General features: G+C 40.8%; 2 protein-coding genes across 2 annotated transcripts in view; both read right to left on the reverse strand.

The window, feature by feature from the left end:
• Nucleotides 1–1,190, reverse strand: part of NEK2 (NIMA related kinase 2) — a gene marked incomplete at its 5' end in the record, with an annotated part of 7,770 nt that extends 6,580 nt beyond the window's left edge. Inside the window, 2 exons of the mRNA XM_080341926.1 lie at nucleotides 212–429; nucleotides 1,095–1,190. Coding sequence (XP_080198052.1) covers nucleotides 212–429; nucleotides 1,095–1,190 — 314 coding nt within the window. The remainder of the gene's footprint in view (nucleotides 1–211; nucleotides 430–1,094) is intronic.
• A 32,215-nt stretch (nucleotides 1,191–33,405) lies between these two features.
• On the reverse strand, nucleotides 33,406–95,639 carry LPGAT1 (lysophosphatidylglycerol acyltransferase 1). The gene is made up of 8 exons (XM_080342564.1): nucleotides 95,528–95,639; nucleotides 94,902–95,160; nucleotides 66,623–66,741; nucleotides 59,809–59,904; nucleotides 56,460–56,733; nucleotides 48,556–48,682; nucleotides 39,060–39,166; nucleotides 33,406–33,871 (listed from the first exon to the last, which is right to left on the reverse strand). The coding sequence occupies exons 2-8, from the start codon at nucleotides 95,137–95,139 to the stop codon at nucleotides 33,720–33,722; spliced, it is 1,113 nt and encodes a 370-aa protein (XP_080198690.1). The 5' UTR covers nucleotides 95,140–95,160; nucleotides 95,528–95,639; the 3' UTR covers nucleotides 33,406–33,719.
• Nucleotides 95,640–102,210: the final 6,571 nt, after the last annotated feature.

The following is a 102,210-nucleotide window of genomic DNA, read 5'->3' on the forward strand; positions in this document are numbered from 1 at the left end:
ACTATTTGGACATAAACATCCCATCGGTGCACTCATTAGGACAATTCCCATTGGTGTTATAATTTTGTACAAAACCTTTCACACTTCAGAAAAGCTGTTTGATCTAAAGGCTTAGATGCAAAAGTTAAGAGATACATTTCACTTTTCTTTTGATTGGCTGAGATACTTCATACTAGACACTCCAGAATTGCCACAAATAGTTTTCACATGCCTTTCTTTAGTGCACTTTGCAATCAGGGTAGCCAGGTCGCCGCCATCGCAGTACTCCATCACGATGTACAGGGTTGTGCTGCTTCTGTCAATGATCCGATCATAATACCGGACAATATTCGGATGCCTCAGCTCACGAAGCAAATTCACTTCCGAAACGAGCATTTGTTTCTCTGCCTCCGTCATCAAGCCATAGTCAAGCTCCTTCCATACCAAGATCTAGGGAGGGAAAACAAACAAAACAGAAACTTTACAGAACCACGAAATGTTAGGGCGTAGAAAGGACCTCAAAAGATCATCTAGTTCAAATCCCCCCACCAGAGCAGGAACACCTAGATGAGGTTACACAGGAATGTGCTCAGGTGGGTTTTGAATGTCTCCAGAGAAGGAGAATCCACAGCCCCCCTGGGCAGCCTGTTCCAGTGCTCTGTTACCCTCACTGAGAAGCAGTTTATTTTCATATTTAAGTGCGATCTCCTGTGTTCCAGTTTCTACCCCTTATCCTATCATTGGTTGTCACCGAGAAGAGCCTGGCTCTATCCTCATAACACTCACCCTTTACATGTTTACAAACATTAAGGAGGTCATCCCCCAGTCTCCTCCAGGCTAAAGACCCCCAGCTCCCTCAGCCTTTCCCCATAAGGGAGATGCTTCACTCCCTGAATCATCTTCGTGGCTCTGTGCTGGACTCTCTCGAGTAGTTCCCTGTGCTTCTTGAACTGAAAAGCTTAATGACCTACAGACGAGACAGAGTTCTGCAGGGGGGGAGAAGGGCTTTCAAAGCCACTCACGTTTTCGGGAGAGCCGCCCGCACGCAGTTGGACGTGGCCGCAACGGCACGCTGCTGTGCCCAGCCCAGCCCAGCCCAGCCCGCCCCGCCTTACCTTGCCGTCGGCCTTGCGGCGGACCATGCGGCACTTGCCGTAGGAGCCGGTGCCGATGGTGACCAGCACCTCGTAGTCGTCTGCGCGGCCGGGCATGGCGACACAAGCGGCGCAGCGGCCGCACGGACCCTCTTTCCCCAACCGCGCCGTTTAAACGCACCGCCCCTCCCTCCCATTGGCCGGCTTCCGCAGCCCCACCCATGCGCCCTGCTTTTCCATTGGCTACGCCGCCGTAAACAGTTGCTCCTCACTTCGCGGCCGTTACAACCGCCCGGGGGGTGGCGTCAGGGAGACATCGCGAGAGCTGCCCCTCAGCCCCGGGGCCGCCTCGGAGGCGGGCAGCCGCCTTCCCGAGCGATTCCCCAGAGCGGGGTGGACGGCAGGTGTCCGTGCTTTCCCGCAGACCGGGTGAGGCGCTGAGGCGGTCTCCCGGCGTTCTGCGAGCTCGGCAGCTTTTGAGGCCCTTTCGGTCCGGTATTCTGTGGGGTTCCTCTCTCCCTGTCAGCCGCATCGTGCCTGGAGGTACGAATCAGTAACGTACTCCTCAGGATGAGACATATTTTTTTCCCATAGAAATAACTATTAATGATTCCCTTTCCCGAAATACTTATGTCTGTTGAACAATAAAAAATTAACTTAATGGAGGGGTTTTTAATATTGCGAAGTGTTAGAAGTGTTTAAAGCAGACCCCTCAAGCTATTTAAAATAATACACTTCCCTCCCCGGAAAATTGCCTTTTAAAACGAATGAGGACAAGTCTTAATGATTCTTCACTAAATTATTCTTAAAAACCCCAGAAGTCATGGCAGCTTTACTGTTACACTGTAAGTGATCACCTGTGTTACACCATACATAAACAGCTTTTGAAAACAAACAAAAAAATGGCTTAAAATGTAAATTTGAAAACAGGAATGCACGGGTCCATATCCGAAAGTCAAACCAGTAATTATTATGGCTACATTAAATTACGCTAAATGATACCACAACATACACAATAACAGAGCTTTTAAGAAATGTGTAGTGTATTTTCCAGCATCATATAGAATCATTCTGGAGTGATACCAGAGTGCAGCTCTGGATTCAGTTTAATCTCTCTGTGTGAAAGTGGCAGTTGCTGAAACAAGAGCTCCTGGTTCTTCAGCAAAGAATTGTAGCACACTTGTATAATGCCTGAATCAGACACAAAAGGGAACAGTTCTGTTTGTTGACCTAGAAATTCAGCAATAGGACAGAGTAGTTTCTCATATTGCATCTCCACATGGGCTCATCAATCATTTCCCCATTTTGTTTCAAGCTTTAGAAAAGGTTTGAGGGCAGGGGTGTCATACTATTACTGAATATTTATGGCATATTCTTATATTCTTAGTCTTTGATCATCAGGGGGCACAAAAGCTCTTGTTCTCCACTATAAAAATCCTGTAGCTTTCTATCTACAAATGAGCAAATGAATTTTACAGTGTAATATCATTTTAGTTTTGTTACTGAGTAACAGGGTGTTCTAAACTGTTCATTCTTATTAAAAGAAAATCCTCACATACACCATTAGCATAGTAAATAAACTATGGCCTTATGCAAAAAATGACCAAAAGTACAGTCCATATTATTCAGGCCATGAGCTTCATTTCAAGTTTCAAATATCTCCATTTCAGACTTCTGTACTTTCTAATTAGCAAAAGTTCATAATGTGTTCCCACTGTTATCAATGGGAGTTTTTCTGTTTCGGAAGAAATAGAGTAGGTTTTCAACACTGTGTTTTGTCTAGGGACTATCTTGAAATGTTCGTTTGAATCAGAAAAATGTCAAAATGTCATGCTCCAAAAACCAGTAGCACAGTCATTTTACTTACAATTATATTTATTTTTTAAGACCTTGGTAATTTTGAGAAAAAGGCATTTCTAAAAGTGGTCATTAAGATTTTCAGTAGGCACTGCGTTTTCTTTCTGTCTGATCTTTGCACTGGCCATATAAGAGAACCCAGAGTCCAATGGTTCCAAAAATAGATACGAAGTTTGAAATGGGGGCCCCTTTTGTCATATATTGTGTTTTCAACTCTGATCTCTAGTTCAGGAGCAACTGTTAGATTTCTAGTCTTGAAAATATATATGTTGAGTTCAGGTCTTTGAAAGCTACCAAGTAGTTTTCAATAGTCTATTTTTTGTATTGCTTCTAATACTTTATTCTACTTTATTTTACATCAAATCTCACTAATAATTTTTCCCAAACTTACGTACCCACACAGACAAAAATCTTCTGTAGTTGACTGCCAAAGTTTGGCAATTTTGGTGACATCTTTCATTTGTCCTGTAAGGAGTAGCTTTTCCTTTATTCCAGGGCCTAGTTATCTGGCAAAATATTACATGCTGAAGATAAATAATATGGTAGGTAATTTAATATTTCTCTTAGATATTTTCTTCTTTTGCACATGGAAATAAGTAGCACTTTGCTGTGGGAGCCCAGCTCAGTATAATTATGCAGATTAATAGCAATGAAGTATTTTAAAGTACCGTAGCAAATTAAATTAGGTTTCTGGCAACATTTTGTTAGCCAACCAGAGAAAATTTCATGAAGTGCAGGTTGAGAAACAGAAAAGAAGCCCAATGGGAAAAGTACTGAAAATAAACACAGAGAATGAATAATGAAAAATGAATGCACTTTATAAAAGTAATTAGAAAAATATCTGAGAAAAATCTTGTATTTTCTCCTCAAAGAGGTGAAAGACATGTAAAATCATATTCCAGGATCTCAGAAATGTGCCAGAATCTTCCAGCAAAAAAGGAGGAATTGTTTATCTGATATTAGCAAGGTAAGAGATGTTAAAAACACACTTAAATTACAACAAGAGGAATTATAAATATTGGAGTGACTGAAACATGAGTGTTTTATTTTAGTTCATTTTCACCCGTTTTGTTGTTGGTGGTGTTGTTTTAGTTGGTTGGTTGGTTTTTTTAATATTCAGTCGCATTTGTCCTAACATGTCTTTATGCACATTGTTTGGGTTTTTTTCCACCCTCTCTCATTTGGTTCATGCACAAGAATTTTACATTTACCCAGGATTACTGTACACAGATTGCTCCATTTTTTTTCCATTTTTCTAGTTGCTGACTGTCAAAATTTGTATCTAGGATTAACAAAAGCATTAAAAATGCTGGGATATTAGAAGCACCATCTGAAAAGTACCAGAGGGTAAAATTTCCTAGTATTTTTCCTTTGCTGGTTTGGGAGGGAAACAAAGAATGTGTTCATTGAGGAAAATCTGCACAACACAGCTGTGGACAGGACAGAATAAAGTTTAGAAGCATTAATTATAGTGCGTAAGACCATGCTGCTTTTCACTAATGTTAGGCTTCAAAGCCAAGCTAGACTCCAAAAGCAATGTGTGCAGCAGATGAACTTCAATAAGGGAGTTTGCTGCAGCAGCTGCACCTTTATGGTTTTGCATTACAAACCATTAAAATGTGGAAAACATAAACGCACATGAAATAAATTCAGCAGCAGGCTAAGCTTTTACATGAAGGACTGAAAAACAACCAAAAAGCTAACAGTATGGGAATTAATGAGGAGGAGACTGAGGAGAACAGAAAATACGTTTTTGCATTGAGAAAGGGGAGCATATATATTCTACTAACTCCAGATTTGATTTATCCATTCCCTATATTCTGTAAAGAAATATTTAAATATATGACTGGACATTTTGAAAGTATGTAGTTACTTGGCTCTATTTCTTGGAATGAAACTAACAGCCTATTATGTCTTCATATACATGCTAATTTTCAAAATAGTATTCATTTACCTTAAGAACAGAAAGTGCTTGAATTGAGCTTTGAGACCACTGATTAAGAGACTGATTTTTTGAGGTGCATAGAACTTTAAAAGTGAAATTCCGGAGTAATCTTAAATCCTAAATTCATCAAAATTTGAAGAATGGGAATTGTCTCTAAGCAAGAACTCTAGTATGACAGTCTTATTTCTCCTCTGGGTTCACTTACTAACTCATTCCTAGGAAAGCAAACAAGTTTAGGATCTATGCCTCAATTTCTTCTCTTTTGAAAGGGAGGGAGTGTACTGACCTTCCAGATTAAAGTTTGTAGGTAGTACATCTCAAAATATGTGACAAAAAACACTTTAAAAGATATAATAAATACATATTTTTCTGACTCGAGCTGCCTAATTTTTAAAAAAGCAATTTTGGGGTTTCTTATTGTGGAACGGTCAGTCTCAAATGTTTTTTCATGAGTTTATTTGTACTTACAGTCCCTTCATATATATTGGGAGAAGTGTTTTCAAGTACAGTCATCACCAGATGTACATGCACCATTATTATCACAGATATTTTCATTACGAGGCCAGTCATTATTTCTCCAAACCCCCATGTCTATAGAACCATGCTAACCATAAAAATAATAGGTTTTCTTCTGCTTTGTTTCTCCTGTAGAAGAAAAATGCACAGGAATCACATTAAACATTAAAGTGAAATCACTAGTAACAATTGCAAAATATCTTCCAAAATCTCTCCCAGGTCATTGCATCTGCAAAATGTCATGCAGTTCAGGTTTAATCTGAATCTGTTACCTTTCTGTACACTCAGAAGGTAGTAAGGCAGTAAGATAGCGTGCAGTTGCTGCCAAATATCTCCTGCCTTACAAGCCACCCACCATGCCTGGAAAGACAGGCAGCAGAGCCTTCAAGTGGAAGGCTTCAATATACCTTGGGGCATTCTTTAATGACACAAACCACTTCTGCAAAGTCTCGATAACTCAGCTTTTAAGCTTGGAGCGCAGCCAAGCTCTCTCTGGCTGAAGCATGCACTCACCAAATTTTTAGAACTGCCTGTCAGCAGAGACACAGTGCCAACCTTATTCCTATTCTGTTTAGATAAAGACAGAGTTTGGTCCTCACCAGTCCTACATTTTGCTTATTTAGTAGCAAATGGAGGAAACTGTAGTTATCTATTACAAACACGTTACCTGCTTCAGCTATTTTTTTTTTCTAGCAGGTATCAAAGGAATCAGTTTGCAGATCATACTGATCTCAAATTACAATGCCTAGTCTTATTTGGGAACTGCCCATAATATACATTCAGATTTTGTAATGTCAAAGGTTACAAGGGCATTAGATAGATGGGTTAGACACAGTATTTTCCATGAAGCAAGATACATAAACAGTTGTAGCAGTGTTTTAATAGGTGGCACCTGTCACTGTTGGAACTCTTGACAGTACAACTACATGACATACTCTAGCCTCTTGTAGAAACATGCAGAAACCTCATAACAATCCTTTATGAATACATTCCTGTGCCAAGAATATCAGTTATATCTGATGTATTTGACTGTTAAGGAAAAAACGCCATGTGGTTGGAGCAGAGGATGGGGAGACAGAAATTTTTGGCAGAAGGCAAATATTGTGGTACTATATGGTAAAGAACTCCCTGGTATCTCTACTCTCAAGTTAGAAGAAACTGGCTGCCTGATTTTCAACAGGAAAGATCTGAATTTTGGAGCAACTCTAACACCCATTGATTTAGTGGGCATCCTCATAAATGGGTTTCCCAATGGTGATAACAACAACAAAAAAAAAGAAGTTAAAACCAAGACAGTTCAAATGCAACCATCTGGAGTGGCATTTTCCACTGCAAAGGTTTAAAAGCCAGTGTTTACTTTGCATAGAACTGATTTTTTTGTCTATGTCTTTAGGGAAATAGAACTTAACTGATCACCAATATGTTTCTATCAGTGTCTGTATCCCTTCCCTCCTACAGAATCCAAGACAATAACTCAGCAGAGAGGGAAGAAATCATCCTAAATTGCTCGCCTGTATTATTTAACCAGAGAATCCACATGGATGATGATGATGATGATGATGATGATGAATGGGTTCACTGCCAGGAAAACCTTTGACTGATATGTGCTCTTGAGGCACCAGAGAATGCAGCTGTGAGATACAAATCCACAGGAAAACAAACTTCATTAGCTCCACTGCTTACAGAACTACATGTTTTTTTAACCTGTCATGTATTTTTCTGAAACCAAACTGAAATCCAGTCCTGCATATATTACAGTAAGGAGATTATAGTGAATAAGTGCTTTCATGTGGAGAAAATGCCTGATATTTAAAAGCTCTGTACACTAATGGAGAAAGGTGTAACATAAACTCATTTTTTGAAGATTAAGTCAGACCAATCAGAGGAAAAGGTGCACATTTTCAGCTGAGAGAGCAAATAACCTTAGGAGCAGACAACTAAGGTGAGTAGAGATTCTCTGATTTTTTATGTTTTTATGTTTACAAATCAGATCTTTCTTTTTGAAATATATACTTTAACCGTATACAGATTATTAATTTCTCTCCATAATAGCAGGTTGAAATCTTCTACTCAGGAAGTTAGACCAGATGAGAGCATGTTTCTGTCTTAAACTTTATGACAAAGCAAGAGGTGGGCAGTGAGGCTTGCAGGGGAGACCCACTGTCATCAGTAGAAATAACAGAAGGGAAATGACGTGACTGAATAGAACTCTCTAAAGAGCTCACTGCCTCAGCATATCCTTAGGGTGAGGCAGCGCACATCTGTTTTAGATGCCTGTAGAACATTTGGCACCTGACAGATCAGTTTAACAAATTTTGTTTTCATGCTCAAATATATTTAAATATTTTCAGTTGTCCTCATTTGAAACAATCAACAAATACACTGGTTAGACATAAGTCTTTAAAGAGCAAGGTGGGGCCACCTTTTTTCCTCACAGTTTTTAAGCCTTATTGCTATAGGAGACTTCCACGAAGAGGCTTAATGACATCAATATGAACTCTTGCCTAGGGAGCACCAAGTCCTAAGTGCTACTTACTATTAAAAGGACAGACATAATACATTCAGGTTAATTGGAGAAGACAGCAAGCCAGATATTGCAGGACTGATATTGGTTATGAAGTCTTGTCCTGTTCTTCAGATTTTGTTCATATAGAAATATCTTGAGAAGAAGCACTTCAAAACAAAAGTATGTATCTTTTGTGTGCAACCAAAATTTTGGTTGCTTTCAGTGGGAGTCAGTCGGGCTGTTGCTTAAAACCAGCACAGCCTCTTAATGTAGGATTCTCCAGTACACTATAGTTGACTTTTCTGTAAGTCATCCATGATCCTGAATACTATCCTGTAGCAACAGCCTGCTTTAGCCTCTCAGAGCCCACACCTATGTGTTGCCTATGTGTAGATTAAGGTCACTGCAGAGAAGAGGTATGAGGCCAGGACTGGGAAATCAGGCGCAGAATGCTGTCATTCTTCAGTAAGCGAGCTAAGGACACCTTGATCATAGATGGGAGAACTTCTGCAGTTTCTGTACAGCCACGGGCATCAAGCAGGCTCAGCACTAGGGTTACTGCAGTGTGACTCATGCTACCCACCACAACTTGCCAAACAGTGAGACTTAGCTGCTGGTGGCAGGCATCAGAAGTTCAAGGTTAATCTTTCAAGTAGAAGAGAAGAAATAGGTTGTTATTTTCCAGGTCAGTGAAGCTGTTCCCGTCATGTTCAGAGGAAAATTATTTTGGCACTCAGCAAATCCAACAATAGAAAATGTCAAAAGCTACCTGGAAATATCTGGGACCAGAAGGAGCGCCTGCTGCATTAAAGATCTCTACTCAAGGCAGATATCACTTTCCAGGGGACTACCTGTTCAGTAGGATTATTTGCCCTCAGCCCTGTAACAGACCACAGGGGCAGAAAAAAAGTCACTGCAGCACAGGATAGTTTTATAGCCAAATTAAAGTATCTATTGTCAGGCTTTCCTGGAAAGGCTGGACTACACCATCAGAAATTAGAGGCAGCTCAGAGCACTTAAGTGTCTAATAGGGACATATTTCCTGTTTGGCAGATGGCTGTGCTTCAATTGTCTGTGCATGGAGTGGGCCCTCAAATAGAGCAACAGCACCTGTAAAAAGAGCAGAACTGTCTAAAGAGGTTAAATGCACCAGGAATGACTGTGTGAAGTCTGGAGTGAGGAATTGCTTCTAAGACAGCATCCTAAACCGACATCAGTCCTTGTCATTCATTGCTTAATGTTTGAGAGTATTATCTCAGAATCATGTCTGTTTGTCAAATCATGTGCTAAACCCAGTGCTGAGTGGGAAATATGAAAACCAGCTCACCAGTGTTTCACTCCCACTTCTAATGTTGTCTCAGAGTTCAGAGATTGTTTCTAAGGAGGAACTCCTCCATCTCCTCCCAAGACAGATGAAAGTTGATGGAATTACTCACCTGCCTGTAAGACCCCAAGGCCCATAATTAAATCCTCCAAGCTGTTGAGGCATCGTATGTGTCAAAGATGTTGACTGCCTAGATATCTTCTGGTGAGTGGCAAGCTCAGGCTGCTGAAAGGCCCAGTTGCCTTAAAAACCTCTGCTGGATGGCAGGCTTCTTGAGGCAGAGCAACAGTACCCCTTTTGTTCTTTAAGGATACCTTTGTGTTCAGAAACCTCTTGTCCTTCAATCTGACAGTCACCCTGTCTACCTGCTGAGATCAAGGGCAAGGCCAGAGTCTTGGATATGTCAAGGTTCAAGAGAATGTCTCTCCAACTGCTGTTAACCAGGCCCTAGGTTCTCGTGTTGAAGTTACACAAACTTCACTTTTTTCACACATATCCAAGACTGAAACCATGCTCCATCTTTCACAACAACTGTCCAGTCATACATCCAATAATCCAGGATGGTCTGGCTGTTTAGCGTGTCCAGGTGGGACATGGCCTCCCTCCTGCTGCTGTTGAGATGCACTGCAATAGGAAATGGGACAGTTGTATGGCTGAGTTTTTATATGTAGTGTAGCAAACAGGTGCAATCTGCAGGCTCAGACTATGGCTGTGTAATGCTCCAGGTTGCTGCAGGCTCCTGAGCCTCTGCCGCGGATGTGCTGATGCCCTGGCCACCGTCCTCAGCTGCTAGTCATACTTGTCTTGCAGTCCCAGTCTGACTGACCAGGAGCACTCCTGGGCATGAACAGAGTCACTAAGCAGATGGATTTGGCCTCATGGTGCCTCTCAGGACTCTTCGTGAAGGACCCTGACGATCTGCCTTCTGTGGCAAAGAGCCTCCCTAGTCAGCCCCTTCTGCACTTTGCAGTGATGTGTGACTGGTACTCTTGTCAAGAGTCAACTCGATAGGAACTGTGGTTCTTATTGTTACAACCTGAGCTCTTTCCTGCAAGATGCTGCACATAGCATGTTACAACAGAAGTTAATTCTGTAATTCTTCACAGTAGCACACAGTGAACAGCTTGTGCAAGACACTGAAGAGATTTCTATCCCAGGGTCACATTTTCTGAAAGCTACTGCATAGCACAGGTTTAAATTGTCTTAAACAAGCAAACAAAACAAAACAAAACAAAACAAAACAAAAAGATAAAAACTGAAACAATAGAAGGGAGAGCATTGTTCCCTAAATGGGAATTTATTCCCATTTAAGCAACCTCAGTGCTGGAAAATTTTTTTAAGCATTTCTTCCTTCAGGGTTATTTTGTGGCCTGGCAGAGTCCCTTTAAATGCTGGCAGTAATTCTTTGCCCTTACTGTTTGCCACCTCCAAAATACTAATCAACAACCACAGCTATGTACCAGTTGTTACAGAACCATCTGTGCAGCCCTTGATTATTTTTTTTCTTCCAGATTGCCATCCTCCTCCTGGAAACTGCAAATGGGACAAAATATTGTAGCAATGTTACACAATAGGGCAATATATTGTTAGTGGCTAAATACAAAAGAAAGTTTAGAGTGGTGGCTGATGACACCTCAAGCAGCCCAAGTCTGCAAAATTAAGATGATAACAATTGTAGTGAGCAACAGACAAATACTTAAGGCCACTGAGACTCCCTTTGAATGTGAAGTCTGATTTCTGCAATACCTCATTCAGTGTTGGAGGAGCTGAAGCTCAGAACCTGAGACTAGATTATTTGTTTCCATTTTGGTGATTTCAGTATCATCTCAAGCTTAGCCTGAAGCCTGGAAATCAGTAATAAAAATACAAATTGGGATGTATTTTTGTGGATCACACTGATCTGTAATTGCCCTCTCTTTTTCTACTTCAAAACAGAAAGAAAACTTTACTTGTACCTGTGTTGATGGTTATGACATGTTTCAAAGAGGCTGATTACTTCTGTCTTTCTATGAGAAGCCTATCTTATCATTAAAAAGGATTAAGAGATATAAAAGGCTCTGAGAATCAAAATTCAAGAACAGCCACACAGGTTACTGATTACTTAAATCAGAAAAAAATGGGCAATTTTGTAGAAAATAGATGCAGAGTTTCAGTGAGAAAAAAGAAGCAACCCTGATGTAGGTTTGCAGTGTTAGCTAAAAATAACGTAACATTCTTGTGGTCAAATGCATGCTTAGGTAATTAGATCATTTGATTCACAGAATATTAGTTTGAATAAATACAGGGCTCCAGAGGGCTCCAGAGCTCGTTCTCTTTTGTCCTCAGGGAAGTGCCCACATGGTGTAATCCCAGAGAAGACAGCAGTTTTGCCTGGGCCCTCAGGGCACGGAGCTCATCCTTTACCACACATGACTGCATGATGTCCCTTACTGGCTGCCATCCTGAGAATCTACTAATTCAATTTCTCAACATATTCCAACTTGTTTTCTCTGATTTCCTAAGTCCTGAGAGTTCAGGCAGTTAATGTGTTCTCTGCTAGAGGTGATTATCATATTAATTAGTCACGCTCCAAAGCTTTATATGGAATAGACTGAAGCATTTAACAGCCAAAAGTTATAAAGCCACCTCCTAGAGTTATGTGAAAGTGACACCACAAATAGAATCTTCACCAGAGTTGCTCACCACAGAAGAAGTGATTCTCCCTCTGGCCACAGGGAGCCAGGCAGCCACCACTGTGAGCCCAGGGAAGAGCGCAAACCCCGGGTCTCTAAACTCCCTGCCACAAGTTACAGGGATTGCTGTATCTTTGAAGTGACCTTACTGGTTGCACCTGGGCTCCCATTAGCTGTTTTCTCACCAGCTCCTGCTGAGAATCTTGCATTGTTTTTAGCCAAGCATATAGAATGCTTATGTAGCAAACTACTTGTACCTACTTGCTCACAGAGTAAGTAGTGCAGAGTGTCATCATAATTGTAAGTTCCTTTTGGACTGCAATTTTAAGGTCACTCTGCAAGATGAAGGATGACCATTAATCTATGAAGCCTTAAGAAACAATAACAGTTGCTTGACCCTAGAGAATAATCCAGGTTTTGTGTAATCACACCAAGCATATCACTTTTAAACATTTAGTTCTCTCCGTACAGTACACCAGTAGCATCATAGACCAGACGGCCTAACCATTATCTCACCCTCCTTAGTTTTGGTATTAAGGTACTGGTCTGGTAGCACTCAGCTTCATAGGTTGCTTTCTAGACAAGACCATCACATTAAATGCATTCAGCAGCATTAGCTTCTCTCTCAAGACCTCTCTAACTGGCTCTTAAATACAAGATTTGTGCTGCATTTTCCTGTTTTCTCTTTCCATATTGTTCCCACCAAATTTCAGTTTGGTAACCTGGAGGATCTGAGATTGTGTAGATCTTCAAATGAGGGTAGAAAAAACTTAAATGAACCAGCAACTTGACAGAGAGACATCTGGGGAAAAACTGATTAAGGTCCACAGAGGGATCAGTTTCCCTTGTTTTCTCTTCAGCATACGATCATATTTTCCTTTATATACACTACAAATGTAGAAATAAGCCTCTTTGGGCATTTTAATTCTAGCGAGGCATCTAAAGATATGTTCTTTCATTTATTGAGATACTTAACATTCATTGTCATGCAATCTCACTTATCTGAGTGCTTAAGTGTATGCCTGGATTTTGTCTAAGAGTTTAAATATTGAGACAGTTAATTTGGACTAGTAGGTTTGCTGAACTGATTCTCACTGTGCTGGGTTAGAGGAGTGGTGATAGTGCCATGGACCTGCCTAGTGTCACATTAATTGACAGTTAATTGTTGATACAGAAATTGTGCCTGCTAATGTTGAGTTTCAGTCTGTTGGCACATCTGCTGCTCATTTCTGCTCTCAAATGGAAGTATAACTGCTTGAAAGTGCAGATGTGGTCTGTAAAACTGAAGTCTCAGTCCAAATATAGCCTCAGCTCCAAATGTCCTCAGCTTTGTCTGAAAGCTAATACTTCCTAAATGAAAAGGTCCCTCTGTTTCTCTGTGGAGATAAAGTGTATAGCACAGGACTCTTCCTCAGAGGACTTCAAAATTGCTCTGTGACCAAATGATGTTTGACATTTCATTCACCACTCTGCAAGGCTCCTCAGAGGGCTGAACTACTCTCATTTCTGCCACGGAAGCAAAGCCACCATTTCACTTCCCTCAAGCTAAACAATGTATGATGGGCAACAATTCAGAATTAATTTGACAGTAATGGAGATGACAACTATTACTGTGAGGTATTTCTGCTATGAACATTGTCATCCTGTCCTCATTTCACCCCCCCACTCACAAGTTTTGGTGTTACAAGGAATCTCTGAACAGCAGACAACCCCATAGACAATGCATACTCATATACATTACTGTCTAGGCAGAACAAACACTTAGGACTTGATGGCCTCTGTGGGTGCAAGAGCCCTAAAGTCCCACAAAACTGCAACTCTAACTTGGAGATAGAAAACAATCAGCATGGGGCTGCAAAGTGCATAACACACACGGATCCATGGGAAGTGTCATTTTCTTCTAAACAGGAGACCAGCATAGAATCATAGACCGATTTTGGCTGGAAGGGATTTTTGGAGGTCACATGGTCCAACACCTTGCTCAAATCATAAGACATCTAAGGCTGTTTCGATTAGGAAACTGTAGAACATTTTATTTTCTTTCTGGCTCTTTTTCCACTAGCAATGCCCAAAACAAACTGGTGGTAAAAGGATGCGTTCTGTGTACATAGCTAGGAAAAACAGTAGAGGTTAAATTTAAAATATGCACAATTCCTTTCTTTCTAGCACTGGTATCAATGCACAGTGAATAGTGTTGAGGCCGATGTAGTCATAACACCAGACATTACTGGCTATAATCCCTACACAGTATCAGTGGATCTTCTCCCTGTCTACAATGATGTGATTTATTTATGTATACACAGTAATTTAGGTCTTGCAACCCTGAGAATGAGGGCAAAGTCCTGAAATAATGAATGTCCATGGGCAGGGGTGTCAAACTCATTTTCACCGGGGCCCACATCAGCCTGGAGGTTGCCTTCAAAGGGCCAAATGTAATTTTAGGACTGTAGTTACGTTTATACAGCTTCAGGAAACAAGATTATTTCAGGGGGGTTTTATAACTATAACTCCTGCAAGAATAACAGAATTGCCTATTTGGTCTAACGAGTAACGTATCTGCTACTTGCAGGTAGCAATTATTTCAGCAGGCTACAACCTGAATACAATAATCTAGCTCCAGATTTAAGTCCTTCCTTTCCTTTGAACGAGGACAACAGGAAGGCCAGTTATCCACGTGCTGCTGTTAAAAACGGTGAGGCATGTTTTTATCTAAACCCTCTCTGCTGGTTTTCCTGTGTGGCCACAGGCAATTCAGGCACAGTGGCTGCGTCACTTGTGCTTCTCTGGAATGAGATGAGCTCTGCCATCAACGTCACAGCAGACAGGTAGTGGTCAAAATTTTGCTCTTTTGATTGGTTGTAGCATAGAAGAGCAAGATGCTTTCATAATTAACATTCTCATGCTTTTATCCTGTAGTAATTTATTGCACAAACCAAGAACTATTCCTCAAAGAAATGCAGAAGCTCTTTCATGAGCAAGAGGGCCAATGATTGCTGGATTCCTATAGATTCGAGTTCTTTGTCTCCCAAACTCTGGCGCATGTTCCCCTGAAATGCCCGCTGGGCACAGACAGCACACACCGCAGTTACTGTGCAGCCATCCACAGACCGGCCAGTTGATATAAAATGGCCAGGTTCGAGCAAATGCCTATATTCTGCCTGATTTTTTTTCTCATTAAGCTGGGGAGTCTGCCCTCCATACAGCTATCAATTTTTCAGTAAAAAACCCTCTTAGGATCATATTTGAAACTTCTGTATGATTTAAACACAGCTGAGAATGGGCAGTAGACCTGAAAGCTATGGGGCAGGGTAACAACAGATGGATCAGCCTCAAAAATCATCTCTTCTTAGGAAACTGAGCATTTTTCTCCCATCCCTAATGCGTGGGATGGAAATGCAACATGGAACCCCCCCTAGACAACCTTCTGTTTTATGGCAATAAAATGTAATATGATACTCTAAAGGCATTTTCATGTTTGAAAGGTAATTTCCCTATGTTGTCATGACAGGCATGAATCCTTTTGCATGTCTTAGATAAGCATTTAGTAATGTCATATTATAATATAATAATTCTATATTTTAAAACCTTTTGGTTTGTGGATAATCCAACATTCCTATAGCATATTTTATTGCAAATTGCTAATATGATGAAGTGGATGGAGAACATAATTTTGTCTTGACAAATGTCAACTATGGGTAACCTACAGTTCTAAGGCCTTGAAAATATAAAGTGAGCCTAATTTTAGAGCTGTCCTTTGTTACAATTGAATCTAGCTTTTCAGCCTTAAGATCAGTATTCCATTAAGCCACAGGCTGATGATAGAAGTGTAGGTAAAAGTACAAGAAGCAGCCTGTTCTTTGGCCTGGCTAAGTGCAGACAGTCCCAATAATTATTTTAATACATCTTACCCTTCAGGAGAATGATAGTGTAGTGCATTTGTTCTTACAATGTTAGCATTGACAGAAAGCTCATAGGAAAGTTCAGGATTTTTTATGAGAATGCTTTATTCTAAGCTAACAGGGAGAGCCAGGCAGACCTGCAGCTGTATGTGTGCCGAAAGGGAGCAGTGTAACTGGGTAAGTGCCATAGTAAAGGTGTTCATTATCTCAATTAATGTCAGTCAATGTACAAATGTTGTGTATGAAGGTTAAATGAGACGTTGGTGTGTCCAGCTGGATATTACTAATGATTCATTTTACAGCAAGGGTACAATTTAAATGGATGTTAAAGACTTTTGTCGTGAACTTTTGGGGGTACAAACCACTATAATGTCTCGTTTCTCTTACATTGATGTGTCTGTTAGAAATTGCCTTTCAATCACTTCCTTACATGTTCAGCTTAGACATAGCCTGCAGCACACTTTCTGGAAGCTTCATGCTTGCTTTGCTGCTATATATTGTGTCAAAGAATCTAAAAATGGATTCTTAACTTTTTATAGATCATTGCAACTACATGGATATGACTCAAGCAGAGTTGCAGGAAGAAATAGTATCTTTTATTATTCAGTCTAGTAAAATACATTTATTTTCTCAATAGGCCTTTCCTAATATCTTTAATGGAAAACCATACCATATAGTTATCATGTGACCCCCAATTAATGAGAATTGGTTCCAAATTCTTCTGATGAGGGTCAGCTGGCCTGCACTGCACTGGACCGTCAGCTTTAGTTCAGTAACTTCAGTAACAGTGTGACCATTTGCTCTGTGCTTCTCAGTGGTACAGATCACGGAATTCTGCACAGTCCCTGTGAAATCAATCAATCAATCAATCAATCAATCAATCCTGTCACCTGTTGGCTCACACAGGTAGCTTAGTCAGCTCTGTGAAAGCTTTCAGTTTTTAAATGAAAAATTCAGATGAATATTGCTGCTTTAGCTGTCTGTGATTCAGCTACTTGTAAAACATAGCAATGTCCTCTAATATTCATTGACTGAATAGTACTGGTGTACTGGAGTGATCATCAGAGTAAGATAATTTGTAATTTTGAGTGAAAATAAAGTATCAGTGTCCAGAAGATCTGAGCACGCAGTTTGTGGTTGCATGGGACATGCACCAAGGGAAGAGGAAGCCTAGAAGACAAACCACAAGGTGCTGGATCCAGATTAAACCTCTCTTGAAACTGATAGTCCAGTGTTTCTGTGGCGAAAGTCATATTGGTCCCATCCAACGGGTAACACCAACGTGTTTCCCAGCCTCTGTAGTTTCACTTTAGACAGGATCATGGAATCTGGTGTTTGTTTGATCCCTCCTGAAGCTAATTCAGCATATTGTACTGGTAGAAAATAGCTAGTTTTGCTTTAGGTGGGCATAAGGGTTTTGTCAGTGTTTTTCAGTGTAGAACTCAAAAGCACAGGGAGGCAAAGTCACTTGGTAGGCCAGAGGGGCATGGCTTTCAAGTCTCTTCCAATGCCAGCCCAGTGGACCAACCACAAGGTTTCATGTGTTGTTTCAAATATTTGAAATGGCCTCCAACATTTCAGTGTCAAAATCAAGAGTATTCTGAATTGGGCCCTTCATTTTCTTCTCTCTCCCTTCCACATTTTTAATCTCTTTCTCTCCGCTAGTACACTAAGTGTTTTGAGGTTTCAGACAAATTTGGAACATTTTCATTTTTAATTTTAATTAGTAGACATCAGAAGACCTGACCCCTTTTATAATAACTATAAGGGTTGCATAATTTAGGTCTGAGTAGTCACGGTCAAAATATGTTGCTTAATGTGCATCTTACAATTATCTAACACTGACGTTATAACACCACAGATGTTAAACTAGAAAATCTTCAGAACCCAAAGATCTATTTTCTCTCAATGAACAAATTAAACAATATATGTTTTTAAAATTGAAAATTATTAACGGCCCGGTGACATGGCATTGCACGTAGCAGCAGTGCATCTGCTCGTGTTTAGGTTTGTTCACATTAGCAATAATACTCAGGATAAAGCTGCTTCTGTCTTTAGTACAGGATCTGTTATGTCACGGGAGGTTCAGTGTCTGCAACACAAGCGCAATTACGTAACGGTGCTTCACCCACAGGATCTGATCGCGTGCGTTAGTCAAGAAGGATGAGAGGCAGACTTTTGTAGGGATCAGCGTTCCTGTGAACACATTGGATCAGAGACATCAACAGACACCCCCATGAAAATGGGCCCAAGGAGTGGGTGACCTGGTTTTCATCGTTCTCATTCTTCCTAAAAGTAGGAATGTGATCATCTCTGTTTGGTTATGCTAACCTGCTTTCAAAGCTTGATACAATTTGTCAGAGCAGGCTATTTTATGATTATAATAGTTCTTAACTCAGGTGTTCTTTCTGCAGGAGACAAAAGGGAGAGACTGGTCTCCAGGCAGAGCTGCACAGCAGCACCCGTTCAAGTAGAGAGGTGCTACTTACAATATCACTGGTGCATGTGGAGATGTGCAGACGTGGCGACGTGCAGCCAGTTTAACTAAACCGTTGTAAGATGGTACATAATTATTTCTACAAAGCTGCTTCCTATCTCCTACATTCAAATCAACTGCTTCAGTCAAGTAATTATTTTTCTTCAGATTTTTGGAAAGAACAAGCTAGAAGTCAAGCGCTTATGTCAGAGCACAGTAAAAGGCAGGAAGAGACACATTGTAATACAAATACCATGGGTCCCCTAGCAAAAAACAGTTCAAAAAAGGGCATGGTGGAGCTTTTAATTTGCTGAATAGGCAACCAACCCTCATAAAGGTGAATACTGAGTATTTGTCCCATAACCTCGTCTTCAGTGGTGAGCTGACGAGGCCCTTCTCCTAAAGTCTGGGTTTTTTTCTCCCCGAACTTTTTTCTCCTCCTCTAGCTCTGTGTTTGGTAACCTCTCCGACCAGTGCAGCAAGATCTGATGAGCGCTATTAGTCAGCCCTCTGCTGCCTCAACTCTTGTCCCATTGTGTTAATACAAACAAAAATCAGGACCCATTTAAATCATTACATCACATTCTGAACGTAACATGTTGCCCATCTACAACTTTTTAATGTAGAATCATAGAATGTCCTGAGTTGGAAGGGACCCATAAGGATCATCAAGTCCAACTTGTGTCCCTGCATAGGACAGCCCCAAAACTCACCAGCAGAGAAACAGAAAGGTGCAGTAGTGAGCTCTTCATCTGCCCCAGATAATTCAGACCATGAATTAAGACCTCAGTGTTCCCCTCCATTGGGGAACCTGGGGCGAGCCAGCACTGTAGATCAGAGAGGCACTGCTGCCAGCAGAGGCTGCTTTTGACTGACTGCACATGTCACTGGTAACTGATCACAAATCGTGCTTTAAACATCACACAGTGATGTAGACGTGACTTGGTTTGAGAGGCTGAGCAGTACTCTTCCACAGGGCATCTCACCCAAGTTAGAGAAGCAGGTGGCCCAGCTTCAGCCTTGGGCATTTACTTTCAAATTCATTCCCTCCCTGACACATCTTTTGTTGAGAAAAAGCCACTACACAATATAAAACAGGAATTAAACCTCAACACATTTGCTAGCCCCAACATTCGCTCTATACATAACTAATGCTAGTCCTAGATTCCTAAAGATTTAAAATAAAAACATAAAAATTAATGTTTTATAAAGCTGGAAGAAAAGACTTCCCAGTACAGTGCAAAACCATAATGCATCCTTTACATCATGTTTATTAATCACTTTAAGCAGCTGTAAATACCACGCTTCTTTTTAATTTGGCCACACATGGACTTACTGCAAAGCGTCCAGTTTTATGCAAAAGTTAAAGCAGATTTAAATCTCTAGCTATCCTTCTAAGTCCTGTAAGTTTATCACATGGCTGAATAGAAGTACCTTCCCACCTCTTTACTGTCTGTGTTCTATGGTGCAGTCCTGAGATAAGTGAGTTTTCTTGTTATGTGAAGCATAAATATGAGCCGCTACTTTGCTAAAAATCCAGAGAGAACATTGTCATCAGAGTTCTTCCTCAGCTCTGGGATGGCATGAGGACAGGGGGAAAGTAAGTGAGCAGCTTCTCGTTGGCTATGTAGCTGAAACATTTATTGTAAAATCTCTCAGTCACTGCTTGAGCCCAGGCTCAAGACCCCACAGCTGGTCTGAGAAATTCCTATTTGGGACAGCACAGCAAGCAGGACAGGTGCTAAACCACTGACACAGAAGCCCAGGCCTTCCTAGTAAATCTGGTTCAGAGTTAGTTTAGCAAATACCTGGTATCTACTGCAGATCAGGTGAACATAATGTAACAAAATGTAATTAGTAAGCTGCTGCATCACCAGACATGACAGTAACCAGTTCTTTTAAAAGAACAAATATGTCCAGTCCAAAATCTCAGCACAGATGTTATCATCCTCTTATTTACACTTCTCCTTTTGGCGAGGATGAAGGACTCCAACATTTCAGTACTGGAAACTTCCACTGATGATGCAAGTTGGAAGAATGAGACTGAGTGTCCTAAAGGACTGAGGTAACAGAGCCTCTGCAGAGCCATAGCAGGGGTGGCGATAAGGTCATTCAGAGACTAACGTCTTAAGGGATCCAGATGCAGCTGATGGCTATTAGCTCTTCTTTTAGAAACCTTCTCCAACCTCCAAATGAAAATAATTAGATAGAAATAGCATGTTTCTCTCTACCTGCAGCAGATAATTTCTGGAAGGATTTTACATTTAGGAAGTGTTTAGTAGAGACAATTATAATCTTAAAGAAGCTGTGGACTTTGCCAAAAGTCAAGACTCTCCTACAGGTTGGCCTGTGCAAATATGTTTGTGGCAACTCTTTGTTTGGAGTACAAAGAACAAACAACAGCCAGCAAGTGGACCACAGCCTTGTGCACAGCTGAAACCATAATTTTATCCTTCGTGCTAGACTTTAGTTTCTCCATGTGCTCTTAAGCTGCTTGTTTTCAAACTAAACCAGGATCCTGGGCATGAAATAGCAATCCAAATGTTAAATCACCCTGGTTTTAGCACCGTGGGGATTTGGTTGACTGAGGCAAGAGCAACACAATTCAAATCAGACACAGTTTAACTTTTGCTGAGATGAATGCCATATTCTGATATAGGCGAAATCCTGGCCTATGTCTTATCTGAAAAAAAGTAATTTATAAAAAAGACTACTTTACTAACTGTTATTATAAATCCTTATAGGATACCAGGATTCACCCTGCTTTCCCAACCAAGATTAATCACCAGAAAATAGTTTGTCCACACCACTGCTTGTATTGCAAATGATTCAAGCAGCTCATGTAGCATAGTGGGGATGCTCCTCATTATCTTGCAAGCCCCTGGGAAAATGTGCTGGAATACAGGGACCTACTGGAGTGCTCCAGTTTTTAGAATCACATATCCATGGAGACGGTGCCCTCATGAGAGCAAGCCATCCTAAAAACACACGTAACTTGGGTCAGGTAGGGATAAAAGTAAATTAAGTGTGAAAAGTGCAAAGTTTTATAAAGGTTTATAAGGACAGGAGAAAGAGTCACAGTTTACTTTTCTGAACTCCTTCCTGAAAACATTCAAGGGCAGATACTAAGCCAACAAACTGTAGACACTGGGCCTACCCACTTAACCTAGTGTACATTTTCTGGGCCAGGCTGCGTTTGCAGAGAGGCCCCAGGTGGAAGAAGCAAGCTAGCTTTCTATCCCTGTCCTTTTCTGAATGAGATTTAACGATCCCTTAAAAGCTATGAGTCCCCTTTCCCATTCCTCAAAATGTATAAAATCCTTTTGTCTTTCCCACTGATCTGACTTCTTTTTTCTGCCTCTAGCTTTCCAGAAATGCAAATCTCTTCCTGTCAAAAAGGAGATACCATCTTTGATATTTGATTGAATCACTGGCTGTCAGTGCACAAGGCAGGAAAGAGTAAGCCAGTCTCCTTGTGGACCCTTTCCATACGGAGAACATAGATTTTGCATAAGCAAGTAAGTCAGCTCCTAGTCTTCATGGAAACACATATCTAAGACTCCTGCACAGACCTTACTTCTTGCTCATTAACTTAGTCTTAACTACAGTTATCACCACGGTAACACATCTGGGGTAACTGACACTCAACTTTAACTTCGAGGCGTATATTGACAGCATTGATCTAAGAACACAGGCTCCCATTTCAAAGAAATGTGGGATGGGTTATTTATTTTATTTCCCCTTGTTTTGTTTTTTTAATTGAAATACATGTTTTTTTCTAGGAAGAAAGTCTATGTACTATCTTGAATCCTGACTGTGGAAGATACAGCTGTAATATAAAGCATTTTGCATTAACAACAATTTAGCTCCTTCACAAAAGCACAATGCTTTAAAAATATTTAATAATTAATTTAAAATTATAAGAATCTTAATTAAAAATCAATGCAACCCCAAGCATGAGAGAACATATCACAAAGAGCCAGAAATGGATTCTCAGTTGCAACACAACCTATTCACTTGTCAGGTTCAGGCACAGGAGCCTTATTGTTGGAGTTTGTTCTGGTTTACTTTCAGCCTGCAGTCTTTAAAGAATCCCTGATGAAGTTAAAGCATTTAGCCAGATTATGACATAGAGGACGACAGATCTGTTGAAAAGCTGCAGTTTTCTACAGCTCTTTTTTTCTTTAATTTTAACAGTTTTAGCCTTCTTACCCTTCAATAGCAGATGATGCGGCAATCAGAAGAAATGAGTCTAATTAACTGTTAGTGAAATGTGTTTTCTTTCCCTTCTGACTTGCAGACACTGAAATATTAAAAAACAAACCAACAAATAAACCCCAGAACCCAAACCAAAACACCCCACAAAACAAGCAAAACAACCAGTCGTACTGAATTTCCTAGGTGGGTGCCACAGTTGTACGTTACCTTTAGCTTGTAACACATACTTTTGATATCAGGTAAGGGTTATTGCCATCACCTGGACACTTCCAGGCAGCTCTGTGAAGCAAGGAACTTTCTGTTCCTGCAGTTTTGTTCATTTAGTCATGGCTCTGGCCTTTCTTACTACACGGCTTATTCCTGACTCATCTTCTGAGCTTACAAAATACGAGATAAAAATAGATTATTGTTCTATCTAAATTCCCATAATCCTTGTGCTCATTAAAAATAAAGTCATGCAACTGTTCTTAGTCAGGATTGAACTAATTAGTGCAACTGGCATTTCTGACCTTGTGATATCTACCCTTAATACACTCAGGTTCGCTGTGCTGCCTGCATTACCATACACACCATATATAATACCTCCTTACACAACAAGGTACCAGAGAGATACATGCAAACCAGAAAATAAAGGTCAAGAGCTTTTTGCATAGCAGTACGTAGCTTTCCCACATCCTCACCCTTTGGCTTAATCGAATATTTTGGATTTATTTTCATATAATAAATTAAAGGGCCACAAATAAAAACCAGAGGCCAGCTTTTCATAGATCCTCTAAGGAGACAGAGCTGTTCCCCAGAGCAGCATGTTGTTGTTCATAAACAACTGCTTGGGTCTCAAAGATTTCAGGGAGACAAAGGCAGATGCTTATTGAACTTAAACTCATTTGAGTGTTGTTTTGTTTCTTAAAGACAGACAGCCTAGGATGAAGGCCCCATTTGTTCACTTAACCTTGTGGAACAGCTTTATCTTCTCAGTCTGCTTCACGGTGCAGTAAAGTTAAACGTGTGCATTTTTTTGCAGTAGCTGCTAACATATTTACTGCTTGATTTATATACGTTTCACTGGAGTCAGGAAATCACTAATTGTAAATCCATTAATAAATCTAATCCTCTCACCATCAAGCTGTATTTAAATAAGTATTTAAATAAATTATACTGATAGGACAATCAATTCTCTGAATGTTAGAATAAAAAGCAGAAGGAACTTAACTATGCAGGTGATGGATCTATCAGATTGAGAATGGAAATCTAAATAATTCAGAGAAATCCTCATTCATGGTGGACTGACAGAGGTACATACAATCAGGAAAGGTAGAGAAAAGAAGATACATCAGGGATTTTTTGGTTTAAACCTCTTATAACACAGGAGGGAAAGAACAACCAATGCAAAGACAGATCAATTTTAATGAATTGAGCTTTTTCTGAAACAAAGTGGACTCTTCAAAGAGATTGTAAATGGCGTCCAGGACTGATGAGTCCTCCTCAAGCCCAAAAACGCATCAGGATAACAAAAGAAAACAGGCACTGAGGAGGCAAACTAAAAGGAAAACAAAATAGGGATATAAATTTCAGTGGGCCAGGACATAAGCCAGCGTCTAGTGCAAGGGTTAGGAAGAAAATTCCAATATATAGCAAGGTTATTCAATGCTTGTCCACTCCAGGGATCCTTACAGTTTTCCCTGAGGCACTTGACCTGGTTCTTCTGGGTGTGAGGACAATGGCTCAGACATAACTGGGGCCTGATTCACTAGGAAGGCATTTTAATAGTTATTCCAAACCCGAAAATAATATCTTGAGTAGTCTGAAAAATAAGTATTTTATTTGTTGTTGCTGTTTCTTGCAGAATCAGGGTCTTTGCAAGCCTGAAGCAGAAAATGGAAACACTGTGTTGAGAAGGCCTAAAAAAAGAACTGGCCAGCTGGCTACTACTAAAATTCCAAGTTCCATAGGCTTTCAGACCAAATGACGACAACTATCCAGTTTAGTTACCTGCATAACGTAGGTCACAACCTCCCACTGTAATTAGGCTAAACAGTACCTACTTCTAGTTCAGCTCTCTAATAAAATATTTAAGACAACGGTTTTGATTTTAAGACTCGAGGGATGGAGAACCAAACACATACCCAAGTTGGGGCTATTTTCACTCCCTCATTCTGAACTCGGCTACATTCTGCCTTTTAAATCTTTTCTTCCAGCCCGGAGTCCACGACCGGCAGTACCTGCCCAGTACTTGTACATAATAGAGTTGTATTTTACTTTCCCTTGGATAAACTAAGCACACGACACTTTCTTCTTCCACTAAAGTAAGTTTTTTCCAGATAACCTTTGTGGCTTTAATTGGCTCGCTCTGGGGTCTTTTCGGCAATGAGGTGGTACACCTTCATTTCAGGGGGGATAAATGGTTTATTCAAGGACTACTGCTACAAATCAATATTGATCTAGACCCTTCCCTCAGCACATCTGAGAGACTTGTGTAAAGGGCACATGGTAGTTGGTGTTAGAGGGAGCCCTTGGAGGTCGTCCTCCCACACATCATCCTCTGTCTGCTTAGCAAATGCTTTGATGTCTACAAAATATTCTGGTTATAAAGGTTAGATAACAAGTATCTTGCAAACATCAAACACATACCATACCTTATTAGGCCATGGCTGGAGTAACAAAACCCATCAGCTACAACTCTAAGTGATGAAGGAATCAACACCCAATAATGGAATAAACAGAAGTGGGAGGAAAAAATGCTATAAATTAATCCAGCACTGGTTAATCAACATTGTTTCAGCAAATATTACTGCAGGCTTAGGGGCAATTAACAGAACTTAGTTTGAAGACTCTACTAGTCTGTTAAAATAGTATTTATACTTATTTTTGTCATCAGTTTTAGCTAAGAAACTTCCTGGAAAAACAACCCCACCCTCATCACAGCAAATGAGGTTCAGCTGTGAAGGCTCTAAAACGGTGCTTGTCGAGCGCAGCCCCCCTAAGGCCTTGGTGGAGCAGAGCACCGCACTAAAAACATTCCCTGCTTGTACCAGCTGCAGGGGAGTATTTAGTCAAAGCAACAGCAAAAAAAAGCCCCAAACACCAACAACCAAGCAACCAATTCTGTTCTGGCATTTTCAATGGAGGAAAATCACTGTTGCATCCAGTGGAGGGAGTTTTCTGTATTTTTCGGAAGGATGCAGAGCATCTTGTGCACTTACGCAGGTGCACCTTTATCTACTAGGTCTGGGTTTCTCCCCTTGAAATACATGCTGATGAGGACTCAGTGTGTCAGCCCAAGAGAAATACAGAGATAAGAGAGTGCAACAAGAACAACAGCAGCAACACCTTCAGTGTTTCCTGAAGTGTGAAGGGAGAAGAAAACCTGGCAGCTTCACCACGGGGAAAAGCCCCGTGAGGTTGGGGTTTTCACAGCGCTGCAGCACCATCGCCGCCTCCTCAGGAATGGAGATGTGCAAGGAAAAAGAAAGGGGCTTGCTGGCCAGACTTGCTGGTGGTGGGTGAGGGTGTGACCGAAGTCAACCAGCAGACACGCTCCTGTCATTGCACCCAAATCTGAAGTTTCAGCTTCAAACCTCTTGTGTGATGGAGTCTGCTGCTTCTGAGGCGAGAGCCAGCAGGTGAAGGGGAACAATTCTTCCCTAAAAAACAGCCAAGATTGTTGGGCAAGAGAAAAAAAGAAGGTCCAGGGTGTAAGAAGCGGATGAGTTAGAGAGGCAGCGCTGCTCAGAGCTGGGGGTGTGCAGGTTCAGCAGCCAGCTGGAGGAGCAGTGAGCAGCAGCCACCCCTCAGGGGTGAAGAAAACCTCACCACGGCAGCATTTGTTAACTCAAAGTCAACCAGCCGTGCCTAGCCTAGAAACAGGAGCACTGTGAGGAGGGAAAGAATGGCTTGGAAACTCTTCTATGCTGCCTAGCCTGACCCTTGTGGGTCCCTTCCAACCCAGGGCATTCTATGATTCCAGCCATTTTGAGTCAATATTCAACATACGGTCTCACTAATGCCTCAAACAGAAATCCTACTGCCCTCAGCTCCTCTCTGGGTATCTGCTCAAAGGCTCAGATCTGCCCTTTTATTTATGCACATGTATTTATTTACAATAGAAATTCGTATTCAACCATCAGTTGCCGGAGTCTCACAGCTCTTTTCAGTGTCATTGCCTTCTGGGATCATTTGTCTTCCTCATAGACTCTTCATCTTCCTCTTGCTTACTGTCACACACAGTTTTTACTACGTGATTTGGACTACTCACTGACTAATAAACAGCAAATTGGTATAACAAAAATTCGTATTTTATTTCATATCACTTACGCAAATATTGTACATTGCTGAAAAGATCTACACAATTACACTAGTTAACCACAAATGGAAATTTTTCTCTTCAGAGGCAACCTAATATAAATTTACCTCCTTTTTTTCCCCGTTTCTCCTTCAAATTCTCAAGTGAGATTACAAAACCTCAACTATATTCTGTCACACAATACTCAACCACATTTGCTACCTCATCAAGTTTAGTCCTGTAGTTTTGTTTTGCAAAGGCATCATTGCTTTTCCCCAACGCCGCACTGACTGGCCGTACTGATGTTACGTTATTATTTACTCACTGCATATACCTGGAGTTTTATTTATCACTGTCACAACATCCACTTTCTTTGAACTGTCCCACTTTTCCAAAAAATCTGTACATCACAATTCAAGCTCCTTGCTATCTTTCATGCTCATGCATCGAACCATCCATTCCTGTCAGCCTTTAATACTTGTGAAGTAAAATCAGTTACAAGAAATTCTACAACTTTTTCACTAAAAACGCAAGCACCTTTATTGAGCTGCACTAGCTGCTCTGAAGTTTTGGATCTATTGCTTCTCCAACCTCATGGAAAAGTCTCACTCAAACTAACCAACTAACTTGGTACAAACCCAGACTAACAACCAACTGAAGAGACCTCTTCCTTATTTCACAGAGAACTTAAGGATATCTGGAAAATTTACGTACTAATGGATTCTATCTATATAAAGAAACCAACAAGGAAGCCTTTTTTTTAACATAAGGAGCTACTGTGATCTCAAAAGTAAAGGTACCTACAGAACACAACGTGTCCCAGCATCCTGGACGCTCGTTTTAGCCCACACTTCAGAGCCCCGCTCGGCCGTGAGCCCCATTCTCACAGCTCTACCCATTACTCTGCAGCTTCGTTTGAAAGAAGCCGCCCACTTACAATCAGGTATGAAGTGAGGTGCTCGCTGTGGTTCTGAAGCTCACTGCGCCTCAGGGAAGGACGGAGAGCAACACCCGGAACCGGCACCTGACTGCAGCAACTCCATGTCCTGCACTAACCTGCAGCAAAAGCCTCTCACTACACTGCGCTGCATGAACTCCTTTTATTTTCTTACATTAATAAGAGATATTTCTTTGTAAAGCAGTGTGTGCACACATGGCATTCACATACCTTTTTTATTTGGTGCCTCAGCTGAAATCAGCGATACCTCAAAACGCAGCGTCTCCTTTTGGAAAACCTGTGACAGTTACCAGAAAAGTAAAAATACAAGACAGAGTCCTGAGAGATAAAAATTTATTTATATCTGATCAGCATGTCATGATATGGTCACAAGTCATACAGCTGACATTCTCATAGCCAAAACAGGGAATTTTTTTTTTTCCTTTTAAAAATACATTTTTCTTTCCAGCAGGAAGGCTTTTTAAAAACAAACATTTCACACTAGGCAGGAATTAAAAACAATGGCTTTTTCAATATGACAACACAGCTGGTAAGCACTGGCTCCCCCACCAGTGTCTTAAGTTCGTATTTCAAGTTTTCCCCCCACTTTTCTCCCTCCCCCTCCCCAATTCCCCCCAGTTCTCACAGAAAAACACCACATGGCAACACGAGACAAAACCCAGAAGGGAAGCAAAGAGAGGTAGATGTAACTACAACCATGGCACTGTTTTGGAAGTTGTGCAAGATGCCTGACACTCCAAGGCGTTCCTTTGCCCTTTGTTGTCCGCTGCAGTATCACGCACCAGCGGTGAAGACGGAAGGTGACACAGAGCTGAGAGCGTGAGCTGGCGGGGCCGTGGAATTACCGCTCTGCCTAGCTGGAGCTGTTTAAACACGGACCACGCTGAAACAAACGCACGCATCTACAAAACGAGCACAGAAGGTTGGACTGACGCCCTTAGGGATGGCGACAACCTGCGGCTGCTGGTGGCCCCGGTTCTGCTCTCGGCACCCTGGTCTCCCGGAGGCCGTGGGGGATCATTGCTGCGCAGCCACCCGCGGGGAAACGCCGCAGCCTGAGCGCTGACAAAGTTTCCAGCGGGTGCTGGAGCGAGCGAGGGCGGCAGAAGCTGCTTCCCCCCTCGTCCCCGCCGCTCTGCTCCTCCCCTTAGCACCGCTGGCATACAAACGCTTGTCTCCATGTCCTTCCTGACGAGACTCTATGGAGCAGCGCACGATGTCTCTCACAGATGAACGCTGCAGCTGCACGGTGAACTAAAGTGGTATTTTACTATTTGTTGTGTTTACGGTAAGCACAATAGAGATTGGATTGGATATAAGCACAATAAATACAACCAAAGAAAATCATCTTGTCTACTAAGGACTAGAAGCACATGAAGTGAACTTGAAAAAAAAAATGAACTTTATTTTTGCCACACACACACACACACACAAAAATAAAAAAAAGGGAAAGACCCCTAATAAACTCTGTAAAGAAATGCTGCTTCTGGTGTCTGTCTACAGTTCTGAAAGACATCTTGGCTGCTGGAAAAATCAGATTAAAAAACACCCCAATGAAATAAATTCAGTAAAATAACTGCCAGCGCAATCAGCCCTTTGCAAAATCACTGTGGGTCACTACAGGCTGCTACATCCATTTCATCAAACAAAACAAAAATGCAGAAAACACAGGAGAGAAGGAGAAGGTTGGAGATGAAACTGGTATCGCGAAAATGAAGTTTTATCATACAAAATGAACACCATTGTAGAGTAATTTTAAGGAACTAACTCACTTTAATAGGACAGTTGCTCAGTGTATCATTACTTCATTATCCAATGATAAAATGAAAGGTTTAACTTTAAAATGCATAGAATCCTTTAAAAGACTTCTTTTGTGTCATAGCCAGGTAGTCCACAGTTTTTACAGCAAAAATGAAGCTGCTCAGAAGTGTTCATAATGTATGCAGACATTCTAAACCAGAGTACAGTTTCCATTTGCTCTTCAAATTGTTTTGAAAAAAAAAAAAGAGTGTAAAAACTATCAAATATGCAATTTTGCAAAATAACCCTTTATTTCATATGGCTCCATTATTTCCAAACAACACAGTACCCCAGGTGTACAATTCTTTTGTGTGATTGTAGCAGATCACCACAAAATCTCCAGCTGACTGTCAAGAGGATGCATTATTCAACCTCGCTCACATGATTTGGAAATCCCAGTTTGAAGTACCTTTGGTCCCAAAATTTTATGTCAAGGCAAAGTGGAGCAGTTGAATCCTGTCACACACAGTGATCGGTATCTGTATTATCGTGTACAAACAGGTGAAAAAAGTTAACAGCACTTTATGGCAGTGTCGGACAGAAAAAAATCAGTTACATCATTTGCAAAACAAGTGACTAATGAACAGTACCACAGTGATCAGTGTATTTTTACTGCAATAAGATGCATCTTAATTGTGATGCTGGGGGAGGGAGGAGGGAAAAGGAAGCTTTTAGTTTGCCAGTGAGCACGGTAAATGGAAATCTTGCTTTTTGAAATCTGATGAGAACAACTTTAAAGAAAAAAAATCCCTCCTGCAAGAGCCATCATTGTTGAGAAGCTTGACAGAACCACACGGAAAATACAAGAGAACCTGCAGGGAAGGCGCCAAAGGGCACTGAGAAAACCACTGCTCATTGTGAATGGGCAGATACACATCATAGAACACGATTTCAAGAGCAGTAATGCTAAACCATTAAGACTTGCATCGTTTAAATTGTAACAACTTGTTTGTGAACAATTAAACATAGAAACGTACAGATGGTTTGTGTGCAACCCTGGCAATACACTTAAAATTGCTGTGTTCTCACTTCTGTACACAACAGCTTTCGGCGAGCGTTTCTTCTGTCATTTTTCATTCTGCATCACTTTCTACATTCTTCTATTACATTTCTCCTAGTATAAATTCAAAGTTATATTAACAAACCATTTTGTGATCAACTGTAGGGTTCATTAACACCATCTTCTTCAAATGCATTTGGAACTCTGAAGGGGAAGCCCACGGGCGGCGCAGCAAAGTGCCCACTGCAGCCCCAACACCGGCCAGAAGGCAGAACCGAACCGCTACCAACAGGAATTCAGGTTTTATAAACTTGCCTGCTAAGCTCCAAACAGTCTTGACCATTTTTAGCATAGAATTCCCTATACATTCTATACTTTTAATGCTTTTCCCCTTAATAGAAAAACTTCTCTTATCCAATTTGTTCTCTTTCATGAAGCAGCGTCCAAGTTCATGCTGGGAGGGTACTTCAGAGTTTCTTAACAAGGGGTTGATTCCACTGTCACCTCCAGCTCCTCAGCTGTGAGGAGACACGACGTAGGGCTCTTCACATTGTCCAGTGCAGGCAGGAAAGAAGCCCAAGAGCTAAAACTATTTACTCACCCTACCAAAACAACAGTCAGTGCTTGAAAACAAACGTCTCACAATAGTTAAGAACTACAGAGGAACAAAGTGAAAATGAACAGGACCAGATAAATCAAATGATTATCTGAAACATTATTGCGCGTTACTAATTTCTTTAGGCAGCATGTGAACACTCGCTATCGACTGCAATCCACTGGAAAAAAAATATATATATATACTGCATTTGAAAAAACAGTGTGCCCTGACACGGAGTTCACAGGGTCTACAAAGAACAACCTCCTGATGGGAGCTACTGCTGTGCAATCTTCTGCTTATGTAAAACTTCCCTTTTTGTATCACTCCAGTCTGTCCTAGCTCAAAATAAAACCAGCTGTACTGCGGGCACCTCTGTGGCTCTGACCAAACCACCTGGTGGAGGACAGAAATAAGGAGCTTCTCATCTGCTTTTTGCAGTTCGGAGAGTCTGTTTACGCCCACGTGCTGCAGACATAACCGCTTACACGGTGATGGCGCTGGGCCGCCCCAGCACCCTCCTGTAAACTGGCAGATTAAATACATTCATTCCATCAGCTGTACTTCAGCAAGAGCTATGGGAGAAAAAATAAAATCCTCCCAAGACTGCCTCCCTGTTGGGGCACGCCTCTTCCAAAAGGGATTTTGTGTTGCACCAGAATTCAGGTGTGTGACTGGGTGTAAAGAGGTGGCATTCAGAAACAGTATCTTACCTAAAAGATGAAGCTGTGGCAACCACCCTCTCCTGCCTCCCAGCTGCCATGGTTCTTCTAAGTCAATGAGGGGCCTCGTAGTTCAGGGGAACTTACTGCAGAGCATCACTTTGCAACCATCCCCACTGAGCTACCTGAAGATAAAGCTACTGCTTTTAGGGAGACAGGGCTGGCGTATTTGACTAGGTGTTTGCCATTAAGTCAGGGAAACTGGCATTGCCTCCTATTTTGGTGTGCTCTGAGCTCCTCCTGCAAAGGGAACTGAGATTTGTATTCTGCACAGCACCTACCGTGATTCATGTAGCAGGAGCGGGAGAGAGAAGGGGGATCAATACTGCTAACTCTGAGCCAAAACTACTGAGGGCTTATTTTGTTCTCAGTAAAATTACTCTGTAAAAGGCAGTATGCCAACATTGAAGTTCTGGCTATCCTGCCTGTATTTAGAGAGATTAGTTTTATTTTAGGAACAGCTCTCTCAAATCTGTGTATAATCACATAAACACAATGCCAACTAGACCTGCCAGAAGACTGTACGTCATCCACATCCTTTCAAAAGTATCCTACGGTACACATCTGAAATGTCTACTCCAGTTTGCCTTTAAATTCAACTCATCCTTCTTCCAGTAAGATTTCAGCACAGTGGTGAGCTAATTATTAATACTGCCCTCCATGTAGTTATTTATTCAGAGTATTTACCATTCTTTTTTTTTTTGCAGTAGTGTCTTCCTATAGATTTAAGATAGCAATTATACCTATTTTTAATTTTTAAGAAACTAGTTTCTCTTCTATTACTCCTTAGAAAAACATTAAGTTGGTTGGCATTGGATTATTTAAACTCTCCCCCACCTATATTTAACACTGTTGCAACTAGTGGGGAGAAAAAGGCCTCTATAAACCACTCCAAGGTCACCTTGGTTGGACTGCAGGATACAAAATACAGAGGTGGCTAAAAATCACCAGCAGCACCATCAGACCTTCAGAAACACACAGAATTGCTCTGGCTTCCAGTGCCTCACAAATAAAGCTTTCCCCCATTCCCTAAGTCTTATGTCTTTCCTTCACTGTATTTTCACCTTTAAAAGTGCATTTTGAAAACTGACAACGATCATTGAGATGCATTCTGAACAGAAGGGAAAATAAACCAAGTGACTTTCTGTTTTCCAAGTTTCCTCATAACGCGAGATGCTGGTAGCACACAGAATTCACAAAGATGATGGTTAAGATCACAGCAGGGATGGGCTGATTCATCGGATGGGGGCAGCTTTTAATCACACTATGATGCTGCGACGCTTTTTTGAGGACCAATTCCTCACAAAACACACCTGACGCTTGATCTTATTTGGGTCTTGGTTTTAGATCGATGTGTCTAATACAGCAGCTGCTGAGTGCACAGCCGCAAAGATACCGCCACCAGCTCTGCCGAGTATCTTTGACTCCAGCACAATGAGTTGCAATAAAGTACAAGTTTGTGCAAATGAGGAATCTCTACCACACCAACACTGTACAGACTACTGAAGAGACAAGTTGCTGAGTTGTCTGAGCTTTAACTACAATGCCAAGAAATTCTTGTGGTGACAGAGCTTTCTTGTCACAGACATTCTTCTACGGTGGATGTACGATTGCACCTTTTGTCCAAATGCTGAATTTGCTTAAGTGTGGGTGAGAGTATACATTTTTTTAAAAATACAGACAATTCTTAAAATAATACATCATCAGGTCACTATGTTACTGATCTTCACGTTTAGTGGAGTTTAAAATTTCCCCAAAGAGAAGTAAGAGTCCGTCCAGTATTTTCCTTTACTCTTGCGTATTCACATTTGCACATACAACATGATACTCACTTGCAAGAGCCTGGATTCCCATTGTGTCCTCAGGTCCCATTCCACTTTTAAAACAGGCAATGATAAAAATACTGAAAGATGCAGTACCACATACCGCCTGACAAAAACGCAAGTGATTGTATGCCGACTAGCCACAGGTTATTGAGGGTCATCTCCCGAGAAATAGCTTTTGTTTGACCCTGCAGTGGAGGAAAAGCTCCTAAAAGAGAAAAGAAAACACATTTAATGCTTCTGCAGCAGGAACGATAGTCTTAATGTACAATTCTTTACCATTGCTGTTCGTCCCACCCACAGCGCCCACAAACAATTGGTTACATCTGTATTATGCCGTTACATTTTCAAAAGATTCTGCAGCATTATCAGTTATCTTCATTAAAAACAAAACCAAACAAACTTTTGCTTTATTGTTAAGAACGATTATTATTTCATTAGGATATAAACTTTAAGCATAAATTTCAAAGCATTCCCTAAAAGCAGCCATCCTCAACCTTTGCAGGGAGATACGACTGTCACCTAAGTTTTCTGTAGTAATTTTGAAGTTATGTTAATGTCTGTACGATCAACTTGAATGGACTCCATATTAAACTTTACAGCAGTTCGGTAATGATTTTGTATACTGTGAAGAGGCAATACACATACACTCCCAAGGTTCCTCTTGAATGTTTATGTACATCTGCACATGTACTTTTTTTTTAACAATAGTTTTCATATGTTGTTTGAACATTAATTGCTCAGCCAATCATATATACTAAGGAAGCACTGTAATTCATTATTCAGTTTTGCAGAAAGACTTCTTTTGAAATGTCTCTTTAGATGAGAAAGACTGGCAGGAGATTCAGCTATTTCCCTATTTTGACCTTTTCTGACTTACAACACTAAATTGCACGTGTCTGAATACATCAAAGCTTTATGATCATAAGCAAATCGTTGGCATGTATTTACATCAGCATGTTCAATAATTTACATTACATTTTACTGAGATGCACAAAACCTAGATGATACAAACCACTTTGTTGTTGTTGTTATAATCCTAAACAGCGGGTATAAAAACACTGAATATACCAGAGAAGATGATGTACTTGCTGCAGCATTATGGAGTCACAGCTACACATAGAAGAACAAGAAGTGAATGATTCAAAGAGTAAAGAGACAGCAGAGCCAGTTCTGCGTCTCAGAAACCTCATAATTTGGGCAATTAGATACCATCAGATACTTATCTCTGTGCTTTGCATTTGCAATCACTGGAGGAATTGCAATCAAGCGTTTAAGACAAAGCTTTTCTTCCTGTATGAATGCTCTTAAATTAAAACAAAAACCAAAACAAAACAACAAACAAAAAAAACCCCAAAACACCAACTTGCTGAGTCCCATCCTCCTCACTGAGATGTATTCTCACACGTGGGCAGATTTGCCACACCATTTATTCCTCAGCCATTCTCACTGCTAAGCTCCTCAGCTCCTCTTCGTCCACTTGGCACTGTGTTTGTTCTTCCATGGCCCATTTGTTTTCCAGAGCCATCAGTGACCTTGGTTTAAATAACCTCTTTCTCCTTGGCACTAACAGCCGCTGTCTCTTCCCCCACCCTCCTCTCCTAAGGCAACTTGTGCCTTACAGAGAAAACGCTCCTTCCCCTTCCTGGCTGAGACAAGCCCGACACTTGTAGTTGTCTTTCACAGAAACGACTCCTCCTTCCCCTCAATCATCCTGGCACTCATTATCTGTCCCTCTTCCCAATTCAATTCCTGTTTCTTGAATGGAGATGATGGATCTTTTTGGATTTCAGTAAAGCCTCTGATACTGTCTTTCACAGTATTCTCCTGGACAAGATGTTCAGCACACAGCTGGGTAAACACACAGTGCAGTGGATGAGGAATTGGCTGACGGGCCAGGCTCAAAGGGTTCTAGTAAATGGACAAACTGGAGAATGGAGCAATCACCAACTGCATGAAGTTCTACAAGGGCAAGTGCCGGATTTTGCACCTGGGACACAGCAACCCTGGCTGTGCATACAGACTGGGGGACAAGATGGTGGAAAGCAGCTCTGTGGAGAGGGATCTAGGGGTTCTGGTTGACAGCAAGTTGAACATGAGCCAACAGTGTCCCTGGCAGCCAAGAGGGACCCGTGTCCTGGGTGCATCCAGCACAGCCTGGCCAGCCGGGCAGGAGGTGATTGTCCCGCTCTGCTCCGCACTGGTGCGGCCTCACCTGGAGCACTGGGTGCAGGTTTGGGCAACACAGGGTAAAAAAGATATTAAGCTACTGGAGAGTGTCCAGAAGAGGGACACGGAGTTGGTGAAGGGTTTGGAGGGGAAGCCGTATGAGGAGCAGTTAAGTCACTGGGTTTGTTCAGCCTGGAGGAGACTGAGGGGAGACCTCATGGTGGCTACAGCTTCCTCACAAGGGGAGGAGGAAGAGCAGGTGCCAAACTCTTCTGTGACCAATGACAGAACCCAAGGGAATGGCAGGAAGATGTGCCAGGGGAGGTTCAGGTTGGACATGAGGAAAAGGTTCTTCCCCCAGAGGGTGGTGGACACTGGAACAGGCTCCCCAGGGAGGTGTCACAGCCCCAAGCCTGACAGTGTTCAAGAAGAGACTGGACAAGCTCTCAGACATATGGTGTGAACTGTAGGGTTGTCCTGTGCAGGGACAGGAGTTGGGACTTGATGATCCTTGTGGGTCCCTTCCAACTCAGGACACTCTGTGATTCTATTATCTCCACACAGAATTTCCAGATGAGGTTTCAGATTGGAACAGTAACTAGAGTACTCCCGTAACATCAGTGAAACCCCCCTCCTGCTGCCCGGGGTGATGACACTGCTCACTTTGTTAGTTGCATCACACCAGTTGGCTTATGATCAGAGTGAATGAGGAGCATGATGACTTCAGTGTGCAATTGTTCATTTCCACCTGATATGCTCCTAGTTTCTAGTGTTTTTTTAAATTATTCTCAGAGTCCCTTTGTCCTGGTAAATGTCATCTCATTTGTGTTACCACAGTGTTCAAGGTTATGCTGCTTCAGAGAAATCATGGACTTGCCAACACAAACTTTCTACTAGCTGCTAAAATAGGAGTCCTGGTGTTGCTTAGACTTGAAGATATTAACTGTAAATGTTTTTAATTTTATAAATCAAATGTGTAAAATGCACCTGTAAGAAAGGATGGGACAGTTTCATATTCAAATTTTAGACAGATACTTTTTGTTTGTTTGTTTTTAAGAGGTATTGCAGAATTCCTCAGGTCTATTTAAGTCCTTAACACTTGGGAATACAGCAAAAAGGAAAAAGCTGGTTTAGGCTTTGGTTCTTCCTGTTCCCAAATAAAAATACGCCAAAAGAATGTATTCCTACCAATGACATTGTCAACACAAACTTTTGAAGTTTCAAGGAGCATTAAGTGTTACTCCAGCTTTATGAAGTAACCTTTATGAACCGAGACAAGTTCCTAAGCAATGAGTAGTACAAAAAATAAAATGCTGAAACAGCCTTAAGCCCTAAAACCAGACCAACTTGTGACAAGGTAACAGGTCAACAGGAAAGCAGCTCTGGAGCAGCCTCAGGGCTTCCCCTCACATTAGGCCTCAGGACTTTTCCAGGAGGTTTCCAAAAACACCAACAGCACCTCTGCAGTAAAACAACAAACCTCAACTGGTACAAATGGTAGTGACTTTAAATTATGCCAATTTATGCCTACTAAGGGCCTATGTCATAGCATTTACATTTAAAACATGTCTTATTAATTCATACTGATTACACTGGCAAATTAGAACCAATTATTCTATTTTGGAAGCACATTTCAATGAATAAACCTGATTATATTCATTATCCTCTCTGAAATTCTGATCAAGTTAGATTTTTTGGGTATGAGTTATTTTAATGGTATTTGTGAAATAACATCTCAATAACAAGAGTTCTTGGAATCCTGATCACTACACTTGTATTTTTAAAGACTCCCACAAAGTAATTTGTCTAATAGAGTCCAATATATGCATTTGGATGCAATTTATACAGCAGAGCCTGACTTTGGCCATCAATGGCGGCTGGGCAGCAGTAGGATTTCATAAACCAAAATACAACTCCGGGTTGTTACAGAAATCTATCAATCTTTTCAAGCACTACAATTGATAAATTAAGTGCTCAAAACCAAATTAAATCAGTCTTCGAAATAAATCATCTACTTGAAGTAGCGTCTTTGTTTAACAGTCACTCTGGAATAATAAACTCAGTTGATTTGAGAGACTGAATATTTTTCCCCCTCAAAAACTGTGATGCCTGCTAATGAAGAGATTTTTTTTTTCAGACACAAGTTGCATTATTTCCTCTGGAGCCTTCCCACTCCGTCTATGTTTGATAAACTTCCTTTCCCGTGTGTCTAAATCAAACTATTTTTTTCTTCTCTGGATTTTCTTTTTCTTTTTTATTATGATGAATTATTCTGTTTTGTATTCTGAACACACACCCACCCCCATACCCACACACACCCACCCCTTGCTGGAGGGCAGCTGACAAACTTCAGTATTGACAACTGGATGGAAAATAAAGAGCCCGAAGGAAACACCTCCCCAGCTATAGCTTCAGAGTATTCACCTGATATTTTAAATCCCATTTGCCAGCCTACAGCAATGTTATTAATGCCCTAAGTTTATTTACACTCCTCTGATCCATTAACACGGCAAGTCTGTGATGATGGAAGTGACCCGCAGCACCTCACAGCCAGGAGGCCAGGACTGAGAGCACAGCGCTGCACATCGAGACTGCAGACTTTCAGATACGTAAGTAATTCTTACAGATCCTTCCAATCAAGGCAACTTTCTCTTTAGCCTGACAGGAAACAGAGGACTTTGGTTTTGGATCAGGCCTCCAGGCTACTTAGATCCGTCTTCTCTACCAGTATAAGTGCCAGAGGAACATACTAAATAGCTGTGCTGGGCAGATAAAATAACCTGCCTCACAGAAGAGTCTTAACCCCTTTTAGTCAAGAACTTGCTCGTTTTAAATCCTGAAGGTTTTATATTCCCTCCAAACTGAACATAAGCTCTGAATAATCTTTGAATCTTACTAAACTATTCTAACCCAATGAAATCCTGTAGAAGCAAGTTTCATGGTTGAACTATATGTTATTGCAGGAAAAAAAGAGGATTTCCTTAGATCTGTTTTGAATGTACCAACTCCTAAACACGACCCTACTCTAATGCTACCTAGGTAATTCACCTTTCCTAGATAATTTCTTATACTACCTTTCTGCCACATAAAAAGTATTAATAATTCTATTGTATTAATTATTATTATGTATTGTGTGAAGAATATATATGTGTTCTTAAACCTTTTGGAGATCCTTGTAAGAAAAAGCAGTAACAAAGCACAGTTCTCTTTGCTAGATACCATCCTACCTGTTTCATAGAAATGTGTCAGGAGATCTTCCTTTTCAATGAATCGCTGATATAGCCAGTGTGTAAGAGCTTCAGGCTCCGCAGGTACATCTTTAACTGGAAAAATCCTATCAAAGAAACAAACATAATGAACCCTAGGAAATGCATTCTGCATGTGAAGAACAAAACTCTCCTCTTCTGCCCCAGCCAAAACACAGAGAACAAGAGTTTGGTATGAATCTGACTGCACAGTTCATTCTCGCTTCCATTCACTGATCACATCGGTATTAAGGATACAAAACTGGAATATTCCAGGTCATCAGCCAGAGGCACACAGAAGATGTTGGCATTATTGTGCTGTACTACAGCATTTGATAAAAGTTACTACGTCGCTGGATTTTTTTAAATATACCACCACCACACTATATTACTACCCTTTAAAAAAACCAAGAAGCAATGAAGTGTATGCATTGAAACCAAAACAAATAAAAGACTGAGAAGGTTCAGCCACAGTTTTGAAGAAACAGTTCTTCAGCAGACAGAAGCTACACAAGGACATCACTAAGTACCAACAGCTCTTCTGTATCCCAGAAAACAAGCCCTCTGTGCTTTTCAAAGGATGCCAGCGGCTTTGTCTGAAATTTCTAAGGCAAGTTTTACACTGAGAACTGACTGTGTAAGCAAGCGCACTCCAATGTTGCTGCTCCATTTTCAAAACCCCAATGGAAGAATGACCAACGTTTTGGTACTTCTACGCTAAATATGACGTCTACTTAGAAAATCAGATATCCAGGGCAGAATTCACTGAGGTATATACATACAGAAAGCCCCAAATAGCTCACCATACCTCACTGTATTTTTTAAAAAAAATTTAAATAAAATTTCAAGTCTTACAGTAACTGTGAGATCTCCTTAGAAGACTCTAAATTCCTTTTGACATATACAGGAACTTACATATCCACTATGTTTCACTGGGAGGCCAATGCAGAAGAGATTTGTGCATCAGGGCCAGCCAGAAAAATTCATCCCCTGAAATGTAAGAGCTTTACTGTAGGTTTCTCTTTTCCCGTTTACCATGCCAGCTGCGCCACACTTCTATTTTCATTAGTGGATTTTCCATTTCATTTTCAACATTGGTCTTCGCCGATTATACTGAAAAGAATCTGACGTAACACCACAGTCATGTGGGGAATGTCTGAACAGGTATGGCAATGTCAGACTACAGAAATAAGACACTTCTGAAGAATGCTTTTGTCACTGTTTTCAACATCTTTGCTTGTGTTGTTGCCAAGTCATTTGTACCTCCTCCTCTCAGTTTGATGCAAGGAAAAATAAGTCGTAAGTGAAGGAGAGAAGCAGCAAAACATTGCGCTAATGGGTGAATTAAAAATAATAGTGCTTGGGTATATAGAGAGAACAATGTAAGGAGATGAACGATTTTATTTACCAACTATGGCATCAACACGAACTCAAGATATTTCTGTAGTCTTTGTAGTGATTCTATCCGCATCTTTCTCACGCTGCAGAGTTCTCTGTGCTCAGTAACCAGAAATTAGCAACCGTTATCTCAGGTAAAATATGAAATAGCTTGTGGTCCAGTAAATAGCTCAACTCCTCAGTGTGCGTATTAAGAACAATGACAAAGACAGATAGTAAAGTTTATAATAATATAATATAAAAAACCCCTGTATCTTGAAGCCAGACATTGTACAGTAGATTAAAAGTAAACCACACAGAGGCAAGTAAAAAACACACCCACAGAGAAAGGACCATTTTTGTTGAGAGCATAACGCTAAGAAAGACTTAACTCTCTGTCCCCAAACACAACCGAGGTGCCAAGCACTATTTTTACTCTCTTCTGCCTATCTGCTGTGAAGAGATAAAAGGACTCAGCAACGGAATATTGTGTTTCACAGCCTGTGTCTGAAGGACAGATGCTTGCTTACGCAAGGCTGAAGATGGTTCAGGACGGGCAGAAGGCGCGTGTGGGCTCAGGACAGCAGTCTCGGGTTACCCGGCCTCACACGCTGTTTCCATTGTGAGCTGCAGATATTCTTCACCTCTGAGTTCACTGCCCAGCTACCTAACACGTAACAGCTTTATAACCCACAGTTAAACCTGGTATTTTTCCAAAAGTGTACTTTCTAGTCTGAAAACATTATCATAAGACCTTACAAGATCCTCGTTAAAAACAATTTATGAGGCAGTACTTTGATGGAGTAGCGAAGTAGCATAAGTGATACCAATATTGTGAGAGACTAATGGAACACAGGATGCCACTTTCCTGCTTCCATCCATCCAGGCTCTTGCAGGAATCCATATGGTACCAGAATACTTGAATCTCTGGATATAAGCTCCGCTTCTTAAAAGTTTAAGAAGCAATTACTGTTACACCCATTTTGAATTAATATTAATGCAGAGTTGAAAACAACCAGTTTTCCTGTAACTCTACACTGGCTGCCACAATTTAGCGATGCTAAGTGCTCATGTATTTAGAAGCATTTTCAAACATATTTTCAGATTATCCAGAGTTGTTTTTTACATGTGGAACATTCTTATTAATGGCAGAGCTAAATTAGAGATGAAAGGTTTTTAAAAACAATCCTTACACTGTGGAACAATCCCTTCCTGTAGTAGATAAAGTGAAAAATAAACCCCCCTGCGTTTATACTAAATGTAATGTCACTCTAATCATTCTCTGCCCATCAGATGGCTCAGCTGGCATCTGAGTTTAAAATACGACCCTCTTTAAGGAGACTGGGTTCAGGAAAAGTAACTGGGAAAGTGTACTGATACAAAGGTCTCTACACAGACGATCCAAAATAATGGCTGAAAACCATTCCTTTAACTGGAGCAGGGTCATCACCGACCATCAGCAGCGAGGTCTGCCAGGTCGAGTGTTAAAAGATGCAGGACACAGTTTATTCTTTTCAATTAGATACATAAACATCATCAATGTGTTTGCAGCACAAGCATCATCTTGGCTCTACCCCACCTTTGTGCTTCCAGCATCAGGAACACCACTGAAAGCCAAGTTTGATGATCTCCTCAGGAAAATAAAATGTTATCACCACATAAACTGTCCTGACAAGGAACAAGGTCAGCTTGTAATATCTGAAGCTTCTAGATTCTCTTGGGCACTCAGATCTTCCTGGCTTTTGGACAAAACTAACCTCACATGGCATGAAAATAAGTGTCTCTGCCCTGGCGTGAAAAACGAGGAATTTAATAAGATAATTTGACGAGAAAATCCAAGCAGAATGGAAATACCTCCTTCTTTTACTTCTCCCCAAGGGACCAGCTGCTTGGCTGTCATCAAGGGAGAGTGGGGAGGGGGCTAAACGTCAGTAAAACTTGTGCCACCATAAGCTGCACCCTGAAGTTAGAAGTGGTGGTGGAAGTAAAGGTGTACTCTGACGGGAGCCTGCAACAGCATCCGCTATGACACAAAACCCGCCAGCTGGAGATGACCTGTCTGCAGCTGCTGGGTGACAACAGCCACGCGACACTGCACAGATCTGACCGAGGGACGGCAGCTTCACCTAAACCACCCTAAATGTGCCTGTCTCCCAAACCAGGATATATTGGCATTAATGACAGGCCAGGAGACAAGAGGGGGGTTTCAAAAAAGGAGATGTAACTGCCAAAGACATGTTGGCATACATAAGAAATCATGGAGACTTACCTACTGGCAGGCCATTTCTCAAAAGCCACCAAATAAATTCCAGAAATACGGCATTTTCTGAAACATTTAATCACTTTTAAATGGTCCTTATTGGAGAAACAACCTCTAATTCTGTATTAAAATTCTCAAGTTCATACCACCTTAAAGTACTAATTGTCTTTCATAATCTGTCCTACCATGAATAAAAAGTTTTCATTACCCCTATTTGTTTCTAAATCATAATATTATTTGCTGTTTCAGTGACTCTTTAAATAAACAAAGTATGATGGAGGTGGTTGTTAGATCACAGGCATGACCAAAAATAAGTCACTTGCATAAAAAAGCACATTAAAATATATTGCCAAACTGGATGCCCTTCATAGGCGCTTCTGCAAAACTCATTCAGCAACCACAATGCATTCTACCTTATTTATAGCCACGAGTCTAGTTTGCTTCAGTAAATCTCTATTAATATAGACACACAAAAAAAGACCTTCCTCAGTAGCTGAAAGCTCGTTCCAATGGCAGCACAGAACAAAAACTGGTGTAAGGGGAAGTTAAGCATCAAACAAACCTCATACTCAGGGTTTTTAACTTTTGGGTTTAGACAACAGAACTGCAGCACATGGGAAATCTTATTGTTAGAGAAACTTGGAGATCAGCTGAGAAACTAAGTCAGTCAAACTAAAGAAGTGGCTAGTGTAACAAGAAAAAAATAATAACCCCCAAACTCAACTCACTGTGGGGAAACACAGACACCAAAACATTTGGCTGATTTCTGCTGAGTGTAACTCCAGTGAATCTGGGTTTATGGTCAATGCACATCACAAAATAACCCAAGCATAAAGCTAAACCATTCTGAGGAGAGCACACCAACTTTTCCAACAGAGTCATTAAAAGGCAGGTCTCACAGTAATGCCTCTAGTTAGAGATGTTTTGCACCTTCCAGCTTGTTTATTTGTTTGTTTTGGTGCTTAGTGCTTCACCAGATGGATTGAAATCTGCCCCAAAAATCCTGGAAGTTAATTGGATGTTTTCCTTGAGTATTATGTTTCAGAGAGCAAGCCTAGTTTTTCAGCACTTCCCAATGAGTTTTGAGACAAGTCGGTCAGGGTCAAAAAATTATTTTCTAGATAAAAGGGTAAATTCTCACACCTTTGTGTCTTGAAGAGTCTGAAACTTGTTAACTGTCCTTTTTTTCTAGGGAAGTTTCTTTTGACATGCAGAGGAAAACCAGGCCACAACTTAGCTTAATTATGAACTCCTGACAAACATGTCATTTGTACAGAAAACTGAAGGTTGAAAAGCAAGCTTCAACTCATCATCAAAACTGAGCTTCCGAACAAAAAAGATTACTGGGTTAAACTGAACCTTCTCTGCCATTTCCATCAGCTAGAAAAGCATCCAAAATGAAAACATAAAGCTGCTGTGTCCTCTACACTCCTCTGTTGCTCCCTAAGTAGGATGAAGAAGAAATATTCCTGCAGTAAAAGGCCAGGCTATGAGAAAAGGAAACCACTAGAGCTGAAAGACCATAAGGCAGGAAGGGGTTGTGACCAAGGGGAAGGGCAGAAAGTACCGGCTGAGCACCAAGAGGCTCCGCAGCCACCACAGCAGCACTGAGAATGTGGCTTTTCCCCCCACTGCTGTCATACATTGCTTCTTCACTCTGGACTGTTCCAAGATGGAAAAAGCGTATTTAAATCCCTATTCTCCTCTCATACAGCAGATATGGCATCTGGTCAAAGATATTGTTTACTTTTACTAAGGGGGCTTTGTAATTATTTTTCCTATAACTCAGTTAAAATAAATGGTAGATGAGAAACTAGCACACCAGAGCCCACAGACTCATGCAGAACTCTCTCCCCAGCTATTTCAACATTACCCTTGAAATTTATTTCAAATGTAATCTCCCAAGACATTCCAAATTGCAAGCAATGAGCAGAATGTTATTGCCCAAAATGAAAAGTGGGAAATAACAACAGTCCAGACATACGCGATATAAATTTCCTAAAAATTTCAGAAGATATCTATGTCAAATGCAGAAAACTAGAAATACCTCTCACATTTTCCAGCTTTGGAAGACATTTCTGACATTTCCATCTTTTTAAAGATGAAGTCTACTTTACCTTGCATCTTCCTTTGCCAACTGGGTTTGTTTCAAAGAGTTAAAGAAATGCAGCAGCTTTACAAGGGACATCTGGGGGCTCAGCACCGCGCTGGCTTTTTCAAACCTCGGACACTGATTTAATCCTTGCCTACACTGTTAAGAGCAGTTAATATCTAATTATTATCAAAATTAAGAATTAATGAGGAACCACCTCAGATTTGTGACCTGAAGCATAAGCACCAGCATTCCGTGATATCCTAAATGGCTCTGTTACAGCAAAGTTTTGGTCTCCACATGGAAGATGAACCTAAAGGAGTTTCCTAGTCAAGCCATACAGCTGCACAGGTCTGGAGTGTCACCCGCTGTCCTGCAGCCTGAGCAGCCCTCAGGGAGCACAGAAATCTCCCAGGACACTTTCCAGCACATTGAAAGGCCGCGTCGCATCGTCAAACAGAAGCGCCAGGGACGAGAGGAAGGAGGTTGATGTGGCAAGTGTCAGCCAGTTGGTCACACAGGGCAGCTGTTTGTAGCACACACTGTTTAACCAGCATCAAGGGTTTGGATGTCTTTCCATAACTACTCCTGATCAAGGTCTGACACTGCAGGAGACTCAAGGCATCACTGTATTTTTGGACAAGCGAGGACACGATGTAGGCGGCACGAATGCAGCGGTCCTGAGAGACCATCTTCCACTGGCCATGCTGATAATTTCAAAATAAGCTCTAGGAAACTGACGTCAGCCCACTGGCCTTCAATTATCCAGCTTCCCAACCACAGAGAAGGTTCAAGAACGTGACACCAGAGCTGTGAGGTTTCCTTTAGCACCAGAATCATTCTGGGAGAAAACAGTTGTCCCCTACTCTTCCCTGTCCACCATCCTCACATACTCCATCTTCACAGGTTCTCAGAGGTACCAGCAGCTCTGCTAAAATCGTCAATACACGACTTAAAGCTGTCAAATCCATGAAGGTGCTCATGTGCCCATTGCATTACAACATTCTGCTAAAATAATAACGCCTAATGAGTAAAATCAGGTGATCGGGGTGGGGGGGGGGGGGGGGGGGGGCGGGGGGAACAGAAATAATCAACTGCTGTAATGCCCAGAAGGGAATTCAGCAGGAAAAACTCTGTATAAGCAACAGACACGGATGATGCGACATGAATTAATTCATGTACACATGCTGTTCAGTTGCTCTCTGCTAATCATGCCATGGATAAATATATCTTTTACCTAAAAGAGAATAATATTTTAAAGCCACAGAAAAACATCTAAAAATAAATTTTACTGTCAAAACCACTGAAGGTGAAAATTCACCGTATTAATTCCAAACTACAGGTCTGATTCCAGACACATTGAAAGGTCTTAGCATATCACAGGCAGATGATATGCTAGATCTGGAAAAAAAAAGATACAAAAGTGATATGACCTTTTTTGGTATGGAAATATTCTGGGTAGTCAAAGAGAAGAATTGCAGAAGGTCCTGACAATAGATGGAGATTAAATTAAATACCAGTAGATGCAAGGTAATGGGCACCAGGGCAGGAAAGAGCACCAGCAGCTACACATATACCGCCGCAGCCTGCAAGATGAGCTGTTGTTACTCTGGTCAGCAATCCTGAAACCACTGTGGGAAATTCAGGATGTCACTCAACTCACAAACTAGCTAGAGCAGAACCAGAAAAGGCACAGACAAAAGTAACAAGATGAGGGAAAGGCTGTTCTGTAAGGAGACACCAGGTGGAGACTTGTTGGGCTGGGAGGGGAACAGAAGCAGCAAAGGCAGGACAGGATAAAGCTCTGTAAAATCATGGGTCCTGGAGAACAGCACTGAAGAACCATTGATCCAGCACCAGCAGGACATGGGGAGCAGGGGGCACCCCTGAAAGGCACCAGATGGAGACCTTAACACAAGCAAAAAGGAGGTGGCCCCCGCTGCCACCTTCAAGAACAGTTACATGTATGTTGTGTCATGGGAAATTGTAGAAGTCTAAGTACAAGCAGATGAAAAATGGTATTAGGCAAGTTCATCAGCTCCATCGGCTCCTACTGAAAAAGCAACCCAGACATGCCCAGGACACATTTTAGCCACTGCGTGTTTGTGCTTGGTGGGATCGGGTGCCTTCCTGCACCGCTGCCACAGCCACAGGCTTGGGTTAAATGTGTCTCTAAGAATCGCCACTTTGCACCCAGCTAAAGCCCTTGCCATGCAGAGGACACGTGGCTGAACCTGACGTGCCAGTCTGAGAATTAACCAGGACTGCAAAGTACTGGGCCAAAGCCCCAGTTAAAAGCAAGACACTCAGTTCTCATTTCAGAGGTATTACATCCACCTCTCGGCCTTCAGAGACATCCCACTGTGTTACTTTCAATTTGGGATGTACTTTGAATGTTTTTACAGGGTCAGCTGTAACAACTAGAGGTTATTTAAAAAAAAAAACAAAAACAAACCAACAAACAAAAGCTCAGAGAAGCTTGCCCCTGTCTAAATCAGTGATCTAGACCCTCCGGAAGAAAACAAACCTACACCCAACAATAAACAATTTCTAGTATTTTTTCCATAGAATTTTAAGTACTACCAGAACTGTAACATTCAAGTTCAATGCAAGGAAGGTTACATCATCTTTGGGCTCATGCTCAAAAATAGGTTTTGAATATACACATTTAGAAGCAGGAAGTTAATTCAAACTTAAGATAACTTTCTTTTTTAAAGGACGTATTTTTGGAAATACTCCTTAGTAAAATTCTAAATACATTCAACTTGCAATTATCCCAGAGATCTAAGCGAGTACCAAGGTGACCTCAATAAAGCACAATAGATATATCTTACATCAATTAGCATGTAAGCATGTTCACCTTCAGAAAAACTTGAAGGCAGACTTCTATAAAAAGCAAGGGACAGACTTATGAAATGGCTGTGATGAGGAGCTCCAGTGAGCAGCCCGTCCTCTGCACCACACAGCACTGACACAGCGCTGACGCTGGGGAAGGTCATTCCCAGTTTAACTGCTACCCAGGGGATCCACACAACGATATCTGAAAGCTCACTGTAAAAGTCTAAAAGCCCCCCAAATCAGCAAAAGGGGATTAAACCAAAATAACGCACCTTTGGGATAAAACACAATCAACTTACTTGACATAGGAAAACTGTTGAAATGTTTCTAGAGATTTCAAACTTGCAATTAACTGCAAACCAAAAGCAAAATGCAACTTCTTCTCGCCATTAAATTAGGTTTTGAGACAAAGCTGCTGAGGAGAAAAGTTTTAATTGTATCCCATCCCAGGTGTTAATGGGATTTGCTACTATTTCCAGAGGGTTGCTCTGCTCAACTATTAATAGTATGCTGTGAGTGAAAAAGCTGACACTTTTGTCAGAAAGTTGTTATTTAATAATATAGTGATTTTTAATTTGTTGTCATTATTAAAATTCAGGGTGGGTTTACCAGCACCTTAACATTAAAGTGGAAAAGAAGACCTAGCCATCAAATATATTTCCCATAACTATATTCAACCACAGGACATCAGGCAAAAACTTACATGTGCTAAGATATGGAAAGATCACAGAACTTTTCAAGATGAAACTGTGTTGTGTTTAGATAATATGAGTTGCCCACCTGTGTGAGATGCACATTAAAAAAGACGTTGCTACTGATTTCCCATATCCTGAAACATGATGTTAGTAATTTGTGAATATTTGTTTTTTAATATTTTAGCTCAATGTAAGAGTAGAAGGTTTATTTCCTACCTGTAATGTACATGTGTAACTGTTGGTTGTCGGTAGCCAAGAATCCAGGTTTGGATGTCTATAGGGTCACCTTTGGGATACGCAATGGTTGTATCTATCACCCACTGGAGGCCTTTTGATTTGCTCTCTAGGAACAAAGAGAAACACGGTATTAGAAGCAATCAGAAAGTGCACATCACTTATTTGATTATTTCATTTTTATATTTCATGAGGTATGAGGCACAAATAAAATAAGCCATAAATCAACTCCAGATTTCATTACAGAACACAGACATACTCCTACACACTTCAGCTAGACCAAGATTTTACTTTCACAGTTATTTCTGTAGTTCCTACATATTACAGTACACAGAACAGAACAAGTTCACTCACTGGGTATGAGTATAGATACATAACATATTGGCCCAAAAGTTAGGTGCTTCCCATCATTCACCAAAAGGAAACCTTCAAGAATAAAAATCCAGCTTTCTTGGTCTGCACTTCAAGCACATTTACAACTGGCCCTTCATAAGAGCTTGCAGTTACAGCTCAATGATGAAGTCACAGCCACGAAGATCCGTCAGAGGTTCTCAAAAATGGGAGTTACAGGATAAAGAGGAAATATGTCACATTGTGTATTACAGACAAGGAAACAACCAACAGAACATGGTCAGTTTTTACAACAGAGAGGAGATTGCATCCACAAGGTCCTAGAAAGACTGATACCAGCACATGTTCATAGGCTGCTTGGCATAATTAGAAACTGAGAAAGGGATCAAAGGAAGTGGAAAATATTTGCTATGAAGCTGATTCCGGAGACTCCAATTTAAATCTGAACACAGGTTACTACCAGCAATAGTCAAGGTCAAGGTATCAACCTAGTCATGACCTCTCTCTGGCATGTCTTCAATTCACAGGTTTGCAAAGAAGGAGAGCGGCATATCTAGAAAGCAAATCAGGACGGAGGGGCACGCTGCCAAAGGGGCACTTTGACTTTAGCTTGTCAATTTTATATTTGTTCTGTGGAACTGGAGCTGCCTTCTATCTGAGGGCATGTTATGTTCAGGCTACTATAGTAATATGCTTACTTAATGCTTAATACACTAGTATAGTAATATGCTTACATCATAGCCAGCAATATCTTAAAGCATTTACAAAGTTGACTATTAAAAACAGCCACCTGTTGGCAGAAGCGTCTAGGAGGTCTGAGGTCTTAGCACAAAGCCTAAGACTCTTCAAGCCTGCAGCTGGGAAAGCTATGAAGGAAATATGATAGAGGCTGACAAATGCATTGTCGGCATGAAGAATGTGCACAGGAATGGACTGTTCACCACCTTTCTCCATACAAGACCTCATGTATCAAAAATGAAGCCAAGAGGAAAAGTTTTCAAAGCAAACAGAAATGATTCTTTGCGCAGATGGGAATAAAACTGTGGGGAACCCCTTGCCAAAGGATGTCAAGGATGCCAAAAGCTGGATTCAAAAGGAAGTGGGACAACTACATGGAAGAAATCGGTTGGAAGGTAACTAAACAGCAGAAACCCACCATGCTGGAAAAAGAGAAGCCGGGAGAGCATCCAGGAGAAGTGTGATGCATGTTTGCTGTGTTCACATAGAATCATAGAATGTCCCGAGTTGGAAGGGACCCACAAGGATCGAGTCCAACTCCTGTCCCTACATAGGACAACCCCACAGTTCACACCATGTGTCTGAGGGTGATGTCCAGTCTCTTCAGGCCTGGGGCTATGACACCTCCCTGGGAAGCCTGTTTCAGTGCTCCACCACCGTCCAGGTGAAGAACCTTTTCCTCATGTCCAACCTGAACCTCCCTTGGCACATCTTCCTGGCACATGCTTCCTCTGATATCCACTGAGAGTCACAGACAAGATGCTGAGCTAGAGAGATGTTTGGTCTTGCCCAGAATCACCACTCTAATTTTAGAGAAGAGCTATGACATACATGAAGAAACCTGCAACACACAGCCCAAGGCACACCCCAAAAACCAGTTATTAACACCAAGGAGAACAAACGTGCAAGGACTGACTTGTGAGTTTCTACCTGCATTTCATTTCATTTCATTTGCACTTAATTTGAGAGAAGACAATTACAGCAACACTATCACATATAACTATCAAGCATTTTAACCATCACCTTGTGTTTTCACGGTGTCTACTCAACAATGGAGTTGTACTGCTTCATTACAAATGCATATACAGTAATGAATATGACTAGACAGTATTTCCTAATATTTATGTTATGAATTATTAGTAGCATGAAATGTGTTATCCCAAAATTTGACCAAGTACAAGCTACACAGGTCAAGCTGAAACATGCACAGGGTCACCTTCTGGAAATATAGTATTTAAAAACCCTGACAGACATGTGAAATGGGAACACAAGGTCCCATCAGAGGCTCCAGGTTTGCCAGGCTGTCAAGTCTCTCAAGAAAAGCACTAACTAGAGTTGTTAATTTTAAAAGTAGCAATGTATTAGAAAAAAGCCAATATAAAATGAATAGTAAATCCACAGAAGTATTAATTTAGAAATGGATTTTGGAACAAGGCCATTCAATTTATTATTTTCCCAGAAGTACAGTAAGAATGGACAAAGACAAGTAAATCATCTGAGACAGAAAGCAACAAAGATCATTAATTACACTTAAAAAGTGCCAGATGAATACAGGCACATTATCTTATTATTTACAGTAACGTGTTTTAAAATCATTTATTAAACATTTAGCTTGTATTTCAAGCTGTACTTTCAGTGGATAATGGTTCAAACTTCATTACGAGAAGACTCCTGCAGTCCTCTTCCGTGCCGATTTCCTACATTCTGCTTCTGTGGAGCAAAGCTGCTGCACAGATTCCTCAGACCAGCTCCAACCTCACCTCAAACGTCTTCCAGGGCACGAGTGGGGAGAAAAAACTGCCTCTGACAGCCCACTAGGAACTCCAGTTAAAAAAACAATAACATAAAATAAATGCTGAAGATAACTCCAGCCTCCACAGGCCCTCCTTTAGAGCAAGAGGGCCTTAGCACAGCTCAGTGTGCAGTTACCAAGATCTACTCTCAAATCACAGTCACAGACATATTTCTGCATGCTCTGGTTTAAAATAAACCTTACATAATAACCCAAGATCTCACACTGCCAAAAAAGCCTAAGTCAACAAGGATTTTACAAAATTAAATTTTGAAATGAATCTTGCTGTCCTTTTTTAGAGAGTTATACAGTGCTGGGCCCTGCCCATGAGCATCTTTATTTTAAAGCCACGAAGTTCTAACAGATCCTGAGGAAAAGAAACAGACAACTGCACACAACACAAAGGGGTAAGGCCTCAGCAGGTCCAAGGATGCTGCTTTCAGGCCTAAAAAAAAAAATTAAATGGCCTCCTAACATTTTTTTTTTTTTTTAATCACCAGCAGAAGCAAATTTTCATAATTATTTTCTTCGTTATTTTTATTCTAGCTGTGGATTCAGTTAAGTTGCTTTAAGTTTAGTTATGAAGCAACTTACTATCAGCATCTTCAAGACATTCAGTGCTCCATTGTCCTCTACAGTCCTCTCACTGCAGATACTTGACTGTCTACAATCACAAATTTACTGCAGTTCAGAGCTTCTCTTGGTCCCCTCTATGTTCTCCCCCAGGTTACTCTCAACTAATGCTAAAATCTGGATTTGCCCACATGCAGGACTCTTCAAACGCACCAGCAGTCAGCGTCCACCACTGAGAAAAACGGTAGTTTCCCAAGCCAGGTTTGAGCAGGAAATCAGCACCTCCAACCCAGCTTTGGGTGCTGCAATGCTGCTGGATCGCATCTGGAGTGGAAAAGAATGCACAGCCAGGCGTGAACCTCAGGACAGCACCTTCCGCTTGAAAAGGAAAGTATTTAGCAGCATTCTCCAGTATTCAGGTGTGGTTTCCTGAACACTTACATTACTCTAAGCGCAGCCAAAACAGGCTGTTGCCTCCCCTGCACAGCAACGCATTCTCATTCTCTACTTGTCCTTGTGTGATCAGCTGGACCACTGATCTTAAAATTAACTCTTTTCCCAAAGATCAGCTCGCAGACTGAATGTCTAACTCATTATCCCAAAATCTCTCCGTAACAAATCGCCTGGAATAAAGCCACCAACAAGAAGCTCCTTTTCAAGGATAAAAAAAAGCCTTCCTGCATGTTATTCAAGTCACATTCCTCATACAACAGCGAATCAAAAAAGTTTGATTAAAAAAAAATAAATCTATTATGAAGTCCAGTGTCCAGCTCTGCAGAAGGGAAAATTGAATTTCTCTGAGAAAAAGCAACAGAATTAAATGTACTGTGCTGTATTTGAAAATAGTAAGGTAAGATTTCAATGTGGTTCTAACCAAGCTCATAGCAACCTCTCGTCAGACAGAGAATTGCTGCATGGTAGAAAACAGCAGAGTTAAAAAAAAACACAGTAGAAGAAGGCTGATCAAAAATAAGCTCTTGAATGCATATCTTCCATGAACAATTGCCCCAAATGCCTTTGAACTGCCAGCTGTTTAGCACTTAGAACATTTTGCTAGTTCTAAAACTCACAAGATCATCAGTTCTTATTAAGTGAAGAAACATTGTAATTGCAACTATGTCAGAGACTAAGTGTTCCATCAAAAAATTAAACAAACAAACAAACCAAAACCATAAAGTAACCATCCCCTCTGCTCCCCATCAGTCCCTACAGGGTTAAGGTGATGATGGCTGTGCATCAAGAATTTTTATGCTTGCCTGTATTTCTATTCTATACTAAAACCTCCTCCTGGAACGAGGTGCTGGCAGCAGCGCTCCATTGGGGGGGCACAGCACATCTGTGCAGATGGATGCGCTCATTAGACACCAGAATTAACTTAAACCATCTTTTTCAGGGACAGACACCACTTAACTACGTTGGCTGTGCTTTCCAGCTTCAAAAGCACTCAAGCCATCAAGTGATAGGAATACTTTACCTATATTTTTTTCCATCCTCATATTTATTTAGGAATAAGATTGTGCAATGTTGGTAAAATTAAACAAGCGTTTCAAAAGGCAGCAACTGATTTAGTAATTTAATTTAGTATTTACCAGCAGTAAGTTAAATTTCACCCTGATGAAGGCTAGTACTTGGGACTTCAAATACGAAAGAAAAACAGTTGGAAACTGAAGAAAACTAAGGCTGCTTGCCTTGGACAAGCAACCTATAAAGAACTGATCAGTTTAAGTACAAAAATAATCAAATAGTATTGGTCACCTAGCTCAGGAACATTTGTTCTTCCTGTCACTTCACAGAGGAAGAATCAGGTAATAAACGGTGGGAAATTCATAACTAATACAAAAATAAACTGAAAATGGGACTGGATATTAAGAATACTAATGTTATAATTAAGGCTAATGAAATTTTGGGGAGGCTATTGAACCACACACTTCGCTAGATAAACCCACCACTACTGAAAGGATGACAGGAATCAGAGACCTCAGAGAAGCAGCACAGACAACACAGCATTTTGCTGTTGCACAACTCTTGAACTACTATTTGAAGGCCACCACTTCAGTGACATTTGATGTACAAAAGCAAGCCAGTGGGCTTGGGTGCGGGGAGGTGACAGGATGAAACAACCATTTGCAACTTGGTTTGTCACCTTTTCTTCCAGTATTATACATCCTTTCAGTTGAGAAAGCAGAATGGTATAAAAGCTACAAGAATCACTTTAAATGAATTAAGAACTAAAAAAATGACAATGCTCAAGGACACTGCAACTGTGTATCATGACTCATCACAACATAACTGCCCAGGAAACTCCAAGGGGACATAATTTTTGATGAGGAGGAGTTACTCCTAACCTATAACCCAATTTAACTGAAACTGAGTGTTCAAGGGAGATGAACTCCCATCATTACCAGCAAAGCTTGGCAGTAACAAAAAGACTGAGAGAATGATAAATAATGGAGAAGAAAGCTTGTTATAGTAAGCTGACTAACTTGGTAACCCAGGAGACCAGGAACACTGTTAAATAAGACAGTACACAGCACAAGAAGTGGCACAGAAGAAAAATGTCATCAGTGAACCATGAAGTTCAAGTGCAATGCTGCTGACACACAAGCCTCTTCCCAAGCAAAGCATGTATGGTAATAACGTACAAAAAGTTTACACGCAATCTCTGTTCAAGACACAAGCAAAACCTTTACTGTATATACGACATCTAGTTCCAGCACCGCAACAATGGTAACCCAAAGAGGATACAGCTAAGTTTCATTCCACTGAGACAGGTTGCTTCGTGTGGTTGAAAAAGGGAAAGATAAAAGAGATAAAATGTAAATATGGTCACTAACTTGTTAGGCATCTAATATAATTGTATAGATTGCTATATATAGACTGTATATAGTTGTTCAGATTGCTCACAAACTTAACAAACATTCTTCAAAAATTCTTCAAAAATTTTCTCTAGCAGCAAGAGTACAGTAAACGCATTTGAAAGGCAGAAGATCGGAGGAAGAGTCTTTTATACAAGATATAAATCAACAATTAACCTTCCATACATCTCTGAAAGGGAAGTTTCACCGTGCTAGAAACATCTTTGTGAGTTTAAGAGAGGACTTAAAACACCTCAGCTTCGTATATATCAAATATTACTCTTCCCTAGCTTATAAAATTTACTTTCACTTTAGTTTTTCATCCCTCTTATGTTTTCATGTCAATTACTTCGAAAGAATGATAACTAAAACCACACATTTCTTTCCTATTTTTGCTCACTTATCTTTCCTTCAGTCTTTTAAATAGGATGGACAGATGCGGTTCCATTGTATTTCTGAGACAATTCCTTTACTTTAGTACCCCATTAGGTCAACTACTATCAAATGCTCGTTTCTCCAGAGTCTCAATAATGCTGCTCAAAGAAAAAAATAAGTCAGGTTGATCTTCAGCTAAGCTGATAGCAATCCAAGAGTATGAAAATATAAAATTGGTATTGGATGAGTGCTTTGGTTCCCCTTCCTGATTTAAGCAGTCTGTAATTCATGTTTGGGAACTTCTCATATGTTTTTGCCTTTGAGACAGGAATAAATACAACAGGAACAGACCAAACTTTCCTCCTTAAAAAAAGAACTTTTAACAAGGACTAGGGTATTCTGTTTCTATTTTAAATCTAAAATCTTCTAAGACAACAAGGGCTTTCTTCTGCCTTTCTTTTTTGAATGTAACCTGAAAGAAAATATTCCGATGTATTCCACTGCTTCATTTTCAGTTCATTTAAAATCCTCCCTTCACTCCTGCAAGAATATAATCTCCATTCATTTCCCATGTTGACAAGATTAACTTCAAGACTAAAAATCTGGAAGCAATTTCTGTATGAGGCTTCGAGCTAACCCTGAAATGTGAACCTCAGCACAGAAAAAACCCAAAGTCATCTGCATATGTAGGTTCATTAGGATGGACCTTTGTTTCAAACTGCTAAAGGATAATTTGGCTATGGAAATACCAGCATCACCCATTGGAGGAACAAAGTATACAGTATTGGATGCAAAGAAACTTTTAAACTTGAACATAGTTTCCATTTTCCAGAAATACTTTTACTATGGTTTCATATGACAATAAACAAGTGTAAACCATCGATCATACTGAAAGGAGCAGCCTGACTTCTTGCCCACTCTGGGTGCCCATTCCAGTGCCTACTCTAACTATTATGTGTACCACGACGAACATTCATGCAGCCACACTGCAGACTAAATCAAATTAAAACTAAGGTCTTCTTTTTTGTGTAAAAAAATAAACTTAGTGGAACTAAAGGCAAATATCAAAATATTTACATAAATATTATGATTATGGATGTATTTGACATTTAAAGAGACCAATTCAACACAAGATGTTTCGCTTAACTCAAATCTTGGACATCCAACTTGCTTTTTATCCACAAGAGTGAAGTGGTCTTTACCTTTTAGCACAGTGTCTCTACCTGCTGGAGTTCCATTTTCTTGTGGTGCTACAAGCGTTTTCAGAATTACTTGTGTCGCCCCAAGTCTTGGCAGGGTGACATGTTGAAGAAATGGCAAATTGTTTTTCTTGGCAAATGCCTGGCTTGTTTCTCTCCTCTTCCTAAGAAAGCCACCTTCTGGAAATAAAACAATCCATTTCCGATCGCGGCTCCTGTAATATTTTTCTAGATGCTCCTTGAGTAACACAAGCTGCTGGTCACGGTGTGCTCTTCCCTATAAGGATAAAACATTACGTAAATAAAATGAATGCTTAAAAGAGACAGCATTAAAGAGACAATTATTACATTTCTAAGATCTCTCTATTTTGAGAGATACAAATAAGCCCCTAAGACAACAAAAAACCAATGTTCTCAGAGTAACTACTGGTGGCTGAGTTAATGCCACTTTACAGAAACACTGAAAAAGAACCTTTGACACTAATGAAGTTCCTGACTTGATGACTTCTCTGCAACAGTGATGTCCAGACTGTAAGTGGGAACTTCACGTAACAGGAAGATGTATTTGCAGAATTCCCTAGTTGTTACTGGGTCCCAGGTTAAATTTCCTAAACTGAATTCTGCAAATACAGTCTAGGGGTCAAGCTATGATTTCTGAGGTCTGTGTATCACCAGTAATTTCTGCAAGACAGGAAGTATCTTTGCTTACACCATCTTCTACCCACCTCTCCCCCCCAGCCCCATCCTGCATCAGAACTGCAGAGGTACCAGCAGACCCAGACGGACCTCGAGACCACGCCTGGGCTGGGCTACTGCAGCAGAACCGCAGATTTCACCCAAACCTGTGCTGCTCAAATGACTTATTCATTTCTCCTCTTTGACATATTAGCACAACTTCTTCATGCAAGACAGTAAAATTTGTCCTTAATTACTGCAGAGGTATCTTTGGTATCTCCAACAACAATCTCTTCTCTTCCCATCCCTGTGCACAGCAACAGCAAGCTACTCAAATTTTCACAGGAATGAGATTTACATCAATTAGCATTTTTGAGTGCTCCAAAGCAAGTCGAAAGACATGGGAGTCCAAAATTTAAGCTCTCTTCTGCAGAAATTATTTTAAGTCTCAGAAACATCAACAAAACTGCCACGAACCTTCCACTGTTTGGTGGTTGGTTGTTCTTTTTTGGCAGGGAGAGAAAGGGGGAAAGGGTGTGGTTGAGTGGAAGACAAAGAGAAACAATATTTTATTGAAGATGAATTTTGTGAAAGTGTTTCTCCTAGATTTTGAAATCTCATTATTGCAATTACTTCCAACTTACCTCATGAAAGGGTAGAAAAAAAGCTCTGCCTGCTCATATTAATGAAATTAAAGAGCAATATAAAAGTTCCTCAGTTAAACCAGTCCTTTCTCAACAGATCACAGGACTCCAGGATAGCACAGTAGTTAAGGAAAGAGCAGTAAACAATAAACTTTTTGCATGTTAGATATTAGAACTCTCCAATGCCTAAACAAACCTAAGAAGTATGACTGGTGGATAAACTGCAGTTTAGTAAATACCATGAAGTTTAAGATGCTGTTGCAATACAGAAAACTCTACTGGACTAATGGGAAAGAGGGGAGTGTTTAAAAATTGCTGTGGCTAGTGGAATACTGAAGAGTCCTGGAAGATAAAACACAATTAACATTTCTCTAGATCGAAGAGAATGTAAATCATACAGAAGCAGCTCCTCAGTACAACCAGTTCTTGAATACCATGGCCAGTTGATCACCATCAGAGGGGATGGGCTCAGCCTTCTTCCCTTTGAAGGAAACTAAACAGGTAGCAGCAGGCTGCTGGCAAGCTCTTTAGGATGCTGTGCACTTTGCATTGCCGATATGGCAAGTTACTGACAGTCTTGGTTGCCAGTAAACTCTTCAACAGGAGACCAGAAAACACTAGTCAACTTCTACTAGACCACAGAAGCATTCCTAAAACTGCTATTGGTGCTGCACATGAACATGAGGTTAATGTACATTTTTAACAAATAGGATGTATTGTACCATGATCAAATTACATTATTTTACAGGAAAAAAAGAATGAAGTATTTGCTCATCCAAATATTACTAGGGCCTTTCTACAGTTAGGCAAAGGATCATTACTCACTCACCTTAAGTGTTTTTGCTACAGCCAAAGGCTAACTAACATCCAAGAAACATATTTTCAATTGGTTTATATTTATACTCATTATGACAAAAATGAGGAAAAGCTTTCCTTTTTGCAGCTCACTAATGGTTTGGTTTTGTAACTGGAACTGCAACACCACATTCAGAAATTACAATTGACAAGCTGACAGTCACCTGTACCTCAAAATGTGTATCTTGTGAATTTTAACTACTGAAATAGTTTTATATTATACAAAGTGTCAAACTGTTCCTTTCCATACTCTCATAGTATACAGTTGTGTATCTCTAGAGACTTTTATTTTATTACCTAATTTTGCCTGAGGCTTCCTAGCCATGCCTCTGGTCTTAGTAAGAAATCTCACTTTAGCTGTGTATAGCTGTGATTAAGTATTAATTTATCTTTATTAGCTTCTCTTTCTCTGTAAAGTGAAAATTCGTAATTCTCTCTGGCTGCCCATACATGTTAAGTCCAGTCAAAAAAATAAGGAGAGGAAAGAAACATGTATGCTGGATGTCACAGTTCATGTAACTGACAGCAGGTTCATGCTTACCGTTGTACTGCTAAGTTTTTACTTTCAGAGTGCAGTTTTGATCAACAGCTACCAAACAAAACCAAAAACCCCAAATTGTAAGAAATAATCTGAGGTTTTCACTCCTTCACAATTGAGATGCTGGCCTCAACACACGTTCTTTCCTGATGCCCAAATAATAACTGACTTTCAAGAATCAATTAATTACTCTTCACACAGGTCTACCACCATGCAGGTCTTGTACCATGTCACCATCAAGAGGGATGGTCCTGCTTCTCCTGATGAGAAACTCAGTCAGAACAGTGACCTAACGGGGCTCACTGCTCAGCTTCAAGGTCACTAAGGAAAGGAGAGAGGTGCCAACAACAGGCAGTCAGAAGCAGAGAGACAAAGGGGACTGCCCAGGAACTTTGCTTACACACCTCTCTCATAAAAGGCTCCCATCATAACCAGGTCCCATAAACATCTGTGTCTAGGCAAACAGTAAAACAAGCTTGGAAACAAAGTAGTTTCAGAACAAAGCTCTGCCCAAATACATACATTACAGCACAGTTATTTCATCCTGCAAACCATCCACGAGGTAGTGAGCAAGTCCCATAACACCACAATGTTCCAAATATAAGGATAAACCAGAGTACCATTATATGTTTCCATTTACCTGTCTTATAAAGAAGTCTCCATGGATTAGAGACACAATGCCAAAGTTTGTATACTTAAAAATATGATCCATCAGCCACATCATCTGACGGACAACCTGCAAAGTTAAAAAAAAAGTTTAGTAAATATCAATTGCAGAGAATTATGTAAATACTGGTCACAAATTTGTCACTCTCTCAACAGCAATAAAATAAGCAAATACATAGAATAAAGCCCTTTATGCCCCAAAGTATAAAGCAGCACAGGGCCTACACTTCTCCCTCAACAGCAGGATTAAACAGATTGCCTTTCTGTAATATAATAGACAGTCCTACACTATTAGCCATATGCTAGAGTACCTTCTACTCTGTCTTTTCACACAGGTAATGTAATGCTGCTTCTTATTGACATGCCACCACAACTTTAAGCCAGTTGCAAACTAAAATAATTTTCACTGTTTAATAAAGTCCACAAAACAACAGAGGTCTGTATTTGAAATCTCCAGTTGTTTTATGTCTGTCACAAAAATGTGCTTCCTCATTTTTTTTTTTCTACTTGGCAGTTTTGGGGTTGAGATGGGGTAGATGTCAAGAGGATGGACCAGACGCCTTTCAGTGATGCCCAACCATAGGATGAGGGGCAACAGGCACAGACTGAAGCACAGGAGGTTCCATCTGAATATGAGGAGAAACTTCTTTACTTTGAGGGTGCCAGAGCACTGGCACAGGCTGCCCAGAGAGGCTGTGGAGTCTCCTTCTCTGGAGACATTCAAAACCCGCCTGGACACATTCCTGTGCGATCTGCTCTGGGTGAACCTGCCTTAGCAGGTGGGTTGGACTAGATGATCTCCAGAGGTCCCTTCCAACCCCAACCATTTGGTGAGATCATGTTGTTCTCCTGCTTCTGATGTGCACATGCTCACTCTATCCTTGAACAGTAGCATTCACTGAGACCTATGTACAGCCCCTATGCCATTACTGATTTATTTCATAGCAGAGCAGCCACATGCATCCCTGAGAATTTCATTAAGCCATGTTCCTTTGTCCTGACCAAGAAGCACGGAGAGAAGGCAAAAACAGAAGCTTAGCGATTAGTTTCACTTTGACCATGACTTCTTGTAAGACAATGAAGGCAGATACTATGTCCATTCACTCTCTTGAGATTTAAAATAGGAGAATTACTCCAGAGGAGTACAGAAGGGAAAAGCTACTTCTCTCACAGGGTCTCTCCCCTATATAGCTCCTACATATACATTTTGAGAGGGGTAGGAATTGGCTTTCCAAAACTGGAAAATCCGGTGTCTCCTAGATGCTCTCAATCATACCTTTATTCTTCCCTGTGTTATAAGGCCACACCAAGACTGATGCAAGTCCAGTGAAACTTAAGTGTCATGTAACACAGTACTCTTCCATCTGTCACTACCAGAAAAGCATATGGAGAACTGTCACATTTCTCTGCTAGTAAAAAGATAATTTTTTGAATCTTAAACAGGTACCTTCTGCTTGGTATCTTTCAGTTATCCAAGATACATAATTTGAGGCAAGGACAAAAAGCAAGCAGTCTATGAAATGAAGACTTCCTCTAGAAAATAGTGTATTGTTCATGTATTAGGTGATTACATCTACTGCTGAAGCATACTCCACACTAGTCTCCAAACATCGGAGGCTTGCCAAGCAACTGCAATACTTAGAATCCACATCCATGCCTTCCACAATACTTCTAACTAAATAGTTTGATACTGTGAAAGATGGTGGCTTTTACCATTTTCATACCTTCACATGCCTGTGTGGAATTTGTAGAAAAAAAGTGGTTCATATTTCATGCAGAAATTCTGTTTTGTAAAAGCAGCTTGATAATTTGCAATTTGTATCTAGAATTGCATTTGTCAGTAAGTCTTTCTTCCAAAGAAATCAAATTATCTCTTGGAGTGCTCTGATTACCTATTCTCCCTTTTGACCACAGAAGCTGTAAATGAATACTAGGTTATATAATATTTGGAGAAAGGTAACTGTCACATACCCTGTTTCTTTTACTTATCCCTAAACAACTGTGCCTGGATACTCAGCAAAGCGAAGTTTTAACACACTTGGAAGAACACACCTGCCAAAGAACGTTTAAGACACCTTATTGCCTTAGACACATAGCTGATTTGCCAGTAAAATTTGAACGTCACATTTAGAAGCTTGCTATCCTTGCCTAAGAGTACATTAGGAAGACCTCAACTTTCGTGGTTTCTTAATATTAGCAAAGTTTCTGGTTGAAATCTTGGACAATCCAAGAATACCCATTTCTGGACCCTCTAGCATCACTGGAAGCAGAAAAGGAAACCATGTGTGAGAGAAAAGGGCAGCTCCTAAAGATATTAACAGTTTTTCTTCAGAAACAAGCATCCATTTCTTCTCTATGACATTCTAGTATCCTTGCCTGTCTGCCAGTCGTATTTCTTACAAGATGCTACACACCCAAGGGAACAAAGACACACTATGTACTTGTGAGTGATAAAAGAAAAATTAGATTCTAGATATAACTCCCCACTAGAGACTAATATTGGTGAAATGGTTTCTCATACAACTGTTCCCAGTCCTGTGTGAAATAAAAGAGAAGGTCTTGAAGTAAAATCTCTTCTTAGCAGAGACTCACATTCTTTTCATTTCAGTAAAGTAGAAAGCTCTTCAAGGCACTACTATATCCTAAGTTCATGCCTGAACATCAGTTGGAAGACAACAAAATGGTGTAGGGAACCATATCCTTAGACAAAAACACCAGCAAAATTGCATAGATGATGGTTCAGCCTGCAGCAGTACCCATATGGCTGTCAGCATTCATCTACTACTTTGGCATTTTGCCAAATCTTGTTCTATTATATTAAGTAGAAGCTAAACCAACTGGAGAAGATGAGGAAGCTTAATAATCTGTTTCCCCGAAAAGTTTTGTGTCTTCTGACGAGTCGACACTGGTCCCTAGATGTTCTATGGCAATTCTGGAAGAGGAACTCTTGCCCAGCAATGCGGGGGCTTCTCTCCTCCCACACCACTTTTTTGCCATGTACCAGATGGTAGCTTTATCCTGAAAGCTGATCATTGCTGTTCAGAGCGTGAAGTCCACCTCACTATCTTTTAGGTGACACAGAGCTTCTAACTAGGATCCCTGGAATTCCTCAAGAGTGAGAAGGAGTGATGCAATTGAGAAGGAGGGATGCAATCAGTGTGACATACAAGTTATAACCAAGACAAAACATACAAGCAGTTTGCTGCAATGGGGCCACAAAGATGCAGACTCCAGAGCTCAGTGATTACAAATCTGCCTATGAGCCTGGCAGTGGTAAGAAGCACCCAAAGGAAATACAAATATTGTTATGTATATTAATTCATGAATATATATACACACTCTAACACATTAAATGAAAAAGGGGGAGTTCAGAGTAGAACACAATTATCTTGTTTGCAATCAAAAGGCAAACTGGATTAATGTATATTCATTCTGTTCTGCTACCAAGGGCAGAATGTAGGACATTACAAGATGCTGGTGGCGGCTCATCCATTTAGTATCCTCAGGAACAAAACAACGCTTATCAGATGAGTCTCTCATCACACAGGTTTCAAGTAGGTTTAACCAGAGACATTCAGAAGTGGTTCGAGCACAGATTCATAGTTGTTTATGGATGGAATTTTTGGACGCTGTTTCAGGTCCTTTTTGCTTCATCCTTCCTGCTTCACTAAGTTCAAGAACGTAGAAAAAGCTATTACCAGTTTTATAAAAAAATCTAGGTGCATCCCATTCACAGGCCCACTCTCATTTCACTCCACACAGATTTCATAACAAAGCAGCCTGAATAGCTGACTTTCATCTTTCAAACACCTCGAACTTAACAATGAAACCTGGGAACACACGTCTTGAAACTGGCACTCAAACACCTGCAAGCTCTACTTTTTTGTCTCCCCTGCACCCTTCCTGGCACTGCTTTCTGCCCTAGATCAGAAAAAATAGCCACATTTATCAGTCCTAATCCAGTCACAAAGCAGTAATAGCAACATTTTAAACTATTTCTCTTTGTTAAACACAGAACCTTTAATGTTCAAGACCTCAACTAATTTACTAAGTTTGTTTTAACACTTATTTTCAAAAAGTTTTTTGAACTATATAAAAAGTGTAATTAGGTCACTTCAGATTCAGCTGAAACCTTGTTCTGTGTGGGTTGTCTTACAGTAACAGTAATTCGTCAAAAAATACCAGTCCAGTCCTTCCATTAAATGTATAACTTTTAGCTAAGTTCTATTTTCATCATAAGAGATCACGTTCTCTTTATTCATGTAAGTGCATCTGAAAGACAAGAAACATCTTAACATATGTATCTTAGCCTACTGCTCATTCACATTAAATTTGCTTAAAATAGATAGCCTACACTCTCATTTGTATGTAAGAATTTATAAAACACTAAAAAAAAAAAATATATATACATATGTGTGTGTGTGTATGTGTATACACACCATCACAGACCCCAACATGGCCCTTAGGAAACACTGTCCAGTTGCAAGAACATTTCAGTATTGTGCCTCACTACACAGAAAAGCACAGAACTTTAAATCAAACATTTCTGATGTCTTAAATTACCGACTATTAAAAAGCAGTATTAAACGATAAGTGCTTGCAGATTACATCTCGTTTCAGTTCCTGCTGGCTGGCAAAAGACATTTCGGACTGCCACAGGAGGAAGGTCTTTCCTAGTTCTGCCACTGCACTATCGCTGCCACCTATGGTGAGGGGTTTCACTTCTTTGTGTGCCCTTCTGTGTGAAAGCGAAGGGTGCCTTCCACCTTCACTAAGTTCTTTGAAAACTGAAAAGTTTTGTCTGAGTGGTAAGAAGTATTTAGGAATTAGTGCAGCTTACCCATCCGCCCCCCCAAAATAGAAACACTTCTTGGAAATTACTATCTTGTTACTAACAATTGAATATCACAGTTGTGAAGGACTCCATCTTAAGTTTAAACTGTATTTAAAGAAAATTGCCTAATTTACATAGTTGTCTATTGTATAATGATTTCTTTTGGACAGACAGGTTTGTCTTTTCTTTTTTTTCTTCCTCCAGTGGTTTCACAGTCACCCAAAGACAATGCTCTTCTGTTCTTCTGTTGAGAAATATGAAGCATGCTATTTAGAAACACCTAATTCAGCAAGTTCTATCAAGGATACACTACCCTGATCTTTCTCATTATTTTTAGCCACTTGTACTACTCATGCTATATTTTAAGCATGTGCTGAAGCCTGTACTCTTAATTTCTTAGCTAAAAACATTAAAGCCATATTAGACTCTGGACATGCTTATTCCAAGAACAGTAACTGCAACCATTTAAGGCAAAAAATACTGATCTTAAGGATTTTTTTGCTGTTCTGAAAACCCACAAACCTAACAGTTTCCATGGTGAAGATTGTTTTCCTTCATTTTTAACATCTACATTCACTGAAACTTACTGTGTCTTGCCTGAAACTTTTTAGCTATGGAGCCAACCAGGATAAATATGGCTTAGATTTATACATACATTTACATGCATGATTCAATGAAGCTCTATGATATTTAAAACACCTGGGACACGAATAGTCAAGATTATATGTAATACATATCCACAGGACTATAACCTCACAGTCATATCTTCATCACAAGATTGTCCTTTGCATCATTTTGATGAAGGGAATTGAAGAGTCTTTATTCTGTCACCCTCCTCATTGGGATACAGCACAGAATACCACATATATCTAACTTCCTCAGTTCCAAAAGAAATTAAAACAATTAAAAGTACTTTTAAAACACAGCCTTCTCTGGGCTACAGTAGAAAGAAATTAGTCTCTGTCCAATCTTGACTAGCATTTTCATACTCTCTTTTTCAGGTTTGGCTTCAGTTCTTTTATTCTTTTTTTTTAATCAGCTTGGCTGTCATAGGATCTAGGAAAATTTGTAAAAAAATGTTAAATCACTGGTAGAGATATATACATAATCTATATTAACCTACACTAAGACACACCAAAAAGCAGTTCTTTTCCTTGTTTCTTCACCTTAAGGTTGCAAGAAAGAAAACAACACTAAGGCAGACACAGCTGGTGCATTTTTTCAGTTTCCCTGGTAAATCTCTCATCCTTTGTAGCCCAACCATACATACCCCTTTCCTCCTGATTTGCTCATTAATTTAATTTCCTGTTTAGATCCCATACTCTAGTTTCCAGCACCACACTCCCTAGATGTGAATTTTCTGAACAGCAACACATGAAACAATCGACAACAGTTGCACTTCTCACTAAAAGAAATGCTTAAGAGTCTGTGAAATAAGAGCTCAAGCAATTTTGACCTTAGCCAGGCAGATCAGGCTGGACATGGCCTCTTAGGGAATGGACTTTCAGTTTCAGAACTCCTACCAAAAGCCCATAGACTACTTGCTTCTAACTTTGAGAAAAATTCCATGCTGGAATGAAGTCATAACCAAGAAGTTAGAACTGTGTTGTCTTGAGTAAAGTTGGCATGAATCGTGTACGGGCGTAAGGTGAGAGGAAAATGTCAAGCAGATGATTATGTGCAAGGAGATCTGTTACCCTCTATGTCAACCTAGACTGGATGCACACTGGCTCACAGCTTGTATTTGACCTTCGAACGCAACATTTATGGTCTAAGACTAGCTCCAAGCTACTGGCTGTCGCATTAAACCAAATCCAAACAAAATGTTTCCTATTCAGGGCCTTGGGATTTTTTGGTGGATTAACACAGGAGAGTCAGTCATCCATACACAGCACACAGATGCAAGCCCGTCCCAGGCCCACAGAGGTTGCCCCACTCCCTGGCTGTAGCCTACCGTGCCTTTGTCCTGAAGGCACATCATCAGAGTGCAGACGTCACCCGTTGCTTGATGGTTCACCAGCACCATGGCCTCATCTTCTGACAGTGCTTTAACGTCATCACCCCATTCCACTACTATTTAAGAAAAACAAAACAAAACAAAAAAGGTAAATTTTACAACGACCACATGGAAATTTTACTGTCATCAGAACAAAAACCCCAAAGACCCCACACCCAGACAATCATGATAAAGAAACCTTCACGCTACATGTCGGTTTAAATTGGCGCATAGCATGAGAAAGGAATATTAGCAAGACCATTTTCCCAAGCAGAGGGTATCCAGCTTCGTTTTAAATTGCATGTGCAGAATAAGAACAAAACAAAAAATATTCAACCAGAACATATGCACCAAGATTGATCTTTTTGTGTCATGACACCATTCTATATTTAGGGTCTCAAAATTACATAAGCCTCTGACCCAGCTTTCAAATTCAATTGTCTCACCTCATTAGATTATGAAAAAAATCATGTTGTCAAAAAAGCTTTTTGTTGTTGTTTTTTTGTTTGTTTTTTAAGCTTCACAAGTTTGTTTTACTTCTACACTTGCTAGTATTAAACTACTCCAGTAAGAGAAAACCAAAAATCTGTAGTTGGATTGTGATGTTTAAAATGCTACATTAGACAAACTCAGCTATCCAAATCTAAACGAGTTAGCTATAGGCAAGAAAGTGGGTTCAGAAAATGCTGCTCTGATGACAGAAACTATTGGTTGCTATTTTGTAGACCAGAAACCAGACACTCTAGTGGCAAGAATGAAGTCAGGAGGAAGCTACAGATGTTGAATCATTCAACATTTATACTGACCACCAAAAACTTGCTGAGGTAAGGAGTTAAAATTGCTAGTTCCATCATCACAAAGTAACCAAATAGAGAAAGAGAAGACTGCCTCCCACAGAAGAACACAGGACTAGAAAAAGTCTGCCGTAAATCAAAGATCAGAATACACCTAATGCTGATACGGAGCAAAGAGACAAGCAAGTGGAGTCCGGCCCTCGTTGATAAAAGGGATGTTCACTGCAGTGTAGGGTGAGGGAGAGGATGGGCAGGCAGAGGAGCTCTGTCGAATTCGAAAGAAAAAGTAAGATGCATTGCCCACACGTGTAGGATACGATTATTTTTCTGTGTTTAATATCTTATTTGCTTCTTACTATGATTTTCTTTCTGACATCAAAGAAAATATTTCACCTCCACTACTGAATCTTTATTACTGTTATTAACAGGTCTCCAGTCAGTGAACAACTCTCATCACAAGACAATTAATTACTACTGTCTTTTAAGTAGTGGTTTAACTGATGCAAAAGCAATCGGCTACACACTGAAGACAAAAAGCAATAATCCATGCAGAACTTTCATGTCCTTGCAGAATCCAATTAGCACCACACCTTCGAAAATTGCCACTTCTATTACTTTTAATGGCTCCCAAATCAGTGCTGAATTGAGACCTGAACACAAAGTTAAAAAAATAAAACGCTGTATTGGGTCACAAGTAGACAGAAACAGACTGGAGATACAAAGGTGGGGAGGACTATTCATTCCATAATGCCCAGCCTCCTTCCTTTTCCCTCAAGCACAGATCCTTGCTTATTTTTCTCAATATGAACTTGGAAGATCCCCTTTATCCTTCCTGCAAATTCCCTCTGATGACTCCTCGAACTCCATTGAAGTCTGAAAACACCTGAACATGGCAGCCATAGCTGACTGGGCACTTTCCTTAACAAGTATTTCACCCATCTACCCTGTGGCAGTACCCGCAAGAAACTTAAGATGAAATGAGAATTGTTTTAAAGGGAAATGAATCAACTACATGCTGATTTTTAAATTTTTACCTACTCTTGTTAAACAGAATAGAGAGTAAAAACACACAACCAGATTACAATGCACTAACAAGTTTCAGCTGAGAAGCAGTAAACAGGTGGGTTCTCTTACTCCAATCCAAATGCAAGGTAAAAATAGTTTGATTTCGTTCTTTGATTTACTCAATTAATTTTATCTACCAGCTGGCCAGGCTAATAGCTCAACGTCTGTGGCTCAGCTGACAGGTAGTAAGTTACTAAATCACAGAGATTCAGCTGGACATCCTCTAGTTTCTTTTCACTTGGTCACTTCTCCTCAGGCAATCAGGCTGTCTCTTGTGCTTAAGAACGCTTTATGGTCAATTGATTGACCTGATTATCAAGGAGAAAACAATCAGTTCGTGCAAGTCCTTCACAGAGCATTCCTGAATCAGAAACAGATCAGGAAACCAGAAAAGCATGCAGAAAAAACACTGCCATTACCATCGTTTTCTAAAGAAGAAAAAAAACCTCTGAAATATCTAGAATTTTAAGTTCACAGTGTCCCTTTAAACCCAACTTGTCTTCAGTTTTCTCACTGCACTGAAATTTTCAAAAGGAGCACCTTTTCCTTTAAGAAGTACTTGTGCTCTGAGATTCCTCCATTGCAGTTGGAAATACTCAAATCAAAACCTCAGCTGCATGGCAGCAGAACCAGGAACACTGCTTTGCTCCACTCTAACAAAAGAAAAAAACAGTTCAAAGACAAATATTTGTCACTCAGGGGCCTGAAAACCAGGAAACATTCCTATACAGCTTCCTTCTATTGCCAGGGTGCATTTTACAAGGATACCGGTTCTGCGTCTACAGACTTCAACAGTTATATTTCTGCAAATGCAGCTTAGCATAGTGAGATAATATAAAAGAAGGAAAGAGCATGAAATCAGTGTAACATGGTAAATGGAAATCATGGCAAACTCTGTACCAAGAAAATGTGGAAACCCTGATTAGTAATGACATCTTTTACCCTTAAGACTGGGACAGAGGTGGTTGCTCTAGGAGATATTCATTTGTGACTTAGTGATGTAAGCAAAAAGTTTCTCCAGGAAAGGATGAAGACAAGTCTACTTGCAATTACATGTGTCGTAAGACAGAGATACTTATCCTTCTCTTGTAACAAGAAGTCCAAGATGTACACAAATCTCTAGAAGTCACAAAAATATTTCATACAATGAGCTGCAAAGGGAGCTTTTTACAATCTAATCCTTGCAAAGCTTAAAGAAGAAAATAAAAGCAATATAAGAGTTCTTTCCACATTTTTATTGAACCATCACACACCTAAATGTAGCTACTGAGAGTTCTTAGAACACTTGGCTGTCTTGTAATCATGCCCTTAACGTAACTGTGCATGTAAGCAATGCCATGAATAAATATTCAAGCACTTCAACTGCATTATGTCATTAGGCTGGGCAAATGACTACTCAGCTAACTAACAATTCAGTAGACTTATTTTATACTTTTGAATATACCTGGTAAGAATGGCAGTCTAGTGTTCTGTGTAACTGCCTAGCAATTAATATTAACTACTTGATTTTACATACTGCATTTTAAAACCTAAAATGTTCTGAATTTTTTTACCATCTCTTCTTCCTTATAGTTAAGGAACTTCGGAAGCTTCACTACGCTGTGTGCCGTAAGAATTGGCATAAACATCATTGGCATCTTAACAACTTAAATTCTAATAAATACCTGGGATTATTATATAAAAATGTATTGAGTTTTAACTTCTTATTTCTCCACTGAGCTGGAAAGAGAAAAAAAAAAATAAATAAAAATGAAAGCCTCCTGCCAGAAATTTCAACAGCCATTAGGAAATGGGCAGTGAAGAAACCAGATGCAATTCCAACACTAGCATCATTCAAATCTAAAACCTACCATATTAATCTCATAAATACAAAAAACGTGAAAAGACTGATACTTAAAAGTTTTCCTTGACCTTCCCATAAAGTGTTCTGATCACAATTATTTAAAACCCCAAACTCATAAAGCAGTTAGATAAATCATATGAAAGTTATGATTTATGTGAACATATAATTGATTTGTATATCCACTTTATTTGCTATTTAGCTTTGAATCTACACACAATATTCACAACTTCCTCTAGAAATCGGAGAAGTTAAGAACTTTTACTCGAGAACTTCCCAGCCTTCAGTTTACTTTTCTTCTGATCACCTGTAACCACTTGCATCCATGAGGCAAGACTAAGAAAACCTGTTCCAAGAAGCTGCAGGTTGGCAATACTTTAAACAGAACCACCTTTTGCCAATTGCTTGGAAACCTTTAGTAACAAATAACAGTATTAATGGACAGGCTCCTTTGCTTCATCAAAAGCCACCCTGCTTTCTAACAGAAGGAGCATTTTTATTAGGTGTTCAGTAGCGACTGTAACTCATGACAACCAGGTTTCTATGCGTTAAACATTCCACCTCATACTCAAGCATTTGTGTCTGGCAAGTTGAAACTCTGCTTTACAGTTATTCACAAATGGCTCATCAAAGCATGTCTCAGCTAGAGCAGCTGTGTACAGTTGTTAAAGTACTTTATAGATGGGATTCTTTGATAGCTGGCATTAAGAAACCCCAGGAGTGATGCCAGAGGTTAAATATTACTTAGCATGCCTAGACTGCATTAAAAAAAACCCAACAAAAACATGGATGAAAACATGCTGAAGGTTTTGGTTGGTTGGTTTGTTTGGTTTTTTCCCCTTACAAGAAGGTTAAAGGCATTTGTCTCTGTGAACTGGTTGCCTCCAGTGAGGAAAAAAAAAAGCAAAACAAACAATGGACTAAGCAAAACAGCATACAATTAATTTTTCACACTTTTAAAGCACATATTTTAGGGTTAGAAGGTATTTCAAAACACCCGTAAAAAAATCAGACACATTGGAAAGAGAAGAATAGCTCTGCCTATCCCACCCTTTCCTTCCAAAATTCATTCTCCCAAGGAAACCTTCATATCTTGTCTCAAGTACACACGAGACACATAGGGGGAACAATAAAAAGCACAATCCAGAAAAGGAGGGAAAGAACATGCATGTCATTAAACACAGATTCATTTAACCTGTTATTTTCTTTTAAAGAATGTACCTTTACTAACAAAAGCATTGTCAGCTTCAAAGCTATTACAATAAAAACAGTAAAAACTCAGCTTCAAATAAGATTTTGATACCAAAAAAAAGATAGAAATCACCTTTTACAGCTAAATTGATTCAGATATTTGTGATAATAATAAACTGATCTGCACCAACAATTTTTCCTTTTATTTCCATCAAGAAAAATGCTTATCCTAGAGAACTCAGAGAAGCAGCAGCAGCTGGAGAAGAGAAGCCTGCCAACAGAGGTAGTTCCTACAGTACATGTTAATAAACCAAGGCTGGGTTTAATATACCCAAGTCACCATCTTCATTTTTCTGTGATAAACCTTTTTGCACCCCTCTACACTTCATTGCAGGAAACAACACACATTTCTTTTTGCTTTCAGTTCCATCCTTCTTCACTCACACCCTCTCCCCTCTGCAGTTTACAGAGCTGCTTTGTGGAGGACTTCAGCAGTCACAATATTTATGCCCTAAGTCAATCCACATTCTCACTTTGATTAACTGACAATAAGAGGCATTAAAAACAAGAGACAATTACAACAGAGATGTTCTAGGTCCTTCACCTTCCTAACCAACCCAAGAACCACATTTTTCCTAAAGCACAGCAGTTCTTTTTGGAAATAGTGCCTAGAGGTGACTACTTCTGAAGAACCGCTTCATTTTTCTGGAGTGCAGGTTCAAGACCTCATGGGCACAGTTTGCTTGAGTTCTATAATGCACTGGCAGAAGAGATGACGCTTGTGGCTGAAAGAGAGGGCTCCTTTTACCTGTGTGTGATTGAGAATCAATGAAAGCAAAACCTCAGCCTGCCTTCAGCAAAGCAAACTTCTTCCACCAACTTCAGTACAAGCAATACCATTTCAAGAGCTTCGCCTCTCGCAATTATGCTAGGCAAGCAGTTTATATGATGAGAAAACTTTGAAAGTTTACAAATTCTGTCAGGATACACAAGCTATAATCACTATAGATGTTTAAGGAATAGTTCTAATATAACTTAAGTCTCACAAGAACACATATTTCCCTGGAAACATCCTCCACATTTTGTTGGAGGTCTCCAGCAGCTATTTTATGCCGCTTCCACAACACTGCTTGAATTCTAGAAGTACCAAAGTCACACAGCTGATAGCTCTGATCATCCAAACTGGAACGCCACCTGTATATGGTGGTTACTGCTTCCAGAGAGTGGCAGAAGAGATGTGGTATTCACAGCCACACAGGGAAATGAGGACGCCGAAACATGAAGATTGCGGCTGATGTCAGCTTTCATGACTATACTGGTAATAAACTGTAGCAGTTGAGAAGCAATTCCACTGTCTGTTCTGCTGCTACTATTATTAGAAAGGAACTGCAAGTCTGAAGAACGGGATGGAGTGCTGAAATTCTTCTTGAAGTACCTCAAGCTCATGAGTCAGACTGCTTGCAGAAGGAGCAAGCTGTATAGCACATTCCTCCCCGGTGACAGATAAAATACATTAACTACCCACAGGAACATCAATGCATTCATGAACTAATATCCTAAAGCTCTAATACCTTATATACTGCAGATGTCACAATGGCCAGAAAAAAAATAGACCAGTTTGCTTGAAGCCTGGAGAAGGAGAAGCAAAACAATGGGACAATCTCACCATTTTTTCTCACCATGAAAGAATACTTTTTTACATTTTTAAATAAACTTAGGAAATGAAACATCAGAACAAGTAATGATTATTAAGGGATAGCGAATATCAAATAATCAGGCTTGAAAGTTAAAAACAATCCTAAGCCATTTCAAACTATGTACAAAAAAATACCTAGTTAGAAGCACATTGTCACCAACAGTAAATATACTCCAGATTAACTGCTAGCACTTCAGTTCACATTCAGTACCATTTTAGTCATTCCTAGCTACATTGTGGAAACACACACTGTCAATCTATGTTCAAAACTGTATTTCTAATATCATCAAACAAAGTTTACAGGACTGTCTTTATGATGACCATAAACCAAGAAGAGGTATAACTTAAACTTTTGCCTTTTGCGGGTTGAGAGCTTCTAAATAACCTGAGGATGACTGAAAAGTTGTAACATCATTAAGTGACAGAAGCAAAGAAACATATTTCCAAAAAGCAAGCATTGAAGAGATTCTGAATAGAAGGATCTCAGCTAAATTGTTATATAGCTTAATAAGACTGCAAAATTTTGTATGTTGAGAAACCTGCTTTGACAATCACAGAGCCATACATTCACCTGTATGAAAAAATGTCCTGTTCTATTGCTTCCTAGACAGATATTACAAATTTGAAAATTTTAAGAACAACCACCAAGGTACAAAAGCTTTTCTACCAGTTTGCACTTTCTGTCATTCAGCCTCAGGCCAGCGACAATGATGGAAACACCACAGTCAATGCAAAAAGGTCCAGCGTTTGCTTAGAAGGTCAGACAAGGCTGTGGGCCCTACATTTTAGTCTCTTTCTCTACAAGGATGCCTTTACAAATGAGAAAGGATTCGCACCACTCAAGCACATGACTTCATATACTAAATCCACAGATCTTTTCCTGTTGTTTTGTTTTGGTTTTTTGTTTTGTTTGGGTTTTTTTTAAATATAAGAGTCAAACTCTTGCAGTTTCACCCGTAACACTGATGTTCACTATTAATGAGAAGGCAATCCAAAATCAAATTTGCATCATGTGATACTACAGTTTCAAAAATCCTATTCAGTGTACTGTGTATTGAAACTACAGTATTGAAAGCATGGCTAAAATGCAAAATACATCTTAAAGAAAGTTACATCTGTACGATAGTTTTATTGAAAAAAATATTTGCTTTCCTAGAATGAAAAAGTTACTTTCAAAAGAGGAATTTCAAAATACACCACCATTACAACAACTCAAGCAATCCTCTCTTCATAGAAGTTTAAGTACCACAGAAGAGCAGTGAGAAGAGGAAAGAGTGTTTCTTTCCTCTGACTGAAAAACATACCAGTGCAGCTGGGTAACTACAAAATGCTACAAATACAGAGTTTGCTATCATTGTTACCCTTATCAACCTTGCAAGCAAAGAACAGTTGGCTGCAGCTCTGTACTTTTAATAGCTTGAACTCAGCAGGATACTACAGTACTTTACCCATATTCATCTGCCCCATCAATACTGCTGAGCAACTAACCAAGCATGAGCAGAGCTGACAAACAGGAACTACTGAATATAAGCTCCATGGATCCCCTCCTTTAAAAATGACAGGTATCTTCACAAAAATTCTCATCTCTCAAGCTGCAGTAGTTCCTTCCTGGGCTCAAGTCAGAGTGAATTAGAGGCTGGCCTCCCCTCTATATATTTCTGAAAAGAATGAAAAATAAAATGGGAGGAAAGAGGAAAAATATCATTTATAGCACAAAAAAGGGATAAGGTAGTCTGAAATGCAGTATGTCAACACTGGGACTTGAGCTTTCAGAAGGAAAGTTGTAGGAGAGAGAATCATCACCTCCAGCAGCACAAAGTCCAGCTGGAGGTCAGTTACTAGGGCTGTACCCCAGAGTCAATACTGGGACCAGTGCTGTTTAACATCCTCATCAGCAGCCTGACCAGTAAGACGGAGTGCACCCTCTGCAAATTTGGGGCAAGTCTGCAGAGAACACAGAAAACGGAGGAGTGGATGATATGCCACATGGTTTTGCTGACATTCGGAGGGATGTGAGACAGGCTGGAGAAACGAGCCAACAAGAAACTCAGGGGGTTCAACGCTGGGAAGTGCCCAGTCCCACACATGGGAAGAAGCTCTGCAGGAACTGCCATGAGGTTCTGCTGGATCAAGCTGACCACGAGCCAGAAATGCATCCTCATGGCCTGGCAAACAGTATCTTGGGCTGCATTAGGAAAAGCACTGTCAGCAGGCGGACGGACATGGTCCTTCCCCTCTGCTCCACGCTGAGGAGGCCACATATGGAGGGCTCGGTCCAGTTCTGGACTACCCAGTATAATGTAAGATGCAGACTTAACTGGAGTGAGTCCAACAAAGATTATTAGGGGACTAGAGCATCTTTTATATGAGGAGAGGCTGAGGGAGCTGAGACTGCTCAGCCCGGAAAATAAAAGGTGCTGGTGTAGAAATCTTAACCCATATATAAGTACCTGATGGGGTTGCAAGGAGAGGAGCAAAGAGCACTTAGACTGCCACTGGATACCGCAGGAAAGAGTCTGGCTGAGAGGCAATGGGCATAAATTGAAATACAGGATACCTCACTTCAACACAAGGGGAAAAAAGGAAAAAAAAAAAAAAAAAAAGTTTATTACAAGACTACAAGAGTGATCAAACACCGGCACAGGTTGCACAATGAGGCTGTGGAGTGTTCATCCTTGAACCTATTCAAAACCTGACTGGACATGGACCTGGGCAACCTGCTCTAACTGACCTTGCTTTGAGCAGGGAGTTCAACTGGATGACCCTCAGAGGTCCCATCCAACCTAAACGATTTTGTAATTCTGTGATCTATAGCCAGACACAAGGAGGAAAAACACTGTGTTAACAGAATTATTTCTTAGTGGATACCTTCAACTACAACAAAAGCTACAATTTCATCCTGCGGCATGAAAAGGAACAGCATTTACAGTCACATGTAGCAAATAAAAACTGGCAAGGTTCTCCTGCAGAACTGCAGTAAAGACATGAATTTGAAGGATAGTTCAAACCTTAATATGGAAAAAGCAGAACATGATTCACTTGGGATCATCAGACTTAGGCAAAAATGTGGGACCAGTAACCAACACCACAAACTTGAGACAACAATGCATTTTAACCAGAATAAACCATTATGTTCACTGCTATAAGGTCTTGAGATCTTAATCCAAAGATAGAGATCTTCAGATCGTCATTTATATCTTTATCTGTATCTTCAGCTATATTATGAAATATTATGGCAAAGTAAACTACTCTATGGAGACTGTTTTGTCTGCATGTCAAACATGAAGTATGGAAGCAGCTACATTCAAATAGAGCTACTTTTAGTTACTCACACACCAAGACATTCAAATTACTACTTCGCACTCAGTTATAGCTACTGACATCTATTTAAAACATAAAACTTAGAGATCAGAGTCATAACAAGTCAATAATTAAAAAAAAAAAAAAAACACAACATGTAAAGGCCTCAGGTATTTCCCCTACTATCTTTATCTAAGATATTCCTTATTTTTCCTATTTTAGGCAAGTTTCTTTTATAGCTAAGAAGCAACAAAGAGCCACTGAAACATCATATGAGCATCTGTGCTGGTGAAAAAAAAGAAAGGGGGGGGGGGCAAGCCAGAACAATCAGAGCTATCAGGGGAAGACAGGATTATGGGGCAATAAGCACCAGTTTGACCAGAATGAATCCTTATGGAACTGTGGTCTGCTGCAGTGGAAGACCTGCTGGGCAAGTCTGGTTGGCCCAATGTGCAAAGCATAACCAGCATGAGTCACCTAAGTTACCTTCAAAATAGCTATGAATTTCTTTTTAAAACAGACAAATTTGTTAGGCATGCTGTAGTCTTTAGAGCATAGCAAACGCTGAATTTTGTTCTTTTAAAGAACAGATTAAAAACATGCACTCCCCCCCTTTTCCCCATAAGTCTAAGCACAAAAGGGAAAAATAAACGTCCTTGTTACAAAAATTTTGTACCCATGTGCCACAGACACTACAGAACCACTATTTAAGCAGGAAGAAGGTTAAAGCTCTTTGATTGTTTTTGTGGGCTTTGGATTTGTTTGGGGAAAGCAAATGAAGTATTTTCTCCTCAACAGAGCACTCTGAAGGCACACCCTCTGTCACTGCTCAAGTACTAAATCATAACAATAACCTGAGCTGCCTTTGCAGAGTCAAATGTCTAGGCGGCAAAATCTACCCAGGGGCAGAATCACCAACTACAATACTATTACTACAGTTTCCTTTTGAGTCACACTGGCAACGGTATGCATTACTAATTTGATCCTGTTGCTTGCCTTTACAGATATGAAATTCCCTGTGATGCCAAAGCATCATTCATACTGTTCTCGGTTACTAGGTTGAGAGAGGTTCTCCCCCCCTCTACTCTGCCCTGGTGAGACCACACCTGGAATATTATGTCCAGTTCTGGGCCCCTCAGTTCCAGAAGGACAGGGAACTGCTGGAAAGAGTCCACCACAGGGCAATAAAGATGATGAAGGGAGTGGAGCATCTCCCTTATGGGGAAAGGCTGAGGGAGTTGGGGCTCTTTAGCCTGGAGAAGAGGAGACTGAGGGGTGACCTCATTAATGTTTATAAATATGTAAAGGGTGAGTGTCACGAGGATGGAGCCAGGCTCTTCTCGGTGACAACCAATGACAGGACAAAGGGCAGCGGGTACAAACTGTAACACAGGAGGTTCCATTTAAATGTGAGAAGAAACTTCTTCTCAGTGAGGGTGACAGACACTGGCACAGGCTGCCCAGGGGGGTTGTGGAGTCGTCTTCTCTGGAGACATTCAAAACCTGCCTGGACACCTTCCTGTGTAACCTCATCTGGGTGTTCCTGCTCCAGCAGGGGGATTGGACTGGACGATCTTTCGAGGTCCCTTCCAATCCCTGACATTCCGTGATTCTGTGATTCTTCATCTCCCTTAGCTGTTAAGGTGGCTCAAAAAGTAGAGCTACCATACCATACAGCCTTAAAAAGCTAACAGGTACAGGATGAAAGCAGATCTTCCCAGTCAGGTTTCAGGGGAGACAATGCCCAGAAAACACACCCTGGTTCACAGCCCTAAGTAACAGGATACTTTTCAGATTGTGTAATCAACACCAAAAAAACCCAAACAGTATATCCAAACCAACTGTGTGAAAAATCCTATTAAGGTAATGGCCTATGCAAAGCCAATGACTTGTGAAATAGCAGTCCTGTTTCCTTCAGAGAAAGAACTACTTCTTTCAAAGCAGAGGGAATGGCTGAAACCTGCTTTGCAGCCCCAGCTGTTAACTCTGAGGATCCTGATCAAAAGAGAAACAGAAGAAACACAAGAAACAAACTGGTTGGTCTGGCGCAAGCAGACTAACGCTCAACAAGCCATAGTGCAGGACCGCAGTGCTCCCGTAGTTTCTATTCAACCACTCGGCTGCTTACACAGAGCTGCAACCCCACAGGACTTTCCACTGGGAACCAAACTTTCTTCTCTGTACAACAGAAACAGAGTCTACACAGTGTGGCTCAGGATATTATGAATACTGAGGAAACTGGACAAACACCCCACTGGGAAAAACAAAAAGCATCCACAAGGCAGAAGCATGCCTTCAAATAGGTAATTTGGGAAAAATATGCACTTGTTTCAAGAAAAGAATAAGACATGGGCAGAATCTGACGGCTATAAAGAAATAAAAGAAAAAACGATTATCATAAATAGATCTTTTGCTTTCAAAACGGACAGATTTAAGCCCTTACTGCTTCTGGACAGTGATATGTAAGACTTAAAATTTCAAGTATATTCTGTGATAACTGTTGAACTGACCAAAATGAACTACCAACAAAGACTGCACAAATTTTTCACTGTTATTTAAAAGGGAGCAAGCCAACAAAGTTCTGCAAAAAATGGCTGTTTAGCTCTTTTAAAATAAAACCCAACCAAACAAAAAACAGATATTTGGAAAGCCACAGTTCTAGCCATATGAAAGATTCTGCTTCTACATAGTCGAGATTTCCAAGTCAGGCAAGTTGAAAATATGGCTTTGAAGAGCTGGTGTAGCGTAGCAATGAACCTGCTCAGAAGAGACACCCATTTCCTCCCCTTTTAAGATTTGTAGATTGCAAGCTTCCTATATCATTTCAAGGAAAACAGACTATCTAGAGGCTTTTCAGATGTTTTTCTCAAAAAAACAGAGCTGCAGAAATAACATGACCTATTCAGCAATCTTACAACAAATATCCCAAGGCCATGGAATACCAAGCCTTCCTGGAGACAGTGGAAGAACTCAACAGAATTTAGCTACTACCTACTGCACAAGGGACTAGAGAGGCCAAAGAGCAATGAAGAGACATGAGCTGGAAGTCTCATTTCCATTTTTAACTGCAAGGTTAAAGCTACTGTATATCTTGGGACCATAAACTTTTCAGAGTGCTACACAAGAGGCTCTTTCAGGTAAAAGATACACAGAATGCAAAAAACTGGATTGCACCAAAAGGGAGAGCAACTTCTCACAGGAAGCTAATAAAGCACATTATTCTAGTGCACTTATATCATGGCTAGAAAGGTAACTAACAAAGGGTTTTCTGCTACCCATGAAATTCTCTCAAGTGCCTTGACGTTTATCAAATACAGGAATTAGAAAACTGCAATAGGGCTGGAAGTGAGCAAACATTACTTTTTCTTTAAAAAAAGATGTAGAACTTGCCTAAAACTCCAAGTGAGAGTTTGTATTAATCTCTCCCTACATACCAAGCCTAATTAAATAGCATGGTGAAAAAGTCTGATCAGCCCTCAAATGTTCAACTATATGGGTCTAGAACTGGTACCACCAGGATTTAGTGCAGGCAAGGGTTACAGCCAAAAGGGTACATATGAAGAAAAGCTGCCAGAGTGATTACAGGTAAGAATTAAGACTGTGCTTTTCAGAAGATGTGCTAGGTTAAAAAAAAAACAACAAACATAATTCAACTACTGAGTAAGGAAACCATTTTCCCAGTGTTCAAATCCAACTGGGCTCAGAAAAACATGGTTTTGCATAGATCCTTTAAATAAGTCATACTGATTCAAAAAAATACCACATCTTCATTAATTTTTCCTCCTAACAGAAGCAAATCGCATTAATTTAATCACTGGCAGAATGCTCAAGTCAAGAAAACCAATAATACTGTTACTGAAAATCAAGATTCTGAATGCAGTAGGACTCTATCCCAGCTCTGGTCATTGCCTTCTGCTTATTTAAATCGAGCTCAGTCACCTCGCAGTGACCTCTTCATAGTCTTTAGGTCTTGCCTAAGTTGATGCTGCCTAGCTATACAGCTGATGTTTTTCAGCCCATCTCATGACACACTGCAAATAAACACCACATAAAAGTAGTGCCAGATGTACTTGGAAAACCTTTTACTTTATATTAGCTCTGTTAAATGGCCTACAGAGGAAAGGCAAAAGGCCATTTTGTCCATTTATTTACTGTCTCCCTACAGTGACCTCAGAACTGAGGAGCTTGCTCCACTTGAAGGACACTGACCATTTAAACCTCTTCAACTCTGGACAGTAAAAACAGAGCTACTGAGTGCCTGAATGATCATAAGAACAGAAATATGTATTCAGTGTATACCCTCAAGCACTAAACCTGCCTGCTAATCAAACAGCTGCAGCATGATCCTTTCTTCCCCGCATTAACCTCTGGACCATTCTCCCATTCCAGTGGGTTAGTGTTGCCATTTATCACAAAACAGAACCAAGTCATTGGACATTTAAGTTGCAGTGTGGAGAGGAAAACTTAATAATGAGAAGCATGCAAAGAATCAAAAAATAACTGAATACAGATGCAAGGAAGCAGACAGACAAACCTTTTAAAATAAGCCTTAAATGTTTGCACTCTTAGGTTTAAAGGACTTTGTTAAACTTCTCACCCATGCTACAAACAGCAGCCTTTAAAAGAAAAGAAGTTATAACATGAACAACAACTGTAAAAGCATTTTCCCTTGGACTTTTTAGATACTATGTTCACTTTTTTCAAATAATGGATTTTATAAAGGCCAAGGAGAAAACGATATTCAGTTACCACAGATTTAACCAAAACAGAATCATAGAACAGTCTGCATTGGAAGGGGCCTTCAAAGCTCATCTAGTCCAACCCCCTTGCAACAAGCAGGGCCTGGAATGTTTCCAAGGATGGGGCATCTACCACCTCTCTGGGCAACCTGGGCCAGTGTTTCACTACCCTCATTGTAAAAAGTTTCTTCCTCACGTCTAGCCTTTGGTTTAAAACCATCACCCCTTGTCTTGCCATAATAGGAGCTGCTAAAACGTCTGTCCCCATCTTTCTCATAGGCCCCTTTCAAGTACTGAAAGGCTGCAATAAGGTCTCCCCAGAGCCTTCTGTTCTTCAGGCTGAACAACCCCAACTCTCTCAGCCTGTCCTCACAGCAGAGCTGTTCCAGCTCTCTGATCATTTCTGTGGCCTCCTCTGACCCCTCTCCAACAGGTCCATGTCTTTCCCGTACTGAGAACTCCACAGCGGATGCAGGACAGAGGGGCAGAATCACCTCTGGGCTGCAAGCACTCATTGCCGGCTCCTGTCTGATCTTTCATCCACCAGCACGCCCAAGTTCTTCTCCACAGGGCTGCTCTCAATCCCTTCATCCCTCAGCCCGTACAGATATCAGTGTTTGCCCTGACCCATGTACAGAACCTCTCTCCTGGCCTTGTTGAACCCCAGGAAGTTCATATGGCCCCACTTCTCAAGCTTGTCCAGGTCCCTCTGGATGGCAGCCCGCCCCTCAGGTGTGTGAACCACACCACTCAGTTTGGTGTCATCTCTAAACTTGCTGAGGGTGCCTTCAATCCCACTGTGTCACAGTTCTGGTCCCAATACAGACCCCTGAAGGACACCACTTGTCACAGGTGTCCATCCAGACATTGAGCCATTGGCCACTACCCTCTGGATGTGACCATCCAACCAATTCCTCATCACCGAACAGTCCACCCATCAACTCTGTATCTCTCTGATCTAGAGAGAAGGATGTTGTGGGGGACCATGTCAAAGGCTTTACAGAAGTCCAGACAGACAACATCTGTAGCTCTTCCTTTGTCCACTCCATCATAGAAGGCCACAAGGTTGGCCAGGCAGGACTTGCCCTCAGTGAAGCTGTGCTGTCTGTCTCAAATCACTTCCCTGCCCTCCATGTGCCTTAGCACAGCTTTCTGGGAGGATCTGTTCCATGATCTTCCCAGGCACAGTGGTCGGGCTGACAGGTCAGTAGTTCCTGAGCTCCTCGTTTCTACCCTTTTTAACAACAGGTGTGATGTTTCCCTTTTTCCAGTTACCAGGCACTTCATCTGATGGCCTTGACTTCTCAAATAACATGGAGGCTGGCGTGGCAACCACATCAGCCAATTACCTCAGGATTCTGGGATGCACCTCATCAGATCCCATAGATTTATCTGTGTTCAGGTTCCTCAGGTGGTCATGAACCTGATCTTCTCTTACAGTGGGAGGGACTTTGCTCCCCTAGTCCCTGTCTTGCAATTCACCCACTCGAGAGGTGTGGGAAGAGAGCTTGCCAGTGAAGACTGAGGCAAAAAAGTTGAGTACTTCAGCATTCTCCTCGTCTGTTGTTATCCATTTGCCAGTCAAATAATTTAATCATAAAACAATAAGAACCTAATGATGCAGATTAACATGACAGAAAATTGTTATATTCAGTTTTATGTTTCTGTTTATGCAAGACCCATTAATAAAACAAGAGGCATGTGTTTTGTCTGGACATGTTTTGTCCATGTCTGGACAGCATGCTGGAAAGTGTATGACAATAATTCTAGCCGAGAACTTAAGCGAGTACTTTTGCTAGTACGATGCAGTATATTATTCTAGCCAAAGCACCTTATCATATTTAAATTTACCCCAGGTTATCTTACACCAGTTCAGTGACTCTTAAGAATTGTGTGGCTACATTTCAGGTTGCCAGTAGGCAGAAGTCCATTATCATAAAATCAGAAGCGATGCCTTTAATGGTACTCTCAGGCTGTCACAAGTGAAGTAATTAGCAGGAAAAAACAGCCTCTCTCATTAGACTATTCCAGCTGATGTACCTCAAAGCAGAAAGTCTACTGTTCCTCATTTTAAAAAAAGTTTAGCTCTCTGGCATCTGTTACTATTACAAAACAAATAATCCTCTTACACCTTCTAACAACTGTAAAAAATACCTTGGATTTGCGGCTGACAGTATCACTGGGGGTTTCAGTAGTACTTCTTACTGATGTAAAATGGTTGGACTTTATACAAACAAATTTATTCAAACATTCTCAATGGCCGTTTCCAATACCTACCCTCCATCCTCAGCACACAGACTAATATTCAATGCACCCTTCAATGAAATATTCAGGTCCCAATTTTGAAATATGCTGCTGCAGTGACAGTAATTGAGGCTTCTCCCTCCTCCTTTTAAAAAAAAAAAGATCATCTCAGATCAAAAATTCTTCCTATATGTTGGGAACAAATGGTAAAAATGACAGCAGACAAATGCTGGGGGAACAAAAAAAAAGAAAAAGAACCAACTTCAGAGTACTTCAATTAAAAACAGTACTTCACTGCAGAGCAACTTCTCTGGAGAGCATCAGCAAGGGGCTGAACAAAAGAGTTGTGAAAGAGATTGCGGAAACAGACTTCTGCATTTCAAATACTGCACGGTACTACAAATCTTGAAATTCCACTTTATAGTTAAATGATTAATGCAAATACTCCTAAGTCTGTGGGTAGCAATAGGCACTGTTAGCACTTTACATGCAGCTTGTCATGATCTGTGGCTACAAGTGAGCTACTCACGAAGCACTTGCCAAAAGTGTAACAAATTACTGTTTCCTCAGACATAAACTAGGCAAAAATAAATTTATTCAGGCTACAAAAGTCTAGCACTCACACAGAGTTAAGAGGGTTGGTCAATACACTTCAAACATCAAATTCTACTTATCCAACTAAATCCTCCGTACTTTGCTCAAAGAAACCTTGCCCCAAAGCAAACCCAGTGAGTGACCAGACACTCAGATTTACCACATTGTTTTTGCCAAGTATCAGGAGAGGGTGGTACTGGGACTGAAAAAGGATGCAGCAGGCCACCTGTGACGGTTCTTTCTTCACCACAGCAGCCACCTAAATAGTCCTTAGACCCCCTGCAATGGTGATGCCACTCGTGGTTACATGAACTCAGCTCTGCATTTTAGCTTTTAAAGTTTTAGTAGGGTGTTAAAACAGTCGCAAAGAACTTAAGCAATATGGGACAGGGTGGGGGGAATGGCATGTGTCAATATTTTCTCCCTCTGAAATAGATGAGGGACAAAACTGCTTCTTTAGCCTGTAAAAATCTTGTCAAGCTCCAGAAGCCCAAGCTAGGGATCAAATGATCTTTAAGCACATCTAAGACAACAGAATTACCTGGGCAAAGGCCTTGCTGTTGTCACATTCCCTTCCTACTTTACTAGGTGAGAAGACCAAAGTATTAAGTTTGATGATACAAATAGAAGAGTCTCAAATACAAAAAAACCATTCATCTGTTTGTTTTCATGTAACCCACTACATGTAAGAGGTTTAACAGACATCTATATTAACTGTACATGCATCTGAAAGCATTTTTACAAATGTAAACTGAACTTTATATATCTTTCATGCTATATTAGTGTATACACAGGCTACAATTATATTTATTTCCAAGTAAAGCTGTTGCTAAGAGGAACAACAACTGAATTCTATGCCAGAGACAAGCACAGGAAATGAAAATCGATCTGAAGAAAGAATATATTTGGAAAGGAAACTGGCAGTTACTGGAGTTGGAGTTTTGCCAGGCCATCTATATATATTTATGCATATCGAAATAGACCAGGTTCAGGTACAAACCTCAAGAGGCCACCTTTCTAATGTAATGTCTTCACATGTGCTGCAGAGTGCTACAGAACCCTTCCTGACAGACTCTCACACTGCTTACCACCCATGCCACTGCTCTCTCGCAAGTCTCCCCAAATACACTCAAAAACACCTCAAACCTCATGTTTCTACATGTCAATGGATCAGATTCATGACTTACTTTCTCCTTGGCTCTGCCTTGCCTCCCGTAATCTGAGCATCACTGTTTTTTCCTGAGAGCTTCAGTCAGGTTGATGACCTTCCAATCCTCCTTTCAGGAGGCTATGCCAATTCCTGGTTTATATACATGGTAGAAAGTCTTATTACAAACCCACAATATTTTAAGTTCTTTTACCACCTTATCCTTTTTCCTTATATTAAGGCTAAACAGTTGTCTGCATATGTCTGTTGGATCTAAAAGGCTATGATCAGCAAGGTGGACTAAACATCATCTAAAAGAAAGGATGCTGCTTCACACACCATCTGTCACTGCCAGATGAACATGTTGCTCTAGAAGCAGCAGAAATAACAAAGCCTGGTTTCCCTAAAACTTCTTGTTGTCTAACCTTCTTCTCCTCAACAGGCTGGACAAGATATGCCAGCACTGTGGCAAACCCAAAACCGTTGAAGCACTGGTTGGATGTGCAGCAAATGTCAAACAAGACACACAATGCCCAAATCTGCCTGCACTACCCCCAGCTGAGGCACTAACTTGGGTCTCTCCTCCACTCAGCTGCCAATTTTCACACAACTCATGAGAACAGCATTATGTCGGAAATCTGAACCATCTGGTCAATCGCAAACATATTTGCAAGGAGGCAAATCAGAAGTGTGGGAGGGGTGAGAGAAAGAATAGATGTTAAACAAGTAGCTTAATTCCATCAGGAAACTATGCTTAACACGCTGTCACATTTAAGTCACCAAATTACATTAAATTGGTGTTCAAGAGCCCACCACACTGAAACATAACTGATTTTTAAATTAACCAAAAAAAGGTATTCTTAATAGTAATTTTTTCTCCCCATTTCTTGGCAAGCAAACACAGACACTATGGACTTTCACAGAAACTGCATGTTCTTCTAACTTTAGGATACTAGAAAAAAAGGTGAAACAAAATTTTAAAAAAATCTCAGACAAAATCCTCCTTTTTGCCACCAAAAAAACCCACATCCACAAGCACTTATGACGTTGTGCTTATGATTCAACTTTCCAGAACCTATGTTCTCCCAAACAGCAGCAACACTGGCCCTTGCTCTTAGAACACGATTTCCATTTTTAGTTCTACATAAGTGAGATGCAGTAATAAAGCTATTAATCTTTCCTCTCCCCCTTTACTTAAATTACAAAACAGAGGTGAATCTCTAAGCTAGTTTAAACCATTAGACTATTTAAACAAGAAGTTTTCAGATTATATGACTCAAAAGAAATAACACCATTGGGAACTAGCCTGTAAATATTTGTGGAAAGACATAATGAAAATATTTCAGAAAAAAAAAAAAAAACCAAAAAAACCCCAAAAAACAACCACCAAATAACCCCCCTGTCTTATTACATCTTGAAGACTTCGATTTTCTACCTTCCATTGACACTAAAAGTCCTCATCCCCCATTTTCTTTACACAAAGGCAGGGGGACATTGCATCTATTCTGCCCAGGAAACAAAATCACTGAGTTGTCCAATTCAGTTCCCATTCAAGTTCAGCTGGGACTGAAATTGTTCTGATTTGATTTCAGCTTGCACTAATGAAGTTGTTAACGCTCTTAGAGCCCTTCTGAATTCTTCAATAGCTTTAAAACGACTGAGACAAAACCAGCAAAGTGTGAAGTCAAACCACTGATATTTTTTAGTATTATTCTCCTTCCTGTACTTTATGTATTTTAGAACAGAAGGTGTATTTGTGCACCGAGCCAAAACTTTCCCTAAGCTCTCCACCCTGATACTAATCTCTTTCCTAAACTGCTACTTTACGTAAATGTTTATTGCTTTGGACTGTTCAATGCTGAACAACTTCTGCACTTTGTTGGCTATTCATACCGCTCAAGTACTTCTGAAGTTCCTTGAAATTGTCTCTGTAGCTGACAAATTCAAACAGTACGCACACAAAACTTCAGAGCAACCTCACTGCTAAGCTTTCATCAAAATGAACACTGGTCTTTTTCTTCTTTTATCAACCAGTTTTCAGTTTATGATAACCCTTTGTTCTCACCCTACACTTAGCTTTTTTCTCCAAAGAAACTTTTCAGAAGGCACTTTTCCAGTCTAAACACTAACCAGTTAACAAAACAGCAAGAAAAGGTGACGAAGTTCACTTAACTTCACTGACATTTTATTCACATAGTAGAACCCTAACCTGCACAGGGCTGTTCTCTTGAATTAGGGTCATAAGCAGTAGTTCAACAAATACTTTAAAGCCGGTACTTCCAACCAAAAGATGCAGTTCCTTCCTTATTCCTTTTGCTATTTGTTCCTATCTTCTTCTTTCACCACACAGGAAAAATAAAATGGGTTAGGGACTCGGTGTGTTTTGTAAGTCACCCAGCAAAAAAAGTGGGTGGGTAGTTTTAGTATGGATCACGGTTGTGATTGTGATTGATCACACAATCATTGAAATATCTGGCCAACAGAACTGAAGCAGCAGTGCTAGGATGAGTCTAGAAGGCTGGGACTGGCTTTCTTCAGCGGCAATCCCTGCTTGAAATGCTTGTGGAGAAAAAGAAAAGAAAAAAAGAAAAACAATACAGTCTCATATGCAGAATCCCTTGCTGATGTCACGGAACGTTTTCAGGAACGCAAACACATCAGCCTTATTTATTTCAGTAACTGCATAAACAAATGGCCAGACTATAATCTTGACTGTGGTGACTGCAACAGCAGTACAACTACATGCCTACGCAACCCCGCGTTTAACATGTCATCTTCAGCATTAGAGTTTATATTCCACTGTAATAAAAGCAAGCAGATTACATATCTTGGAGCTGTATTTTGGCTCAGTTAACACTAGAAAGTTACACCACTAAGCTTCTATTCCATAAAGGATTTACTAACTGCCCTGCGTAATTAAAAACGGTAGAGTTGTGCAACCTTAAGATCTTGTTTTCAGCGACTTAAAACCTTGCCAAACTAACCTTTGGCAAGACTTCTTAATTCCTCACACACACTTGACAGAGAAAGGAATATATTCTGTTCATTTGTTTCCAGATTCTTTCTAAAAAAGCAATTGCTCAGAACAAAATGACAGACAAAATAGGTTTTGACCACATAAAACATCCAATTTTTTCTCCTGTTTTCTTGAAAAACTCTAAAATTTCTACGCTTTGGAACACTTATACTAAACAAGAATGAGAAATTGCATCTCTGCCACAAAGGCATCATCTCTGACATATTCCAATACAGAAACGATCACACTGTTGAAGCAGAAAAAGAATTCCTTCTTCATACACTTGGCAAAGAATTTGTGGACAAATACTTTAACTCCCTAAGATTTTGCTTCTCCAAACCAGAGCTAGATAAAAGCTTTCCTGCAGTTATTTCAGACTGTTCCTAATAGCCTACCATCAAGAAAAAAAGAATAAGAAAAGGTACAGAGAACACAGACACATCTTTCAGGTATTCTTAGTCACATCCTTTCAGGCACTCAACCAGCAATGAAGGGAGAAGTAAGATGACTAGTGTGAACAGATACGCTGAAAACAAAGGCCCAGAAGACCTAGGAGGGATAAAAACACCCTCTAAAAATAGCAAACTCAGCCATAACCAGGAAAAGAACCCAGAGTTCCCAAAACTTTGTCTTCATTTGGCTGTTCGCACATAAGCTACTTCAGAAGCATCCCACAGCCATTCCTGGGCTTAAAATAAATATTAAAAAAAAAATCACACCTTTCTGTGTAGGTATTCCTCAATAATTTGATCTTTACCATCCTTACGTAGACATGACTGATTTGGTATGCTTGCAACTGTTTCTGTATTATTCAGAGTAGGTGAAATAAGAGCAGAGTCTAACCTACTCTGGGAGCAGGAAAAAAACCAAACAAAACGTATGTAAATAGCAACAAGCAAAAAAAATATCACTACCAAAAAAGCCACAACAATGTGTGCCTTTACTCTAAGTTTTCTGCCAGAAGGCAGTAGCTTTCAAAAAATATAATTCAGAGAGCATTTGAGTACCTAATCTTTTGGAATGATCCTTCACAGTTAAATGATACAATAGGAAAACAAAAGACAGGCTTTGATGCTTTTGACACGTTGCTGACACTACGTGAAGTACAAAGAAGTATGGTAAAGCCTATAAATCATTTTCCAAAAAGAAGAGATGGGAATTTCCTGGTGTGATTTTACATGTTATTATTAGAACAGGACAAAGGTCACTGTACAGCACTCTTTACAAACAGACACATCACTTGCACAAAGTTGACAGTAAGTTCACTGCACTCCTTACCTCCTCTTACGCAAAGGCACATTGAGCCTTGGCTCTGAGGCCACAGTAGAAACAGCTCCAGTGTCCCCAGTTCATTCACCTTTTCTTATCAAGACAGTTCACAAATTACACACAAACTTCCTCTTACAAACAGCAAAATAAATCCAAAGATCCCAGCTTGATCTCAACATAACGTACACATAAATCATATGCATCAGAGAAATCAGCATTTAGATCCGAGATTATCTGGAAACTCAACACAGAGGTGTAGTGTAAACTAAAAGGTTCCGTGGGGTACGCTGCCATCCTAATCTACCGAGTCACATAGGTATTTTCACATATTCAAATAAAACACGGAGTAAGAACAATTTTGCTTCTCCATTTCATACACTGTCTGACCTCAAAATCATGACCTCATCTCCCACAACTCTCCCTGTCCAGTCCTCACTGGTGAGCAGTCTCCAAAACCAAAATATTGCCAGTTAAAAATCATACTGCAGGAAGAGAAGAGGGTAGGAAACAATGGCAGGGTTAGATGCACAGTCGGTCTCCTGAAATAACACCTCCTGCCTTATTTGGGGCAAAAAATTTACTTTATATCATCTGCTGTACTTCCTGCCCGAGGAGAGGGGCCGACTCATCACAAGAAGCAGCGCAGACACCGCACACTGTCTGCACCGAGCAAGTGTTGTCACAGCAACTCCACCTCTACCTTTTAGAGTTCTGGAAGACAAAAATATTCACGTTCTAAGAAGATTAAAGGAGTTGAGGTTGTTGAGTGGTAAAATGGAAGCAAAGAAGATTTTGAATTAGAGGGGAAAAAAAAACAGTTTATGACTGCTGAAAAAAATATAGAGTGGTCTCTACTTTAACATACATACAAATTAGCCAATAAATTTTAAATCACTCAATTTTACTCTTCTTGGCTGATTAATAAAGAAGGAAGAAAGAGAAATTCTCCTCATTTGACAAAACCAGAATATTCTTACAGACACTATTTAAATGTCACCTTCCCAGCTGACACAGAACAGTAACCAGCAATACCATAGGGTTAGTTCGCTTTTTCTTAACCAGTGCATCATTATAGCAGCAAGCATACTCACAGCACTAAGACTTTTCCGTGTATGGTAACAGAGGTGTATTACTCTCCATTTCATCAGCCCACCAAACCCATCCAACATCATTGCAAGACTGCGCATATTTGGCAAGAGCCTGAAACAGAAGGTTTTGTCAAATTGTTCTTTTCACTGCTGGAGTATAAAACACTCCAAGCAGAACTCTCAAGGAAACCCCCTCCCAAGATGCACACAACCTCAGTGACCACACGCAACACTTCTCTGCCCTGGTGCTCTGAGAGGCAGAAGAGCACTGAGGGTTCCTGCAGGCGGAGGACACTCATCCTCCACCGGCTGCCCCCCTGCCCCAGCCAGAGGTACAGATTGGGCACAAACCACTGCTCCCCACAGCACCCGGCTCTGCCAAGCAGAGCAAAGAACAAGACCAGCATCGTCACTTATCGCGACTGCACTGCTAACTGATTACTCTGCTGTCACAGAGACTTGTAATTGCAAAACCACAACAACACTATCACGGGCTAACGCTAACCTCTGCATTCAAACAGCAGGAGACAACAAAATGGTTTGTCTGAGCACATTTTAGAAAAGGAAGCTTTTCTCCAGCAACGTGATTAGATACAGGAATATTAAACTTTAGTCTGAAATAGTTATTTGCCCAAAGAAGTAGAAATCTAGAGGATGGTTGCTTTAAACTAGTTTTATAGGGGAGCAGGAGGTAATCAGAAATTCACCACCACAGATACACGCCATCTCCCTCCCATTACATCTATCACACTTCTTAGTGTTTTTTTGTTTACTTTTATATTAAATCAGAAATTATATTACAGGGAGAAAAATGTACTTGCCAACAAAGGATCAAGCACTCTCAAGTTTGCTTTTTTTAGAACACATCTTCCAAAAAATGCAGGAAAATATTTAGAAGTGTTATGTGAAGGTGCCTTTCAAATCACACTAATATGCAGATTCCGGGTGTCCTAACTGAACAGCTCCTACAAGAAGAGCAATACATTTATACAAAAAGCTTTAAAAGAAAAAGGCTAAGAATAACTAGAAGGCGGCCTTTCTAAAAGAATATAAAATAAAATAATATTGCTAGACTACCTGAATGTTCTTCATAAGTCACTCGGTTTTCCTTTTCATAAGAAATGCTATGGAGTTCAAGGGAATACCACAGATATTTATCATACTCTGCCCTTCAAAAATCAAAGTCAACCAATTATACTCAACTTCTCTCTCATACTTGCATCTTAAGAAGAAAAGGATTAGGGGAAGTAGAGTGACCTTTACAATTTCTCTTTCTGTTCCTTCATTTTGCTTATCCAGTTACATACTTGTCTTTACATAACACCAAGTGGATCTGCAAACAGAAACACCTACGTTTATCAAAAAGCATAGATTAAAGCTGCTGATATAGACACTGATCGTGTACTTTCTGTGACAAATCCTCTAGGATCCTAGCACGAAAACACAGGTTTATGCGTGGGTGGGGAGAAGGGCAGACCTAGTTCATAAGTCCTCCTCAGCTCTTCCAGCTTTATTCAATAAAATATGGCAACAATTACACAACAGCAGCAAAGCCCAGAAAGAAAACCTAGCACTCACCTTATTTCTTCATTTGGTGTTGAGGTCTCTCATACACATTACATACAAACTTACACGGGAAAAAAATGTCTGCCCTGAATCTACTTGGAGGCTGAGTTTAAGTCCCTAATTACATATCGTTTATGTCACTTCTTGCCCAATATATGATCCAAGCTGGGAAGGGGAAAAAGTAAATACATTTTAAAACTGAAACACACCTTCAACACAACTGCAGAATGCTACCTCCAATTAAAAGGCAAGTAAACTTGTTTAGCTGGTTACCCTCTCAATCAAGAAGAAAAACAAACCAACTCACCAACTGCTCTGCTACTCAGAAGAAAAACCCTTAATCTTCTCAAAGAACTCATACGTATATACCTATTTTCTTGTATTTACTTTTGCAAAGATGGAACATATCGAAGCCTATCTCTGACTTAGTTTTTGGAATTGCAAACAGAAGAATTGTTCTGCAATGGCTCTTTCAGATGCACCACTGCAGGTCTTAGAAACCAACTACAATAAAGTAGTATTTCAGTCCTGAATTAGTTATGATGTACTCTAAAAGAAGAGGGGACCTAGCGACAGTCTTTTATAAATCTATCAGTCTGGAAAAAGACACACAAATTATTCTGCCCATCCATGTTAAAGCCAGAAAGATACACTTTCCAGGTTTGTCCTGCATGTGGTGGTGAGTGCTTACGAGGGTAAGGAAAGAAAGGACAAAAAAATAAGCTGTCCTTCCTATTTTGTAGCTTTCAGTAGACATGTTAATGCCTTCATATCAGAATATATTTAAGCTCAAAATTTGTAAAAGCATTTGCTTAAAATACTCCCCAAAACAAAAGCCATGCTTCATAGTGAAAAGTGAAAAGGGCCCCCTTACCCATACACCATACTAGAAAATGCTTCTGTGTAGCTACTTGTAAATTATATTTCAGAAAAACATACTCAGGCATTTCAAAACTGTAAAGCAAAAGTTTTCAAATTGTCAAGATACATCAGCAACACCAATCAGCAGATGCTTCAGGAAGACTGTAGGATATGCAGGTCATGCTAAGACCACTTTCCAAGCAACAGGCAAAAGAAACCACACAGTTCTGCAGTCAGCAGTAGAACTATCCCAAGGAAACTGCTTTCAAAAATTGACAATCATATCGTCATGTGACAATGGCTTGAATTTTAACTAGCATGTTCAATATACACAGCGAATCCCTGGGGTCATATGCTATATGACTTTAATATTACCATTATGCCCATAAACTTTGCAATTGCCAATTAGTAATACACATAACACGTTGGAAGTCAATCCTCCCTTCTGGATGGCCTTTGTGCTTTACGGCATAAAGCAGACTTCATAAAATATACCTGCCACTGCCAATACTATGTGGACTTCTTTTAATAAGCAAATATAAATAAAGATTTTTAAAACAGCGTATCTGGAAAAGCTTGAGCTGTAGCAGGCAAGGCAACTTTGAAGCAGCACGACGCTGCGACAGTTCTAGCCCGACAGACCAGAATCTAGCTTGCTGCTGCCACCATCCCCTTAAGATGAACTGGAAGCTCACCTAGAGTATCCAGAGAAACTTTGTGCATCTCAGAAAGGCACACGACAGGGTACCAAAACGGACATTATTACAGTGGCTTCTGCTCTTGTAGCCTAACAAAAAGAGCACTCCATCTGGGTCATCACTGACTTTCTGACTAACGAGGAGTCTGTGCAGACTCCAGAGCTGTGTGCTCTGCCATTCCTTTTTATCTTTGTCTACGTGGACAAGACCTGCAGACGCAGCCTGGGCAGAAGAGAAGGAAAGAATTTTAGAAGGGCTGTTCATATTTTGCACTCAGTAGATTCATTCCCTCCCCTTTTCAAGGTCTAAGCACATGCAAAGAATTGATGGCTGTTTTCTTGCACACAGTGCAGTAGCCAGGATGAAAATCAGTGCATTTGAGAACAAGACCACAGCCTTCCTTTATATTTCAGTGCAGTCCATCACCTTGACGAGCCTATGAACACTAACGAGCAAAAATAAGTTCAATAATAACTGCAAAACAAGCAAACAGATGGGCAAAACCCTACAGATTCTGTAATTAGCTCTGCTAACAGTAATGAAGAGCCACACAGTCGAGAAACATTGCGTTATCACTATTTGTGTGAAAGAGGTTCCCTCCATTCTGAAGCAGCAGAAAAGGCAGACACTGTGACATGGAATAGAAAACCTACTCTTCTGGCAAGAGCTTCATGTCAAACTTCCTAGACTCGTGTCCCGATAGTTCCAAGTGGAGATCATTTAGAGAGGCATGGACTTAATAAAAAATTTTGGTGCTATCAGCTACATACACAGTACAAATCGACTCTGTTTTGAGGAGATGTATCTTTTTCATGAAACATCCAGACAAAGTGATTAGGATACTACAGAAAAGTAATATTTCTGATCATACTATAACAAAATGCTGATTGAGAAAATTTTACTTCACACATAATAAGTTTGTACCTACACTTTCAAAAAATGTTTCAGAATATTCAGCACCTCAATCCAGAACGACGAAGCATTTGTATACGAAATCCAAAAGAAAAACATCCAAAATATCCACTATATTTACATATTCCCCTACACGTCCCCATACTAACACAGATGTGTTTTAACACTTATTTACATCTTAGCATTTGTACATTTTAAATTAATAAGATATTCTTACCTGTATATCCTGCCCACCAGCCCCAGGAAGCCACCATAGCCAAAAGCCATTTAAATAATACTCCTTCGATATACCAGAAGCTTTTACTGTCCAGCATTCGGAGAGGCTGCAGCATAATTAAATACAAGACGTAGGACGGAATAGCAACCAGGTTATTGGCCACCATAAAAGCGAACCTGAGGAGTGCTTTCAGACAGGTGTAGCCCACCTGCTGGGCCTGCTCCAGGGTCACGGCCATTCTCTTCACAGCGGGACGGTCCTGCGGGGAGAGGAGCACAAGGCACAGGTAGCGCTCTCCGGCCGGGACGGGACGGGGCGCGGTGACGGTGCCCGCCCGCCCCTGCCCCCGCCGTTAGTCACCGGGAAGGAAACAACCCCGCTGCAGGGGGCACGAAGGAAGCGGCCTGAGCGGGGCCGCCTCCCCTCCGCGGGCTCCCTGCCCGCAGCTCCCGTGAGGGGGCACAGGCGCGGTCCCAGCCGGCCTTCATCTTCCCCCCAAAAAGGTCGCGGGCGCTGAGGCGGATGCCGGCGGTCTCTCCCGCCGCCTCGGAGCGGCTGACAGGACCCGAAACCCGCGGTCGGCGCTGAGGAGAGCGGGCGGCGGCGGGCCCGGCCGCGGGACTCACCTCCGGCAGGGCGGCGGAGCGGCGACGGAAGCGGCGGCGGGGCTGGGGGAGCTGGGCCCGGCGGCGGCGGCGGCAGTCCCGGCTGGCGGCAGCGGCTGCCAGCGGTGCATGGACCCGGAGGTGGCTGGCCCGGCCGCGGCAGCGCTACTCGCCCTGCGGCTCCCTGCGGAGAGAGGGGGGCGGGCGGCGTGAGCGCGGGGGCTGGCGGGCGGGGAGGCGGGAGCGCCCGGCCGGGCGGGCAGGCGCAGACCACGGCTTCACCTCGGTTCTCCCGCGCCGGCGGCCGAGCCGGACCGGGCCTGGCACCCCCGCCTCGCTCCTCCCTTCCCTCACCCTTCCCCTCTACCCACTCGGCTCGGCGCTCCGCAGGCGGGACCGCGGCGAGCCCCGGCTCCGCAGGCACAGGCGAGCGCCGCGGGAGGACCCTGCACCTGTTGGGGGCGGGGGTCCGTACCTCGGCGCCTCCGTTCCCGCGGCGAGGAGCGCGGGCGGCCGGGGGTTCATGCCGGCCCTGAGGCCGCGCTCCCCGCCCCCGTCGGCTGCGTGTCCGCCGTGACCGCCCGCGCGCAGCCCAGAAGCGGGGCTGGCGCTGCAGCGAGCGCCGCCCCCCGCCGGAGAGCGCGGGCGGCTGCGCCCCCCGCCCCCTCACACACGCCCGGTAGCGCTGAACGGAGCGGGCCCGGCTGGCGGCTCCGGCGGCTCCGCCGGCTCCCCGGAGCGCCTCCCGAAGCGGCCCGCGGGGTAAGGCCGTTCCGCTGGGGAGGGTGAAGCAGGGGCTGCCCCTGCGGCGGCGCCCCGAAGCTGCTGCTCGCACCCCAGAGGCCGCGACGGCCGGGGAGCAGCACGGCCCGCCCCCCCGCCTCGCTTTTACCACCTACCGCTCTAATCCCCCTGCGCAGCTGGTTTGGTTGAAGTTGGGGAAAGGGGGGACGCTGTCACAGGTCCCATCGGCACCACCAGAAACACTCATCTGGCCCAGATAGCAACAACACATTTTTTTTTCATCTCTGTAGCCACAAGTCCCTTTCACGTGGTTTTTATATTTCAACTTCACCATCTTTTTCTTTCTCTCTCATCCCTCTCCTACCGCCACAAACAGCGCTTCTACTTACAGAGAACCTCTGCGGACGTGAGCTATCTACTGTAGCGACTCCACGCCTCCTCCAAACAACCTGCACCCCCACAAAACCTCTCCAGGGTGAGGAATTCCAGCCTTCTGGGTGACTGTCGTCCCCTGCAGCGACACAGGACTGTTGCCTCTCACTCTGCCCGTCAGACACAAACCTGCTCCCGTTGTCTCTGTAACTCCTCTCCAGGCCTTGGAAGAGCACGCCAGCCCTCCCCAGAGTCACCAGGTCCAGCTGCTGCAGCTTGGTTCAACCTCTATAGCACCTACACTGAGCAGAACGGATCATGCAAGTGATTTTGACTTGGTTTGGGTTCTTAAGCAGTAGAAGCAGCTAAAGAAAAACAACACTTAAAGAAGGTGACGTGCTAAAAGGTCTTCTGTGCTGGAAAAAAAATGGTCTGTTTTCAAATTGTAATACTTAGACGGCAAAACATATCACTTTCACACACAAACCACACCATGTGTAAAGCTAGTCCACTGTTTCCTAGACAATGAGTCTTCTGAGATGACTGTACAGTCAACAAAATTAAATCCCAACCTCCATTCCAGGAAGAAAACAAAGTTGTTATTGCAGATAAATTTCATTTGAGAATTTAGAAATGCAAACAACCAGATAATGCCATCATGTTCTATTTGAGCAAAACAAAACAAAACTGTTGACTTCCTGGACAAAATGGACATATCTTGCATAAGTGTTTCCAAGTCAGAGTGTTTTTCTATGTTATTTTTATTACTAGGTTAAATCTGACAGTTGCACTTAGTAATCATTATGGAGTCAATTTGAGCTGTTCTGAAGTGTTACAATCTTTTTTTTAAAATTTTTTTTTCAATATCTCATGCAAACAACTCCAGACATACACTTGGACTTTCAGCAAAATTTTGCTCCAAAATCCTCAGGTAAAAGAAGGGCAATGTTAAGGCCATAATTAAAGTTACATTTTAATGTTTACATCCCAACAGCAAAATGAAACCTCGATTATACATTATTCCAAGATGAAAAATTATAATTAATTTTAATAAAATTTGATACCTCTTAATTTTATTCTCACTGTACAATTTGGAATGATATTCTTAAATCTGATGCATAAAAATGAGGGATTGCAGAAATTATGTTAGACAACTAATGAATTAGGCAATTTCTATTGCAGGAAGGAATCGCACGTGGGGAAGCAGGCATACAAAGCATTCCTTGTCAGAGTGAGTGCCTTACAGCTTCGGAAGCTGTGGTTTAGCATTTTGCTGAATGAGCTGGTAGGAAAGACCCACCCCTATTCCTCATTTCCTGGCCTTCTCATGGACAACCCAAGTCCTAGGAAGTGTGTGCAATGAAATACCCCTTACAGATCTGGAGAAGCCTGCTGTATGACACCCAGTCTGAGCCTCTGAAGAATCCTTTCTAGTATAAAGTAACACATACAGGTGTGCATATATATATATATATAATATGCCATTACTGCAAACAAAAAGAAGGTAACAACTAAGCAGTAGATTTTTTTTGTTTTCTTAATTTGGTCAATAACTGTTGCAGTTCCTCATTAATCTCTGAGCTTCATGAACTTTCATTATATATGTTTGTCATTTTACTATTATAAAGGCAAAAAAGGCAAGAGATTAATAAAAGTGACTCTCGGTTTATGGCCTTTTTAACAATTTCTCTAAAGTTTACAGATTTTTTCAGTGATTACCCCCCGTAACTATGTCTTTTCAGCCCCATAGGAATACTGACAGTGATATCCCTAGTGATAATTGTAATAATACATTTTAATGTGCTTATTAGCTGTACATACTGATACTAGCATGGGTAATATTAAGTGATTAAGTGATGTCAAGGATTGCTGGGGCAGATAATTAAATAGTGGAGTTGTCTTCCACTCACCTGCAAAAAACCCTATAGATCAAAAAGAAAAAGGAGGTTAGACTTATTCCTGCCTAAAAATGTGTTATTACTGAGGTGGGGATGTCACACAGTAATAAACACGTCTGTTATAATCAGTTACTTTGAGAAGTTATCCTAAACAGCACATAGATTACTGCACGGGACCTGCATAGCCTGGAAGATTCTTAATTCATGCAGGTTGGATCTGGCTCCAAGATTCAAGTCAGGTTTTAGTCATCAACTCCTTGAAAGACTTTTGAAGCAGATAATGTTGTTTGTCTCTGGGTGATTAGCTACTGTCATTCTCCCACAGAACCGCTCAGCGGCACGTATTTGCATTCCAACTTTGCCGTAGCATTAGAGGTGCCTGCAAGCGTAGCTGCGAGGAGGGAACGCGTTGCACGTTCAAGTAGTCCACGAGTCGCGGAGGCATGGAAAACCATCATGAAATCCAGGTTCAAAGCTGTAAACACCAAACCAGCTAAAAGGTGTGTTTCTAGAGCTTAGAAACTGCAAGTTTTGAAATGCTTTTGAACCTCTGTCTGGGTCAAAGATTAAGAAAGAAAGATGTTCTCATTTGTCCCAACCAGATTCAATGAGCTCTGCCTGCTTGCTTTCCATGTAGCAAAATGAAGTCACAGGTGCCGTGTGGCTGGAGAAAAAAGGGGTTAGGAAGATGGACTCGTGCTCATGACACTAAAACCAAAATTGCCATTAAAAATCATAAAGGCCTGTCATACAGACAGAAGGGACAAGAAAATAGCCTGAGAAATCTCAGAAATTCTACAGAGCAGAAAATAACTACTGTTTCCAACTTCTCAAAAAGAACAACTTGCTTCTTGGGAAATTGTATAAAACTTTATTAAAAAATAGCATGACAGAAAAGATGAAAGTAGAGAAAGTTGCCGAAGTTGGGAGCATGTGCAGAGGACAGACTGCTCCAAGATGCATAACATGAAATAGGGCATATACTCAAGGGAGCATAAATCCAGAAGCCATCTTGAGTGAATTAAGCAGTTTGCCTTGGATTTGCAAAAATAAACATTTAAAGAAGTGCCAAGAAGAACTTAACAAGTATGTTTACCATAGGCTGCAATAAAGAAAGAAGGGGAAAGAACTGGGGGAAAAAGGAAAAGAACAAAAACACCACAACAAACAACAACAAAACCACAACACAAACAAACACAACCAAAAAAAAAAACAAAAAACCCCCCACCAAGACCACACAAAACCCAAAAAACACCCCGCACACAACACCAAAAAACACCCAAACAAAATAACCCAGCAATTAAACGTTCAAAAAAAAAAAAATCTATAACAGTAGCTTCCATTATATTCTCTGTATGAGAGGCAAAACCACCTCCATTCTCCAAGTAAATTCTTAAATGTAAAGGACACCATCAGTCACTCCATCCCTGCCCAGCTGTACCTCAGGAGGAATAGAGGCAAGATGCTTGTTCAAGTCCCTTGATCTGCAGTGGCAAGCTGTTCTTAGGTCCTTTCCCTCAACCAATAGCCGGCCATGGATTTTAAAAGCTCTACTGTCAGTAGTCTTGTAGAAACATGTTCCTTTTGAAAACTCACATCCATGCATTATACACCAAATGCAAAAACCAGGCTATTTTATTTTTCTGATTTTTCTCTCTGAAATGTTATCAGGCTTTCAGTCCGAGATGCTTTTAGTTGTATTTTCATCTTAATTCTTTTAAGGACACTTAAGGTAACATGAAGGAACTGTTAAAATTGAAGTAAATTGTGGCATTGACTTTACTACCTGTTACATTCCTGTATTTATGTAAAAAGGCTGTAGCTGACAGGAGCTCCCTTTCCTCACTCACCCCTCCAGATCCCACATGCAGTATCCCTCCGCAAATGACTCACTCTTGCCAGTTCCTACAGTTCTAGCATACAGGGTTCTCATTTTTGCTCATTTTGTCTAGTATTTTAAGATCTTGGATGAGGGCCTAAATTTTTTTTGTGTTAAATACTATGGGCCTCAGAGAAAATACGTCACAAGTGTGACCAAAAATTTCAATCTCCTTAAAGTTAACCTGAGGTTCCCTTTTCTGGCTACAATTTTCATAAGACTACAAGATAAGCAAGAATTTAGTACTAACTATAGAGGGACAATGCCTTGAGTCTCAGATTTGTGACTCTTTGTTTCAACAAAATACACATTTTGATGTGACTCTCAATGTCACAGTCACCATATATCTATATATAGAGAGATGTATATACAGGTATATCTCCCAACAGGACTAAAACTGTTGTTCCTGATATTACAATACCATTTCTTACCATTATAAATTTTTCCATATCAACACCTGTAACTGTGAGCTGAATAATTCAGATGTTTTGAGGTGTTTAGTTTCTCATTAAAACTAAACCAGAGACTTGGACAGAGACCACTTATTAAAGATGGATAAGGGATATACCACAATGCAGCCAGATGGTCAATGAGCGACACTTTTGTTACTGTATGTAATGGGTTTCTGCCATACTGTGTGTGTCAATCAATAGGTGGCTTGAATAGAGCACAACAAAGCTGGGTTCTCATCTCAGTTACATGGGTGTTTTTCACCCATTAATACCACTGTCACCAATGTAAGTTTGAGCTCAGGGTTTAATTTTGCTTTTGGTTTGTCCAGGGCTCATTTGGGGTTTTTTTTTTGAAAGAAAGGAGCTCTACACTTAATGCCAGGTTCTTACTGAATCTTTAACCTCTGTGTCAGCTTGGTTATGAAATCTTTTATCTACAACACATTGATTTAATTCAGTCATATCTACAGAATCATATTACTTCAGGCAATGATGAATGAAAGCTTGCACTTTGCACAATTTTTGTAAGCCCATAAAGTTTGTGTATGGAAGTGTAGTACAAAGATGAAGCCAACCTGTTTTCAGGCAGATGGGGTTCCTAATATTTTCCAGCTGTCACACTGTTTAGCAATTAGCAATTAAAAAAAAAGAAGTAGTAAAAACAGGGACTCGACTACGGTGAATTAATCTCTAATATTTTTCTCTATTGGTACTGGCAAATTAAGCGCTACACTGCACGGTCCTGATCATAAAGATCACATGCTGTGAGGTCAGTCATCAGATGAAGCTCCTATTTTCTTCAAATTCATTCAAGTTCATTTTGAGTCAACATTTACCAGCCTGACTGACTTGGGATTTGGTAAACTCCTATCAACATCCAGTCAGTGTTTGTAGATCAAACTGCAAATACAACAAGAGAACAAAATAAATACTTATTGCTGGAAAGTGATGTTTTTCTAGTTGAAAAAGGAAGTAAATAGTCCCATGTAACAATGACAGCTGCCTTTGTGGCGGAATCTAGTTGTCCATGTGCTGAATTCTGGTGACTTCAAACAGCACTGTGCAAAGTGCAAAGATCTATTCCACTTCAGCTGACTGAAGAACTGGGGACAAACTAATCAGGTCTGATCCAAGGTCCACCGAGCATTTCTAGGAAGTAGGTATTGTACAATAAATACCATCACTGAAATTTGTTCAGGAGCAAGGTCTATTAAAACACCCCACTCATCTTCCCTCCCGCAATGTAGTGCCATTTACCACAGCATACAAACTCCTTGTCTTATGATGTCATATGCAGCTTTGCTTTCTCAAGACTATGTTTAACTTGGTTACTGAAAGAATGTAATGATGAATATGTCC

The sequence above is a fragment of the Nesoenas mayeri genome, assembly GCF_963082525.1.
Source record: "Nesoenas mayeri genome assembly, chromosome: 3".
NCBI lineage: Eukaryota > Metazoa > Chordata > Aves > Columbiformes > Columbidae > Nesoenas > Nesoenas mayeri.

What these genes read in the sequence shown, in the direction of transcription:
- LPGAT1 (XM_080342564.1), bottom strand. Translation starts at nt 95,139, where the DNA reads ATGGCCGTGACCCTGGAGCAGGCCCAGCAGGTGGGCTACACCTGTCTG. An exon ending in GAGACTTCTTTATAAGACAG is followed by an intron (nt 56,734 to 59,808) that starts GTAAATGGAAAC and finishes TTATCCTTATAG; the next exon opens with GGAAGAGCACACCGTGACCA. An exon ending in GTTACACATGTACATTACAG is followed by an intron (nt 39,167 to 48,555) that starts GTAGGAAATAAA and finishes TTTCTTTGATAG; the next exon opens with GATTTTTCCAGTTAAAGATG.